Source organism: Phascolarctos cinereus, unplaced genomic scaffold, assembly GCF_003287225.1.
Source record: "Phascolarctos cinereus isolate Bilbo 61053 unplaced genomic scaffold, phaCin_HiC Scaffold_5;HRSCAF=322, whole genome shotgun sequence".
Lineage (NCBI taxonomy): Eukaryota > Metazoa > Chordata > Mammalia > Diprotodontia > Phascolarctidae > Phascolarctos > Phascolarctos cinereus.
Genome location: NW_027555958.1, coordinates 250,259,975 through 250,404,153, shown reverse-complemented (window position 1 = coordinate 250,404,153; position 144,179 = coordinate 250,259,975). Strand labels below are relative to the sequence as shown.

The 144,179-nt window shown below is 39.5% G+C and overlaps 3 protein-coding genes, 2 long non-coding RNA genes, 8 other non-coding genes and 1 pseudogene across 16 annotated transcripts; 5 read left to right on the top strand and 9 right to left on the bottom strand.

The window, feature by feature from the left end:
* Positions 1-27,655: 27,655 nt before the first annotated feature.
* Positions 27,656-28,648, bottom strand: LOC110202822 (olfactory receptor 1f45). Its single transcript, XM_020979169.2, has one exon. The coding sequence runs from the start codon at positions 28,634-28,636 to the stop codon at positions 27,656-27,658; it is 981 nt and encodes a 326-aa protein (XP_020834828.2). The 5' UTR covers positions 28,637-28,648.
* A 35,492-nt stretch (positions 28,649-64,140) lies between these two features.
* LOC110202830 (CD9 antigen-like) lies at positions 64,141-70,031 on the bottom strand (annotated as a pseudogene).
* Positions 70,032-70,111: 80 nt separating this feature from the next.
* RACK1 (receptor for activated C kinase 1) lies at positions 70,112-79,580 on the top strand. The gene is made up of 8 exons (XM_020979206.2): positions 70,112-70,334; positions 74,365-74,536; positions 75,438-75,585; positions 76,070-76,165; positions 77,515-77,625; positions 78,029-78,169; positions 78,773-78,883; positions 79,455-79,580. The coding sequence occupies exons 1-8, from the start codon at positions 70,226-70,228 to the stop codon at positions 79,518-79,520; spliced, it is 954 nt and encodes a 317-aa protein (XP_020834865.1). The 5' UTR covers positions 70,112-70,225; the 3' UTR covers positions 79,521-79,580.
* On the top strand, positions 78,239-78,307 carry LOC144458074 (small nucleolar RNA SNORD95). Its single transcript, XR_013487626.1, has one exon. It is a non-coding gene; the product is annotated as a small nucleolar RNA SNORD95 (small nucleolar RNA).
* Positions 79,581-83,771: 4,191 nt separating the features above from the next.
* TRIM41 (tripartite motif containing 41) lies at positions 83,772-104,927 on the bottom strand. Of its 4 annotated transcripts, XM_020979204.2 has the most exons (8): positions 100,072-100,138; positions 99,691-99,854; positions 96,956-98,796; positions 94,747-94,842; positions 93,938-94,168; positions 86,021-86,043; positions 85,593-85,720; positions 83,772-85,279 (listed from the first exon to the last, which is right to left on the bottom strand). In XM_020979204.2, exons 3-8 carry the CDS (start codon positions 97,754-97,756, stop codon positions 84,675-84,677), a joined length of 1,884 nt encoding a protein of 627 aa, XP_020834863.1. In that variant the 5' UTR covers positions 97,757-98,796; positions 99,691-99,854; positions 100,072-100,138; the 3' UTR covers positions 83,772-84,674. The 4 variants fall into 4 exon arrangements, with proteins under 4 accessions (XP_020834863.1, XP_020834864.1, XP_020834862.1 ...); XM_020979205.2 differs by lacking the exons at positions 99,691-99,854; positions 100,072-100,138 and adding an exon at positions 104,871-104,927; XM_020979203.2 differs by having other exon boundaries at positions 99,691-100,105.
* On the top strand, positions 99,173-99,245 carry TRNAV-CAC (transfer RNA valine (anticodon CAC)). The gene has a single exon. It is a non-coding gene; the product is annotated as a tRNA-Val (tRNA).
* On the top strand, positions 99,489-99,561 carry TRNAK-CUU (transfer RNA lysine (anticodon CUU)). Its single transcript has one exon. It is a non-coding gene; the product is annotated as a tRNA-Lys (tRNA).
* Positions 104,928-105,342: 415 nt separating the features above from the next.
* On the bottom strand, positions 105,343-105,448 carry TRNAL-CAA (transfer RNA leucine (anticodon CAA)). Its single transcript has 2 exons — positions 105,411-105,448; positions 105,343-105,388 (listed from the first exon to the last, which is right to left on the bottom strand). It is a non-coding gene; the product is annotated as a tRNA-Leu (tRNA).
* Positions 105,449-108,536: 3,088 nt separating this feature from the next.
* TRNAL-CAA (transfer RNA leucine (anticodon CAA)) lies at positions 108,537-108,642 on the bottom strand. Its single transcript has 2 exons — positions 108,605-108,642; positions 108,537-108,582 (listed from the first exon to the last, which is right to left on the bottom strand). It is a non-coding gene; the product is annotated as a tRNA-Leu (tRNA).
* Positions 108,643-112,100: 3,458 nt separating this feature from the next.
* On the bottom strand, positions 112,101-113,517 carry LOC144457634 (uncharacterized). The gene is made up of 2 exons (XR_013487105.1): positions 113,257-113,517; positions 112,101-112,273 (listed from the first exon to the last, which is right to left on the bottom strand). It is a non-coding gene; the product is annotated as an uncharacterized LOC144457634 (long non-coding RNA).
* On the bottom strand, positions 112,525-112,597 carry TRNAV-CAC (transfer RNA valine (anticodon CAC)). The gene has a single exon. It is a non-coding gene; the product is annotated as a tRNA-Val (tRNA).
* TRNAK-CUU (transfer RNA lysine (anticodon CUU)) lies at positions 112,966-113,038 on the bottom strand. The gene has a single exon. It is a non-coding gene; the product is annotated as a tRNA-Lys (tRNA).
* Positions 113,518-113,820: 303 nt separating the features above from the next.
* Positions 113,821-113,892, bottom strand: TRNAA-UGC (transfer RNA alanine (anticodon UGC)). The gene has a single exon. It is a non-coding gene; the product is annotated as a tRNA-Ala (tRNA).
* A 1,086-nt stretch (positions 113,893-114,978) lies between these two features.
* On the top strand, positions 114,979-125,521 carry LOC110202829 (uncharacterized). Its single transcript, XR_002322797.2, has 3 exons — positions 114,979-115,378; positions 121,168-121,298; positions 122,918-125,521. It is a non-coding gene; the product is annotated as an uncharacterized LOC110202829 (long non-coding RNA).
* Positions 125,522-144,179: the final 18,658 nt, after the last annotated feature.

The window sequence follows — 144,179 nt, the reverse complement described above, 5'->3', positions numbered from 1 at the left end:
GGCATACTGTCCCCTATACAATCTTGATTCCTGGGGAGAGTTGGCTCAATATTTTATTTTTTTATGTGTGTAATTTTTTATATGCGTGTAATTTAGCATTTATTATTTCTCCCTTCCACTTCTTATAAAACTCTTACAATAAATGTATATAGTCCAACAAAATAAATAGGATCTAAATGCTTAATGGAAAAGTTAATTCATTTTGTAGGGATAAATAGACAGCATTAACTATAATACCCCAGGACTTTAAAGTGCCCCTTTTAAACGTAAGCAGTCTAATAAAAAGATAGGCAAGAAAAGGCATGAATAGAACTTTAGATAAATTAGAGATGATAGATAACTAGCAATTGATGAATGGAAGCAGGCAGGAATTTATATCATAGCCCATCCATTCCTATTTATCTTGTATCACTTGTGTTCTACCCCAAATGAAAAGTGGAGGAGGCTGTTTTCTTATTCTCTCCCTAAATTTCCCAACTCAAAGTCCACTTTTTGGGAATATAGTAGCTTCCCTGAACATGTTACAAGAAGCCTCACACTCAAAACCCCTAATTCACCCTGTCAGAGAAATACCAACAGTTATAGCTCCCCCTTTTGCCACTGACAGGGAGTATGAATATCAACTAGCCTCCAATCCCCCAGGAGTCTCTCCCCACCCCCAACTCTACTAACATGAATCAATCAGCATTAGACCCTAGGTCCAGATTCCTTGAACCCTTCTTCCAGTGCCTGGTTCTGCTGGACTCAGATAAGAAACCTCTAAAAACCTACCACACTTAACTAGTTGTGGAGAGCATACCCTATTCCCTCTGGAGACAGAGAAGTCCACCTAACTCCATTAAGAATCTTATTGGATTGTCCTGTGTTGATCCATCCTGGATTTTTTATGTATCTCCCTTCACTAAAACTAGTTTGCTTTACTGTCTTATTATAAACTCAATGTTTCCTTGTATGAGACTATGGTATTCAGAGTGGAAGCTTCCTAAATTGTGTTGACAACAGCCAACATTGGACATTTTCCTCAGCTATGTGGTGATCTGGGGGGGAATTTTTCTTGGGCAGGGGGAAGAATTTTCCCAGTGGCATCTTCTGATTGCAGCTCTGGTGACTGCCTATCAATTAGGTTTTAAATGCCTTAAACCAACTCCTTGCTCAGAAAAGGGAGACTGCTGGGACCATGCACAACAGGAGAAGGGGATGGAATGGAGAAGTACTGGGTCACAGAGGTAGTAAGTGTAGTTGTGTTGGAGCCAAGATTGCTGCTTGCATAGACTTACTTTCCCCAAACTTACTGTAGCAAAAACGTTAAGTTCTTATCAGACCAAATAATGATTAAGGATCGTGAGAAACTATAGTGACTTTTTTAATCCCATAAATGCACAAAAAGTCAGCCAGTCACCTATAGGAAATAGGAAAGAGGGGCACTGACAAAGCTAGCACCAACTCAGGCAAATAAGGCCATAGCCTCCAAGATACATACAGTCTTTAGAACTTTCTGTCCCTGTCACCCCCAATCACCAGAGTGTTGTTTTAGGGAGCAGCAGAGACCAATTCAGATGCAGTAACAGACTGGCTTAGTACCACTCAGATCAGAATAGCCCAGGGACTAGGGGCTCCAAGGTCCCCAGCATTCTATCCTATAATGCCATAGAGAGCACTAAAGATCCAACACTCCGTGACATTTGAAAAGTTCAAGAGACATAATTTCTGGGTAATTTAATAATTGTATTAATAATGCTAGCATGTTTATTAATAAAAGGATGGTCATTTGGCCATCTCTCTTAGACCAAAAACCCCTCCCAGGTGGGCTCACAGTTTATGTGTCCTTGGAAGAGCAGGTGTTCCTCAGGGTGGCAATCAACTCTGGTTAACAATTAGTGAGAAAAATTAATATTAAAACAAGACACTGGGATATATTACAATGAGGGTTTTGGGGTATCTGACTTGGATCACCCAAATCTGGGTCAAAGAGACTTAATGATTTTCATATCACCTGTCTGATGAAAGAGAGAATCAACACTTTACCAAACCTGTGTGAATAAATACAATGAGCAGGAATGCATCCATTAGATTAAACTTAGAATTTCTTTTACTGTCCGATTTGATCTTGGCCTGGGTAAATATTTGAGAGAGATTTCCCACACCTTTAATTTCTGGGTGAGGACGTTGAACTGATTGAATACTCAGTTATTAATACAAGAGAGAAATAATCATTTCTGATTCAACTCTGAACCCCCCAAATCTTGGGACCTTGGGAAGTAGAAAGCAGTGTAGGAACCTAGGGGACACAGGGCAAGACCAAGCAGGCCTGAAAAGCACAGCAGGAGTTGGAGTGGTGCTCAGCATCTGATCTAACTTGTCCTATACTGTAGAAGGAATCAAGCTCCTGGTTATTATTGTTGTTTTTCTTTCCTGTTTACATCAGATATAGATTTCTAGTTGTCAGGTTTCTACAAAGAGAGGATTATTACTGCTAATGACTACTTGGCTATTGTTGGTCTAGGTCATGGGGATATTGCAAGACGGGGGCAGCCAGGTTGCTGTGCCACTGGGCTGCATCTGTTTGGGTTGGAGTGGGTGGAATGCTCAGCCTCTGAATCCTTCACAATGCAGTATCCCTTTAGATTGAGTCAATCTCTTGTACCCTGTAGGGTCTCTCTTCAATGAGTGGCTGAAATCTTCACCACCTTCAGCCTCTAGGTTGGCTAGGTATTATTGAGCTCTCTTCAGTTATGAGGATGGATAAATTTAGGGGCAGCCAGGTAGCACAGTGGATAGAGCACCAACCCTGAAGTCAAGAGGACCTGAATTCAAATCCAGCCTCAGACCAAACACTTGACACTTACTACCTGTGTGACCTTGGGCAAGTCACTTAACCCCAGTTGCCAGAAAAGAAAAGAGAATGGATAAATCTGACCAGTTAATAAATGGTCAAAGCATATGAACAGGCAGTTTTCTAATGAAGAAATCTAAACAATGTATAGTCATATAAAAATGTTCTAAACCATTATGGATTAGAGAAATGGAGATTAAAACAACCTTGAGATATAATTTTACATCTACCAGATTGGCTAAAGTGATAGAAGGGAAAAGTGTCAAACGTGAGAGAGGATGTGAAAAAATTGAGACACAAATTCATTGTTGGTGGAATTGTAAAATGATCCAACCATTTTGGAGAACAATCTGAAATTGTGCCCAAAGAGTTGTTAAACATCCTATATACCCTTTGACCCAGGAATACCACTACTTGATCTATCTCCAAAGATGATTAGGGAAAAAGAAAAAGAACCTGTATGGTCTAAAATATTTATAGCAGCTCTCTTTGTGGTGGCCAAGAACTGAAAATTGCAGGGATGCCCATTGATTGGGGAATGCCAAGTTGTGGTATATGATTGTGATGGAATACTACTGTGCTATAAGAAATAATGAGCTCAGTGATTTTGGAAAAACATGGAAAGACTTGCATGGAACAATGAAGAGCAAAATGAGCAGAATCAAGAGAACATTGTATACAATAATAGCAATATTATTTTAACGATAACTTTGAGTGAATAAGTTGTTTTGTCTAGTATAAATACCCAAATTAACTATAAAGCACATATGGAGAAAGATGCTATCTGCATCCAGAGAAAGAGCTGATAAATAGAGGCATGTACAGAATAATTTTACATGTATATGTGTGTATGTATGTATGATGTGTGTATGTGTGTGTGTATGCCTATTTGTGTCTAAACGTGGTCATCTCTAGGGTGGGGTGGGGGAGGGAAGGGAAAAAAAAGAAAAAAATTTACATGATAATTTTGTTGTATATTTGAAAGGACTAGAAAGTTGTGCATAGTAGTAGTTTCATGTAAAGTCATCTTTTTTATTGTACTGTTATTAAAATGCTTTTTTTATTCCATAAATTAAAAACAAATTTTTAAAAAAGTGTTACAATGCTCTTTTTACTTGAAGTGCTACAACGTTTTTCCCCCCATCAAAAGCAACAACTTGGTATTAAACTGGCAGAGGCCAATTCTTTGACGCTCATTGACTCCCAGGTCTTTGTCACCTCCAAGTGACAGGTAGGATAGGCACAGCTTCTAGTTTGACAATCCCTCTTGGTTCAAAGCATCTTCCCTTACTGAGAATTTCTACCTTTTCTTATGATGACCAACCCAAATTATGCTTCCGAGATTCCTGTTGGGTTTTATGCAAGGTTGGGGGCCAAAGTATTAAGAAAATCACTCATCCTTGGGTTAGGTTCATTGGTTCTGCTCACCTTTCATTTTCAGTTGAGATGTTCAAGCCTTAGACCCTTTCTATAGTATAGAGTATTTCCTTTACATCTGAAAAGGCTTTCTCTTTAGCCTTTTCTCTCTCTTTAGCTTTGCTAAGTCTAAAGGGACACATACGAGTACATGTATTGAAAATACATGCTAAACTACTAAGTCTACGTCCCAAAGAGATTAAAGAGAAAGGAAAAGGACACATATGGACAAAAATATTAAGCAACTCTTTTTGCGGTGGTAAAGAATTGGAAATTGAGGGAATGCTCATCAATTGGGGAATGGCTAAATAAATTGTGGCATATGATTGCGATGGAGTACTATTGTATTATAAGAAATGACAAAGGGATGGTTTCAGACAAATGTGGCAATAGCTATATGAACTGATGCAAAGTGAAGTGAGAAGAATTGGCATACTAATAGCAATGTTGTAATGATGATCAACTGAGAAAGACTTGGCTGCTCTGATCAATACAATGATCCAAGAAAATTCCAAAAGTCTCACGATGAAAAAATGTTAACCACTTATACAGAGAGGGAACTGATGAACTCTGAGTACAAACTGAAGTATAATTTTCTCCCTTTATTTTTCTTGCTTTTTTTAGAAATATGGCTAATATAGAAATGTTTTGTATAATTTCACATATATAATTGATATCATTGTTTATTTTCTTAGTGGGCATGGGAGGAGTTGGAAGGAAGAAAGAGAATTTGGAACTCAAAATTTAAAAAGAAAACAATATAATAAGTAAATAATAAAATGTAATAAAAATAAATGTAAATGGAATGTTAACCTAATCAATGGGCAGAACTCCTAAATTATTATTGAATACTAAGTGCCTGTTTCGGACTTTCAAATCAAGTGCATCTACCTCATGGGGTTATCATGAGGGAAGTCCTTTGTTAACTTTAAAATGCTGAGCAATTATTATTAGTAGTATCCTCTTGGAAAAACCTAATAACTAGACATCTGTACTTAATATAAATGAAAAAACAACGACAACAACAAGTACTTGGTTCCTTCTATAGTACTTGAAAAGGCCAAGTCACCTTGAAAAGGCTGAGCACCAATGCCATTCCCTTTACTAAGTCTGGGGTTCTTTATCTACTCGCAGTAGTCTTCCCTACCCTGCAGTCACTGAGGCCCTTGATTTCATCAACAATCCATCAGTTAAAAAAGGGTTTTTTAGCACGTACTTTCAATACATTGTATAGAATATTGCAATAGTCTCCTAACTGGTCTTTCTACCTTCAAGTTTTCCTCCTTCCATCCCATCCTGCATACTATCAATAATCTTTTTTAAAGCGCTGCTGCCAATACTTCCATCAGATCCCGTTCCTGCTCCGATGACACAAGTGGCTCCCTATTTTCACTCCTTGGGACAGTTAATAAGCCTCCTCAGGCAGTACTATAACTATATGATAGTTTTGTATCATACTTGGACCTACGACTACTCATATACCCCACTTTCTCTAAGCTTTCCAGTCTTTGTCCTTCATTCCTGAAGCAGGCAAAACTGATTGCTTTTGGGGTTCTGCTGTACTTTGAGGCATTAAAGGACCCTTTGTAGTGTCCTTGCACTGGAAGGAGTGAGAACAGGGTAGCTGGCTCTTTGGCAGCCCTGTGGACCTCCAGCCCTGTTTATTCAAGAAAAGGCAAAACCCAAGAAGAAGGAGACCACAGTGCGTCACACAGAAAGTGGGGGTTTTGAGCTGTTCTAATATAGTAGCTATTCTGTATTAGGGAGTTGCCTGGATGTTGAAAATTGTTTGCACAGGAAGGGAGGAAGCCAGTGTACTGTTTACCCAGACTGGAAAGAAGTAGCCTTCTGCCTCCTCTCCAGCTCTGGGCTATTTAAAGGACTAGGGAACCTATAGTCTGCCTGTCTGGGAAGCTAACTCCAGTGTTTTAGGATGGCACTTGGATTTTTGACTCATTTTGTGTATCATTGTAATCATTATAATTATTCATAATTAGTACCAATCAACATTATTAGCAATATCATACATTTATATAGTGCTTCACAGTTTACATAGCTTTTTTTCACAACAATCTTGAGAATGTCACATACGTAGATCCAAATATTATTTCTTGGTAATAATATTACTTACACTACCTACTCCACTATACTGAAGGATCTTTAAAAAAGAAAACTAAACTAAGTACCTTGAGGAAAGGGACCACATCTTATCTGAACAGAAGAGTTCCCCTTATTTTACTCTTGATTTTTCATTTTTGGCTTTTTAATTTAATATTTTATTTTGCCCCAGTTACAGGTAAAAACTATTTTAAACATTCATTTTTTTTAAAACTTTGAGTTCCAAATTCTCTCCCTTCCTTCCTTCCCCACTCCCACCTCTACATTGAGAAGGCAGGCAATTTGATATATATGTGTAGTCATGCAAAACATATCCATGATAGTCATATTGTGAAAGAAAACACAGATAAAAAAAAAACTCAAGAAAAATAAAGAAAGTAAGCTTCAACCTGTATTCAGACACCATCAGTTCTTTCTCTGGGGATGGATAGCGTTTTTCTGTCACAAGTCCTTCAGAGTTGTCTTGTATGGTTGTATTGCTGAGAGTAGCTAAGTCATTTACAGCTGATCATCTTACAACATTGTTGTTACTTTGTACACAGTACATTTCACTTTGCAGCAGCCCATGCAAGTTTTCCAGGTTTTTCTGAGAGCACACTGCTCATCATTTCTTACAGTACAATAGTATTCCATCATAATCTCAAACCACAACTTGTTCAGCCATTCCCTAATTGATGGGCATCCCCTCAATTTCTAATTCTTTGCCTCCAGAAAAGAGCTGTTATAAATATTTTTGTACATATAGGTCCTTTTCCTTTTTGTTTTTTATCTCCTTTGAGATACAGACCTAGTAGTGATATTGCTAGGTCAAAGGGTATGCCTGGTTTTATAGCCCTTTGGGCATAGTTCCAAATTGCTCTACAGAGTAGTTGAATTAGTTCACAACTCCACCAATAGTGCATTAATGTCTCATTTTTCCCACATCTTCTCCAACATTTGTAATTTACCTTTTCTGTCCTATTAGCCAATCAAATAGATATGAGGTAGTATCTCAAGATTGTTTTAATTTGCATTTCTCCAATCAATAGTGAGTTAGAGTATTTTTTTCATATGTCTATAGATAGCTTTGATTACATTGTCTGAAAACTGATCAAATCTTTTAATCATTTATCAATTGGGAAATGGCTCTTATTTTTATAAACTTGACTCAGAAAGCAACTTCTCTCAGATTTCTAACTCCATTCCCTCCTGCTTCAGTGTTTATTGACCTAATCCCTACCTGCCCATGGCCAGCCTAGCATGTAGACAGAATAAATTACATAAATCTTGACATGGAGACATTTAAGGAGGTCCAAAAGTCCACCTGCTACAAAACATCTCCTCTCATCCACCTGCCTATTTCCAAGTTCATTTTTGAAATTACCCTAAGTGTTTTATTAGGGAGAGCCTGAATTTCAACTGAGTTAAGGTACTTGGGAGTTTTTTTTCTCTTTATAACAACTATGTATGGTTAGGCAAAAGAAATTCCACATTGTCCAAATCCAAAAAATATGTCTCAAATTGCACTCTGAATCCATTACCTTTCTTTATCTCAAATTGCACTCTGAATCCATTACCTTTCTCTATCAGATTTCATCATGAGTTCTCTGGAATACTGATTGATCAGTTTTTAAGTCATTCATAGTTTGTTTTTACAATATTATTATTGCATAAACTCTTTTCCTGGTTCTGTTCACTTCATTCTGTATTAGTTCATATGAGTCTTTCCAAATTTCTCTGAAACCTTATTCTCTTCATCATGTCTTCCAACACAATAATTCCATCACATCATATACCATAACTTGTTCAGCCATTCCCCCCTTGTTGGGCACCACTCTCAGTTTTCAATTCTTTGGCACCATGAAAAGAGCTGCTATAAGTATTTTTGTATATATGGGTCCTGTTCTTTTTTTTGATCTCTTTGGGGTATAGACCTAGTGCAGTGATATCATTGGGTCAAAAGGATGCACAGTTTGATAATTTGGAAGAAGGGTGGGGATAGTTCCAAATTGCTTTCCAGAATGGTCAGACCCCAATAAATATTAATAAGCTTTAAAATATTCACCGGACACAATCCAGAATAAGCATAACTGATTAATCAATCAAGAGTAATTTAATTGAGTACTATGCTAATTTATTTCTTTGCCCCCTCTTTCAATCCCATTGACATAATCTTAATTGAGAACCTTATTGTTTTTCACCTAGACTACTGACTAGGTGATAGATTTCTAAATGGCCTCCCTGTCTGAAATGAATTCTGCTACTATAACAAGATTGATTATCTTGAAGTATTGCTCTGATCATTATTGCCTTTGCTCAGTCTTTTAATGAATCCCCATTGCTTGCTAAATAAAGCCCTAAATGTTTAGCCTGGCATTCAAGGTCTTGCATCATTTGACCTCAAACTACATTTCCAAACATATTCTATACTCTTCCTCAGTACAAATTCTAGCACTAGCCAACCTGCAATATTCACTTTCCCCCAAATTGTCTCATGTTTTACTGCCTCCAAACCTCAGTTTATGCTATTCTCTCTGCTTTGAATGCTTTCCCTCCTTAATTGTCACCTAGCACAATTCTCTCCAGAATTTAAGGCTAAGTTCCAATGCTACTTCAATCTTGAAGTCTGCCCTGATTACTCCAGCAGGAACTGGTTCCTGCCTGTTGCACATCTCTAGTACTGAATTTGCACCATTTCTATGTGACTTGTCACATGCTGCTGTGTAACACATATGTGTGTTTATACCTTATCTGTCTCGTTTGATTGTAAACTGCTTGAGGGTAGGAACTGTGTCCTGAATCACTTTTTAGTCATACAGTGCCTAGCTTAGGACTTCGTGTACAGACCTCTGTTCTGCTCCTCGCATTTCTCCTGGAGTTGTTGGGCAGCAAACACCATATCAATCATTACTCATCCCTTTCTGAAGCCACATTGGCTCTCAGGTAGATGAACATCTTCCAGGTGAAGTATCAGCCTATTAAGGAGGACTCTGGCAAGAATCTTGCCAGCAATAACTAAGAGAGAGACCCCCCTGTGATTGTTACAGGACAATCTATTGTCTTTACTTTTATACAGATGGACAATGAAGACATCCTTGAATTTCTGATTTAATACACACTCAGTAAATGATTATATAAATGTCTGATCCCTGACATGGCACAAAGCTAGAAAAGGAAACAAACATAATAAATAAATGTTAAATTGGTTATTATGAAAATTTAAATACTTTTACAGCATTCCTTTTCTTTTTTGGGGGTGGGGGTGGGTGGTGGATAGGTAGGTCCAGAACTGTAACTTTATTGATATAGGGAATTTCTGGTGATGGGATTCTGTTTAGCAATGCCAATCAGTAACTGTCTGGCAACTTGATCATTTTAGATAGCTGCCTGAAACAATGAGAGACTGACTTGCCCAGAGTCATATAGTCAATCAGTGTTAGAGGTAAGACTTGAATTCAGGACTTCCTTACCCTAAGACTAGCTCTCTACTACGCTAGGCTGCCTCTCTACAAAGTAAATAATAGTTCAATATCACAGAAGAACTATATATGCTTAATTGTCAAATCAATAATAGAAGCAGAAAAATAATAGAATTTCCGAGTTGGAAGGTAGATCTGGTTGCACTTATATCTGAACCAAAATCTCTTTTATAACTGCTGACAAGGTCATCTGGCCTTAGAAGAAGACATCCATTAATAGAGATTATACTGTCCTGAGAAGCCTATTCCACCTTTTTACATCTCTGATTGCTGAGGAATGTTTACATATATTGAACTGAAATCTGCTTGTCCTGGTTGTTCTGCTCTTCCATGGGGCAGCCATTGAAGAGAGCTTTCAACAAACATTTGCACCTACAATGTGCCAGGGACTATGTTAAATCCTGGAAATAGAAAGACAAAAGCAAAATAATCAGAGTTTACAACCCTGATGTCCAGGGAAGATGATGTATACATAGATAAGTAAATACTAAGGCTGAAGTAATTTATGGGAGGTGGTGGGGAGATGATGCTCACAACTAGAGTGGTCAGGGTAAGTCTCATGTGGCACTCTAGTTGACACTTGATGGAAGCCAGAGGTTCTATAAGGTGGAGATGAGGAAGGAGTGCATTTCAGCAGGAGACAGAATGTTGGGAAGAGAGAATAGTAAGTAGATCATTTGGGCTGCAATATAGAGTACATAAAGGAAAGGAAAGGGCAGTAAGACTACCAAGGTGGGCTGGAAACTAATTGTGAAAGACTTTAAATAACAGACAGGAATTTATGTTTTATCATGGAGGCAACTGGCTCTAGAGAGCTACAGGAAGGGGTTGAGGTGGGTAGGGTAGCCTGGTCAATGCTTTAGCAATATCAATTTGGCAGCTACATGGAGGATTGATCAAAGAGGAGAGACAGTGGAGGCTGGGAGGCCAATTAGGAGGCTATTTCAGTGGTCCAGGTGAGAAGTGATGAGGTATTAGGGTGTTTGATCATGTGAGTGAAGAGAAGGGGAGAGAAGTTGTGGACTTGAAATTGACTAGATTCATTCATTCCCTCTCACCTTCCCCCACTTCCCCTTCACTGTAAAAGCCTTTTCTTGTCTATTTTTTTAATGAGATAATTTACCCAATTCTACCTCTCCCTTTCTCTTTCTCCCAGTATAATCCTCTCTTACCCCTTAATTTTATTCTCCAGATATCACCCATTCATCTTTGACTCACCCTGTACCCTCCATCTATCTATACATATAGTTGTTTTTTCCCTCCAACTACCCTAATACAGACAAAGGTCTCATGAGTTACAAATATCATCTTTCCACGTAAGAATGTAAACAGTTCAACCTTAATAATTCCCTTATGATTTCTTTTTCCTGTTTACCTCTTCATGCTTCTCTTGAGTCTGGTATTCTTTTCATGAAGAATGTTTGAAAGTCCTCTATTTCACTGAATTTCCATTTTTTCCCCTGAAGGATTACACTCAGTTTTGATGGGTAGGTGATTCTTGGTTGTAATCCTATCTCCTTTGACCTCCAGAATATCATATTCCAAGCCCTCTGGGCCCTTAGTGTAGAAGCTGCTAAATCCTGTGTTATCCTGATTGTGTTTCCATAATACTTGAATTGTTTCTTTCTGGCTGCTTCTAATATTTTCTCCTTGACCTAGGAACTCTGGAATTTGGCTACAATATTCCTAGGAGTTTTCTTTTGGGGATCTCTTTCAGGAGGTGTTCAGTGGATTCTTTTAATTTCTATTTTACTCTCTGGTTCTACTATATCGGGGCAGTTTTCTTTGATAATTTCTTGAAAGATGATATCTAGGCTCTTTTTTTGATCATGGCTTTTAGATAGTGCAATAATTTTTAAATTATCTCTCCTGGATCTATTTTCCAGGTCAGTTGTTTTCCAATGAGACATTTCACATTGTCTTCTATTTTTTCATTCTTTTGGCTTTGCTTTACAATTTCTTGATTTCTCATAAAGTCACTAGCTTCCAATTGCTCCATTCTAATTTTTAAGGAAGTATTTTCTTCAGTGAGCTTTTGAACTTCCTTTTCCATCTGGCCAATTCTGCTTTTTAAGGCATTCTTCTCCTCATTTGGAACTCTTTTGCCATTTGGGTTAGGCTATTTTTTAAGGTGTTTGTTTTTGTTTTTGTTTTTGGTTTTTGGTCAGGCAATCAGGGTTAAGTGACTTGCCTAGGGTCACACAGCTAGTAAATGTCATGTGTCTGAGACTGGATTTGAACTCAGGTCTTCCTGACTCCAAGGCCAGAGCTCCGTCCACTGTGCCACCTAGCTGCTCCTAAGATGTTATTTTCTTCAGTATCCTTTTTGGGTCTCCTTTAGCAAGCTGTTAACTTGTTTTTCATGATTTTCTTGCATCATTCTCATTTCTCTTCCCAGTTTTTCCTCTGTTTCTCTGACTTGCTTCTCAAAATCTATTTTGAACTCTTCCATGGCCTGGGACCAATTCATATTTTTCTTGGAGGCTTTGGATGTAGGAGCTTTGACTTTGTTGTCTTCTTCTGGTTATGTGTTTTGATCTTCTTTGTCACCAAAGAAAGATTCTATGGTCTGACTTTCTTTGCCCAGTTTGCTCATGATCCCAGCCAATTACTTGAGTTTTAAACTCTTTGTTAAGATAAGAGTCTGCTTCCAGTGTGGAGAATGTACTATTCCAAGCTTCAGGGGTTTTGTGCAGCTGTTTTCAGAGATACTTCTAGGGACCTGTAAGTTTTCATTTCTTCCAAGGTAGTATGATCAAGGGGGGAAGGTGTTTACTCCTTTCCTGGACTGTGCTCTGGTCAATGACTGACCACAAGCACTCTTTTCTGCCTTGGAACTGTGAAGAGGATTCTCTCTTTACTACCACTACAAGTTCCACCACACCAGCACTCCTCCTTGCCCCAGGATCTCTACCCAGAACTGTGACCCAGATCCAAGCATGGGCAAAGCAAGAGAATCCTGCCTCAGCACCAGCAAAGAGATCCCTGCAATCCCCCTCTGATCAGCCACTTGATTACTCCTCAGGCTGTGGGCTAGAAGCTCAGGAAGCAGCCACAGCCCCAGGGTTGTGCTGGGTCTGGGTCTGGGACCGAGCTCCTCTCTCACCATGGTCACAGACTTTTCCTACTGACCTGCAAAGTGTCTTTGGCATTTGTAGGTTGAGAAGTCTGGAAACTGCCACAGCTGCCTGTGATTCAGTCCTCTGAGGCCTGCTCCAGGTTCACTGAGGCCTGGTCTTTGCCTGTGTGCACGCCCATACTGAATCGCGTTTCTCTCCCAGCCTGGCATGATAGACCTTTCTAATCAGCCATCCAGGTTGTCTTGGGCTGGAAATTTGCTTCAGTCTGTCTTTTTGTGGGTTCTCCTGCTCTAGAATTTGTTTAGAGTCATTTTTTTTAATAGATATTTAGAGGGGTTTGGGGGAGAGCTCAAGCAAGTCACTACTTTTACTCTGCCATCTTGGCTCCACTGCAACCCCCCCCCACCGTAGTTCTAAAGATGTAGCCAATTCTGGTTATGTAGCCAATGGAGAAAAACTGCTTCTACCTTGTGATGGGTGAATTTGGAATGTCTTCTCCCAGAAAGTCCCTGGTATCTCCCAAATGCCTGGGTATCTGCCAACACACCATTACACTCACAACTTGATCCTTTTTTCCTTTCTTAGTTTGCTATCAGTGCTATTAGTGTAACTAATAAAGACTTCATTGTTAAATCTAATGTCTTCTAATTTACTTTCTTCTTTGGCCCTTCCTGTAGCATTCAGCGCTATGTCTGTCTATTTACATCGTCAAATCTTGGCTTTCTTTTCTGATTTCTTCTTCTGACTTTTATTCTTTCTTATTTCAGACCATTTCAATTCAATAGACATTTATTAAGTGCCTGTCATAAGCATATAAATGAGCTAGCTGATACAAAGTTTAGATAAGAAAAGGCCCCTGTCCTCATGGAGTTTACAATCTAGATCTATGTGTTATTTCCTTCCATAGCAAATCTGCTAGACTATTATAACTTCTTCTTCACTTGATTTCATACCTACAGCCACTTTCCCCTAAATCAGAGGTGGGGAACCTACAGTCTCGAGGCCACATGTGGCCCTCTAGGTCCTCAAGTAAGGCCCTTTGATTGAATCCAAATTTCACAAAACAAATCCCCTTAATAAAAGGATTTGTACTGTAAAACTTGGATTCTGTCAAAAGGCTGCACTCAAGGTCCTAGAAGGCTACATGTAGCCTTGAGGCTGCAGCTTCCCCACCCCTGGACTAAATAATTTATGAACTATTATTTCTGTCACCTTTCAGTCCTACCACTTCAACTCCACCACCCATCATTTAAGTACCCAAATCACCACCTCATCATGACTTTCCTTAGCAAATTCAGTTCACTTGGCATCTGGTCCCTCTCTCCCTGCCTGATTTTTGCCTCAGTCAGTCTCCAAAAATCTATCCCCCTTTTTCCTTCACTCAATCTATACTCTTTGTCTGTAAGAGGAGTGTCATCATGTTACAGATTGTTCTGTGGTTCTGATACAAGTAAAAGATTCATTAAATGAATAATGAGCAGTTATTTCATTCCATGAATAACTATATTGTTTGTGTGTGTATGTCAGCTCTGTATAATATCCATAATGTTACCTTTTTTTTAAAGACCCTAAAGGTTTTTTTTTTAAACAAAGATGTGGGAAAGGGGTGGTTCCTAAGCCCCCTTGAGTTCCTTAAAGGAGGATAAAATCCTTACTTGGGTTCCTAGTAGAGTAAGGTTGGTTTAGGCACAAAGAGTAGATTTGGTCCTCTAATCAATGGAGGGCTGCTGAATCTGGGAAAGAGGAAAATCTGCAGTGATGAACAATCTTGATGGAGCACTTGGTATTGTGAAGGTACTCTGCTAAGGAAGAAAGGTTGCTCCTCTTGGCAAGCTCTCCCACCCCTCTACTGCTCCGTTTGGTTTCTGGTCCCATTTCTCCACCCCAATTTGTGGGACCAGCACAGTTATAAGGTTTCCTTGGTGAATGGATGGTCAGTTTGTTTCATGAATGAGTACATTGTATGTGTATAGTCTGCATTTGCAAGTCCACAATGCTTCCCTTTTTATTAATAAGCTTGTTGAATAGCCAAGGCTGCTTCTCCTTCCAGTGTAATCTGCTGTGGTAGCTGAGGCTGCTCAACTGGGTAGCACAGCAACGGGGAGACTGGAGACTGCATTAGAGCAAGATTTCTTGGCAGCTAAGTGTTGCTGTGGCTGTTTGCTCTCAGTGGCAGGATCTAGTCAGCAAAGTATTCACAACCTGGGGGGAAAGGGAAAGAGAAGCAGGCACTGTATGCTGTGCCCTACAGAGCCCTGGTAACAATTTTGGGGCTTTAGTTCCATTTAGTCCTGGAGTAACTAGGTGGCACAGTGGATGGAACTGGTTCTGAATTTAGGAAGACCTGAATTGAAATCTGGCCGTAGCCACTTACTAGCTGTGGAACCTTGGACAGGTCACTTAACCTCTATGTGCCTCAATTTCCTCATCTAAAAAATAGGGATAATAATAAGCATCTACCTTTCAGGATGATTGTGCGCATCAAATGAGATAGTAATTATATGGTGCCTGGCACATAGTAAGCACTATATAAATGTTGGCTATTTTTATTATTTTGTACTAAGATAAAGCAATTGCTGGCAATTAGCTCTACCAAGTGGGATTGGGAAAACTATTTTTGGTGGGCAGCTAGGTGGTACAGTGGATAGAGCACTGGCCCTGGAGTCAGGAGGACCTGAGTTCAAATCGGGCCTCAGACACTTAACGCTTGGGCAAGTCACTTAACCCCATTGTCTAGCCCCCCCCAAAAAAAAAAAACCCCGGCTATTTGTGGCAAGGTGCCTGCTCATTAGCTGATTTGAATCTGGAGCCTCATTTCAGAAAATGGGACCTACACTTTGAATCATAGGGCTCAGTAGCATCTGGGATAGTCCTGTGTATCTCTGTGCATGCCTGTGTGTTTGTGTGTAACTTTACCACTGAGAAGATCTGCAGAGGTCATCTAGTGACAACTCTCTTCCTAATTTGTGAACGTTACCTACAACATTCTTGACAAGTGGTCACCTTTGTTTGAAGGCTTCTGCTGAGAGGGAGCTCACTACTTCATGAAAAAGCCTTTTCTATTTTTAGACATGCTTAATCGTTACGAATTTCCTCCTTATATTGAGCTTTAATATATGCCTCTTTAAATATTTGAAGACTAAGTTCATATGTCTTCTTCTCCTTTCTTTATTTCCTCTTTATCTAATGAAATCTTTCCCTCAGTTCTTTTAATCTCATATTGTGCAGGTTCAGGTTCTTTCACTATCCTGATCATCCTCTTCTAGACATGCTTTACAATGTCCTTCTTAAAGTGTGATGCTCTGGACTAATCTGAACTGAACATACTATTCTAGATATGGAATGACATTGGCAAAATATTCATGTCACCAGAGCCCAGGAAACACCTCCCCTTCCTTCCTGAGGAAACTAGGTAGTACAGTGTTTAGGGTGCTAGGTCTGGTGTTAGGAAGACCTGAGTTCACATGTGACCTTAGACATTAGCTGTGTGACCCTGGACAAGTCACAACCTCTGTTTGCCCCTGTTTCCTCAACTGTAAATAGCACCCTACCTCATAGGGTTGTGAGGATCTAATGAGATAATATGTGTAAAGTGCTTAGCATAGTGCCTGGCCCCTCATAGGTACTAGGTAAATGCTTATTTCTGGCCTCAAGTAGACCTAGATTCATTCTTGGGCATGGGGGAGCCTGAACCCAAAGAAAGAGGATCAAACATTTTTTGTAGTTTCTAACTTATTGCTTCTACTTGGAGTTGCTCCAAGAAATCTCCCAATATGACAGCGGTATGGCTCACATCTAGGCTAATCCCCAAATGGATTAATAGGGTCCCTTCTACTACAGGTACTCAATATATAAAGTAGATATCAGGTATAGGCCATCTATAATCAATGCCTCTACTTCCTTTCTTTTCACTCTTTTTAACTCTCTATAGTCTGCCTTTCAATCTCTTCATTCAACTGAAATTGCTCTTTCCAAAATTGTCAGTGATCTTTTAACTGTCCATTCTAACGACCTTTTCTTAATCTTCCTCTTTCTTGACCCTACAGCCTTTGACATTGTCAATCATCCTCTTCTCCTTGACACTTTCTCTCTAAGTTTTCAGTCTATATCTCTCTGTTATTTTCTTCCACAGTAAATCTGCTAGACTATTATAACTTCTTCTTCACTCAATCTCCTGGTTTGCCTCCAACCTGTCTGACCACTTCTCTATCTCTTTTGCTGGATCTTGGTCCAAGTCACACCCACTAATTGTGGGTGCTCATCAAGGCTCTGTCCTAGGGCTTTTTTTCCTTCTCCCTTTATACTATTTCATTTGATGATCTCATCAGCTCCAATGGGTTCAATTATCATCTCTGTGCTGATGATTCTTAGGTTTGTGTATCCAGATTCATATCTCTAACACCTATTGGACACCTCAAATTGGATACCTATAGATATCTTACACTCCACATGTCCCAGACTGAACCCCTTATCTTTCTCCTCCAACCCAGCCTCTTTCCAAACTTCCCCATTATCATGGAGGGCACCACCATCCTCTCAGTCACCCCAGGCTCAGAACCTAGGTGTCATCCTCAGCTCCTCACTCTCTCTCTCACCCCTCTCCATATCCTATCTGTTTTTAAGTCCTTTCAATTTTAACTTGTAAAACACCCTTCTGTCCTCTGACCCTGCTGCCACCTTGTTACAGGCCCTTATCATTTTACACTTTGACTATTTCGATAGCCTTTTGGTTAGTTTCCTTTCTTCAAGACTCTCCCAACTTTGGTCCATCCATCAGCTATAACATTAATCTTTGTAAAGTACAGATGTGACCATGTCACCCCACTATTCAATAAACTCCAGTGGCTCCCTATCATTTCCAGGATCAAATACAAAATCCTCTGGTGTTCAAAACTCTTCATAGCTTGGCTCTCTTCTAGAAGTGGTACAGTGGATATAGTGTTGAGCTTCAAATTTTGCTTCAGATGCTTACTAGCTGTGTGAACCTGAGCAAATTACTTAGCCCCTGCCTCAGTTTCCTCAAATGTAAAATAGGGAAAATAATACTTGTTCCTTTCCCTCATTCCTATTTTTCCCAGTCTTTCTACACTTCATACTCTCCCATTGCAGCCCTCCCAATTCTGTTATCCAATGACAATGGCCTCCTTGCTGTTCCTTATGCCAGACAATCTCTCTCCCAACTTTGGGTATTTTCACTGACTGTTCCCCATGCCTGGATTCTCTCTTTCCTCATCTCTGCCTTCTGCAAGACTTTCTCAGGCTAGGGGCAGGTAGGTGGTGCAGTGGATAGAGCACCAGCCCTGAAGTCAGGAGTACCTGAGTTCAAATCCAGCCTCAGACCAAACACTTGATACTTACCAGCTGTGTGACCCTGGGCAAGTCACTTAACCCCAATTGCCTAAAAGCAAAACAAAAAAGACTTTCTCAGGCTTCCTTAGTCTTAATCCTTCCCTCTGAGATTATTCTCAATTTGTCCTGCCTAATCTTGTTTATATGTAATCATTGGCATTATATTGTCTCCCCTATTAGAATGTGAGCTCCTTGAGAGTAGAGATTTTTTTTAACCTTTCTTACCCCCAGAATTTAACACAACGTCTGGCATATAATAGGAATTTAGTAAATGCTAGTTGACTTGACTTGGCTTGACTTAGTGCTTTCCCCCTCTCAATTTCACCCTTGTACCATCTCTTTAATATACCCCTTCTCTCCTCTGAAACTGGTTACCAACCTGGTACAGGCTCTTATCTTCTCATGCCTGGACTATTGTAATAACTTTTTGGTTGTTCTGCTTGCCATAAGTGTCTTCCTATTCCAGTCTATCCTATATTCATCAATCAAAGTAATTTTCCTAAAGTACAGGTCCAACTAACTAACATCATTCCCTCCTTCGTTTCTCCCCTCACTCAATAAACTCCACTGGCTTCGTATTACCTCTAGGATCAAATGTAAAACCTTCTATTTGACATTCAAAGCCCTTCATAATCTAGCCTTCCCCCACCACCTTTCCAGTCTTTTTACACCTTATACCCTGCCCTCTCCCTTCCCCATTCTTCCATACAGTAATACTGGTTTTCTTGCTATTTTCTGAACAACACCATCTCTTGGCTCCAGATATTTTCTCTGTCTGTCTCCCATGCCTGGAATTACCTCTTTTCATCCCCATCTCCTGGCTTCCTTTAAGTCCCAACTAAAATACTATCTCCCCCAGGAAGCCTTTCCCAATCTTAATTCTAGTGTCTGTTGATTATTTTCTATTTATCCTGCATATAGCTTCTTGTACTTAGTGACTTTCATGTTGTCTCCCCCTGTAGATTGTGAGCTCCTTGAGAGTAGAGACTGTTTTTTGTCTTTTTTTTTTTAATCCCTAGCACTTAGCACAATGCTTGGCACATGGTAAGCACTTAATAAATGCTTAAACACAAAAGACTCACAAGCACACATTGACTAATGAAACTACATCTCTCCTGTTGTATTCTTTTGGTAGGTGAAGATTCCATGCCTTGTGGGCAAGGATATGGTGGTAAACTTTAGGGCAACCAGCTTGCTGTAAAAAAGAAATGCAGGCACAACACACTTTTGAGTTTAATCTGCATTATTAACATTTTCTCTATTACTTTCTCAAGTCTAGACAATCAATGAAACAATAAAATAAACAATGATTTGTAGTACCGGCTGATTTCAGAGTGTAAATACACTCAAAATTTAACCTCAGAGAGAGCCTGTGAACCTGGCTTTACCACACCGCATCTTGTATAACTACTGAAGATACAGTTTCTTTTATTCAAATAATGTTAAAAAATATACAAACTTATTGGTATTACAACTGTATAATGTTCATTTCAGAGTTCCCTTTTTGAATATGTATACACTGGTAACAATAAAGACATAGCAGCACAAGTTTAAAATCCATATGTGTATATATATAAATAATATTTTTATAATTCAAACAAGCAAAATAATTTATATGCTATCATTTGCTTCTCAGATGCAATAGTTAAAATAATTTATGCTTTGCTAAAATAATAAAAGAAATAACTCTAGTCTGTAAATACTCACCCTGTGATAAGATAGATATATATATTTATATATGTATATATGTATATATACACACACATATTTTTTTTTTGCCCTCTGCTTTGAGTCTTGTCAATTAATTCATGAGATTTGCATACTTCAGATTGATTTTCAGTTTGGATAATACTGAGTCGTTACCCAGATCCCAGACACCCAGAGCCCCAACTCTCACTACATTACTATACACTCTGCAGTCTTCCTGAGCCAGGTGATGACACACTTTGATATTTTTAATTTTGCCTGCTTTGGCCCATTGAAAGGTAGACTATTTTCAAAAGGTACAGTTGTATCAAAAGCAGCAGCAATACAGGTTTTGTAGTCAAGCACTACTAAATCCCACCTAAGTTCAGCCCTTGAATGTTGGTAGATTCTGACACTCTGGCTGCCTTTACTAGTCTATTTAAGATGCCATCATCATTAGGTAATAACCCTACTCAATTGAGTGGCAAAGGCAGAGGACATGTGGGGAGTGTTTTATTTGGTGCCACACTCTGCTGACAATGCTTGTCTCTAGAACCAAATCTCCTGACCCCATTCAATTGGACCCAGTCTAATTTGACTCTGAATAAAATGACATTTTGCAAACCTGATAAAAGATCCTTGCTTCATGAAAAAAAAAAGTTGGAGGCTGGAACCATAGGTGATGGAATACACTTTATTCCTGCTTTACCTAATCCCTTTTGTAGAGTAGCTATTGTTTATAAAATTATATGAGCACTTCCTATAATGTCCTCTCTACATCATGTGTACAATTTGTGAGAGGCTACCCAGGCAGGACCAGATGTTTGATGTGATTGCACCCTCATTACCAAACTCTCTCCCCATAGAATCATTCATGGTCCTCTGATGGGGGTGGGGTGTCTTAGTTCATTCTATTCTTACCACAATTACTACAGAAATGGTGAGAAAGCCAGCTCGGATCTATTAAGGCCAGTAGCCTTGCCCCAAGGAACCACCTGACCAATATCTGCCTCCACAACTAGGGTCAGTAAGTTCACTCCCCACATTTTATAGGGTAGATGCAGTGGCTCAACTCCTTGAAGGATGTTCAGCTATCTTTTACTATTCTTTTTGATTGTTCTACATAGGAGACTGAGGTCTTAGAGAGCATACTATTTTTTAAGATGAAAAGACACAGAGTAAAATAAACGTATTTGCTGACTCTAGTTTCTTTCTAGGGTATTAGTTTCAATGTATTTATAATGTCCAAATCAGAGGTAATAATGATTATTGCATCACTGGTCAAATTTGTGGTGTAGGACCCCAGAGGGATTCTAAGGTAGAATGATATGTTCTCCTCTGACATCATGGAAAACCTTTGGTTTTGAACCTGGAATTGGATGGGGAATGCTCACTTTTTTTGGCTATCTATCAATAAACAATCAATAAACAAACGTTTTGTCTCATTTAAATGTACTCCTGCACATGTGGCAACCTTGCTCAAGTTGGCCAACATTTTGCCAAGAGAGAGACTGAGGTTTCAGTCACCTCACATTCATTGTCTAGCTATATTGTCAGAGCAGATCAGAAAGTCTTGGGCAAACTAGGGCTTGGACTTTAGCCCTTTGGTTGCAGAATCCTCCTGGTGATGGTACTCTTTTCTATGAGATTGCTTCCCCCTTACCCTATATATCTCTTGTATGTACTAATGTGTAGCATTGTTATTTCTATGTGCTCTCTCTCATTAGAATGGGAGGTCATGGAGAGCAGAGACTGTTTTTGCCTTTTTTCGTATCACCAGTGCTGGTTTGTGGAGAGAGGCAGATGATTAAGTCTTACCTCAGGTCCAATGTCATGGCAAGAATCTGGTGGTGTTTTCTATGTGGCTATAGGAGACCTGTCTCACAGAAGGCAGGAGCAAGCAGTGGTATGGTGGGGGGAATGAAGGGATGTGTGTGTGTATGTGTGTGTGTGTGTGTGTGTGTGTGTGTGTGTGTATGTGTATGTGTGTGTGTGCACGCGTGCACATGCGAGTACTGCTCCAATGCTCCAGAGGGCATTCTCTGGGCCACATCTTCCCCTCTCCACTTACCGTCAACTTTCAAAACACATACATACATACAGACAGACACATACACACTTGTACATTATAGGCCTCTTTCTGACCATTGATATATCATCTGGACTTATGCATCATTGGTTTCATACTCCCACCACCACATATACTTTCTAGCCCAGTGATTCTGAGTTCCAGGCAGCTGATACTTTCGTATCCTATTTTTCAAACCATATTTTCCTATCCCCAACTTCCTGTTTCCTCATTCCCCCCCCTTCTTTCTTCCATTGCCCCACTCCATATCTGCCTACCCCAAGAAACACATCTTGGCAATGAGTCAGTAGTAGTGTAAGGGAAGGGAAGATAGGAGTGGTCGAACAATTCTGTTTACAATTCTGTTCTATCACTGCTACATAAGGGTGGCTAAATATTAGGAAAACAATTAGCATGTTGAATTATATTCATAAGAAAACAAAATCATATAATTATATCTATAGATAGACAAAAAGTCTTGATAAAATAAAACACATTTAAAAAGCACAGGAATGAAATGTCAATACATTTATCTGAAACCAAGAACAAGCATTCTTTCTAACCTTAGAAACTTTCTCACTAAGCACAGAGATGAAACAAAAATGTCCACTCTTACCGTTATTAATCTGCATATTTCTAGAAATTCGATAGCAATAAGAAAAATAATTTAAATGAAGAAAGGAGGAATTTCACGGCTAGATCTTAAATTCATTTTATTATAATACTACATATATATGTATGTGTGTCTGTAAAACACTATTTTTTTTTAATTTACAGGAATGTTACTATGCTACATAAAAAGGATTTGTGATCAATATAAAACCTTTGATCAAAAAAAATGCATGTAAAACTGCAAAGGGGAGGAAGAGTAAAGAATTTGTAAAGTGACTCAGATTATTACAACCTAGCCAGTAGCTCACAGATGCTCAGATTCCTTAAGAGTCTGGCTAAGATGGTGGATCTTTAATAAACCTTGTCTTTGGCTGAAAAAAAAAAGAATTTGTTAGGTTTAAAGTCTAGGAAATTAATTTTTTGTGGCAAGATTCTGAAAAGATGCAAAGTTTGTGTTTTTTCTTCTCTCAGAAAAACTGAAGATTGATTTTTAAGATATATAAAAGAAGAAACAATAATTAGCATTAATACTGACCCCACACATACAAATGTTGCAGACCCAAATAACTCCTTTCTCATATCTCTAAAAAATTTTTGAGAATGATCTACTCACAGGGGTGCACTGGAACTAGCTGAACTAGCTCAAGCACATTTAAAAATTTTCAGCATTTATACCCTGGAAATTGGCAAACCGTATACATCAAGGCTTTATTTATTGATCTGTTGATTATTTAGACTTAAGGAAGTGATGGAGAAATTTTTAACAATGGTAGATCAAACTTAAAAGTGTATCCTGTCTTCCCCTCTCCCTCCCTGGAGAGCCAGTTGTTAAACATTTACCAGTACACCTCGATCTACACATGAGATTCATCTTGAGACATAAATAATGTGTAGCATATTGCCAGCAATGATTAACACACAGAAATTGGCTTAAATAAATCGTTCAGAAAATGTGTGAGCAGGAGAGGAAATAAAGTGGTCATATAGTGGAAGTGAAAGTTAGTAGACAGGCAGTCCCAGTGCTGCCCTGGCACCTATGAAATGCCTCCAGTGCACTGGAAAGATCTATTATGGAAAATCGTCTAGCGGTTCCCAAGGGGAAAGAATTCAACTTGCTCCTCCCCTGCTGGAGGAGTTTTGATCTTTTTTCCACCTTTACTGCACCTTTCCTCCTTTCATGCCATGTCTCTTTAGGTGGAGATTTGTGTTTCCTTTTCCTTTCTTTGTTGTACTGTTATAAATATGCAAACTTTTGTATGGATAGTGAATTCTTTGAGTTCCCCATGCATTTTCATTTCCCTTGTAATAAACCTAGTTTTCATGTAAGTTTTGTGAAGTTGTGGTTCCTTGTTGACATACTAAGTCCTCAAGGAAGGAATATGATTCTGCCCTTTTCAATGTTTTTGGTTTTCTCTGCCCCTGATACTCCACTGTGTCCCAGCATTTTCCTTCTGAACCTCTTTCTACCTTGCTATCCCACTTCTCTATACCCTACATATAAATTCAGGAGAAAATGTTTTTAGGGCATTGCCTAGGAAGCCAAAGCCAGGTTTGTGTGAGGAGAAAATTGTTCATATAACAGCCCTAGGTTTAGAAAGTCAGAGAAACTAGGACAATGAAACTGGGGTTTTGCCCAAAGACAATAAATTTAGAACAGTCAACTGCACTTTTTAGTCTTTTCTTAGCTAGAAACAACACAGTTTAGTACTTGAGTAGCAAGAATAGATCTTCTCCCTTCTCCTCCCCTCCACTTCTCCCCTTCCCATAAGGCCTTCCTGCACATGCACCTATCCAGAAGTCTCTATCTCTCCCCCTCCCCCTCTTTCTAATCCCTTGTCCCAGGGCCCCAAATGAGAGCACCTTTTATGCTCCTTGTTTTAGATGGGTGCAGTTTGCGGTATTTGCCACTGGTACAAAAATTTCTACTTATGATTCTGGTGGCAGTAACAGTGTGCTCATGGACAAAGCCCAAACATAAGCCACAGAAAGGGAGGCTTTGACGTGTATACAAGGCCTCCTCTGGAGCATTTTCAATGTTCCTAGGCCCATCCTTCTAGCCTCCCCAGTTTTTAAGCTTAGCATTATTCTGGACTCCTTATTCTCCTGTAGTCCATATATCTAATCAGCTGTCAAATCTTGCCATGTCTACCTTCACAGCTACTCATGCTTTCAATTCCTTCTGTCTACTCACATAACTACCACCTTAGTTCAGGCTTTCATACTTCTCACCTAGATTATTGTAATACCTTTCTAACTGATCTCCCTGCTTAAAGTCTTCTCCTTTCCAATCCATCTTTCACATTGCTGCCAATTTCTCCTCCTTAAGCTCAGAACTGACCATGCAACTATTCTACTAAACCAGCTCCAGTGACTTCCTATTGCTTGTAGGATAAAATATAAACTTCTCTGTTTAGCTTTTAAAGGTCTCTTGTACCCAGCCTCATTGGACATTACTCTCTCCCCCTCCCCCCCGCTTTTGTATTGGCCATTGCTCATGCCTGGAACACACATCCTTTTTATCTTTCCTTCATAGAATTCTTCTTGTCCTTTTAAAGATGCAGTTTAAGAACCATTTTCTGCATGAAGCCTTTTTTAATCAACTCAAAATACTAATGCCATTCCTCCCAAACTACTTTGTATTTTAATGACTCTTTCTGTGTGTTTGTATTTATTCATTTTATATTTATGTTGTATGTATATGCATGTGTATATGTGATATATAGTTGTATATATACATTACAGACAAAGAGAAAGCAGAGAAACCTAAACAGTCCCTGCCTCCTGGTTTGGCTATGAAGGAGTAAAAATGAAGGAATCATTTGATATTCTGCCTGTATTAAAATTTAGAAAAACAAAACCAAAATTATGCTATGTGATATATGTATAATATAACATAAATATAAATATGTATATATACACACAAATGTGTATATATGTATATATTTATACATACACATGCTCCCTAATTAGAATGTTAGCCCCTGTATTATATATGTATACATACATACAGTCATGTATACATACACACACACACACACACATACATACTCATACTCCCCAATTAGAATGTCAGTAGGGATTATTTCATTCTTTGTATTTTTATCTCTAGGACATAGTATAGTGGCTGTCACATAGTATATGTTTAATAAATAATTGATTGATCGATTGATAGGCATTCTCCCTCCTAGCTCCAGGCAAGCTTACATTAGAATGCCTCTGAGAGTTTTATTAAAGCCCATTTTTCTCATCTCTACTCTAGAGCTCATAATGTGTTTTTTATCCTCTCAGCAGTGGGGATATGACCTTTCCTTACGAGAAGGAAAACATAAAAGTAAGATTATAAGACCTAAATACATAGTCAGTGATGAGACATTCACTGTCTTCCCATTTAACCCTGAATAACCATAAAAGTTTGTGAAGTACAGTCAAAAGCATAGGGGAAATTAAATCAGGAAACTTGGGTTCATGTACCAGCTTTGTAATTTTAAAATGCTGTACTTTGTCTAACTCATATTGTGAAGCAGCTTAACTAACCCCTCCTCCACCTGAAAAAGGCTGAGAACCTGGACTGGCCAATCAGGAACAAGACATTTTGGTCCACTCTGAGTTAACATACCATAATGCTTTGCATGCTCTGTACATAAACCCAAAATCTGTCTTGTTGCGTCAGCATCCACAAGATGGGATGAAGCTGACCAGGACCATTCTCATGAGGACCAGACACTTTGAACCATACACTATCTTGATTAACAGCCCTTGTGTTATCCTGATGTTTTATGGACACTATCCTGTCATGGTATTCTCTTCTTGTTATGACATTTCATTGTTTATGGATGATAGAGCCCAGGCATCCAGGGGGCACCCTATTGTACTATGGAAACTATAATTTTGATTGACACAGACATCCTGAATTGGGGGGGGCACCTCCTTATATAATCTCTTTCACCTAATTTTTCTTTGAGTTCAGTTTAATTTGACTCCATGCATGCATGTTTTGCTAATTCATAGAGAATAAACCACACATATACTACCTAATTCCATTTATCTCTTTTTAGATCAAACTCTGGAGAGTGACAATGTAATATCTCTAAGTCTCAGTTTCCCAACCTGTGATATGAGGATTGGATTGGATATTCTCTAGGATTCCTCCCAACACTAGATTTTAGAGCAAGATCAGAAGTCAAAGGAATGCCTTCTCCCACAGCCAAGCCAACTAAGACTGTAGGGATTAATTCATTTATTCACTCAACAAATTATTTTGAGTACTGGAGTGCTGTGCTAGACACTCTCAAGATCTCTCTTAAGAACTTTGGAATTGATTGTGTGACATGGGAGACATTGGCACAGGACCACTCAGCATGGCATGCCCACATCAGAAAAGGTGCTGTGCTCTATGAGCAAAGCAGAATTGAAATAGCTCAAGAGAAACATAAGATGTGCAGACTTAGAGAATCCACCCCAAAGGTACATATGGACTATTTGTGCTGACCTGTGGTAGAACATTCTGAGCTCGTATTGGTTTGATCAACCACAGTTGGACACACTAAAACTTGACTCTAACATAGTGATATCATTTTGGTCCTCTTAGAAAATGCAGGACAACAACTGTGCTAGAGGTTTCTCTATTAATTACATGGAAAGAGCAACTATGGGTATAACATCTGATCTGCAGTAATGTGCCTCAAGTTGACAACCTTAATGTGTGAGGTTGAAAATCTGAGGAAACTTTGGGTAACACCAAGCTTTCCATAGTGTCTATATATATCTATTTCTCTTTATATGTTTTGTCTCTTGTGGAGGTGTTTTTTTTTTCTTCATCAGTTTGGGTCTTTCTGGAGGAGTGTCTACACCTTCTCCTTTCTTTGTATTCCCCTCACCCACTTCCACCTCTAAGGAGATTGTCAAGTCCTACTGACTAATACAGTAAAATCTGAATTTTCATAATTCCTAAAAGTCTTTTAAACAATGGAATTGTTGGTAGGATCAGGTGCCTACCAGCACAAAAATCCTAGGGAAAGAAAAGCCTTGATTAACATCATAGACTGTGAGAAGTCTGTCTGCTGAACACTTTCCTCAGGGCCCTCTTCATCTCATTGTTCCTCAGGCAGTAGATGAAGGGGTTTAGCATGGGAGTAACTACCATATACATTACTGATGCCACCGAGTCCTTTTCAGCAGAGTGAGATGATGATGGATTCAAGTAGACCCCAGTGATGGTTCCATAGAACAGAATAACCACAGTGAGGTGGGAACCACAAGTTGAAAAGGCCTTCTGCTTGCCCAGGGCAGAGGGAACCTTAAGCACAACCGATACAATATGAGTGTAGGAGATAAGAATGCAAAGGAAGGGAATGAGAACAATCAGCCCACCCACCAGCAAAATCATGAGCTGGTTGAGGCGTGTGTCAGAGCAAGAGAGCTGAAGGAGAGGAACAAGATCACAGAAGAAGTATGGCATGACATTCTTTGCACAAAAGTCTAAACGGGCCATGAGGAGAGTGTGAAGCAGGGAATGGAAGTTAGCAATGAGCCAGGAGCCAGCCAGCATTAGACAGCAGAGTTGTAAGCTCATTATGGTGGTGTACTGGAGGGGGTAGCAGATGGCCACATAACGGTCATATGCCATTGCAGTCAAGAGAAAATTATCCATATTTGCCAGCAAGATGCAGAAATAGATTTGGGTTAGGCAGCCCTCGTGAGAAATAGACTGAATCTGCCTATGGATGTTTAGCAGCATCTTGGGGACTGTGGCAGAGGTAAAACAGAAATCTACTAGGGACAGGTTGCTGAGGAAGAAGTACATGGGGGTGTGGAGGTGGGAGTCTAAGCTGATGGCCAGGATGATGAGTAGATTCCCTGCTGCTCCAATCAGGTACATGACCAGGAACAACACAAAGATGAGTTCTTGCTTCTCTGGCAGGCTAGAGAGGCCCAAAAGGATGAATTCAGAGATGGTGGTATGGTTTCCATTCTCCATAGTTTTGAAAGACCTGTTTGCAGAGAAAGGCCAACTCATGAATTATGGAGTGAGCAGAGGACTTCTAAACTCCTCTCTTCTACCATCCGTCCTTCCACACATCTAACTCTCTCAAAAGATGCATGACCCTCAATCAAAAGATTGAGACCCCACCCCTCCCCCAGACTCCAGAGCATTTACAGTTTTTAGAAGACTTTATAGTCATGCCCTAGATCCAACAAAGAAGTCACAAAACCTAACAGAAAGCTCTATCCTACATCTTTCTCCTAGAACCGCCTGATTTTCAAGCTCCTGGAAAAAGTCCTACAGCCACCCATATTAGAAGAGGTTCTTATGAGTCCATTGCTACTTACTGCAGCACCCTATGGCCATTCACCTGTCCTCTTCCCCACTTCTCTCCATCCCTTTTACATATTCCCTTGTTCTCCCATCTACTTTTAGCCCAAATTTCAAGTCTCTGCTTTCTCCGAGGATCTCATGCTTCTTCTTGTTGACTTCCTATGCATCTGGGGCTTGGCGACAATATTCTGAGCTGAGTTAGGTCAGGGCGAGCCCTGAAAGAAAGATCTGCTGACCGGGGATGGCACAGCCAGCCTTTCTGTCAAGGCTCACCTAGAAAGAAGCTTCTCATCTCCAGGTGCGTGGGGCAGGGAAGGAGCTGCCCCTGTAGGTAACAGAGGGAGAACATCATTCAGTAGAACTGAAATTTTGACAGCGAATTGAATGAAAAGCTCATTTACTGCCAATCTCAATGAACCAGAATTCATAAATCAAAGGACTTTTGAATTGGAAGGAATCTAGAAACTTATCCAGAACAATGCTTTCATTTTACAAATGAGGAAACTAATTCAACAAGGTTCAAATCTATTCAATCTAATTAAACCCTTATTATATGCAAATCATTGTATTATATGATAGTGATGCCCAGAGAAAAATGAAACAGTTCTGCCCTTCAAGAGATTTACATCCTTGGGGGCTGGTGGGAGGGAAAGGGAAGATACAACTTCCATACAGATAAGTAAATAAAAAGCATACTATATACAAGATAAATGCAAAGTAATTTTAATGGGGAAGGGCACTGACAACTAGAGGGAGTAGGGTAGAGAAATCAGAAAAGGTCTTGTGAGCTTGAAGGAAGCTAGGAATCTGAAGGATGGAGGAAAGGAGAGAGTGCATTACCAGAATGGAAAGACCACTTATGAAAAGGCACAGAGTGTCATGTGTGGGGAGCAGCTGGCAGGCCAGTTTGGCTGGAATGTGGTTCCCTGATGTCACACAGTAAGTGACAGAGATGGGTCTGAAATACAAACCTGCTGATTTCAAGTCCAGAGTTTATCCACTAGGTATGTCATGCTTCCTCTCTACCATCTGCCAGGATCTATGGGGGGAAAATTTCAAAGCGAACTAGTTTCCTGCAGTAAAATTGCAGTAGAAACATGTAGTCCTACACACACACACACACACACACACACACACACACACACACGTATACACACATATACATGTATATATATGTATAGACTAAATGTCTCTACTGTAATTTTACTGCCTATATAACATAGATATTTGTAATAAAAGCATAAATTTCCAATGTCTTCAATAGCAGCTATTTGCAAACATAAAGTATTCCTTGGAAAGGAGCTTTTGTTAGGGTCAGGATAAAGTTTGCACACAGTGAGTGATAGTTTCATTTAGCAGAGTCTGATTGAAAAATTACTCAAGAAATGTATAAATACTTAGACAGGAAAGCTTAGAGCACTAGCAGTGTTGAGGAAAGTTTAGAATAAACTAGAAGGGATGTCAGTTTATTTCTAGACAATGGGGAAAGAGTCAATGGAGCAAGAGAGATTGAGGATGCAGAAAAGAGAGGGAATAATTGATGGAAGAAGATACTAAAAGACTTGGGATAGGTTAGCTGTAATAGAGAGGAAAGCTACATGATCCTCTTAAACAGGGAAGGATACAAGAGGATGACTTTCTAAAAGAACAGATGATTGACAGAAGGACCTCGAAGGAATGGGACACAAGATAGGTACAGGTAACAGGAAGGGAAGGGAGAGGGCAGGGTATGGATCAAGAGATTCTACCTGAAGAATGTCCACCAGGGTGAAGCATCATAATCATAGTGGTGCCTTCTGTGTAGTTAGAGGAAAACATCAGGGAGGTGGCAGCTGAAATACCACTATTGTAAAGTGGGAAGAGAATCTAGAGAAGGGGAGAGCCAAGGATAAACATTAAGTGCTTCCTCATTTGGTTGAGAAATGGTGATCTATGGGGTTAAAGGCTGGACAAGTTCTTGTAGGGGTGGAGATTTCAACCCCATAGCAATCCCACGGGTCAAATAAATTGATGGGCTAAGTCAAAGATAGTTTCTTAGAATGGAAGACAGAGCATTCAATCTGAGTGGATGCTTTTCTGTATTGGGACATTACAAACAGGGAACAAGTATTCAGGTTCTAAAGATAAATGGCAGCTAGGTGGCACATTGGATAGAGGGCTGGGCCTGGGGGCAGGACGACCCAAGTTCAAATCTAGCTGTGAGACCCTGAGCAAGTCACTTAATTCTGTTTGCCTCAGTTTCTTCATATGTAAATTGAGCTGGAGAAGGAAATGGCAAACCACTCCAGTATCTCTGCCAAGAAAACCACAAAAAGGAGTCACAGAGAGTTGGACATGACTAAAATGATTAAACAACAAACAAGACAAATGGCAAGAAAGGGTCACAAGATGAGGTTGCAAGTTCCTAAGAAGAGGAAAAGGCATGTGATAAAGATAATTTGCTTTAAAATGGAAGACTTAAAGAGAAGCAGTTGTAATCTATCACTTTCTCACAATTACTCCAACAAAGATTGAGGAAGAACACTAGACTGAATCTTGATCAGAAAAGACAAGGAGAAATCACAGTGGGTCATTTTTCTAGCCCACATTAGCACAAGAGAGGCAACCAAAAGGCCAAAGGCACTTGAGAAATGGCCCAGTTAGGACGACCAAGTACAAAGGCTTCCAGCACCAGGAATGATCTGTGGTCAGCACCTGTGTACCAAGGCAGGTAGCAAGAATATGGGGAAGTCAGTAATTCTGTCCAAATGACTTTAGAGTGTGGTCTGGATCCAGCACATATTGAGGCTGGGGTACACAGTACTGTATTGGGACAGGGAGCAGGATCAGAGGTAACCTAGTAGCTATAGTACTTTGACCACGGATCTAGGTCTCAGAGTCTTTTAGTACAAATTGGGGCTTGCAGCTAAATAATCAGGGCAGGGAGCCCAGATAGTAGGTGCACCTGTAGGTCTTTCACTCTTAACTTTAACTTAGCCTTCCAACTAGCTGACAGGTGTTGGGGTCAGTAGTTTTCTATCAATTCAGGGGAAAGCCTGTAGTTGTGTCACCAAGACCCAAACCAGGATTAGGAATTTGAAAAGCTCAGATCAGGAGGGCATTGACTGACTACAAACTAAATCAGATGTGCTCCAAGTTTCCAGCTCACAGAACAGACCCAGAAGAACCCAGAATCCAATATCTATAGAAAGCAGAAGCAGAACACCAAGCAATACAGATCAAATGAACACATGGCCCTAACATTACCTCCAGAGGTGCACAGAGCCTTGCTGTAACAGAAAATCTCATTTTAGGAAGTAAGGCTGGAAGAATAAGCTAACAATGAAAAAAGATACCACTTATACAGAAATAGTATGTATCACCAGTACCACCCAAGAAACAAACTGAGAAGACAAGAATAATTCCTACATGCAAACACCTAAAAGCAAAAGCCTCAAAGAAAACCACAACTTAGCCTCAAGGTTAACTAGAATTCCTGGAAGAAATGAAAAAAGTGTTTTAAAAAATTATATGATGAGTGAAATTAAAGTTTTGGAGGAAAAAATTGGAAAAGAAATGAGAGACCTAGAGGAAATAAAGGAGAATCAACAGCTTAGTACAAGAGGTTCAATCCAAGTAGCTACCCAGGTAGCAAGCTCCCTGAAAATTAGAAAGGAACCACTGAAAAGTTAATGACTCTGTTAAACAAGAAATTTTTAAAAATGCAAAGACTAAAGAAAAAAATAATAAAATATACACATATATGTATACATATACATAATATGTGTCAACTGACCTAATAGAAAACAGGTCAGGGGGCAGGGGAGGGGGAAGGAAATCTAAGAATAACTGGACTATCTGAAAATTTAAAAAAATGTAAATTATCTGTAATGATGTGTCAAAAAATCATTAATTAAAACTGCCCAGTCTTATTAGAATCAGAGGGCAAAGTGAAAATAGAAAGAAATCACTGGTCATTTCCTGAAAGAAACTTCAAAATCAAAACTCTCAGGAACATTATAGCCAAAATTGAGAGCTTCTAGCATAGTTAGGATCACACAAGATTTGGCAGTTAACCACTATGAAGAAGAGAACTTGGAATATGATAAGGAAAATGTTATAGGCTTATAACCAAGAATAACTTATCTAGAAAAACTGAATATAATCCAACAGGGGGAGAAGTAAACCTTTAATGAAATTGAAGACTTGTAAGCATTTCTGATGAAAAGGCCAAGGCAGGGTAAAATCTTTGAAATGAAAACATAGGAGCCAAGAGAAATAAAAGGCATATATTTGGCTAATTGGTAGAGACTTTATAGGGATGAAATGTTTATATTATAATGGAGGGAATAAAGGATTGCCCTCCTTAGATCCTTAGTGTCATGAGTAGTCATAGAGAAAGTTAAATGAGACAGAAGGACTGGGAATGGTTTTGTTATGTTTTGATTATCCTAAAAGGAGAAAGAAAAGGGAAGGGGAAAGGATTACACTAAAGAAAGTAGGAAAGGGGAAGAGGAAGGGGATTTATAAACTTATGCAATCAAGGTGTACAAGAAGGCTATATAAACGTAAGAGGGAGAGGGAGGAGTGGGCATCACGTGAAACTCACTTTCATTTGAATGAGGATAGAACATAGCACATCATGTAAAATATTTTCAGCTCAATAAGGAAACAAAATTGATAGAGAGAGAAAGGGGTAATAAAAAGGAGAATAGGTTCTGGGAGGGGTTAATCATAAACAAAATACCTCCAGAGGGCTGTTTATGAAAAGGAGTTTAACATGAAAGAAATAATGCATAAGAACCTATGACTGGTGGGTGATGTAGGGAAAGAAAAGAGTTAAGGGAGCAGAAGGAAATTGTATCAATCATGGATCATTAGTTTTGAGAATACTCCTCTCTCTCACCACCTTCTTCTCTGTAAAGAGGAGGCTAGGGGGCAAAGAAAAGAAATAGCACAAGAGAAAACAAATTGAGGAAAACACACAATTTATGATCATAACTGTGAACATGAATAGGATGAACTCACCTATAAAATGGAAGAGGATAGAGGAATGGATTTAAAAGTAGAATCCAACAATATATTGTTTAGGAAAAATGTACTTGAAACATAAAGCTTTTCATAATTTTAAGAAAAAGATTGTCATAGCTCTTCATTTTATAAAAACTAAAGGACTGGAGGAAATGTATTATGTGTCAAGTAAACTAAAAAAAAAAGCAGGCATGCCAATCATGATTGCAGAAAAGACAACAGAGAAAAACAGGCTTATTAAAAGTCATAAACAGGTAACTGTTTAAATGCACTATATTGACAATGTATCTAATATAACCAAATGGCATAGCATAGCAACTTGATACTTAAATAAAAGGTTACATGAGTGAATGAAGAAATAGTAAAATTGTACTATTTGAGGACTTCAATATACCCCTATCAGATCTAGACAACTCTTGTTTTTTAAGCAAGAAAGAAGTTAATGATATGATTATAATTTTAGAAAATTTAAATGTGGTAGATTTTTGGCTGTTACTGAATGAGAACAGAAAGAAATATGTGCATTTCTTAGCTGTGCATGTCACCTTTACAAGAAGCGATCACTTATTAGCACATAAATACCTTATAAACAAATGCTGAGCTGAACCAATATATAAAAATGACAATCTGCCTAAATTAATTTACTTATTCAGTGCCATGGTAATCAAACTACCAAAAATTATTTTATAGAGCTAGAAAAAAGTGATAAAAAATTAAAATTCATCTGGAAGAATAAAAGGTCAAGAATATCAAGGGAATTAATGACAAAATGCAAAGGAAGGGGTCTTAAATTAATATTATAAAATGGCAACTATCAAAACTATCTGATACTGACAATTCCACTGCTAGGTCCATATCCCAAAAAGATCATAAAAAAAGGAAAAGGACCTACACGCACAAAAATATTTATGGCAGCTCTTTTTGTGGTGGCAAAAAAACTGGAAATTGAGGGGATAATGTGCATTGATTGATGGGCAATTGGGGAACTGTTGGATAAGCTGTGGTATATAAATGTAATGGAATAGTATTGTGCTATAAAATGATGCGCAGATAGATTTTAGAAAAACCTGGGAAGATTTACATGAACTGATGCAAAGTGAAATCAGCAGAACGAGGAAAACATTGTGCACAGTTACAGCAACATTGTATGATGACCAACTATGAATGGCAAAGCTCCTCTCAGCAAAACAATGATCTAAGACAATTTCAAAAGACTCATAGAAAGTGCTATCAACATACAGAGAAAGAACTGATGGATTCTGAATGCAAATCAAAGCATACTATTTTCATTCTCTTGATTTTTTTGTATGTGTTTTTTCCTTTTGGTCTGTTTCTTCTTTTACAACATGATTAATATGGAAATATGTTTTACATGATTGCACACATATAACATATCAAATTGCTTACTGTTTTAGAAAAATTTGAACTTAGAGTGTTGTAAAAATGAATATAAAAACTATCTTTACATATAACTGGAAAAAAAAATACTATTTAAAAAAAGAAAAAAGGAATGCTTAAAAAAAATAAAAGAATTAGTGGACCAAAAACAAATTGTAAAATAATAGATAATTTCATCTAAGAATTTAACAACAATGAAACATACAAAATTTTTTGGGTGCAGTCAAAGAAGTAAGCAGGAGAAACTTCATATCTTTAAACATGTTCATCAACAATAAAAAGAAATAATAGATCAATGACTTGGGCACACAATTTTTTAAACCTGGAACCCTTCTCCCCCCCAAAATTAAAACTTTAGTTAAACATAATAAAAGAAATTCTAAAAGTCAAAGAAGAGATTATCAAATTAACCAGTGAATTAATAAATAAAACTAGGAATTGTTTTTTTATCATCAACAAAAATAAAATAGGTAAGCTATTAGTTAATTTGATTTTTTTAAAAAAAAGAAAAACCAAGTCACCAATATAAAAAAAAATGAAAAATATAAAAGGAAAATGTACAACAAAGTCATAAGAATAACTTGTTTTTCATGACCATATATATTTGTAATGGGTTTTGGTTTTCTTACCTTCTCAATGGATGGGGAAAGGGAAGGGCAGAATTTGAAACTAAAAATAAAATAAAATTTGGGGGAAAGTAATCTAAAGAATGAAAAAATGAATAAGAAATAAAAGAAATCTGTAGAAAACAATTTTGATGTCAATAATACTGACAGCTTAAAATACTGGATGATATTTAGAAACACATAAAATGTCCAAATTAACAAAACAAGAAATAGAGAACTTAAATAACCCAGTCTCAGGAAGAACAATTGAACACGCTATACATGAACTCCAGAAGGAGTTAAAAATCAACAACTCAGAACTAGATAGATGTACAAGTAGATTCTATCAAACATTCAAAAAACAATTAATTCCAATATTATATAAGCAATTTGAAAAAGAAGTAAAAAAGGGGGAGGACTCCTACTAAACTCCTTCTATTATATAAATATGATCTTGTTGCCTAGTTCAGAGCACCAAAACAAAGAAACAAAACAATAGACAAATAGTGAAATTGATAAAGACTATGGAAATAAAATTTAAGCATGGTCAATTTATTAGCAAAGCTAGTAATTGATAATAAAAGGAATCCAAGGCTCTGCAGAAACCAAGAGCTCCATTTGGGAGTTAACACAGCAATCTTATAGTCAATAGTGAAGAACCAACAAACTTATACAATCTTGATTAACATGTTTACAGAGTTTTCTGATTGGCTAGTAATTGATACAATTTCTTGCAGTTAGAATAGAGAAGTTAAATGGAGAAGTTGAGGCTGGAACATTCTGTGGTTAGTACCAACTCCCCAGTTTCCCAAAATTGTCTTAGCATAACATTTCCTCATAATCATATACCTTTACAATAGCATATTATTTCTCCCAAATCATATGATTTTATATTAAAGGAAGGCCTAGCTTACAATCACATAATATAAAGAACTAAGCAGAGTATAACTGGTTGATTATGAATTTCACAATTTCCCCCTCCAATGAATCACTAGTTTATATAGGCCAGATTGATAACATGTTTCATTTATTAACAATCAATACAATAAATCACTATGGAATTCTTAGAGTAGATTGCTCAAAGTGAAAGCATAAATACATAAGCAGAAAAGCTAGGTTAAAGTGTCATGAATTTTGTTACAATTCTCCTGATCAATATAAGAACAAAATTCCCCAAAGATCTGGTTATTCTTATGGTATAAATATGGACCAAAGGTTATATCACATTTGGTCCAGCTAGAGCCATTATAAATAGAACCCCTTTGGTTGTTGTTAGGGGAAACAAGTGGTGATGAGGAGTATTATCTATCAATCAGGGTCATCTTGGTACATATGATGACATCCATGGAAGTCAATAGCCTATCCCACTATAAAGATTACTTATCACAATAAATCCTTTCCAATATTTTGGAGAGGAGTGGATAGGGGAAGAAAAGGCCATGAATATGATAGAACATTAAGTAAGAACATTATAAAGCAGTATAGGGGTACAAGCCCCTCCTTGAAGCTTCTGATATAAAATCAAATATTAGGCGAAATAACAAAGTCCAAGAGTCCTTTTCTCTAATCTTGATTGGAGTTAGTGTGATCAGTAGTACTTGGAGTGGGCCTTTCTCAAGCCAGTTGAGTTCTGCTGGTTCACTAGAAATTCTTGGATGTAGTAGAGAGTCCAAAAGCCTAGTCTGTGCTACAGCACCTGTATCTGTGAAGTTATTTAGGTATTAGAAGTGTCTTCTTCCAATAATTATGTATACATAGATGAAATATGGGAGGGTGTACAATTTAAAGGTATAGAGGTATGGTATCACCTTTATGTTTCCCTTTAGATGGAAGTAGGCCAGTAGAAGTGCATTAAGTCATTTAAGGTAGGTTTCATTTCACGATTTGGGAGACAGAACACTTTCTTTACAATGAAAGCTAATCTGAATACGCATCCTATCTAATTTGGCAACCACAAAGGGTCACAAATTGTGATATTCGAAATCAGTTGTATTCTGTTTCGTGCTCTACATTATGTGATTGTGAGTTAGGCCTTGCTTTAATATAAAATCATGTGATTTGGAGGAATTACTATGCTATTGTAAAAGCGTGTGATTATGAGAAATGTTATGTTAAGATAATTCCAGGAAATTGGGGAGTCGGTACTAACCATAGCATGTTCCAGCCTCAAGTTCCTTGTTGTCAAATGTTCCAACCTCAACTTCTCCATTCAACTTCTCTATTTAATTTCTCTGTTCTAACCATAAGAAATTTTATCAATCACTAGCCAATCAGAAAACTCTGTTGACATGTTAATCAAGATTATGTAAATTGGTTGGTTCCTAATTATTGACTATAAGAATGCTGTGTTAACTCCCAAATGGAATCTTTGGTTTCTGGGGAGTCTTGGATCCCTTTTGTTGGCAGTTGCTAGCTTTGCTAATAAATTGATTATACTTGGAGTTTTGTTCCTTAGTCTTTATCAATTTCACTTGTGACACTAGTGAACATTGACACAAAGTTTTGAAGGAAAATATTAGCTAGCAGACAACAACAACATATCACAAACATTACAAACTAGGTCTAGGTTAGGTTTATGCCAAGAATTCAGGGTTAGTTTAATCCTAGGAAAACTATCAACATAATAGACCATATTAATAAGAATAATAGAAATCACATAATTATTTCAATAGATGTAGGAAAAAGCCTTTGACAAAATACATCTACTTCTGTTTAAGAAAAAAAAGCACAATAGAAAACATAGGAATAAATGGACCTTTCCTTAGTATGATAAGTAGTAAAAACAGGAGCTAACATTCTGAAACGGGAATAAACACAAGGACTTTCCAGAAGATCAGGGCCAAGGCAAGAATAGCCATTAATATTAATATAATTTGATATAGTGCTACAAAGTCTAATTATACAGTAAGAAAAAAGAAATTGAGAGAGTAATCAAAGGCAAAGAGGAATTGAAAATCATTCCTTTTTTGTAGATGATATGATGGTTTATGTAAAGAACCCTTGAGTCAACTAAAAATTAATTGAAATAATCAACAACTTCAGCAAAGCTACAAGATATAAAATCAATCCATGTAAACTATCAGCCTTTGTTTATTTTACCAACATAAGCCAACAGGAAGTGATAGAAAGAGAAATTCTATTCAAAACAAGAATGTATAAAATATTTGGAAATCTACCTATCAAGACCCAAATATGAATATAATTATGGAACACACTTTATAGAAATGAAGACAGATCAAAATAATTAGGGAAGTATTCATTGCTCATAGGTAGGCAAACACAATGACCATACATCAAAAATAATTTACTTATAAAGTGCTATACTAATTGAACTACCAAAGGACTGCTTTATAGGGCTAAAAAAAATAATAAAATTTAACTAGAGAAGCAAAAAGTCATCATTTTCAAGGGAAATAATGAAAAAAGAGGTAAGAAAGGTATTCAGGCAGTACTAGATCTCAAATTATACTACAAAGCAATGATCATGAAAAATGATTGGCTAAAAAATGAAGAGGTAAATCAGTAGAACAGATTAGTTACACAACACACTGAAGCAAATCAACCTAGTATTCCAGTGTTTGACAAACTTAAAAATCCTAGTTGCTAAGATAAAGACTCATATTTCCACAAAAGTTACTAAGAAAACTGAAAATTACTGGTAGAAATTAAGTATAAAGCAAGATCTTATGCCATATATCAAGAAAAGCTCCAATTATATTTAGGATTTAAATATAAAAGATCAAATCATAAACAAATAACAGGAACAAGGAAGAAATTAAATCTCAAAACTAGGGAAGTACTCATGACCAAACAAGGCTTAGAAGCATATGAGACAAAATGGACAATTTTGATTACATGAAATGAAAAAGTTCTTACACAAACAAAACCAATGCAGTTAAAGTTAGAAGGTAAACAGTTTACTGGGGAGAAAAATCTTTGCAGCAAGTTTCTCTAATAAAGTTTCACATTCAAGACATATGAACAACTAATTTCAATTTGGAATGAGAGCCATTCCTTAATACATAAATGGTCAAAAGATATGAACAGAGAGTTTTCAAAGGAAGAAATACAAGCTATCAACAACTATATGAAAAAGTGCTCCTAATCATCAATAATGAGAAAAGATGCAAATTGTATCAACTCTTACATTCCATGTCACATCCACCAGATTGGCAAGGATAACAAAAATGGAAAATGACAATTACAGGAGGGGCTAAAGGAAAACAGGCACGTTAATACAGTCTTGCTAGAGCTGTGCATTTGTTCAGCCATTCTAAAGTAATTTGAAACTATGTTAAAAAGTCACAAAACACTGTACAACCTAAGACCTAGTAATAACACTAATAGGTTTATACTAAAGAGATCCAAGAAATAGGAGAAGGATCCATATGTACAAAAATAGTTATAGCAGCTTTTTCAATAGTGGAAATGTAATGGAATATTCCTGTACCAAATGAGATAATATTTGTAAAGTGCTTAGCACAGTGCCTGACTCATAGTAAATACTTAATAAATGTTTATTTCCTTTCCCTCTTCTCTTCCTCCACCACCCTCTATTCCTTCCCTTCTCTCATACCATAAGAAATGATGAGTTTCAGAGAAACCTGGGAAGACTTGTATGAATCGATGCAGAACCAGAAGAATGTTTAATATAACATTGTAAATAAAAACAACTTTGAAAGATTTAAGAACAATGATCAGTGCAATAGCCAACTAGGATTCCAGAGTACTGAAGATGAAGCAGGCTACCCATCTCCTGACAGATTAGTGGTGGACTCAAGATGAAGAATGAGACTTACATTTTTGGAAATGGCCAAAGTAGGAATTTGTTTTGATTTTCTAGGCAATCTGTTGCAAGGTTTACTACTACTACTACTACTTCTTCTTCTTCTTCTTCTTCTTCTTCTTCTTCTTCTTCTTCTTCTTCTTCTTCTTTCATTTGGGAGGAGGAGGTAGGACGCAGAAGGGAAGTAAAGATAGAGTTCTTCACCCCCAAAAAGAGACAAAAAAAAGAACTAAAAGAGAGTCATTGAAGCATTTTGGGGGGGGGCAATAGAAGAGAATTAAAGTCAGTTCAAAAGGAGACAATAAATAGGACAGCTTTGAAAGTTAATGTTGAATTTGTTATGAGCTTTTACAAAAAACAAGCTCCACATAATAGAAATTTGCATTTTCGTGTATGATCTTCTTCTGTTATACTGTGCGTATAGAAATGCTAATTTTATGTGGTGTTTGTTAAGTCCAGAATAAAAGAATAAAAACTTGCCCCACCTCTCTTCCCCCTGCCAAGACAATTCATGCTGGGAAAGTTGACTTTCACAAACATTGGGGATGTCTCAGACAGTCAGTTAATACAATGGATCTTGTACTGGTTGATGTAAAGAAGTAAAAGGAAGAAGAATCATGATTTCATAAAAGAGGAAGATATGGTGAGACAGTCTTTACCTTCATGAACCATCAGGCTAATGGGAGTCATAAGATCTCTACATAGGAAACATTCATAAGATACAGTTACAGAGACTAAAGAATATGTGCAAATGTATACAGAATAACTGGGTATAAGGGTTTCTGGGAATTATGAAAAGATTAGGCTACATGGGGAAGAAAGGGAATGTAGAATAGGTTTGGAAGGAGGAAAAAGGCATGATTTAGGGGTTGAAAAAGTATTTTTCAAGCCAGAGAGAGAAGAGTTACGAGAAGAAGAAACCTCAGGAAGATGATGCACCAGTTGTTGCTGTTGAAACACAGTAAAAGACCACCAAAGGGTCCAGGCCAGCCATTCTTCATTCCTCTCATGGCTCTGCTTCTGACTTTCTGGACTCTGTCAATATGACCTATGTGGCAGGAGCCTTCCGCCCCTCCTCTTGCCCACTTTTCAAGTTCTTTTTATTTGTTATCTTCCCCCGTTAGAATGTAAGCTCCTTGAGGACAGGTAATGTCTTTCTTTTTAATTATATTCATATCCTCCAGTGTTCAGCACAGTGCCTGGTAAGTAGTAAGTGCATGTTGACTTGTAATGGGTACAGGTACCATATGTTGGAACATAAACAGTATATGTGTTCTGACAACTTGGTCTCTTGTAATCCTACAAAGCAGAACTGACATTCTTTTCAAACAGTGGAGCTTGGCTGCCCCCATTCATTCTCTTCTCCCAGGTCCCAGAGCATAACAAGATATACCCCAGACCTTAATGGACTGCACAACCCTTCCTCTACTTCTCTCATCAAGCATTCTTCAGAAGGGCTACACATCTTTAAGAAAACCCAGTACATAAAATTTCAACTTAGTACATAATATGTGAATTTTTCATATACTAATTAATGCTCAGGTTTCCCACTTTTGTGCTTTCCTTCCTCTGAAACCTATATGGGTTTCTACACAATGGTCTTTTCAATTCTGCACTTACCTATGTTTCTTAGTCTCAAAGTCTCTCTCTTTTGGTCTGATTTCTTTTCCTGTTTCTTAGAGAGTCGGAGAATTGACTTCCTCTTTCTTGCTCTACTTTATTTCTTGCTCTGTTAGCACATTTCTCCTACTGTGGGGTCAGTCTCTCTCTTTCAGCATTTTACTCAACTCAGCTTCTCAATTTATGCTGAAAAAGTCAGGAGGAAGAGATGAACTTTGCTTCTGGGAGAAGAAGAGCCTGGGTCTAACCTCCCTGATCTTAAGAGGTTTTGCTTTTTTTTTTTTATCTCCATCTCAGTTTTCCTTCTAAGAATCCTTTTTTTTCTAAGAACCATCCTTCCTAGAGTTTGGTTTATTTTATTTTGCAATGACTTTTTAGTTACAGTTCTATGTCCCCTTTGTTTTCTTTACAAACATTTTTAGATAGACGAGGATTTTTTAAAAGTCATGTATTGAAGGGATCCCCAACATTTTGGGTAGACCTGCTATGGTGAATTTGCAGGGGAATATATTTAAGAGTCGTGTAAAATGGGCAGGCATGGGTGGGTTATGATCTGCATCACTGGAAGGGAATGCTTTCATTAGTGAAATCACAGATCTATTGGACCATTGAGAAGTTTTGAGTCCCTTACAAAAGATCATTATATTGAATAAAAATTTAACTGGTTTTATCCCAAGCTAAATTCAATTTTCTATATCTTCCTACTTCAAACTACTTGCCTCATGACATATGGTGTGAGGGTCTAGCAGGGAAATACGCTGTCCAGGGATAAGACATTAATCTGTGAGCCAGAATCAGGATGAGCTCTAGTTGCTCTAGGCTCAGCAGAGAGCTCAAGATCTTGCCTATAACATGGAATCTGATGAATCTTGCTATACTTAGTACCTCAAAGAAGGGCAGTTTGAGTTAATGCTAGCATGTCAGGACAGGATTCACTTTCATCCTCAAATCACAGAATTTCAGAATTAGAAGGGACCTCAGAGACTATCTAGCTCAATCTACCCCTGATCATTAAATTTCTAAATCTCTGACAAATAACCACCCAACCTTTGCTTGAAGCCCTCTGCGAAAAGGAGAACCCAATAATTCCCAAGATAGCTCATTCCACTTCCAGTTGGTAGAGATTTTTTCATTTAAATAAAACCTAGATTTGCTTCTCTGCAACTTTTATCCAGTATTTCTTTGGAATTATGCAGAAAATGATACATCTTTCTCCCATGTGACAATACTTCAAATATTTGAAGACTGCTATCATGTCCTTCCATTAGGTTTTCTATGCTCTAAGCTAGCTTCCCTCCTAATTGATCCTTGTTGTGTATGGTCTTGAGTCCCCTTCATTATCCTGATTACCTTTTTCTGGACATGTTTCAGTGTATGTGGCACCCAGATCCGAGCACAGTACCCTAGTTATGGTCTGACTGGGTACAGTGAGACTATCAACTCCCTTATTCTGTTCACTAGGATACTCTTAATGAAGCCAAAGATCACATTTTAATTTTGGCTACCATATTGCCTTGTGGACTCCTGTTGAACAAATAATCTACTAAAAGCCTCAGATCTTTTTTATATCTTGTATACATGAAATTGATTTTCTAAACCTAAGTATAAGAGTTTACGTGGATCTCTATTAAAATGCCCCATTGTTCCAACCTGGGAAAATCTTTTGGGATTCTGATTCTGTTCTACAATGTGTTACTTTTCTCTCCTCACTTGGTGTCATCTGTAAATTTAATAATCATGTTACCTTTACCTTCATCCAAGCTATTGAGAAAAATACTAAATAACACAGAACTAAGTACAGATAGTCCCTGCAGCATTCCCTTAAGGATCCCCCTCCAAGCTGACATTAGTCCATTAATTATTTTGGGGGGTTCTGTTCATTTGACTATCTATCATTGAGCCCATATGGCTCCAATTTGGCCACAAAGATAACAGAAGAAATTTGGTCAAATGCTTTGCTGAAATATATGTATACTACATCCTCGACATTCCTGTGATCTACCAATTTACTAAAAAAAAAATGAAATGAAGGTATTCTGGAATGACAAGTTTTTTTGTTTGTTTTGTTTTTTGAAGCCATGCCGACTCGTTCATGAGCTTCTTGTTAATAATACCAGCTGACAAATCTTCCCTTTGATAACATGCAATCTTTGCAAGAATTAAAGTTGAGCACACGGGTCCTCTCTCTAGCTCTCAATACTCTGGTGGGAGGATCAAAGCTAAAGAGAAAATAGTGTTAAAATGAAGTTTCAGACATTAACTGGAGCATTGGGGAGGACCTTGGGTGTTTCCCATGCCACTTAATTCACATAGTATGAGTAGCCACCTACTTTGATTATACGCCAGACTGCACCCCTTCTCTTCAATTTTTTCTGACTAATTCAAAAGCATTAAGTCAGAAGACCCAGGTTGTCATTTCAGCTATGCCACTAACAGCTGTGTGAGAGAGTAATTCACTTCACCTCTCTGGATCCCAGTGACCTCTGTAAAATGCTGGTGTTGGACTACATGATTTCTAAAGTCCCTTCCAGCTATAAAAGTTCTGTGATTCTTTGATTTTCAAAGTCTTCATCTTGCATGGGATTAAATTCAAGGTCAAGGGGATAAGTGGTGGGCATAGGAAGAAAGCCCTAAGATTTGGGGACATAGAGGGTTCTTTCCCCATCTATAACATGAGGGTATTGGATCAGATGATCCCTTTTAACTTTAATGTTCTAAAATTCTGTGATTCAATTGTCCTACAATATTCCCACTTCCCAGACTAGATTTGGGGCCCAGAAGATGACTCTCCTTCTCCACCACAATGAAACTGACCTTCATGGTCTGGGTTGATCTCCAATAATGCTTTTGGGGGATGAGGGGCAGGGGAAAAGGAGAAGCCTCCTATTCTTATTCTCCTTCTCCCCTTCTGTAGGGCAGACAGCTCATAAGCTGGCAAGGACCAGATGGTCTCCCTTAGGAACTAAAGGGAGATAGGATGAAAGGCTGGGCTGAAGAGGAGTTAAATCAGGGCATGTGGGGTGGGAGAATAAGAGATCCCTACCCTAGTTCTCCAGGTCAGGCAGTAGACCTTATACCTGGAGTATAATGCAGCATTCCTCTTGACTTTATGTATCTAATAAGCAGTGGGCCTTATTAGAATCAAAAGTGAAGTAACTGTTCCAATTCCCCCTGGGCTCCTATTTCATGGGATTTCTCTTATTTGTAAGTTATTTCCGTCACTGTTCCAACTTGGGACCTTGTTATTTAAGGTCTCAGGGGATAGACTGCAGTTCCAAAAAAGAAGAGTCCTGCTGAAATTAGCCCTCTGAGACATTTCTCAATCTTTGGCTGGCTTCCCGAACTCTCAAGTTCTTCTCTCCTGAGAGCCCCTGAGCTTGGACTACCTGCTTCTTTGGTTCATTGCCACTACTTGGTCCTCTGGCTGGTTTCTTTTTTACCCAGATGGAAGGGGATCCAAATTCATATTGCTAGTTTTGTGATGTTGAGTAAAACACTTCTCTTCCCTAGCCTCAATTCCTACATCTATAAACTGGATTAGCATTATACCCAATTCATCCAATTGAATCCAATCTAACAAGCATTTGCTAAACATCTGTTATATGCAAGATGTTGAGGATACATAGATAAAACATTGTCAAAATTACTTCCGGCTCTGATATTCTGTGATACCATGAACGTCTCACAGAATCTCAGAGTTGTAATGGATGATAGGGTCCTAAACTAGAATAAAAATACCTGAATAAGAATCCTCCCTACAATACACCAGACAAGTATTCATTCAGACTTTTCTGGAACATCTTCAGTAAGGGGGAAACCATTAACACCCAAGGCAGCCCATTTCAACTTTGGGATATAGTTCTAAATATACAGGAAGCTTTTTCTTATGCACAGCCTTAATTTGCTTCTTTGCAACTTTCACACACTATTCACAGTTCTGCACACTAGGGCCAAGCAGAACAATCTCTAATCCTTTTTTTTTTAAAGACCAAACAATTTTTTTGTTTTTATTTTACTTTCAAAGAGAAAGGGATTTGGGTGGATAGAGAGAAAAAAAAAAGAAAGATAGTAGGACCCTTCTTCAAAGTGGTGACTTCTAAATGAACATAGAGAGATATAGAACTAGATTGTTTTTTTTTTTTCCTCAGTGCCCCAGTTACCTGAATGAGCTCTGGAAAATCTATCTCTCAGATTGTCCTTAAAGATATCACCTCTAATGGTATCTCATGGAAACTGGGGTTTGAAGAAGGGGACTGCAAATGTTGCTGTCACCCTTCACCATGTGTTAAGGATCCCTATCACCTCCCTATTCTCTTCTCACTGCCCTCTCTCCTTTCTTTGTCTTGGGAGATTCTCAAAACACTAAGCTGTTCTGGGAGAAATATCACCTCCTAGGCCTGATCTCCTGTTAGCTTTCCAAGCTGGGGAGAAATACAGCTCCAAGGATCTTGGCAAAGTCTCTTATATATGCATACAATAAAATTCATAGGGTTACAAAGGAAACTAGTTATATTTAAATACTGTTTCAAAGTACATTTTTTAAGTTCACAGATTCCAGATTAAGAATATCTGCTTCTAGAACCATCTTTCCTAGAAGGAGAATGAGAAGAGGGCCTAGGAAGCAGAGAGTGATTTTCCCTACCAATGAGCTATTCATACTCCATAGCTCTGATTTCTGTAACCCCACTGAAGAAATATTGTTCTAGAGGAGCTGGCCTCAGGCCCCCAATTCTCCCCAACCCTGGAAAGGGAGAAGTCCAAATGTCATAAAACCCCAAATAACAGGTAAGTTCAGTGCTCACAAATTTTGAGGTCTTGATCACTCCCAATGGTGAGAAGTTAATGGAAGGGAACAGGTATCACTCTTCTCAGTTTGCCTACCCTGAATATGGATGGAGATTAGAAGGTATAAACATAGACCAGGCAAAACCCTTTCATGGTGGGAGAAGGTAAGCCACGACAGGGATTTATTGCTCTGCTTTAATCACAACACCCACAGTCCTAGCTGGGGAATCATCATAACAAAATTGATAAGAAAGGATGGGGCCAAGGAAATAAGCAAGGTATCCTTCAAAACTAATAAAGTGCAGTGATCAGAGCCCAGTAAAATCCAAGAAGGATGAATTCATAATAGAGGAAAGGGATTAGGTTGGGGTCACAGCAGAAATAATGAAGTCTGTTGAAACTCCCCATTAATGCAAGCAGAAGGCTAGTTGTAGATTATTGTCTTACTGGTACTCTAGCATCCAAGAATATAGCTTCTTACAAGGTATTCTGACTTTGGGTATTTTAATCCCATTCTGGACCTAGGAAGAGTGCTTTGCTGTGTCAAAAACTGTCATAGAGTCAAGGGTGTAAGAAGAATTGCTGAAAGCACAGTTCTTTTTAGAACCTTGAGGCATCAGAATATCGTCCTTAAACCACTGATACTCAGGGGTAGAGAATCTTCTTCAAAGTAGGATACCATAACCTAATGCCCAATGGAACATTGACAGTAGGCTTTGATGGGGGAGCACTAGTCTGATTCTCTATACTCAGCATCAGTTAGGCTCTGCCCATAATATTCAGCAAAAGAAGGAAAACTTCAGATGAAATACCTTGGTTTGAGAAATTCCCAGGGAGGAAACTCCAAGAGGATAAGAGACTCCCCAGCAGGTCCAGAAAAAAAAAAGAGGCCTTAGAAAAAATGTCCTGGCCATAGGAACTTTAGGAGAAACTGGAGGATATGGAACAAGAGATATGTAGTAGAAAAGCAAGGGAGAAAAGAGAGGAAAGGGAAACTAATATCATAGAATATGTAGTAGGTAATCTCATTCAAGAATTAAATGACTTAAAAATTAGAAGGAGCTATACAGAAAACAAAAACTCAACAAGAGAATAAGAAAAAGCATAGTGAAAAATTTTTTTTAAAAAAATAGAAGAAAATTCAAGAAATATCAAACACAATTGACCCAGAAAATAGTTTGAGGGACAATCCAAGAAAACTATGATCAAAAAAAAGTCTGGCCACAAAATTTCAAGAAATCATAAATGAAAATTGCCTAGAACTCTTAGAACCAAAGGGCAAAGAAAAAATGAAAAGAACTCCAAATAAATGCTAACTTGAAAACTCCCAGGAACATTATAGCCAAAATCCAGAGCTTCCAGGTCAAAAAAGAAATGTTCCAAGAAGTCAAAAAGAAGTTCAAGTACCAAGGAGCCAAATAAAAACTATATAAGACTTATTAGCTACCACTATAAAAAAGAGAGATTGGAATATAATATTCCAAAAGCCAAGAGATAAAGGTTTGCAATCAAAATAACTTACTCAGCAAAACTGGGTATAATACTATGGGGGTGGGGTGGGGAAAGGGATCTTTGATGGAATACAAGATTTTGAAGCATTTTTGATTATAAGGATGGAACTGATGGGATAATTGGCAATGGAAAGGCAGATCCCCTCCCTTTTCCCCCCTCCCCCCCCCAAAAAAACACAGAAAGGTACTCATATTTAATTGAAAGGGAATATATAGTGATGGATTCTTTATATGTTAAGAGGGAGATAAATAAAAGTCATCTCAGAACACTACTATCATCAAAAGTCATAGAGAAAGAAAAAATAGAGGGCAGCTAATAGAGCTCCGGCCTTGGAGTCAGGAGGACCTGAGTTCAAATCTGGCCTTAGATGTTTGATATTTACTAGCTGTGTGACCCTGGGCAAGTCACTTAACCCTGAATGCCTCACCGAAAAGGGGAGAGACAAAGAGAGAGAGAGAGAGAGAGGGGGGGGGGTAAAAATGATAAAGGGTCTGTTGGTGATTTTTTTAAATTTAATTTTGCTCTCTATTGAAAGAAGACAAAACTAGGAGAGAGTAGGAACTAGGCTGGGGAGAAAAGTAGGAAGAAGGGTAGGGAAATCACTTTTGCATTATAGAGGTACAAAAGATAAATAGTACATAGACATGAAGAAAAGATTGAAGGTGGGGTGGGGGCAAGGGTTTCATGAACCTCACTTTCATCTGATTCTGATAAAAGAAGATTGAATACAAGTACATATACTCCTTCCATCCCATCCCATCTCCCACATAGAACTTGTTATAGAAATGTGTTATACTCAAAAGAGAAATAGGAGGGACAGGGACAAAGGAGAGTTAGAGAGGAGTCTTAGAAATGGGCAGAATAGGTTAAGGAAATAATACTCCTTAAATGTTTGAGGGAGGAAAATGAAAAAGAAAAAGAGTAAAACCTGGGATAGGGAATGGGGCAAGGAGAAGAGTTGCAATAAAGAGGACAGAGTCTGTTTCACTTATAAGATCACAGGTGTCAGGCAAACTTCCTCTCTTCTACTACTTTCTTATTTGTAAAGAAAGAAATAGGAGCAAAGAGAAGAAAAAGTAAAAGAGAACAGATTGGAAGGAAATACACAATTAATAATCATAATTGTAAATGTGAATGGAATTAGATCACCCATAAAATGGAAAGGGATAGAAGAATGGATCAGAAAGCAGAATCTGACAGTGTGTTGTTTACAAGAAACACTCTCAAAACAAAAAGATTTACATAGAGGTACAATGAATGATAGTCATGAAATTTATTATGTTTCAGCTGAACTAAAAAAATTGGGGCAGCAATCTATTTCAGATAAGGCTATAGTAAATATAGATAAGATAAAAAAAAGAGATAAGAAGGGAAATTATATTGTGCCTAAAGGTACCATAAACAATGAATAAACATCAATATGTCTATACCCAATAACATGAGATCTAAATTCTTAGATCTAAGTCTAAGTACTTAAGGAACAGCTAATCAAATTGGAAGGAGAAATAGATAATAAAACTGTGATAGTGGGGGAATTCAATGTACCTATTTCAGACCTACATGAATCTAATCAAAAGATAAATAAGAAAGAAGTTAAGGACCTGAATAGAACCTTAGAAAATTAGAGGTCAAAGTTCTTGGGCAATTATTACATTGGAATAGAAAGGAATACACACACACACACACACACACACACACATATCAGCTGTACATACATGCCCTATGTAAAATTTCAGCAAAATTGACTATGTATTGGTACATAAAGACTTCCCCCAAAATGTGGAAAATTCCATGATTCTAGAGACTAAAGAGACACTAAATTAATATAAAGTCCATGAATCAATGAGTAAAAGTCTAAAATGAACAAAAAGGGAAGAAAATGAGGAAAGAAAATTCTTTTTTTAAGAAAATGCAGGGGCAGCTAAGTGGTGCAGTGGATAGAGCACTGGCCCTGAAGTCAGGAGGACCTGAGTTCAAATCCAGCCTCAGACCAAACACTTGACACTTACTAGCTGTGTGACCCTGGGCAAGTCACTTAACCCCAATTGCCTAAAAAAGAAAAAGAAAGAAAGTGCACAGAAAATAAAAATTTAAAAACTAACAAAAAGACAAATTGAAGTGGAAAAGGAATTTTACTTGATTATTTGAATGAGAGAAAAAAATGGTGAATAATTAGATAACTAGAGAAAAGGAAAAAAGAAAACTAATAAGTTAAGTAAAACTCCAAAATTAGGGAAATGGGTAACAAAGAGAGGGGGAGGATTTGAGGATAAGCAAAGGGGAGCTGGTAGGAGTAGGGTTGCAGATTCAGCTAAAATAACTGAAGAGATAAAACAATGTCTTTATGGAAGAAGTGGGAGGCAGAACACAATGTTAAAGACAAAGGAAATACAGACCTAACATTCATAATTGTAAATGTGATAGGATTAAGGAAGCCAATAAAACTAAAAAGTGACAGATTAGACATGAAAACAAGAAACACATTTAAAAAACAAAAACACAAAATAAAAAGGAAGGGTTGGAAAAAATTTGCTATATATTAGGTGACTCTAAAAAAGCAGGAGTTGCAGTGAAGGTATCAGAGCAAAAACAGAAATTCACAACATAAAAGACATAAACAAGGAAACTGCATTATGCTGAAAGGGACCATAGACAATAAACCAACATTGATATTAAATTTATTTGCTCCAAATGTTTGAGTACCTAAGTTCTTAAAAGAAAAATTAACTAAACTACAAGAAAACATAGCCAATACTACAATAGTAGTAGGAAATTCCAATTTTCCTCTCTCAGTTTTGAATAAACCTAATGGAAAGATAAACAAAAAGGAAAAGATAGGATTTAACAAATTACTGAAAAAAACTAGAGCTAAAAATTTATGGCATATTTTAAATGGGACTGCTTAAAAATATTTGTATTTCTCAGTACGACATGAAATAAAAAAAAATTTCCAGGTATTAGGGCTCAGAGATATTGCAATGTAAAATGGTAGGAAATAATAAACACATCTTTTATAGACCATAATGCAATAACAATAGTAACCTATTCAGGGAGTATAAACAAAACTCATAGACCAAAATGAAGACTTAAAAATGAAATCCTAAACAATGACTGGGTTAAAGAACAAATTATAGAAATAATTGATAAATATGGGAAAGAAAATGATGATGATAAAATACATACCAAAATTTCTGGGATGCAGCTGAAGTAGTACTTAAGAGAAAAATAGGTCAATTCTGATCATGTAATCCTTCTATTCAATATACTCCAGTGATCAAATACAAAATTGTCTCCAGGATCAAATACAAAATACTTTGTCTGGCATTCAAAGCCCTTCATAATCTATCCTTCTTCTACCTTTCTAGTGTTCTTACACATTACTTCCCACTATTTCTTTTTGATCCAGTGACACTGGCCTCTTAGGCTGTTTCATTTTGTTTGGTTATCTCTCATGCCTTCCTCCATTCTGAATACTGACCTCCCTGGCTTCTTTTAAGTCCTAATTAAAATCTCATCTTTTGCTGGAAGCCTTCCCCAATCATTCTTAATTCTGATGCTTTTCCTCTATTAACTATTTCCTATTTATCCTGTACATAGTTTGCTTTGTTTGCATGTTTTCTCCCCTCTTAGATTGTAAGTTCTTTGAGGGCAAGAACTAACTTTTGTCTCTTTTTGTATCCCCAGTGCCTGGCACACAGTAGGTATTTAACAACTATTAGCTAAGTAATTGATAATATTAATAGCTTTTAGCAAAGTTGCAGGCTACAAAAATAAACCCTCAAAAATCAATTGCATTTCTATGCAATAATAAAATCCAAGAGGCAATAATAGAAATGGGAATCCCATGGAGAATAATTTAAAAATGCATAGTATATCTGGGGATCATTCTATCAAAGCACACAAAAGACTTGTAGAGATTCAATTGCAAACTGTTCCTTAAAGAAATAAAGAACAACGGTGAGCCAGGTGGCCCAGTGGATAGAGCACTGGTCCTGGAGTCAGGAGGACCTGAATTCAGATCTAGCCTCAGACACATAACAGTCACTGGCTGTATGACTCTGGGCAAGTCATTTAACCCTAACTGCCTCACACACACACAAAAAGGACAACTTAAATGCCTAGAGAAGTATTCTGTGATCATGGCTGAGCCATGTCAATTTAGTAAAAATTATATTACCTAAGTTAATTATCATTCTAATGCTATACAGATCAAATTGTCAAAGAAATACCTTAGGGAATCTGATAAAATAGTAACAAAATTAATTTGGAAAAACAAAAGATCTAGACTTTTAAAGAAAATAACAAAAAAGAAGTAAGGACAATAGGTGAATAGCAAACTTTATATAAGCATCAGTCATCAAAATTATGTGATATTGGTTATAGAGAGGCATATCAACAGAATAGATTAGATAAGTGAGAATAAGAAAAAAATGTAACTTGATAACCCAATGTTTAATAAACCCCAAACTATAAATTACATAGGAAAAAACACTCTATTTGAAAAAAACTGCTGAGAAACCCGGAAAACAGTTTGGCAGAAATTAGGCTTAGATCAACACATTATGCCATATTCCATTGTACCATTATACCAATACATTCTAAATGGCTAGGTAATCCTATTATTAAAGATCGTATGATAAAAAAAATTAGATGAGAGGTAAGATCGAAAGAAATTATTATTTTTTTAATTGCTAGCTTGCTTTTATTTTAAGTAGATAATCCAATCTGTAACTTTTTTTTATTAGCTTTTTTCTCCAACATTTTATTTTTTTAATTTTTTTTCAATCTGTAACTTTTAAAAATTTTATTTATTTTTACTTTTCAACATTCACTTCCACAAAATTTTGAGTTCCAAATTTTTTCCCCATCTCATCCTTCCCCCCACCCTAAGATGGTGTGCATTCTGAATACCTCTTCCCCTAATCTGCCCTTCCTTCTATCTCCCTCCCTTCTGTTATCCCCTTCCCCTTCTATTTTCCTGCAGGACAAGATAGATTTCTATACTCCATTGTCATATTTCCCAGTTGCACGTGAAAACAATTTTTAACATGTGTTTTTAAAACTTTGGGTTCCAAATTTTCTCCCTTCCTCCCTCTGCACCTACCCTCATTGAGACAGCAAGTAACTTGACACTGGTTATACATGTGTAGTCATGCAAAACACTGCCATAGTAGTCATGTGAAAAAGTAACTATATTTCTCTTCATCCTATCCTGCCCCTCCATTTATTCTATTCTCTCTTTTGACCTTGTCCCTCTTTAGAAGTGTTTGCTTCTGATTACCCCCTCCTCCAATCTGCCCTCCCCTCTATTATCCCCCTGCTCTGTTGTCCCCTTCCCCCCTATTTTCCTATAGGGTAAGATAGATTTCCATACCTAATGTATGTTATGTTATTCCCTCCTTAAGCCAAATCCAGTGAGAATAAGATTCACTCAGTCCCTCTCACCTTCCCCCATTTCTCCTCCACTGTTTTATGTGAGATAATTTACCCTATTCTACCTCTCCCTTTCTTTTTCTCCCACAATAATCCTATCTCACCCCTTAATTTTATTCTCCAGATATGACCCCTTCATCTTCAACTCACCTGTGCCCTCTATCTATCTATCTATCTATCTATCTATCTATCTATCTATCTATCTATCTACATACATATAATTTTTCCCTCCAACTACCCTAATACTGACAAAGGTCTCATGAGTTATAAATATCATCTTTCCATGTAGGAATGTAAACAGTTCAACCTTAATAAGTCCCTTATGATTTCTCTTTCCTGTTTACCTCTTCATGCTTCTCTTGGGTCTTGTACATGAAAGTAAAATTTTCTATTCAGCTCTGGTCTTTTCATCATGAATGCTTGAAAGTCCTCTATTTCACTGAATTTTCACTTTTTTCCCTGAAGGATTATACTCAGTTTTGATGGGTAGGTGATTCTTGGTTGTAATCCTATCTCCTTTGACCTCCAGAATATCATATTCCAAGCCCTCTGGTCCCTTAAAGTAGAAGCTGCTAAATCTTATGTTATTCTGATTGTGTTTCCACAATACTTGAATTGTTTCTTTCTGGCTGCTTCCAATATTTTCTCCTTGACCTAGGAACTCTGGAATTTGGCTACAATATTCCTAGGAGTTTTCCTTTGGGGATCTCTTTCAGGAGGTGATCAGTGGATTCTTTCAATTTCTATTTTACCCTCTGGTTCTAGAATATCAGGGCAGTTTTCCTTGATAATTTCTTGAAAGATGATGTCTAGGCTCTTTTTTTTTGATCATGGCTTTCAGATAGTGCAATAATTTTTAAATTATCTCTCCTGGATCTATTTTCCAGGTCAGTTGTTTTCCAATGAGACATTTCACATTGTCTTCTATTTTTTCATTCTTTTGGCTTTGTTTTACAATTTCTTGATTTCTCATAAAGTCACTAGCTTCCAATTGCTCCATTCTAATTTTTAAGGAAGTATTTTCTTCAGTGAGCTTTTGAACTTCCTTTTCCATCTGGCTAATTCTGCTTTTTAAGGCATTCTTCTCCTCATTTGCTTTTTGGACCTCTTTTGCCATTTGGGTTAGGCTGTTTTCAAGGTGTTATCTTCTTCAGTATTTTTGGGAGTCTCTTTTAGCAAGCTGTTGACTTGTTTTTCATGATTTTCTTGTATCACTCTCATTTCTCTTCCTAGTTTTTCCTCTACTTCTCTTATTTGCTTCTCAAAATCCTTTTTGAACTCTTCCATGGCCTGGGACCAATTCATATTTTTCCTTGGACGCTGTGGATGTAGGAGCTTTGTTGTCTTCTGGTTGTATGTTTTTATCTTCTTTGCCACCAAAGAAAGATTCTATGGTCTGACTTTTTTTGCCCAGTTTGCTCATGATCCCAGCCAATTACTTGACTTTTAAACTTTTTGTTAAGGTAGAGGTCTGCTTCCAGTGTGGAGAATGTACTATCCCAAGCTTTGGGGGTTTTGTGCAGCTGTTTTCAGAGACACTTCTAGGAACCTCTGAGACCTGCTCCAGGTTTGCTGAGGCCTGTTTTGCCTGTGTGCCCACACCAAACTGCATTCCTCTTCCTGCCCAGCATGCTACACCTTTCCAATCAACCATCCAGGTTGTCTTGGATGGAAATTTGTTTCACTTTGTCTTTTTGTAGGTTCTGCTGCTTTAGAATTTGTTTAGAGATGTTTTTTACAGGTATTTGGAGCGGTTTGGGGGAGAGCTCAAGCAATTACTGCTTTTACTCTGCCATCGTGGCTTTGCCCCCTAGAAAGAAAGTCTTAACCAAACAAGGAATAGAAGTAACTGTGGAAGATAAAATAGATAACTTTGATTACATGAAACTGAAAAGCTTCTGCACAAACAAAATTAACACCCAAAATAAAGCAGTTGAATGGGGAAAAAACTCTTTGTATCAAATTTCTCTGATAAAGATTTGGCATGCAAGATATATAAACAACTGATATATATATATATATATATATATATATATATATATATATATATGTGTATATATATATATATATGTATGTGTGTGTATGTTTTATATATAAATATGTATATCTATTTATATCTCTATCTATCTCAAGTTTGGCATCCAAGATGTATTGCTGTTCATTTGTCCTTTATTTTCAGAGGACCAGTGATGTCACAAGATAATGTCTTGACTTGCTCATTATTGGATTTAAGTGAGGCAGAGTTGTACAAAGTCATCAGCCTCTCACTCTCTCTTCCAGAGTCATCAAAGTCCAGTGGCAAGACAAAAGTCAAGATGACTAGTGATGGCCCGGGATGCAGTAGGTGACTTTAGCATCTTTGATGTCTGACCAAGCTCTAAATGCTCCATGGAACCTGCTTCAGCTGCCTTCATCGCAATTGGGATAAACTGTTTTCATCTGCCCATTCCACTGGAGGAAGTCTTCATGTGCTTGGGGTAGACATCACCTTAACTTACCAAGAGATTTGAGGCCTGTTGGTTACCCTCAACCTGGTTTAGCCTATTTGCTGAGATGGCTTTACCAGGGTGCGGCTGCTGCATATTCTGCAGCTTCTTAGAGTCACAGATGAGAGTTGGGTGAATCAGGTGGACACCAAAAGTGCATGAACACCCCTGAAAAGAGCTTGGCAAGTCCTCACACCAAAGATGCATAGGGAGTGTTCAGGGAGGACTAACACTTCTAGTGTGAAGTGGGCAATGTAACAGGATGAATTTAAGCTCCCTGATGGCACATTTTTGTTTCCCTTTTGTATATTTGCTCAGCCCTAGCATGGTGCCTGGCACGTAGGTAGGTGTTTAATAAATGCTTATTAATTGTTTGCTATTCAAAAACACTAGTGCAAATTTAGACTGCAATTTAGTAGGAACACAATACATTCAGCACTGGCACCTTGAAGACAACTATTATTCCCACCTCTCCTACCCCTCTTTAATCCACTCTTCGATAAGTTTAAAACATCTTTGAACTAATCTTTGTATATCATGATTTTGAGCCTCTCCTCACCATCCTGATCATTCTTTCTGGGATATATTTCAGCTTGTTATTGTTGCTAGAATGTAGCATTTAGAACTGAACACAATCTAAGATATATAAATTTACAGATTATAAATTCACAGATTGTTAATTTGATATATTCTGACAAGAGGACCTGCATCTAAGGGTGGCATTCCAGGAAGAGAAGAGGTCACAGGTCATAGGAGAGCAAATTCAAAAGCAAGAAGCAAGCTGTGTGACTGTGACCTTGGGAACAAAGCAGAGTGGATGTTCTAGCCTCCAGCCCAGTCTGAAGCATATAACCAAATAATCAAGAAAGGAAACACAAACCAAAGGGGAGCTTAAATTTCTATCACTCTGATCCTGCAGACCTTTCTTTCTGACTAATGTTGGCTGAAACCAAAAGTAGTTTTCTGCAATTTCAACCAGGAGCAAGCCCACAGGTATCATCCCACAGTGTCAGCCAAGGGAATAAAAAGAAGCAGAAAGAATAATGGCAGAGAGACCAGTAAGATACTTCTTTCTCAATGACACAAAGAGATGAGGGTGAAGGCAGAATCTGGGTGGAGGTAACAATGAAGAGACTGGCCTGGGTATTGTGGACAGAACCTAGTGACATCCTGTCTAGAGGTGAATCAATGTATTTTATGGGACTGTATTACAAAATGGGAGGGGGAATGAAAGGAGAGGAAGGAATAAAGGAGATAGAGGAAAGTGTATGATGTGCATGGGTCAAATCAAGGGTTATCAATGAGAAGAAGTGATCCTGGTGGTCTCTGTAAGAGAACATGCTAGGGAGTGAATAAGGAGGTATAAAGAAGGATTAAAAAGGGGGAGGGAAAGGAGGAAAGTTTTGCTTTAATAATGGGAGGGGGTTCCACTGATGAAAGTTCCTAAAGGTGAAAAGAGATTTTCTGTGAAGAGAGATAGGGACCTGTGCTAGATGTGGTCTAGGAGAATTTGGTGCTTAAATAAATGAATGAATGAATGAAAGTTTGTCCTTCCTTGGGAGAAAGGGATTTATATATTCTGGGAGCAAATGGCACCTGGGAGAGTGGAAGGGGATGGGCCCAGAGAGGAGATTTTGAAGCATGTCAGTGGTGGAATGCATTATCAGGGATGTAGTGGGGTGGGGTGGGATCCTACCATGGGGCAATGTCTTCTCTGTTGGCTTTGTTCTGGAAGTGAGGCACAATGGAAAAGGAGAATCCTTAGGGAAAGATTTAAAAGGCAGTGGCAGAAACTGCCAAGAGAGGACACTCTAGAATAGATAGTTATGATACAGAAAATAGAGACATTTATTAATTTCTCCTATAATTTTAGCCAATCTGATAGGTGTAAAATGATATCTCAAGTTTGTTTTAATTTGCATTCCTCTAATCAAATGCTTTAGGACATTTTTTCCATATGATTATAAATTGTTTTGATTTCTTCATTGGAAAACTGCCTGTTCATATCCTTTGACCATTTATCAATTGGGAAATAACTCACATTCTTATAGATTTGACAAAGTTCTTTATGTATTTGAGACATGAGACCTTTATCTAAGGAACTGTCTATAAAATTCCTCTCCTCCTCAGTTTTCTGCTTTCCTTCTGATCTTGGCTACATTTGTTTTATTTGTATGAAATCTTTTTAATTTAATGTCATCAAAATTATCCATTTTATATCTCACAACACTATTTCTTGTTTGTTCATAAATTGTTCACCTATTCATGAGTCTGATAGGTAATATGTCTCATGTTCTCAAATTTTCTTGTAACATCTTCCTTTATATCTAGGTCATGTATCCATTTTGACCTCATCTTGGTAAATGGTGTGAGATACTGGTCTATGCCCAATTTCTGCCAGACTGCTTTCCAGCTTTCCCCATAATTTTTACTAATGAATTCTTATCCCCAAAACTTAAGTCTTTACACTTGTCATACACTAGGTTACTATATTCATTTGCTGCTGTGATTGTATGTCTACTCTGTTCCACTGATCTACCTTTCTATTTCTTAGCCAGTACCAGATAGTTTTGATAATTACTGCCTTATAATATAATTTAAGATCTGGTACTGCTAAGCCTCCTTCCTTTACATTTTATTTTCATAGTTCCTTTGATATTCTTGACCTTTTGTTTTTCCAAATGAATTTTATTATTTTTTCTAGCTCCGTAAAATTATTTTGTTGGTACTTAATTGGGATGGCATTGAATACATAGATTAATTTTGGTTAAATTGTCACTTTCATTATACTGGCCCATGTCCACTCACAAAAAATGAATATATCTCCAGTTATTTAAATTAATTTTATTTGTGTACAAGTTTTTTTATGATTTTGTTCATATAGATCCTGGGTTTGTTTTGGTAGGTATATTCCCAGGCATTTTATACTGTCTAGAGTTATTTTAAATGTGGTATCTGCAGAGTCCTGTTAGTAATATATAGGAATGCTGATGATTTATGAGGGCATACTTTTTACATCCTGCTACTACATTTTAGTGAGTCTTTAGGACTCTAAAAAACCTTGTTTGGGTTTTTTTTTTCCATCACTGAAGTATAATGCATGCTACTCTAGCCTATTTTAACTTGTGTGTATCTCTCATTTGTAAATGTGTTTCTTGTAAGCAACATATTGTTGGATTCTGATTTTTATTCCATTCTGCTATCCATTTCCATTTTATAAGTGAGTTCATCCCATTCACATTCAAAGTTATAATTATTATTTGTGTATTTCCCTCCATCTTATTTTTCCTCATTATTGTCCTTCTCAGCCTCTCGTATTACCCTATCCTTCCTCTAATTTACTTCTAACCATTGCTTCCCTAATCCATACCCTTTAAAGAATCTCTCCCTTATCCTTTCCCCTAACCCTCCTATTCCTTATTCTAGCCACCCTTCTAAGATTCCCTCCCTTTTCCTCTCCCCCCCACCCTTCCAAATCTTAATCTACATACTCTTCTAAAAGTCCTCCCCTTTATCCTGTCACTTCATCCTCTTATTTCTTTATAAATTTGGAAGGCTTTTACAGATGTATATGTTGTTCCCTCTTTAACCTGGGTCTGATAAGAGTAGGTGTTTCCTCTGTATCAGTTCTTCTTCTCACACCCCATTTATATGAGATAATTGCTCCATTTCACCTTTTCCCACACAATTTTGCTTTTTAGAATCACCCTATCATACTTAGCTCAGCCCCAACCTTTCTTTCAACTACCCAACTATTAATGATAGTCAAGAATACTGATAACATTCTCACATAAAAGAAATAAACTTACTGAGTCCCTTGTAATTGGTCTTTAATGTTTACCTTATATTTCTCCTGGATCTCATATGTCAAATTTTACATTAAGTTCTGGTCTTTTTGCGACAAAAACCTAAAAGTCTTTTAGTTCATTAAATGTTCATTTCTTTTTCATTCAGGATGATACTAAACTTTGTTAGGAAGTTATTTTTGGCTGCAAGCCCAGTTCTTTTGCTTTTCCATAGATAGTATTCCAAGACCTATGATCTTTTACTGTAGTGGCTGCTAGGTCTTATGTAATTCTCCACAGTATTTGAATTTTTTTTTTCTTTCTTGTTGCTAGTAATATTTTATCCTTAACCTGGGAGCTTTGAAACTTGACTATCATGTTCCTGTAGGTTTTCTTCCTGGGATATCTTTCAGGTGGTGATTGGTGGATCTGTTGTAGTTTCATAGTTTGTTATGGGGGTTGTCACTAATGAATTCACAGACTCAGACCACTTTCAATCCAATAAGGGCATTTATTGAGAGTGACATTCTCCAACAGTCTGAGTTCTAAGAGGAACCAGTAATTTAGTAAGACAAGACAGGCAATTTCATAGTCTAATAATGCTGGTTATACAACAGAAATTATGAATATTAGAAAGGCAGGAGGGGTTTGTCAAGGAATTAGGCAATGGGGAAGAGGTTTATTAAGGGATTTCATAATGGGGAGGGGTCCTAGCCTCAGTGGAACTGTGCATGTGATTTCCCATAATGCACATGGAAAAACCCATTTGAGGGAGGCATTAATACATGATAATGATATTGTAATAAGCCTCTCTATGTCATAAATTCATGTAAAGGACAGCTTTTGCTATTATTGCCTACTTAGGGAAAGTCCCTTCTATTGTTTTGGGGTCCACATCCTGCTTGGGAATCCTAGTGATGCTACTTTCTGATTGGTTGACTATTGTGGTCCTGTCTGAGATTAGATGGATGTGGTTGTAGTTGAGTGCATGGACCAGTTCCACAATGAACACACAAAATGAATAGCAAAGAAATCCATTTATCCAAATCAGTAGTGAAATAGAAATCAGAGAAGGTATACATATGACAACATATACTAGACAATAAAGAGTGAAGGAGCTCTCCCATTGGGAGCAAGGTAACTCAGCTCAACCAAGAGAGAGAGTCCTAGATCTCACCCAAGGGGAAATTCCTTGAAGTCTCTAGAGTAGAAAGCTAGGGAGAGGGAAATGATGGAGACTGCCAGTTCCTCTTACATCTTCCCAGAGTTTTATTTTCCCTTTAGCAATGTGAAGTGGAGTTGGCCTCTTCTATCTTCCTTCTCAAAGCCAGAAGCCAGAAGTGTCCAAAGGGACTCAAAGTTTAAAGAAGACCAGAAGTTTGAAAAGTGTCAAAGAGGTCTGAAGATTGGAGTTCTCCCACTCTCACCAATTCCACCCCCGCTTTCATGCAGGGCAGGACATTTATCTCTATCAATAAAGAGAGCATCCCATAGGCTTTGGGACAGGACTCACACAATATAGTCTTTTAGTTCGTCTTCTTGACTCAAATCTTTCCCCACTTTAGTCTGTCCTTCACTTAGCTGCCAAAGTGGTTTCTCTAAAGCACAGGTATACCATGTCACCTCCTTAATCAGTAACTTCCACTGGCTCCCTATCATTTCCAGGACCAAATATAAAATTCTCTGTTTAGCATTCAAAGCTATTCACAACTTGCTCCTCACCCCACTTTCCCAGTCTTATATCTTATATCCATGCACTCTGCAATCCAGTGGCACTGGGCTCCTTGCTGTTTGTTGCATAAGATTCTTTATCTCCTGACTGTAGATTTTCACTCTTTCCCCTATATCTGGAATGCTTTACCTCCTCATCTCCACCATCTGGCTTCCTTGACTTCCTTCAAATTCCAGATAAAATCCCACCTTCTACAGAAGCCTTTTCTGACCCCTCTTTGTACTAGTGCCTTCCCTCTGTTGATTATCTCTAATATATCCTGTATATATTTTGTTTATACATAGTTGTTTGCATATTGTCTTTCCCATTAGACTTTAAGTTCAGAGTTGATTGATTACTTTAATGTTGAGTGAATGGTGTAGAATCAGCTCCAAATAAATGAAGTATGTTCCTTTTCTTTCAGTAATAATGAAGCTAACTGGTTTCCAAACAAATCTGGCAATTTTCCTGTTGGACTAGCTTGGAATGCTCTTCTTTCTCATTCTGATAAAATTGTTCTGCAGTTTTTCCATCTAGATAGGAAAAATTTAATCTGAAAGAGATCATATGAGGATGGGAAATGTTCCCTCTTGGGGAACATAGCAGAAACTGGCAAAGCATAAAAAGAGTTCATACTGGCTGGGTGGGGCAGAAAGTAAAGCATGGACAGATGTAGAAAGTTGGACAAAAAAGTGTTTCTCTAATTGCAGGCAAAAGGACTGCAGTCTTAGAACACTGAGAAAAGAGAAAAGAGCCCTAGCTGTCCTTTCTCTGACTAAAGCCCTTGGTTCTTTTTCCTGACTCCTGACTCATAGTGATTAGAAATCACTCTGAGTATAAACTGATAGTAAGCTCCTTGAGGGAAGGGATTATTTCATTTTTGTCTTTGTATTCCTAGCTTTTAGCACAGTGCTTTGCACACAGGGCACTCAATAAACATTTATTAAATTGAACTGAATTTAATTTAACCAAATTGTATTCCAGCTATGGCAGGAGGCAAGGATAGGTGACTCAGAGATGCCAAGGTGAATTTCCCCCTGAGATCTAAACACAACTCTTTCATATTTCCTGGGAATTCAATCTCTTGCTCTCACTCACACACCAATCTCTGAAAATTGTCCAGCTTCAAGGAAAAGTGTTTTTTCCTCCTTCCAGAACTAGAAGCTGCAATATACAGTTATTGTACCTGCACCACCTTGTGGTCATGCTTAAGAAATGCAATTTCACAAGCACCAAGCATGTGTTTTGAGGACTATACTACAAGCTATAATTATGGAAGAGAGAACAGAAAAGGCAATACTAACAGCTTTGATTATATGATATTAAAAAGATTTTTCATGAATAAATAAGTAGAATAAATCAACAAGCATTTATTGTGTGTCTACTGTATTCCAGACACTGAACTAGAATAAGAGAAATTATCAAACAGAATAAATCTCACATAAATCAGATGTCCAAGATTATGTAGGGGATTAACACAAATGTGTGACTAACTAGGAACTAGTCCCAACAGATAATTGGTTGAAGAATATGAATAAACAGTTTTCAAAAGAATGCAAATCATCAATAGTAACATACTTTAAATGCTCCAAGTCACTAATTATAGAAATGCAAATGAAGGAATGCAGTTCACCACCCATACTACTCATCAAATTGACAAAAAGATCTGGAGCACCTTTAAGAGGATAGTCACACTATTACATTTTTAAAAAATCATCATGTTCTTTATTACATATCAAATTTTCTTCAACATAAATCATGTCATCATTAAATTTAAAATATTCTTTCTATTTAAAGGCTAAAATGATCCCTAATGGCTCAAATGGTACAGTATCTTTGACTGGAATCTAACGAATATAATACCTTTCACTGCAGGATTTTTTTGATAATAAAAGCAAACCCCCCAAAATGCTTAGCTATAAACATTAAAAAAATAACAAACATAGGACAACTTTGTTTGAAAATGTGGAATGAATACTAAAGTTAGTGGCAAGCAAAACAAAATAAAACAAAAGACATTAGCAAAATAATTCTGGAGGGCAGATTTTCCTGTTGAGAGGGTGAAAGCAAAGACTATACCATTTCTTAGTTCCTCTGGATAGCACAGCATAGAATCATACTGAAGAGCACATCAGCAATCCCCAGGTCTAGTGATGTGAAACTTGTTGAAGACTTTATCAATAGCTTGTCAGCAAGACTGCGTAGTAACCAATGAAATAAGGTCCTTGCTGTGGCAGATGTCTGTGATTAATTGATCCAAAGGCCCAGATAAACCACAACAATTTAATGCAGGTTCCCCATCTCTGATCTAGTGCATGGTGTATAGCTTTGAGGGTGTTGAGGGGGGGCCTTCTTTGGTTCTCATCTTGTTGTACATTTCCCTCTAAATGCCTGGACCTCACAAATCACCTCATCTTTGTAGAAATAGCTCATATGGCAGTAGCTATTTTGAAGGCAAAAATCCCCAAGGAGAAGGCAAAGAACAAGCCCAATGTGTACTGCGGAACCCCAAAGTAGCTCAAGGAACCTACCAACATTATAAGGACACTAACTCCTGTTTAGATATAAATACCTGTGTAGAAACTCAAATGAATTATTGTTGTCTTCCCTCTCAAAAATATTCTTGGTGTGAGAGTAAAATCTGAGCAACAAGGGCAGCTAGGTGGTGCAGTGGATAAAGCACCCACCCTGAAGTCAGGAGGACCTGAGTTCAAATCCAACCTCAGACCAAACACTTGACACTTACTAGCTGTGTGAACCTGGGCAAGTCACTTAACCCCATTGCCTAACCAAAAAAAAAAAATTGAGCAACAGGCAAGGAACACAATTCATGCAAGCCAAACAACCTATTTAATGGATCTAGTACCTCCTTTGACTGGCATAGTGCACTGTTCTGGGTTTGTGTGCTCAGCAAAAGAAGCCAGGCACACATGGGCACTAGATCAGATCCAATGAGTAACTAAAGTAATGTAGGAGTGACTACTGGATAGCCATACCCTAATATACTGCTGGTGGAGCCTTGAATTGGTCCAATGATTCTGAAAAACAATTTGGACTTAGGCAAGAAAAATAAATAGGTCAAGCCCATTCAATCATCAATCCAGTACTGAGTATGTACCCCAAAGACAGAAATTAAAGTCACATATATCCTAAAGTGTTCATATTGAGACTTTTTATGATAGCCAAAAACTGGAAAGAAAAATAGATGTTCATAGATTGGAAAGTGGCTCAACAAATTGTGGCATAAAAATATAATGGGACAGGAATAGGAGGAATTCAGAGAAACACTGAAAGACTGATATGAGCTGATGCAAAACACAGAAAGCAGAAACAGGAGAAGAATTATATACAATTACTACAGTAAAACAGTTGAAAACAACATTAAAAACTGCTAAAATCAGAATAAAGATAATGCATTGGGTCCAGAGGCAGCTAGGTAGCTCAGTGGATAGAGTGTTAGGCCTAGAGTCAGGAAGCCTTGATTTCAAATCCAGCCTCAGATGCTTAATAGCTGTGTGACCCTGGACAAGTCACTTAACCTCTATTTGCCTTAATTCCACTGGAGAAGGAAATGGCAAACCTCTTCTAGTATCTTTGCCAAGAAAACCCAATGGACAGTATGGTCCATCAGGTCACAAAGAGTTTGAGACAACTGAACAAAAAAATGGGTTAACCACTTTACTGATATTACCTTTTTGGGCAGCTAAGTGGTACAGTGGATAGAGTCCTGGGCCTAGAGACAGGAAGTCTCATCTTCCTGAGTTCAAACCTGGCCTCAGACATTACCTAGCTGTGTGATCCTGGGCAAGGCACTTAACCCTGTTTGCCTCGGTTTCCTCATCTGTAAAATTAACTGGAGAAGGAAATGGCAAATCACTGCGGTATCTTTGCCAAGAAAACTCCAAATAAGGGTCATAAAGAGTCTGAAATGACTGAACAACCAGAGGATAGGTGATAAAACATATCTCCTAACTCTTGTTAGAAAAATAGGGGGGTATGAATACCTAATGTTGCACACATTGTAAGATGCTGATAACATTACTGCTTTTATTTGTGACAAGGGAGGCTTAGTCTTATGTGGGGTCATGTCTTGGCATATGTATGTCTGGTATAAAAAATGAAAGACAACAATAATTTTAAAAATAGATATTATATAAAAGGAGCACCTTTCCCAGGGTTCCAAAAGAAAGCCTGATTCTGCCTCCATTCAATAGTAATCCGCATTTATATAAAGTTTTAAGATTTATGAAACACTCTCCTCACAAAAACATTTGTAACACAAAGGTGACATTATTATTATTATTATTCCCATTTTACAGATGAGGAAACTGAGGTTGTAAGGGTCACCAAATTAATAAGCATTAGAACCAGAATTTGATTAGAGCTAGGTTTTTTTTCTTTACTTCAAATACTCCTTTATACTACAGAATATCTTTTAGTTAAAGAAGTTGAAGAATTATGAAGTCAAGGTGTTAGAAAAGTTATCAGTGTAGCACATATAGACCCTCACAATTAGTCTCTCCAAAACCCCTAATCTTGAAGGCAGGCCAGGTCCTAGGGGGAAATCTACTAACTACATTTCCCCTCAAGACTATAGGGATAGTGGATTCATTTTCTAATGCTAGTGAGCCTCATGTTCAATAGTGGATATCAATTAGTCAGACTTAATTAGCTTTTAGAAAGTTATTTACTGTGGTTGTAGTGTTGATATAAAACAACCTTCCCCCAGATCTGTGACACACTTCCATCACAGTCCAGAGGACTTACATATAAGGTCCAGAGGAGAGTGGGCACAACCTTAGGAAGTACATGTAGTAAAGGGGGGCAGCTCACTGCTCCTGAAAATCCTTTTTCCTGGAGCTGTCAAGATAGTCCCCTTATATGGTATAGCTATTCTGCTGGACTCCTTTTAGAACCTTATGTCTGTTTTACTTCACTGCATCCAGTTTGTCCTCATCTTCTAATGCAGACACTACTATCAGCTATTGTTGTCCTGGTGATGCTACTAGGATAGCAATGGACAAGTCCCAATCCTCTGGTCCTCCAAAATTCAAGACTTCTTTCTCTCTGGCTGAGTGAAGGGAAGAAACTGAGACTGAGCCTGAAGCTCAGGTTCTATTCTTTTGCCCAATTAATTCCTTCTCAGGGGCTCTGCTGGAACTACTCTCTCCTAGCTCATCACTCATTTAAATCTCCTGAGCTCTGAGTTGGTCTATTTTATTGACTCACAGGGAGAAACAAAGTTTCCAATCTGAAGATACTTCCTTTACAACCTCAGCTTATCCAATGGCTTTGAAGCCATGAGATAACATTTATTAAGTACTTACCACAATGCTTGACACATAGTAAGTGCTTAATTATTGATGATATATGAATTATTTCATTCCTTCCTTCCACCTAAATTGATCACAGCTTTTTTTTTTCAATTTTCTTTTGCACTTAATCTAAAGCCTAGGATGAATTGATTTGATGAAAGGTTCCCTCTCTGTCAAGGTATACTGGCAGTTAAAGTGGGGTAAGGTGATGTGATTGATTGACTTAAGGAGATTTCCAGGCCTTGTTCTCAGCTACTTCACACCTCTGGTTACTGATTCAACGCAGAAGTGCAGTCTTTCAGTAATTCTACAGATAGGAATATAGGAGGCTCCTCTTACATTAGCACGAATACTGAGATACAAAATAGAATGGTGAGACAGCAGGTATTTTTCCTTTAGTCCTCCAAAGACAGCATGTTATACAGGAAAACACATTAAACTAGACATCAGATCTTGTTTCTAGTTTCAGTTCTTGTACTGGTATTTGAGCAAGTTTCTTTACCTGCTTCTTGTTGACTTCATCTGTAAAATGGAGATGACAGTATTTAAATTCCTTAGTTTAGAGGGTACCCCAGCCCCCTGAAGAGTGTGTGTGTGTGTGTGTGTGTGTGTGTGTGTGTGTGTGTGTGTGTGTGTGTGTGTATATATATATATATATATATTATGGTGTAGGGTATGTTCAGGGAAGACTAGTACCTCTGGTGTGAGAGCTGCTGAGCCCTTTTGAGGGCTGCTTTCCACCTTTGGTGTCCACCTGATCCACCTAACTCTCACCTGTGACTCCAACAAGCTGTAGCAGGTACAGCAGCTACACCTTGGTAAATAGTTTTGGCAGATGGCTAAACCAGGCTGAGGGCAACCAAGGGATTTCAAACCTTTTGGTGAGTTTGGGGGTATCTACCCCAAGCAATGAAGACTCCCCCCGCTCCCCACGGCAGAATGGGTAGATGAGAACAATCTGTTCCAATGGCCATGAAGGGGACTGAAGCAGGCACTTGTGGAATGCTTAGAGCATGTTTAGTCATCAAAGATACCTAAGTCATCCAGAGCCATCATCAGTCACTGACTCTGTCTTGTCACTGGAAGAGAGACTGAGGCTGCCTCTTCGTGCAATTCTGCCTCACTTAAATCCAATTTATGCATAAATCAAAAGACATAACCCAGGCCATTTTTACCCATCACAAAGTCCCGTAGCAACAGACACATGATGAAAGCTGAGTCAACACATCTGGCAACATCAGAGCAGAAAAGTAGTGGGCGGCTTTGAGAGATTTGGTGTATAGCTCTGCATTTACTCAACTGGTTCAGAATACTCCCAAACTTCAAGGCTCATTTGATGAAAATGATGGGGAAAATCAGAAGCGGCTAAACGAAAAATAAGAACTCCACAGGTTTTACTAGCAGGATAGTTCATCAGTCTCTAAGAAGACAGCATTTAACTTCATCAAAAGTGCCATTGAAACTTAGAGATGCAGGATTCTTGGCTCAGTAAGAAGGCAGACGAAATTCAACACTTTTATGCCTATAGCTTCCACAAACCACAGAACCAGTCTTGACCAGCTCAGGGGCAACCCTGAGCAACAGGTACAGACTTGAGACTTTTCATGGGACTTCCTAAATATCCTGCTCCCTGGTTTATTTTATTTACATATGTTTTCTTCCTTAATTCTCACTTGCCCTAAAACTCCCAGAAACTATTAATATCTCACACTTTTCCACACTTTCTTTGAGCAGCTCTTATCTTATCATTGTGCCATAAAAAATGACAAAAGATGAGTTTAGAGAAACTTGTAAAGTATGAAAGGATGCAGAATGATGCAAGCCTAAACCTGGAGAACACTGCATAAAATGACTGAAACAATACTGTCACAAGTTGTTTCCTCTTCTATTTTTAATGGGGGTGGGAGGGCAAGGAAAGGGTTAATGATGTTGGTGACGCACCCACGCCCCCAAACGGACTATTCAAACATTTTTTAAAAGCACGTAAATTTAAAATTTTTCAATTTAAAAGCAGGAAGCTCCGAAGCGGATAAAAACAGTAGAAAGTAAAGTGTTGACCTTATTAAATACTTTTTTAAAAAGGAAGCAATTTTTAAAAGATTCTTAGTTTCGTTACAATCCTTATTTTTTCTATTTTGTATTAAAAAATGTTCCTATTTTTGGTAGAGGGGCATATATAGCTCGCCAAGGGGAAGGGGTGGGTCGCACTGAACTGGAAAAGCGGCTACAGAGGTTCGCAAAACCTTAATCCTGAAAACGATATTTGAAGCCTCAATCAACCTTCAACTGCAACGCGTGGGCCGTGTTTCACGTAGCGAAGGGGAGCAAAGACGCGTCCCCCAAGCCCAACTGACCGTACAGTTTTCGCTTCTCTCATTACCAAGGTCCTTCTCTCCCCGCTCACTACGTAACATGGCTTCATGGCGCTCTCTTTGTGGGTTTCTATTCTGGTTTTTGCAACCAAAAGATCTGGTAAAACAGCAAGGACACACAGTGAACGCAAACATCAAAGACACGAGATGCAAGAACTCGGCCATAAAAGGTCCACTGCGCCCGGGAAGAGGACGTCACGACGCACGGTCGTTTTGCCGCCCCTCCCCCTGACGTCACCCTCTTTCGCCCATTGGCTGTGGACAATACCTCCGCCATTTCGTACGGAAACGTGTTACGTGGGACCGCCATTTTGAACGGGATCCGGGAACTTCGGGTATATCCGATTCCGGCCGGAAACTGCTCTCTCTTTTCTTGCTGGGCTCCTGGCGTGCGGGAGAGCCGGCTGGTCTCTCTCCGTGCAATCTGGATCCATCCTTCCTCCTGGAGCGATCCACCGAGATCTCGTCATCATGACTGAACAGATGACCCTTCGGGGTACCCTTAAAGGCCACAATGGCTGGGTGACCCAGATCGCCACGACTCCCCAGTTCCCAGACATGATCCTGTCCGCCTCCCGAGGTACCGTGCCGCGGATCATACCTGCCAGGGGCGGGTGGAAGGTGACGGTGGGGGTAGGGAGTTGGAGGAGGCACGTCCGCTTCTGCTGAAGGGGTGGAAGGCAGGATTCCGGGGCTGAAGGAGGATGGGCGGCGGGGCCGGGAGGCGGAAGAGCGACTGCGCCGGTCGCTTAGCCGGCCCTGGTGGGCGGGAAGGAGGCTCCAGCCTGGCGGGCGGCGGGCAGGGGTGATTTGGGGGAAGTTGGGCAGAGCTCATTTTGTCTGTGGGGTGAGACACGGGCTGGGTGAAACCATTTTCCGGTGGGGACCCGGACTGTCCTTGTGCATCAGAGATAAAAGGGGTCTCGGGAGGGTTGCGGAGCAGAATAATAATTGTCCTGGGGTAAAAAAGGCCCCGTGGTTTGAGGGGTGAGTCTTACTTTCTTGCAAGCTGGTTGCTAGGGTAGCTAGGTGGCGCAATGGATGGACCTGAGGAGGACCTGACCTCTGAACCTTACTTAGCTGGGTGACACTGGGCAAGTCACTTAACCCCTGTTGCCCCCCCCCAAAAGAAAGTTGGTGGCGTGTTGCCTTGGACCATGTTGGGGACGTCAAGGGGGTGGTATTCACATTCTTACCGAAAGAAAGGAGGCAGAAGTGGCCCCTTATTCGGGGATGTCTGAGCACCTACTTTTTTTTTCCCCCCGTAAATCCAATGGCCAGCGCCCCGTCTTACGATTCCTGAACCCGCCTTTGGTGCCCACCCCTCACCACACACTGTTTTCCAAGGACAGTGACGTCTGACAAGGACAAGGACCTCTGAATGGAATCTGTGAGTCCTGATTATTGGATTCTTCTTGTTCCTAGAGATCTTGAGTTTTGGATATTCATCTTAATCCCCCAGACCCCAGATAGCCTGAGCCTCAGGTTCACATTGAATTGGGGCTAGGAAGGAAGGGATAGACATGTATATAATGCCTGCTATGTGCCAGGGCACTGTCCTAAGCTTGTTTGATCCTCACTAAAAGGCTGTTACTCCTATTTTATAGTTGGGATAACTGAGGCAAACGGGTTAAGTGACTTGTCTGTAGTCATACAGCTACTGAGTGTCGGAGACACGATTTGAACTCAGGTCTTCCAGGCTCCCCGTGCTTGCTGGAAGTGCTATGGAAAGAGTGTTGGTTTTGAGTATGAGGACTTGGGTTCAAACTCTGGCTCTACCCTTTACTGGGTGATGTTGGGCCATTTGCTTCTCCCAGCCTGTTATCTTTATTTTGTAAGTACTAGATAATCCCTGAGGTTCTTTCCAGCTGTATCACTAGGATGTGTAGACCCTAGTGCTTCAGAATGCTGTCTGAGGTCCTATTAATTGGGGCTCCAACATAGGTCACCAGCAGGAAGTTTTTTCCCAATTTCTAATGCTATTACCTAATTTTTTTAATTTAATGCTGTTCTCATTTATCTGTATGCCTGATATTCATACTATGACTTGATTGAAGAATCAAGAAATTAGGATTGTTTTCATCTTTGTATATTCAGGACCTAGAACTTAGTGGGCATACTTACCTGTTAAGTGTTTTTGGAATTTTACTAGGAGGAACAGTTCAAGAGCCCGGTGTAAGATAAAGTTTTGTAGAAGAGAAACAGCAAGTAATTTTAGGCATGAAGAAGATCTTGAGGAAAAAAGGCATGGGAGATGAGGTGGTTGTCTACTTCCAGAGAAGTGTTCTGGGGCCAGAGAAGCAATGATGATTTTCTAACACGCCGTCTGATTGCCTGTGCTGAATACAGAGGCTGTTTCTGAGCTTCATTCTTGTCCTTTGGCTGGATCTTTTCATTCCTGGTGAACTAGCGTTTCGTTCAGCTAGTTTTTATTAAGCATCTCCTATGTGCCAGGCACGTTTCTGAGTTTTGGGGATACGAGAAAGGCCAGCTTTAAAAGGGAAGAGTTAGATAGTTCTGCCTGCCCTGGCTGGCATTTATATAGTGATTTACATTTTATGAAGTGCTGTCACAAGTGAGAAAGTTGGGCCACAGAAGTGACTTGCTAGTAAGTAGAATCAGGATTTCAAATCCAACTTTCTGACTTCAGGTCCAGTGCTACACTACAGCTGTTTCTGTATCTTAAATTGGCAAGACATTTACTTTTGGAATGTTGTGATGTATTGAAAAGAGTGCTGGTTTAGGAGTGAGAAGACCTATCTGGTAGTAGTTATCCTGTAATCTTGGTTAAATCACTTTAACCTCTTTGGGGTTAAGACTGAAGGAAAATCCATTTTTCTCATGCCTAAAATGAGAATGTTGATGTGTAACAGAATTGTTGGGGGTGCGTGTGACCAAGACCAAGTCTCCTCTCTAAGCTTCCCTAGTTTCTTTCAATTAATGAATATCCATTGAAGCTCTTTCTGTGTTGAAAGCACTGCTAGACCTTGGTGAAGAAGTCTTTGTGAAGAGTTGATTTTTGAGTCAAGCTCTTATGGATGGATGAAAAATGTAGGCAAAGCTCTAGAGAAGGAGAAATTACAAGGAATGTTTGGGAAATAATATAGTCGAGGTTTCTGAGACATAGATTAAGGAATATGAGAATGAAATGGTAGATTTTAAATCCTAGGCAAAGGAGTTTTGCCTTTAATCGGTTGGCAGGAGTGGGGCACAGGAAGACTGGAAATAGTCTGGTGTTGTAAAGAGAGCATATAGATAGCTAAGGAGGGATGCAAGAGATTGGGGGTGTAGGTTGGGGAGAGGTGATCTGAGCTTCTAATCTGAGCCATATTTTTCAGAATGTGCCATTAACCTTTTCAGCCCAAAGCATTTAAATGGATGTTGCAGAAATTGATTCAGATATCTTCCACTTTTGTAGTACTGTGAGGGGAGCTTAGAATCCAGTTGGGGCAGCAAAGTTAATAATATACATGGAATAATGGAAAAAACAAAGTACTGTATTGAGTTGTGATCTTTTGACACATCATTTGGGTGCTTTTTTTTTCCGGAGCTCCATGATTTTTATTTTATTTTCAACATTCATTTCTTTATAAAATTTTGAGTTCCAAATTCTTCTCTCCCTTCCTTTTTATCCCCTCCCCAAGATAGCAAGCAATTTCATATAGGTTATACATGTACCATTATGTTGTGAAAGAATCAGAACAAAAGGGAAAAAGAATGAGAAAGAAAACCAACAAAAGTGAAAATAGTATGCTTTGATCTGCATTCAGACTCCTGATCTGCATTCACATTCTTTCTGAATGTGAATAGCATTTTCCTTCATGAGTCTTATATCATTTGGGTTTTAGAGAAAGGCCAAGTTGGGGTGGGTAGACAGTCTGAACAAAGACAATAGAGGGAGAGGGTAAGCATGAAGTTTCTTAGACCAAGCACCATGAAGACGAGGAGAGTTTGTGTTCTCTCTTAAAATGTTTTGTAAGTATAGATGTTATGAAGCAAAAAGTACCAAACCTATTCAGGGGAATTGAGCTTAGATGAGTAGGAAGTTAAGATTATAGCTTGAGCAGCAGGGTGATTGAAGCATTATTTTAGAATCAAAATCTCTTCCCAACAGGTAAATATTTCTCTTCTCTGGACTTTTGTGGCACTCCATTACTGTTTATGTCCTCTTTAGGGCTTTTATTTAACTGTTTTCTGTATAGCTGTCTTGTCTTCTTGTTGGTAACCCCTGTAATAACACCTAGCATAGTGTTGGGTAGCTCTCAGTTCCTTAACTGAATTTAATCTGGGACAGGTGACAGTTTCTGTCAATATGAAATTTTCCAACAAGTCTAGTTTAAATTTCTTGTAAAAGTATTCTACATTTCTTCATCTAGATTTTGGAGAAACAAGTTATTCATGTAGGTAATAAAGATCTCTTCCATGCTTCTACATGTGATATGTTTTTTGTAACTGTTAGCTTTGAGAGCTTTGGAGCCATCAGCACTGACTGGACATCCCTAACCCTTTTGGTCCTATCAGCATAAGAACTAATGTGTGATGGAATTGAGAGGACAAAGATGAATTTAGTTTTACTCATCTTTTCTTTTGATTTGTTCCCTCCTATCCAGATAAGACCATTATCATGTGGAAGCTTACCAGAGATGAAACAAATTATGGAATCCCCCAGCGTGCCCTCAGGGGTCACTCACATTTTGTTAGTGATGTGGTCATTTCCTCTGATGGCCAGTTTGCACTCTCAGGCTCCTGGGATGGCACACTAAGACTGTGGGATCTCACAACGTAAGTACCCCTTTGGGTAGGTATTAAACCTAGGTCCTTGGCAAAAGATAGGTAGGATAGAAGAGGGGAGGAAGTAGACTTAGAAGGGCCCTAGAATTATATAAATATGTACTAGCTGTGTAACCCTGAGCAAGTCACTTAACCATGTTTATCTCAGTTCCTCATCTGTAAAATGGGTTGGAGAAGGAAAAACCCACAAATGGGGTCAACAAAGAATTGGACACAACTGAAATGACTGAATAGTTACATAAAATTGGTGTGTGCTCCAGGTGTCCAAGTGGGATAATGGTTTGAATGAGGAAGGATCATCCTAGGGGGATACTGAAAGTAATTAGAGAAGTTTTTGTGGGCTGGATCAAGCCAATGAACAAATGGCAGCTGGGAGAATTGTTCTGAGGTCAGAAGAAAAGAATTCATGATGTCCCGGTGATGAGAGTATGACATTGTCAGCTGACTCCCCTGGGGACTGAAGACAAGTCCTGCAATTCTGATGGGACCTTTGAAACTATAGGCAAAGATATTTTCCAATAAGACTTCCCAGTATTCTCTCCAGACTCCCAACTCTACCTTATTGCAAAGAAAATTAGGTGAAACAAGTGACATCAGATGTATACAATATTCAAGATTTTGTACCTATCTCTTTCCCATACTGTCTTCATCCCCCAAATCCAGGGGAGGAAGGTGTTTCACTATCTTGTCTGCTGGGACCAGTGTTAGTCATTGGACCTAGATTTTTAGCTAGGAGTGAGTTCTAGCTAGCATAAAGAAGAGGTCATTTTTCCTGGTGGGCTATAAAGACATAGGAGGCTATGAAAAACCCAGTGTAGAAGAGGGATGTGGAAGACTGTTTTGGGGAAAGGGGAATTCATGTATTTGAGAGGAATCCTGTCTTCCCATCTAGTGGCACTACCACCAGGCGCTTTGTTGGTCACACCAAGGATGTGCTGAGTGTGGCCTTCTCTTCAGACAACCGCCAGATTGTCTCTGGTTCCCGGGATAAGACTATCAAGCTGTGGAACACCCTGGGTGTCTGTAAATACACTGTGCAGGTAAAAAAAAATCAGTATAGGATTATATAGTATACACAATTCATGTCAAAGACTTGGGGTTTTATTGTACTATAAGCTCAGTTATGAGTCTATTTGCATGTGGAATGGTTAGCCCTATTTGCCCGTCTCCATCCTGTTTTCCCGCCCCCATATAAGTATGATGTCTGGATTAGTTGTTAATCTAATATTTATTGAGATTTTGTTAATGCAGAATATTGGCCTGGGTGTGCAGCTGACAGCCCATGCTTTTGAAAGCCCTTCATTTAGTAGCAGTGGTGGTACTTGTACACAAATAAATGTAGATGTAAGGTTATTTCCCACTTTGGTGCATGCATGGATATGGCAGGGAGTATTTTCTCATCCATTCAGTCATTTTGAACCAACTAGGGTGGGAAGAAATTAAGTCAACAGAACCATAGCCTTAGAGCAGTGGACAGGGACAGGAATAACTGTGTCTAACTTTTCCCCTTTGAATATCCCACAGGATGAGAGCCACTCAGAGTGGGTGTCCTGTGTCCGTTTTTCACCCAATAGCAGCAACCCCATCATTGTCTCTTGTGGCTGGGACAAGCTGGTCAAGGTGAGAATGATCAAGATTGATCTAGGTGTCAGCCCACTAATACGTTCCTGAATTTGGCGGTTTTTCTGATCAATTAAAATGATATCACTTTCACCAATTCACAGTCTTCACTTCCTGAAGACATGGCTAAAGATACACTTTGTTGATTCTTTATTTTTTTATATCACTATCGGTTTGTATTTGCCCTTTTTTTTCTGAATTCCTTTGTTCCTTTACTGTATAACATTCAGTTATGTATATATAAGTTTATTCATTTATGCAGTCATTGACCACCAGTTTTGTTTCATCGTACGGCTGCCAGAAAGTATTGCTGTGAATATTTTGGTTGATAAAGGAAGCTTTGCTTTACTCTCCTGGAGACATGTACCCAGTTGTATCACTGAGTGGAAAGGTTACAAATAATTTAGATACTTTTATAATTGCAGAAATTTTGGTGCAGAATGGTGGGACCAGTTCTCAGTTCTACACAGTGCATTAGTTGGCTATTTTCTGAACATTCTCCTAATACTTTCTATTGCTTCTCATTTTGTCAGATTGATAGATGTGAGGTAAAACTTTTATTTTGTTTTAATTTGGTTGTATTAATAAGGAAGGATTTTTCATTTATTTATTTTTTTAGGCAGTTGGGGCTAAGTGACTTGCCCAAGGTCACACAGCTGGTAAGTGTCAAGTGTTTGGTCTGAGGCCGGATTTGAACTCAGGTCCTCCTGACTTCAGGGCCGGTGCTCTATCCACTGTGCCACTTAGCTGCCCCATTAATGCAGGATTTTTTATGGTGGGTGAAAATTTACAATTTTTCTTGAGCCTCATATCTTTTGACCACTTGAGGAATAGCTTTCTCTGGGTCTTAGGTATGTGTCAGTTTCCTTTATGTCTTGGATATCAAGCTTGTCAGATTTGATGCAAAGATACTAATCTGTAACTCGAAATTAGGAAATTATCCCTAGTTTGAGTGGTTCTTATATATTGAGCATCTAGCCAAGCTATGAAATGCAAAGGCCTGGTTAACATTTTCAGATCTGTGCTTTATGGTCTAAATTAGCAAGTAATTTAATTTATATAGGTGTTGGGTTTTGATATCTATAAAAGGGGAGAAATAATCCTTGTACTACTTATACTGCTGCTAATTATATGACTCTAATAGATTTTAAAGAGTACAAGTTAGTAAGTATCAGACTAAAGTCATATTCTGTTTACTGGTAAAAAAAGAAATCCATTCTAAAGTCAAGTTTCTATTGGATTTTCATCATTGGTCTCAGGAAAACTGAAAAATTGCAAGTTAATTGTGGATTCTATATGAAGAGCAGATCCTCCCTCTGAAACTTCTCCCTCTTCTCACTCATTACTAGGTCTGGAACTTGGCCAACTGCAAACTGAAGACAAACCACATTGGTCACACAGGCTACCTAAACACAGTTACAGTTTCTCCTGATGGCTCTCTCTGTGCCTCTGGAGGCAAGGTATGAGAGGTGGAAAGACCTTCATCGAAAAAGCTACCCAAGGGTTAAATATAAGAAAACCTTAGTAAGTGGTAACTGAGTTTTAAGGGTCCTAGCCTGAAGGGTATTCACTTATTCTTGATCATGGAAACCAGTGCAGTAGAGTGGGGGCTTGATAGGTTTGTAGTTAGAACCAGAATTTCAGTTAGCACTACTTGTGTGATTTTTTTTTTGATATATCATTAAACCTCTTGGGGTACTGCTAGAAAAGCAAATTGTGTCCTGGCTCAGTAGGAACAGGGAAAATGACAAGAATTGAAGAGTTTATGGGCAGTCCCAGAACAGGAAGAAGGGGAACTGGAATGAAATGGGCTGATTTGCAGGAAATTAACTGTATGGGAATATTTCTGCATTCTGTTTGTAGGATGGTCAAGCCATGTTGTGGGACCTCAATGAGGGTAAGCACCTCTACACTCTGGATGGTGGTGACATAATCAATGCTCTCTGCTTCAGCCCCAATCGATACTGGCTCTGTGCTGCTACTGGGCCCAGCATCAAGATCTGGGTGAGTGATCGGTTTCAAATTGCCTAGATTTCAGAGAAATATTCGTGGAAGGGGCCTAGGGGCCATGGTAGAGCTGTGATGAAACCCAACATGCCATCTGACTGACCCTGCTGAAATCCAGAGGCTGTTTCTGAGCAACCTCCTGGCTCCTCAAGGTCTGAGTAGGAAAGGGTCTGGGATATTCCCTGAATTGGTAGGCAGTGATGTTCTATATCTAGCCCTGAATTGGTAGGCAGTGATGTTCTATATCTATGTCATCTCTCATAAGGGAAAAAATGCTGAAATGTCTTATTGGATAGTTCAGTAGTTTCTGGGGTCTGATGTGTGGCACCCCCCCCCCCCCCCCGTATGGTCAGCAGTATTCAGAAAGTTACTACATCTCTGTGTGCCAAGGGAGAGAAATGTTTCTACTCCTGCCTCCAATGCTTAGTCACAGCCTCTGTAAATTGGGGGTAATACCTACTTGACAAGGTTGTAAGAGTCAAATGAAATGAAATAAATAAAAATCGAGGGAAGAATATACACATACATATATGTATAGACTTTGCAAAACCCTAATGCATGGTGTAATTCTAGTTATTATTGTTAACTTGTAAATTTCAGGACCTAGAGGGCAAGATCATTGTGGATGAGCTTAAGCAAGAAGTGATCAGCACCAGCAGCAAGGCTGAGCCTCCCCAGTGCACTTCTTTAGCCTGGTCTGCTGATGGCCAGGTAAGTGTTCATCTTGCCCTCCCTGACAGAGCTGATTGTCTCAGGGAACCCTTGGACCCTTCTTATATACACTGGGAAGGAATTGTTGAAAGCGGTCTCTGTCTCTGTCCCTGGGCTTGGGTTATTAATTGCTTGGAATTGTAATTTATTGGAGAAGCAGTGTGAGCAGTGGAAAGAGGACTTGGATTTGGATATTGCCTCTACCACTTCCTTCTTAATACTCTGGCCAAGTTATTTTACATCTCATTTTACTTTTCTGGGAAATGAAAAGATAGATAGAATGGTATCCTGTGATTTGATAGGGTTCCTATCTTCGATTAAGTTTCCATGTGGCTCATTTATTCAATAGCCATTTATTAAGTGCTTACAGTGTGCCAGTTCCTGGCTTCAGGGAGCTTATATTCCAGTTTGGGAGATAAATATGCATGTAGAAATTAAATACAAATTTCCAAGGAATGGCACTAGCAACTATGGTTAGGGTAGGGTTCCTATTCTGTAAAGGAGGAGGGAAGACTGCATTTTATTTTGGAGCTTATGTGTGTGTGACATTATATTTGTCTTCTTCCTGCAGACCTTATTTGCTGGATACACAGACAACTTGGTACGGGTGTGGCAAGTTACCATTGGCACTCGGTAAAGGGGTCAACCATAACTCAGATTTTGAAATAAAGACCTTAATTTCTGCCTTTTGAAAAAATGAAGTTGTATTTTTTTGGATTGGATGATCTGGTTTCTCAACTGATCCTCTGAAGATACTTCTGGTACTTCCCCATATTCCCTGACAAGAGAAGAGGGTTTTTAATCTAAAAGCTGCCAAATGACTTTTGAGGACAGATTCTTAAGATCAAAAAAGATTGGGCTTACCAAGAAACACAGACTTTGGGGGCAGAATCATTGGCTAATTATAGTCATGAGAATAGAAAAGAGCAGTAAAGACTCATTTTTGGAGTATTCAGGAAGTGGTCATCTTGATGGAAGGCACCCTTCCTTAGCTGGCATCCAGTAGCCTTCAACCTAGCGTTAAACGTAGACTTGATTTTTATTCTGAACCGAACATAAAGAGGCTGTTTCTACAGGCATTAAGAACAGGAAGGAGATTGTAAACAAGACTGTAGGCATTTAATTTCTTGTTAAAACTGTATTCTTTGACTTGCTATTAGAGGAGCGGCTTCCTTGGTCATAATCAGATTTTTCAGAGATGACTGAAGCAAAGATTTTTCCTCCCAGTCAAATTTTTCTAATTTATCTTGTGTAGCTTGTCATGATATATTTTGTTTTATCCATTTTTTGGAGTATTCTGTATATTTAGTTTTATTTAGTTTGTGTTCTCAGTTAATTTTTGGACTCTAAGCTCCTTTACCAAGCTACAAAATCTGAAAAATCTACCTAATTTTTCTGGGTATCTATTTTATCATATAGAGGAAATAAATAACACTTTCTACACTTAAGCTACTCAGGGATAATGTAAAGGTGACAGTATATTAAGATGATAGCTTTGGAAGATAAATGTATAGTGTTTGAGTTAGTAATAAGCTACTTGTGTACCAAACTGTGGTTTCAAAGTAAAATTGAAGTTTTTATTGGATTGTTCCTTCTTCCCTGGTAATCTCATTAAGTAATCACAGAGAGTTGTGCTTGATGATTTGGATGCTCTATAAAGACCTTCCACTAGTGAGACATATCTGGAACCCAACTCTAAGCTTGACAACTCAACATAGGCTGTCCCAGCCCTTTCTGGTGGCTCTTGGGGTGGTGTGGTTATGGACTGTTTGACAAGGGGGCTGAGGCTGGGGAGTCTTCCATCCAAAAAGCATGGTTCATGAGTCAAGTGCACTTTTGGTAGATAGTAACTGGGGCTCAAGGGCCTCCTCCCTTGTGAGGATTTAAATGTGTTGTACTGTGGCGTAATGGTAAAATATCAGTGGAGTTGGTGTCAAGATGAGAGTGTGGATTGTGGCTCTGTCCATTACTGTGACCTTGCTAGAGAATCCCTGGGGCACAATCATCAATCAAGGTTATTAATTTTTGCTAGTTAATAGCACCAGGTAATAATTAATACACCCTCCAGTCCCCAGATGGGTGGTAATTCTTGGGCTCTCTTTGTGTGTCACCCAGTCAGTCCCTTTTTGTAAAATCGGAGGAATGACTATTGATCTAATTTTGCAGTCCTATACTCTGGACTCTGGAGCTTGGAATTTAAAGAAAGATAAGATAATGGAAGAGTATCTTGGTACCAATATGCTTTAACACTGCTTCCCAGGAAAGGTAGCACAGATGCCTAGCATAGACAACATTTGCACTGTGGGCAAAAGGATTGACGTTTCTAATGTCAGGATTGCAAGTTAACAGGGATTTTGAAGTGGTTATTAAAATACATTAGATGTGAGCATTTTGGAGCACAGTACAAAGAAGCAAAGGATGTGAGCAAAGAACCTGAATGCCAAGAAAAAAATGAGAAAGGGCCGTGGCTGAGGTAGGCCCCCCTTTGATTTCACTAGAGTGAATACCCACATTGATGAGATCTAAATTCACTTGAGTACTAGAAAGCAATGTTACTTGGGGGCAAAACTGAGATATGACTTAGAAACTGAATTATTTTAAGGTTTCATGTTAAATTATAAGCAGTTAAGGTTTTTTTTAACTTGGAGTTGGGTGGCCTGCAAAGAAAATGTGAAAACAAGCATGAATCTACTGTGTAGTTCCATAAGGCATGGAAAAGTTATTAGTGAACATTTGCTTAAGATTTCTGTCCAAGATTGACTTCTGAATGGACAGCAGGCAATCCAGCTTCCATAAAACTAATCTTTTAGTTCACACCAAATCAAATTAAGAAGTCCGTGTGATTTCTAATACCCTAGAATTGCAAAGAATGTCAGCCAGAAATCCATGACCAGGAAACTGACCCTGCAGGGTATTCCCAACACAACCAGGGACATCCGAAGCTAACAAAGCTTTGTGTTGGGACATAGCAAGAGCCAAAAGCAAAGCAGTTTTATTAAGAAAGCCTTTGGATTGGCTGGGAACTTGGAAATTCCAGAGATTGTTGACATTACGCAGACTAGAACACCTCAGGCCTAGGTGTTCTTTAGGTCTCCATCCATTAGAGACTTAATGGTGAGGTAATTTCAGGTCAGCAGCCTGGGATTCAAAGTGAAACAAAGTAGGGCTGATACTCTAGCAAGTGCAGCAGAGGGCAGAGCCTCAATTTAGTAACTAAAGTTGGGAGAGATGAGCACCTGCCAGTAAAGTACTGCAAATTTAGCTAACTAAAAAAACTGCAAATAAAAGGAAGAACTGTTTTTTTTTTACAAGGACTACCTAAAAGAAAGCTCTGCTTCTTAAAACAAGAAGCAACTGCAACACTCAACATTCACTACAGCAGTGGTGTCAAATTCAAAATAGAAAGGGATCCCTGTAGGTCACATTGGCTTAGAAAATCACAAATTTAACATCTATGTTGTATTTTTAATTGAACATTTTCCAGTTTCATTTTAACCTCAAAGGGGCACACTTGGGAGTTCTGCTTCCTTTGACACAGCACTAGGGGCACATCAAATGGGCTGGGCATTTTTTCTGCGTGCGCCCCCCCCCCATACCTGGAACACTCCCCTTTCCATCTTCTTGATTGTAGTGTCTTTTGTAAATTATTTCCTATTTATCTTGTATATAGCTTTGTATGTATTTGTTTGCATGTTTTCTCCCCTATTAGATCTGTGAGCTCCTTGAGAGCAGCAACTGTCTTTTGCCCTTTTTTGTATCCCCAGTGCTTGGCATATAGTAGGCGCTTAATGTTTATTGATTGATATGGCCATACACACCTCCAGCCAAACCAGATATGCCAAATTTTCCTGACACTCATTGGGAAAGGATTAATATGATATTTAGTCATCTACCTCTGTTGAAAATAAAAATGTTAGGAACACCTAGGTAGCAAAAGAAATAAAAGCAGCATTACAGACAAATGTACATAGGACTTAGCACAGTGTAGTAGAGGCCTGGATTTGAATTAGTGCTTTGTTTGACTTAAGTCATTTAAATGTTTCTGTGCCTGTTTGCTCATTTATAAAATGGCTAGTCAGTGGGGTCAAACAGGTGGCCAGACCAGATTAAAATGCAACCAGGAAATGTTTAATAAAATAAAAACACAATGGAACATGTTAATGTGTGGTTTTCTAACTCATTCCAGGAACACAGGGGTGCTTATTTAGTGGCCAGCATTTCCACTTGAGCTTGACACCATTGGACTTAGATGACTTCTTTCCATCTCAATCAATAATGCTCTTACAAGTTTTGTTAATTGTATCTTCTTTATGGTTTATTTCTTTTAGTTCTTGGGTGTTAGTGCTAATCTAGTTCCCTTTGTGTTAAACTGGAGTGGGAGGTGTTTCTAAGTGGAGGAAAATCTTAGGTATGAGGGGAGGATAAGCTGTTTCAATGGTGAAGATGACTGGGTAGAAAGCTGCAGCAAAAGGAAAGGCATCAAAAAGAATGGAAAGCCTGTAGGGGAAGGGGTGAGAAAGATGCCCACTTAATACAGGTAGAGAAGATAAAGGGTGTATGAAGCAGAAGTGATTAAGAGAGAAAACTCAAGGAGATCAAGGTGGAGCCTGGTAAAGGAGGAAAGGGAAATCCAAAGATCAAAATCAAGTAATGAGAAGGGGATCTTTTGGGCCACCTCCCTAAATCTTGGGACCCATGTGTGACAGCTCAGTTTCCTCCAGTTACTTCCATGTGCAGAATGGCACTTTACTCATTGGAAGGGGCTTAACTATAATGACAAGGTGGAAGGAGGGAATGGGATGGAGGGTAGAAGGGAAAGTTAAGAAATTAAGCCAATGAGGCAGCATCTTCACCCAGAAGCTACCAAAATAAAACTACTCACTGAAACTGATGAAACAGTAAACTTTTATTGTCCATTTCTACACACCATTCCACTCGCACCCCTCAATTTTCCCCCAAACCAACCTCAGCCAAAGAGCAGTAGAGAGAAAGGCAGGAGGCTAAGAAATAGTGAATGTGTGGGGGGGTTACCTCCAACTTGGAATATGCCCCCAAAGTGGAAGTAGAGGGTTCTAGAAAAATAGAGACTATGCCCAAGACTCTTCTCAAAGGATCAAACAGATCCCTACCTCCCCTAGTGGGCCTCGCCAAGTAGGGGATGCTGCAAGCTGCAAACTAGGGAGGGGAAAGGGGAATCTGGGCCTGAGAACACGAGTCACATTTTTGGTGACAAACTCCCCTTTGGGGAATGGAGGTGGGAGGCAAGTGAGCAGCAGAACAGGATAAAAAGAAGTGGAGGAGGCAGAGACATCTAAGGTGAAAAAGAAAAACATGAAGGTGACAACCATTATGGTTCTGATCTGAGAGACAAAGAACCTTGCAGGAACCTAACCTCCCCATATATCCCCCTCTGTTATGGATAGCTGATAGGTGTATATATGTGTGGAGGGAAAAGGTCTCAATTCAAAAAACAAAACAAAATGCTCCTCTCCCTAAATAAAATTCATTTTGGTAGATAAGTAATAGAGGTGGAATTGGAGATGGGTAGGGTAGATAATAGAGGAGGAGGAAAGCAGATTGTTAAACAATTTTTTCCCTTTCAGGGACCCATACCCAAATATAGACAAGGATAAGAGGACAGAGAAGGTAGCAGAATGAAAACCCGAGGTGGGAACCTAGGAGAAAGAGCGGTGTTGTAGAAGAGAACCACCCTTCCCAGCTTGAGGACCCACCCTTACCCCCTGCTAAGATAAGGGAAGTTTGGGGGAGGGGGAATAAGCACTGGGATGCTTTAGGGGCAGAGTTTGATCCGGGTGCCCTTGGAAATAACCCGGAAGAAGGGGAAGACCCGTTCACCCAGAAAGGCAGCTGAGAAGGTATGTACATGTCCCAGAGTCTCAGCATTATAGAAGCCCAGCCGTCCTGCCTCATAGTCCAGGTATACCCCTAATCGGTGTGGCTTGTCACCAGGGCTCAAAGGTGTCTGCTCAGTTGAGCTCTGTGCCTGGTAGCGCTTCCCATTGGTGCCCACACACCACACCTCCCTTTGAAACATTGGCTGCTGGGGCAAATGGGGCCTTCTGCGACGATGGTGGTGGCGAGATGGGGTGGCATCCCCACTACCACCCCCAGAACTCCCTGCTGGTCCCCCCTTCTCCTTGTGACGAGTTGACTCACGAGCAGCTCCTACAGCCCAGCCACGCCGCCCCCCTACCTCCACCTCCCAGTAGTGCCGACCAGAACGGAATCCCTGGGCACCTAGCACACAACATTCGGCTGAAAATCGTTTGGGGTGGTCAGGGAGTTCCTGGCGCCGCTCTGCCAGACGGACTCCGCGTCGGTCTGGTGACAGGGCTAAGGCTGGATGAGCCGTGTCAGGATCCAGAGTCAGGTCCACTGGAATGAGAAGGAAAAGGAGAGGTTTCGAAGTTCACTTGTTTCAGTCCCATTTCTTCCCTTTTCCCATACCTAGGTGTCTTGACTCAGGATTCTTGCTTCCCTTCAAAGAAGCAGTAATCCTGCCCCCAAGTTCTATCCACTAACTTCTAACCATTTTTCTAGGACCCTTAGGTCCTAGCCTACATTCAAGTCCAAAGATCACCCATATGTCTTCCCTTTTGTTCTATCAATATACACACACTTTCCCCAAACTCTGGCTCTAGATTGTACAGGGACGAATGAGGAAAGGTGATTTGTGAATTCTCTGTACCTCGGGCAGCCTGACAGAACATCCGACTCATCTTCCTCACGATGGCATCTGTCAAGAAGTCATGACTGTGGGGATGGCTGGGATCTGGGGACCAGATCTCTGGAGGTTGCAGCTGTACCTCCTCACACCTGGGAGAGGATTAGAAGTTGGTACACATAGGACACTAAAGTCCAGAAGAGAGAAGGAAAGATAGGGGAGGAGAACTGGGGCTGGGAGATAGACATTTGGGTCCTGAGAAAGGAAGACAAGGATTCAGGGGCTGGGGACAAGATGTGTGGGTCCAGGGAGGGGGATGAGGGAAGATCCAGATATCTGGTAAGGGTTAACAGGGTATGTAGGAGAGTCAGGGCCAAGGAAACCAGATGCCTTGGTCCTAGTTAAAAATCTGTGTTCTGTGGAATTCAGGGGTTTGAGGGATAGAAACTCACCTGTTAAAAGTCTCCTTGATGTCCTGAGAATAATAGAGACAAAAAATGGGGGTAAGGAAGGGGAAAGAAAGATAAAGTCAGCCCTTCACAGTTGGTTTCCTTATCCCCTAGATCTTCAGCCCAGAATAGAAGGGCCAGGTTTGGGGACATTTGAGAAAATGAAGGAGTTTTAATTCATCTCGTCCAACCCCCATACCTCCAGTTACTCAACCCATGTCATGCCATTCACTGAGGGTCTTTTTCAACTTTAAAGAACCCTAAAAAAAGGATTGTCACATCCTTTCTTGGACACTTGGTCCAGGGTCTTACTGTTCAGAAATTCTTCTCAAGTCTGACTTAATATCCCACCTACTACAATTTAATTCTATTCCTTTTCATTCTGCCAATAACCCTTCAAACACTCATGTCCACTATTCGGTTTCCATAATGACTCTGGCTCCATTCTCTTCAGGTTGAATCATCCCAGTCTTTTCCTACTTTGGAAAGATAACCATCCCTTTAAGATCCACAATAATGTAGGCAAGTGGTAACAGGTATAGTCCAAAAGATACAACACCAATGTATCATTTCTATTTGCTTTAGAATGTGTTTTATGATTTCCACCCTAACAACAGTGGGTTTATCTTCCTAATTATATTATGGAATGGAAATTCATTTTAATAGTCCAAGTCTAAGTATATACTGGGAAAGTAGCCCAGAAATATGCTGGGGGACTGGAGAAAAGCTGTCTTGGGACAAAAAATTTGTCAGAGGTAACTGACTGTTTAGTATCTCTCTTATCTTTCTCTCTTTCCCTCCGACCGTCTCTGATCATCCATGACTCCCAATACCAGTATCATCATTCCATTTGTCTGCTCTCAGGTCAAGGAGAATTTCTAAAAGCAACACAACCTTTAAGATTTGGCCCCCATTAAGTGTTATGCTGTCCTTATGTCTTGACTTTGTTATCTATTTCTCTGGTAACTCTTTTATTCATCTCTGACTCTTTAATATACTTCCAATATACCCAAAGTAGTTACTTCATGTAACTTTAAACTTCCAACTGTCCACCCTCACTTAGTGGATGACTTTGCCCCTTGAATTGCAAAGTTTATCTGGTTAAGAGTTCCCCTCTGTACTACTGCATTTAGATCAATATATTACAGAATGTCAGGGATGAATGGGATCTTGGAAATTATCTAGTCTAATCCTGAAATGAGAATAAAGGACACAGTCCATACATCTATCAAGTTGCACTTTCTTCCCTTCTCAAAGGAAGCTCCCTTTTCTGTAAATATAATCTGTCTAAATGCTACACTCCATTTCCCCTCAACACCACCTACTCCTTTTCCATATTCTCCTTTCCTTTGTGCCTTTTAAGAAAGTGCCTTTTAGTTGATCCAACTATTCTTCTTTTGCATCCAATCTTTCCCTTCTCTGCCCAACTCCTCAAACATGGGTTGACATCTGTTGGCTTCACACTTGACATTTAACTTGGTACTCTAGTTTCTGTCCCTACAAATTTATTGAAACTACTCTAAAGCCACTACTTGTGAAGTTCAGATGACATCATTCCTTGACTTTTAATGCTGATGACATTTCTTGAAACTGTTTATTCCCCTGGCTTTTGTGATACTATGGTCTTCCTTTTTTGATACTCCTTCATCTCCTTTAATAATTTTTTTTCCTTGCGGGGTAGCTAGGTGGCACAGTGGATAGAGCGCCAGCCCTGGATTCAGGAGGACCTGAGTTCAAATCTGGCCTCAGACACATAACACTTACTAGCTGTGTGACCCTGGGCAAGTCACTTAATCCCACTGCCTAGCCAAAAAAAAAAAATAGTAATTTTTCTTCCTTCTGCCTCCTAAATGTGAGGAAATATCAAAACTGTTCATAGCCCTCTACTATTCTTTCAGTATATTTATTTCTGTCAACAAGTACTATCATTCTTTGGGGATCCTAGATTCTACTCAATTCAATAATTATTAAGCAGTTACTATGTATAAAGATACAAAGATAAAAAAAAAAAGCATAATCCCTGCTCTCAAAGAGCTTACTATGGGGGGGAGGAGGAAGGGGAGAGGAAAATAAAATACTTATACAAATATGCATAATGTAAGGTAGAATATACAGAAGAGATCCAGACAAAGTACATAAGAAAAATGTGAGGAGAACTTATTTTAGCTGAGGAGGAAAAGTAGAAGTAGAAGGGAGGAGAGGTGGGGATAGGCATTTTTCTCTATTCAGCAGGCCTTCATTTCCAGCAGCCATCTAGGCTGAAGGAAGAAAAATAGGTGGGGAGAAGGCATAGAGGAGGTGGCAACTAAACGGGACGTTGAGAGAAGAGAATGATTTCAATAGGCAGATGGAGTACATTCTAGGCTTAGGGGGTGGCCTATGCAAATACATGGAGGGGAAAAAAAGGGCAGAATAAGACTGGAGGACAGCTACTAGTCCAATTTCTCTAGACTGTAGATTATATGAAGGGGAGAAAATGTGAAATAAGGCTGGAAAAAAAGACTGTGGTTAGACTGTGGAGTGCTATATTTGTAAATTAAGGTGTCTGCAATTTATCCTACAAGCAACAAAAAGCCTTCAAATGTTCCTGAGAAGAGGAGTGACAGGGTCAGACCTGGGTATTAGGAAGCTGAGCAAAGGGTTTATTGGAGGAGGGAGGGACTAGAGGCAAGGCCACTAGACAGAAATACTATTACAATTAACATTCCAAGCCCAGAAGGGCTGAAGTGTAAGCAGCGTGATGGAGAGGAGGAGATGGCAGGAGAAGTACTTTGGAGACAGAACTGACAGGATTTGGTGACTGCCGGACAATGAGTGAGAGTCAAGAGTCAAAGACAATTCCCAGGTTTTTAGTCTGGATGATTAGAAGAGCAGTGGGGCCATAAAAAGGAAATCAGAGAAAAAGAAATCAGAAAATTGTGCAGAGGATGGGAAGAGGGGACTGATTACAAGTTCAGTTTTAAACTCAATGTTGAGTTTAAGGTATCAATAGCTAGGATTGCCTAGAAGGCTGCTGGAAATGAAGGCCTGCTGAATAGAGAAAAATCCGGAAAAAAAATCAGAAAAATCTGAATATGTGGCTTTGGGAGTCACAAATATAAAAGATGACTGAAGTCACAGGCAAGAGTGAAACTGACAAGGGGAAGAGAAAAGAGCTCAGGTGAGAGCCTTTGGGAGCTCCATATGGGGGAGGAGGCAGAAAAGAGATGAAGAGACCAGGAAGCAGTAGTCAGACAGGAGAAAGATCAGAAGAGGAAAGGGGAGGGAGGGAGGAAATCCACTGCTAGGCACAAGCCCCAAACTCAGAGCAGCACTTTTTGTAGGATCAGAAGACTGGAAATCAAGTTGGGGGCATATAAACGTAAGGGAATTTTATTGGCACCGTGAGGAGGAACAAGTTAAAAGAAATTCAGTGAGAACTGGAAGAGATGCAGAATATACCTAACGACAACAACAATGTAAACAAAGAGAAAACTGGAAGGATATAATTGTAATGACTAATCTTAGTTCTGGGAAACAAATAAGGAAACTTAAGTAGGCATCATGTTACAGTGGAAAGAGTACTGAATTTGGAGCTGAGGGACCAGGGTTCAAATCCCAGCTCTGCTACTACGAGCAAGTCACTCAGCCTCTCTCAGCTCCCTCATCTGTGAACATCAGGGTTGGATTAGATACCATCTAAGGTCCCTGGACTTCAAATCTATGATACTATGACTTTACCTTTTTCAGGAGAGGTAGGGAAGAATGGGTGTGCAATGCTACATGTATTGTCAGATTTGGTCCCTATGTCAGCTGTTTGAGGACTGTTTTTCTTTGTTATAGGGATTAATCAATAAGGTGGAGGTGTATATTGGGAAATAACTGTGACATAAAAACAAAAGATATCTATCACAAACTTATTTTAAGAAGGAAGGGCAGTGTCAAATCAGTGAAATTATACTGGATCCTTCCCTCTCCTGCAATCCCTACAGCCAATTTGTGGAAAGTCTCCCATACCCCCTTCTTTAAAAAGTACCTCTCAGACTCCTTCATTGTCACTGTTCCTGCCCTATTCCAGGCCCTGAGGTCTAGGATTACTATAAATGCCTTGTAGCTGGTCTCTACAGTCAGTCTCTCCCCAATTCAGTTCATTCTATATAGCAAAACACTAGACTAATCTTCCTAAAATACCATTTTTATCATATCACTATCCTATAAGTACTGAGGAGTATAAAGGAACAAGAAACTAAGTCAAGAGGTCCTGGGTTCTAGTTCAAGCTGCCACTAACTATGGGCAAACTATTTAATCCCCCAGAGTATCTAATGATTCATCTGTTTAAAAAAAAGGGGGAAAGAAAGATTTGAATTAGATAATCTTCAAATCCATTATAGCCTCACAATTTTGCTTCCATGCAGCTTTCAAAGTCTTTCATAATCAGGTTCTACTATCCAATCATATTTAAAAACTACTTCGACAAGCTACTTTTGGCATCAATGAGGCTGGTTTATTTGCTGTTACCCCCAATAAACTCATTCCTGCCTCTAGTCCATTGCTCTTATTGTCATCTATGCCTGAAATGTCCTCTTTCTTCATCTCCACATACCTAAATCCCAGCTATTCTTCACACATAGCTCCAGTTCCATCTTATCCATGAAGACTTTACAGACAAAACACTCTGAAAGCTGCAGATAACCACATCCCATAATACAGAGTGTATTTATATAGCACTTGCTAGCTTATAAAACACTTTCCTAAGAAGAATTCTGTGAAGTGACAAGTATAGCCATTATATACACATTTTATAGGATTTTACAGAGTTTAGAGATGAGCTAACCCATGGCCATATAGCTAGTTAGTCCCAGAGCCAGGACTCAAACAGAGGTCTTATGACTCAAATTCAGTGTTCCTACCTTTAATTAATGTCATACTGCTGGGGGCAGGTAAGTGGCCCTGGAGTCAGGAGGACCCGAGTTCAAATCTGGCCTTAGACACATAATACTCACTAGCTGTGTGACTCTGGGCAAGTCACTTAACCCCAATTGCCTCACCAAAAAACAAACAAAATACCATACTGCCTCTTTTTGAGGACCAGACCTGTGATTTCATTGTAGACCAATGGTGTCAAACTCAAACAGAAATGGATCCCTGTGGGCCACACATTGACTTAGAAAACCATAAGTAAACATTATATACGTTGTATGGCATTTTTATTTTGTTAAACATTTCCTAATTACATTTTAATCTGATTCAGGCCATGGCCTGGGTTGTGAGTTTGACATCTTAGATGTAGACAACTACTGTTGAGGAAACTCCTTGTACTAATGCAGATCAGCAATGGTTCTGGCAACTTGCATTCTCAGAGAGCTGCCTACAGAACTGAAAAGCTAAGTGACTGACCTAGCATCCCATAGTCTGGCAGAGGTTGGCCCCAAACAAACGTCAATGAAGGAAAAACAGACGAAGTTGTTGAAGGTCAGACAGGAGACTCTTCTTCATTCAGGGTCAAAGACAAGCTTTAATGGCTCTTTGGTGGGCAAGTGAAGTGTAACTGACATGGTAAGCACCTTGAAAAGCCTAATAGTTAAGAAATAATTAATAAATACTTATTAGGTAACTAAGACCCAGAAGGAAGTGGCAGCAAAAACTCAAATGGGGGAATCAATGAGCCAATACCAGTGCTTCTTGGAGAAATAAATGAAAGGCACTGATGAATAAAGGAGGCCCTTTCCTCCCATAGTTTAAAATATTACTTCCATCTAATGACTTCTCAAACTCGGGTCCATGCCCCATTTGCCCTCAGGGACTAGGCCTGCCTGATGTTCTTCTGCTACCTCAAACAACCTGTCTTAAACAGAACTTAATTTTCCTCCAGACCTGCTACTCAACTGACCTATGCCTGTCAGCTGTGCCACCATGGAGGGGTCAGAGGGGGCCCTCTTGGAATTTTTCAGTAATTTTTCACTCCTCATTCTTCCTCTTCATGCCCACCTAATCAGTTTTGCTTTGGGAGTCACTGTTCTATACATAGCTTCCTCTCCACTCCACTATCTCTGGTCCAGGATTTTATTATTTCTCATTTATGCTATTAAAACAGCCTCTACACTAGTCTTTCTCCTCTTCAATGCATTTCATGCAATGAAACCAGATCAATCTCTCTACTTCAGGTCCTGACTGTGTGACCCCCTCTGCTCACAAACGTTCTGCAGCTTCCTGATGCAATGAATTCAGTTCAGACTCCTTCACTTGATGTTCAAGGCCCTTCACTATCTGGTTCTAATTTACCAGTTTTATCTCACACTTGATTTAATCAAAATGGACCAGCTATTACCCAAACATGCCCTGTATTTTTTCCACTTCTACACCTGTGGAATACCTCCTACATGCCAACCAGTCAGAATCCTACCTATCCTTCAAGGTCAGCCTTACAAGTCACTTCTTCCCTAAAACATTTCCTAATTCTGCTTTACCAGTAATGATTGTCTTTCTTTGAACTCTTTATATACATACCTTTTCTTTTTATATATATATATATATATATATATATATTATATATATATATATATATATATATATTTGCATACACCTTTCATGAATTCTTACCCTCTATTTTGTATCTTATATACTTGGGAACATGTCTTCTTCCCTTTACTACACTACTACTTCCACTGTTTCCATATCTGTGAATGGGATTATGTCTCATTCATCTTTTTATCCCCAATAGAACCTAGGGCACAGTGCCTTGAAAACAATAAAGATTCAATATATATCTGTGGAGTGAAATTAAATTTTTCTTTGCACTTCAGTAGTTCCCATCTGCCAAACTACAGACATGCTAGGAAACAGGCCTTATACCTACCAACTCAAGTGAAAAAGTTTGATTCCTATGGATTCCAGTGTGACCTAAAAAAAACTCTTCTTATGGAACAACTCCTTCTGTTCCCTTCTACTATATTCCTTTTTAACAAGATTTTTCTGAACAGACATATCCATTGAGGAGGTAGGACTATATAGATTTTTATTCCCAGTTCTTGTGCCAGACATATTTCACAATTTTGAATTTGTAAATTCTAATGTTCAAATGTGTCTTTTTTGAATGCTTTTTAGCACAAACCAGTCATTTCTAGGTGATCTAATTAAATGGAATAGGGTTTAAGAATAAGTTTATGCTATATAAGGTTCAGTTACAGACAATGAGGATGTTTAGCCTGGAAAACAGAATTAAGAGGAGATGTAATAGCTGTCTTTAAGTGTTTGAAGGTCTGTTGGGTAAAAAAAGAGGTTAGACTTGTTCTTTTTGTCCCTAGAGAGAAGAACTAGGATGTATAAGAGAAGTTGCAAAGAGGGGTATTTGGGCTTGATGTGAGGAAAAACTTCCTAGCAATTCGAGCCGTCCAAGAGTGGAATAGACTACCACAGTGAGTTATGGGTGTCCTCTCATTGGAGGCCTTCAGGCAAAGGCTAAATGTCAGATATATCATAAAGGAGATTTTTGATCAAGGACTGGATACCGAAAATGGACACTAGAAGTCCCTTCCAACTATGAAATTCTGTGGTTCTATGGATTCACATAGATTAGGTACAGATCCAGTACAGCAACCTTCAAGGTCCTTCTAATAACTAACTATAGAATGTGAACCATCCAGGGCTAAACTGCTTCCTGCTCTGAATTCCTATAGAATTTAATATGTGACCACATTAACACATTTATAAATGTCTCTTCTAACTTAAGAATGAAAGCTACCTGTGGGCAAGAACCATGACTGTTATTCTCTGCACATTGCTGCCAGTGAGTGACAAATAAATACATGTTAAGGATTATATTTAATAGGTTCTTGATAAATGTTGACTGAGGAAAGAACAGAAGGGTGGGAAGAGTTGGGATTGAAGAGAACAAGGGCCTGGATAGCTAGACATGGGATAGAATTTGAAGTTGCTCTCACCTTGAGCAGCCGAAGTCCCCCCTGTTGGCTTCTTTCTTGTGCCTCGGCCAGCAGTCGACTTAGCTGTGTGGCTTGCTCCCCTAGCCGCCCCGCTGCGGCTCCTGCTCGTCCTAACTGGGCCTCGTGCTGTTCCCGTAAGCGCCGTTCTAGCCCAGCTTGCTCATCAGCCAGAAACCGTGCCAATCTTCCAAATTCTGATGCTACTGCTGCCAGCTCTGTCTTCATCTGACTCTAGGAGGGATAAAAAGGGGTGAGGGGGTCACTTGGTCATCCACATACTAAGAGTTCACTTTTACTATTCTCCCCTATTCCTAGCCCTCACCATGGGACACTAAATCCAAAGTTTCTTGTTCTAAGTAACATGTGAAAGAATACTCACTAAGGAGTCCAGAAGCCCTGGTTTCTCATCCCAGTTCTGTTACGGCCATATTTGTGACCATGGGCAATTCACTTTCTTTGAACCTCAATTTCCTCATTGGTAAAACAGGTGAGCTGGACCAGATGATCTCCAAGGCCCCTTCCACCCCTTAGGTTTTATTTTTTATTGCTTTTTCTCTTCTCTAATTACTCCTCCCCAGTTTCCTCACGAAGACTCTCCTAGTATCACATTTCCTACAGTGAATTCCTATTCTCCTTTAGAGATCTCAGCATTTGGCCCTTGATCTCCACTTCACTCCACCTCCCATTATAGCTCCTTTTCCATTCCCCTCATCACACCAGCGTCTGGCTTCTTCATACTCTACCCGTCCTCTCTAGATACAGGACTCTTGCCTTGGACCGTGCCCATCCTCCCAATCACATCCACCTGCCTTGAGCTCCGTGACCCTCCTCTCTTCCTTGGCCTTCAGTTTCTGAACAGCTTCCAGGTGCTTCCTCAATGGCTCCACGTGACCCTGCAGCTTGGCCTGTTACATGTGAATGGTAGGAATGGGACAAGCATATTTGTTTGTTCAATTGGGTTGTAATGAGTATATCATTAGATAGAATACTCAATCTCCCTTAATGGGCAATGAAAAAAAAATGTTCTCCACAAATGGGCAAAAAAGGTGTCCCGCATATACATTTACCTCTTACTCCTTTTCTTCATCAAACCACTGGAACTTTTACCTTTATGCAGGGTTGGAAATCTACAGTCTTTGTCACCATTGGAATCATATGGCTTCTCTGCTCTTTTAAGAAAGTCAGCAGCCTAAACAAACATACATTTCCTCCCACCATGCCAGAAAGAAAGGGAAAAGACCCTGACACAACTCTTTAAAAGGCTGCCAAGCCCTAGGTTTGCAGTTTTATTTTTAATGGGGATGTTTTGAGTTATTTAAAGTTAGGAGTAAAAGGAATGGAAGGATAATTTCTGCACAAGAGTTAGGAAGTCAGATACAGTTTAGCTCTCCAGTTTTCACTTTCAAGATGACTAAATGAGAAATGCTTTATGAACAAATTTAACAGAGAGGTATTTTTTTCTTCACAACAACCTATTACATGGCCAGGACAAGAACATATGGGTGATGCCAATGAAAATCTACTGATAGCTCAACCCTTGCCACATTATTTGCATTTATCCTCTATTCTCGTATTTTTCCTCCCCTCTTCTCTCTCCTCTGCCTCAGTATCCCAGTGGTTAATCAATACTACTGGTAAACTCTGTTGGTGGTCCTCAAAGTCAAAGAGAATGAAGATTCTATGAAGAAGGTAAAGCATTTTTCTCAGTAGTGGAATTTCATTTACAAGTTTTGATGAAGTAACTTATAATAACTACAGTAAATTAGTAATTCAGAATTATCAATCGGTTGTAACTACTTTTATAAGTTCCTATTTGTCAAGTCTTTGATGGAACAAAGACTGTCAAGGGCAAGGATCATGTGTTGTGTTTTGCATCCATTTCTTTCCTCCCCCAAACCAAACTCTGATACAGTATCTAGTACAACAAATAAAAGAAACCCAAAAAAAATTGCCAATTGAACTAAAATTCAGGTCTAGGATTCTTCTGGGAGATATGCCTGGAGAGAATAGGCAAGTACTGAATTTATTCTCAGAACCAATATCAATACTAATGACATAAATTTTACATACTATTGTAGAGAGCCCAGTTCAAAGTAGTAAGGGAGATGCAAAGGAAAAATAAAAAGACTTAATCCCTGTCAGTTTACTGTTCTAGGTTGGGTGCAGGGATCATGACCTGTGAATTAGATAGGCCCAACTTGGTCTCAATGTACAATACATTCTGTTATACAATCAATTCTTTATTGACAAGTCCAACAACATAGCCAGGCCCAGAACTAAACGAGGTGTCAACCAATCAATCTATAATCAGAATCCAAAGGTGGGATCTCAATCAGAAGCCAACCAGAAAAAAAAAAAGGTAGGCTAAGGTTGAAGCAACAAGTCTGTCTCCTGCTTTATAGTATAACCTGTTCAATTAGTATATAAGGGTCAGCAAGGCTGGAGAAGGAAGCAGGTGTGGGTCTGAGGAGTACCCCACCCTCATTAATTATTCTGGATTTTACACCTGACAGCTGAATAGTTATCAGTTAACTCTCAGCCTAAAGTGTTCCCCCAATTTGTTTTTCTCCTAAATTTCTATAATTCTCCATCCCTGTGTCTAGGGAGTCTCTGGATCACTGTCAGGGCCAGGGTTTTCTTTGGTTATCAAAAAAAAAAATTAACCTGCAGTAATCTACTCCCTCTACTCCCTGGTGATCTGACATTGTGCCCAGAATATCGTGAATAGGTCAGCCTATCCCAGTTTTTACCCATGTGAAACACCTATCCCGTAGGGTTGCTGGGAGGATAAATGAGATATTTGTAACTATGCAAATGCTTATTCTCGATATTTATTATGCTTCTATTTCTCTAGGTAGGCCTTTCCTTATCTTTCTCCTCTAGTATGAAGCTGAAGTAATAAGAATGAATTGGGGATGAGATCTGGCAGGGAAAGGGTAGTGTCACCCTCTTCTACCCACCCTTGGCTGACTCTGCCTCCTTTCCACCACCCTGGGCCTGTCCTTTTCTCATTCTCACCTTGTACTCCTGCACCACTTCCTCCAATGGCACCACACTGTGTTGCTTGTGGTTTCTTGACTCCCGGCACACCACACAGATAGCTTCTTCATCCACCTCACAGAACAACTTCAGAGCCTCTTGGTGCTTGGGGCACACACCTTGTTCATTGCCCCGGCTTCCTCTTCGAGGAGCTGGGTGCATTTGCCGAATTACCTGCACCATGTTGGCCAACTGTAGGTTGGGTCTAAAGTTCCTACGGGGAAAAGTCTTCCTACACTGGGGGCAGGTAAATCTACGCCTAGGAGCAGGGGCTGGTGGTGGAGGGGTAGCGGGCTCTAGCTCTTCCTCTTCATCTTCCTCCAACACCTCCTCATCTTCATCTTCTTCCTCCTCCTCACCCCTCAGCTCCTCTTCCACATCCCCCAGGTAGTAGTCCAAATCTTCCTCTTCATCCTCATCCCACACATAATCCATGTTGTCCCAGGTAGGGCCATTGATGCTATTGGTCCAAAACTCCTCATCCTCTTCCTCCTCCACTTCCTCTTCTTCCATATCCCCCTCGTACTCGTCCTCTCGCATGGGGGTGTCCCAACCACCACTGGCACCCACTGCCTCCACCTCTTCTTCCCCTTCATCTTCCTCCTCCTCCCTCTCCTCCTCCTCGTCCTCTCCCCCCCACAACTGGGTCACACACACCCTGCAGAAGTTGTGCCCACAGCCAATGGATACGGGATCTGTGAAGTAATCCAGGCAGATGGCACACACTGCCTCCTCTTGGAGGGTCTGGACTGGGTTGGGTGCCATGGCAACGGCAGCCATCTTAGTCTCAAGTCACCCAGGGAGGATGTTAGATGCCAAGGGTTACAAAGGGGAGGCCGGCAAGAGGGAGGGTCTTCCTTTTGGATTCTACAACCAGCCTCCCTTTCTCTTCCCCACTCCCAACGGGGGCCACAGAGGTGGCCTGCCCCCCCCACACACTGGCGCACACGCGCGTACACACACACACACATACAAACTCACACACACAGTTTCTAGCCCCAAGAAGAGAGGAGCTCTAATTTAAAAGCCTAATTGATAAATAGCTCTTCCCACCCACCCCCTGCCCCACGCTGCTGAAGGGAGAAACGGTACTATTTCGGGCCCTCCGGACTGCTTGCCCTGTCCGGGTTCTGAATGCAAATCCTACCTAACTCCCCCTTCCCCCTCCTCATATGGCTCCCTCCCCTCGCCTCTAGCTCCTCCCCTTCACTTCCTGTATCCTTTGCTTTACTTCCGGCCTCTTCTCACGCCCATTTCCTTCCACCCGGGCCTCCTTGGCTCCTAATGTCTTGGGCTGCCCCGCCCCCTCCCTTTCCTCTCTTCTCTTGCTCTCGCCTCCTCAGCCAACAGGAAGTGAGCTAGAAAGCGGCGCTCCCGTAAGGTGCCGGAGACGGAAAAGGGGGCGGGCACAGAAAGTCCGGGTCTCTATGGTACTTAAGAAGGCCAGGGCCGTAGCGTTGGTTGGATATCCCCCTCCCCCCCGGAATGGAAGACACCAGTTGGGGGGGAGGGGAGGGAAATAGAAAGGGCGACGCTCTAGGCCATCCGTCGAAGCGTCTTCGAACTTCGCGAGCGCCGTTGCCACTCCACCCCCCACGGAGGTCTTGGGCAGCACCAACAACCGGCGGTTACCGGAAATGGAGTGAAATTGTGGGAACGGGAAGACCAAGAGGGAAGTTTTACGCCCGCGTTCTTGTAAGCTTCCGGTCGTTCTAGCCCAAGGACTTTGTGGTTAGGAGGACTCTGGACGATTCCATCGAGGAGGAATTTTGGGGGAGGTTAGTCGCTTGTAAAGTGAACCTCACCGAAGGAGACTGGATCTGAAAAAAGCAAGACTAAAAGACATAAAGTTGCGAGGGCTGTTGGGTCCGTGGTCACTGCACCTTTGCGAAGGGGAATGAATGGAACCAAAGAGTAGGTGTGACGGCTTAGAGCGCCCAAGATTTCAGACTCCAAAGAAGTCGAGTTTCGGGACTGAAGTGTATTGAAATGTGGGCCCGAAAGCAGGAGTGACATTTGGCTGAGGGTCCTAGGTACCATGAAGGAAAAAAAAAATCCCTTTACCCGAGGGAAAACAAACAAACAAACAACCCCCAGGGAACAGTTTAGAGCGGCATTAGTTTTAGGCTTGGAAAACCGATAGCGAATAGCTATGTAGCTTCTTAGGCCTTGGGGGAAACTGAAAGCCGCTAATTAGTTTCCGTAGTGTAGTGGTTATCACGTTCGCCTCACACGCGAAAGGTCCCCGGTTCGAAACCGGGCGGAAACAAGTTTTTGGGCTTTTTTTTTTTTGTAAAGTTAACTTTATTTGACTTTTTCCCCATTTTTTAAGTTATAGTTTCTCTCTGTGTGTTTGTTACCCTACCGCTTCTTCCTCCCCCACTTTACCAGTGGCAATTAGAGAGCCCCGCAAAAGAAATAAACAGAGTGGAAGAAAAAAAGATTAAGTTTTCTTGAACCAGTCAAGAGTCCTAGCCTCCTGGGACATGTGGGTCAAGGTATACTTTCAGGAGCCCGGCTAGCTCAGTCGGTAGAGCATGAGACTCTTAATCTCAGGGTCGTGGGTTCGAGCCCCACGTTGGGCGACACACTTTTTTTCTTTCCTATACACAAACATGTTGTTCATCTGTCTCATCCTATTCTGTCTTTTTTTTTTTTAAATTTTTCTTCCCGTCTCTATTCTCTTATTATGGAAAAAGAAACATATTGCTTACCTGTCTCATTCTAGTCTGTCTCTTTCATGCTAGTCTGGCTCTGTTTCTGTATTTTTCTTCCTGTCTCTGTTCGCTTATTTCTCGTTGCCTCTGTCCCACTTTTCAGTTGCTCAGCGTTTCTTTTTGTTCTCATCTCTTTGCTTCTGCTCGCACAAACCTCAAGACTTAGAAAATTAAAATACAAGAGTCTGGAATCTTGGGTGCTCTAAGCCCTCCCACCTACTCTTTCTTTCCATTCATTTCCCTCCAGAACCAAAGGGTAGAGGGGAGCTCGATGTAGACAGCTTGTTGCGGGGCGGGGGGGTCGTTAGGGGAGGGAGAGCAAGCAAGAGAGGCAACCTGGAAGAGATGGATTCAGGAAAAGCAAAGGAAATGAATTACCCTTCCAAGCCCTGGCAGGTGACTTCCTCTTGTGCAAACCTGTTCTGAGCGAATGCGCAGGAAAGGGAAAGGGAGGCGGGGTGAGGGGGTGTGTGGGGAGAGGATGAGGAAGAGGAAGGAACCTCAGGGCACACCCGGAGCATTGGAAACTGGAGATATGAAAATGCAAGCCCAGGGATCCTGGGGGCTTTTCTCCCCCCCCCCCATGCCCCCTCAACCCTCTCGGATTCTGCCGCTCCAGTCGCTGCCGGGCTTAGGGAGCCAGGACTCCACTACCCCATTCCCCATCTAGCCCCATCTCTTCTCCAGGATCCAGAGCTCCCAGGCTTTCCCTCTGTCCATCCTCAGTTTCGTTAACTGAAGAGATCCGGGGCATCAGATTCTCAAACCCTGGTCAGTCCAGGGAGCCAGTGTCCGGCCTTTCCTAAAGCAGGTGTTCATTGAGAAAGAAATCGGGAGGGAAGTCTGGAAAATCAGGCCACCGCTTTGCAAACCGGTTCGGGGCTGAGGATAGATAGATAACCTAGGGCTGGAGAGATGGGAGAAGCAGTCAGTCCCTGAGTCTTCTCACCTGGAGAAAAAAAAATGATCCCCAAAGTCTCTTCCCGCTGGAAATCTATGGTTCAGTCAACCACCAAGTAGCAGTTCAAAACCAAAACGTGCCCAGGCATCATTCAAGATGACACTGGGGTTCCTTTCAAATTTCTCTAATTTTGTCTCCCTCAAAGTGGAAGGCTTAGGTTTGGGTGCTTTGTGGCATAAATTCAATCCATATTTATGAGAAATTATTTCTCTCTTATATTAACAACCAATTATTAATTGAGATTAATGTTTCCCCTTTCTATTTCCTTATTCAGAAATAAACCCCTGTAGATTATGTAGCCAATCTTTGAAAGTCATTGCTGATAGATAAGATTGCCCAAATCCTTGGGGTACATATTTGGTTGGAATCCCACCCAACTGTCTGGGTGGAGAGGATTAAGAGAGACACAGTCAAAGTCACGTCCCCCAGGCCTTCATTAGAATAGGCCCACCTCTCATTATAATAGTCATTTTCTCATTAATTGTTAGCCAATCAGAGTTGATTCCCACCTATTGGGACCAGTCACTCTCCCAAAGGCATATAAGCCTTGAGAGGCCTCCATCATTACTGTTTCCTTTACTAGAGAAAGCCTAATGACCATCCTTTTATTAATTATTTGCTAGTCAAAATTATTAATTACCCAGAAATTATGTCTCTTGGACTTTTCATACATCACAGTTGTAAATAAATGAATGAATAGGTAAATTTGGGTGATCCAAGTCACATACCCCAAGACCCTCATTTTAATAAAGCCCACCCCCTATTGTAATATTCATTTTCTCATTGTTAACTAATCAGAGTTGATTGCCACCCATCAGGAACACCTGCTCTTCAAAGGGTATATAAACTATGAGCCCACCACCATGAGGGATCTTCAGTCTAAAAGAGATGGCCAAATGACCATCTTTTTATTAATAAATATGCTGGCCTTATTAATAAAGTGATTAAATTACCCAGAAACTATGTCTCTTGGAACTTTTTTAATCATCACAGTGTTCTAGTTCCATTTTATAAGCTCTCAAATTCCTTTATCATAATCATTATTTCATCTTTTCCTATGCCTTAAGACACTCTAATCTTGATTTTCAAACTTAAGTGACTTCCATCACTGCCACCTGGCAGAACTTTCCCAGGCCAATATCACTCCTGAGCTGGCTATGTATTCCTTCTTTTCCTATCTGGACTCCTTGGTGAACTAGTTCAACGTTACACTTTAATCTCTTGACTCTGTCCAATCTAAAATCCTGCCTTGACAACTTCTAACCCTGTATTACTCCCACAATCTGCTCCATTTTGCTTTCATTCACATGCTCTTGAATTAAAGCTATAGGAAACTGATTATGGAATCTCTGCCTATTTACTGGCTTCTTACTGGTTGCCTACAATAACACTATTGTTTCCCCATCTTAAAAAAAACCAACCCCCCCCACCCAAAACACAAAAAAACTATAGGCTAATCTACCATTTGGGCTAGCTACCTCTTACATCTGTCCTCCCTTTCTCAGATAAATTCCTTGAGAAAGCCACAGATATTCCCAATGGATAAATGGTCAAAGGATATGGACAGTTTTCAAAAGAAGAAACCCACGCTATCAATAGCCATATTAAAAAAAAAAAAATTAAAGCAACTCAATTTCCATTTCACATCTATTAGGCAGGCAAAGTTGACCAAAAAAAAAGGGTAATGCCAAATGTTGGAAAGTCTGTGGGAAAACAGGTATGTTGATGCACTGTGATGGAGCCGTGAATTGGTCCAAACATTCATGAAAGCAATTTGGAACTATGCTCCCCAAATTTACTAAACATGCATACATACTCTTTGACTGACCCAACAATACCACTACTAGAACTACATTACAAAATGGTCAAAGAAGAAAGAAAATGACCCATATATGCAAAAGTAGTTTTATTACTTAACTTTCCTCAACATACACCAGCTCTGACCTTACAACCCCCCTGGAAAAATCTGTCTCCCATATTTTAAGGAGGTCACAATGTGGTAGGGCAGAAGAAGAATTATACTGTGGTAAGAGCATATCTTAACCCCTCCCTCTATGCAGGTTAGACTAGTTAGACCGGAAACTTGGTTAGCTCAGGGAGCTAAGTACTTAGATTGTTGGTGTTTTTCCCTCATCACATGAATACAAAAACAGCCACATGGACCTTGGTTGAGATGGAGAGGTCTCTTAGAGGGTTGGCAGTTAGATCATGATGGATAAAGTGGGCAAGAGAGCTTTACTCAGTCAGTCAATAAACATTTATTAGGCACCTATTATGTTCCACGTACAGTGCTAATTGTTGGCTTTCCAAAGAAAGGCAAAAGAGAAGTACCTGATCTCCAGGAACTCACAGTCTAATGCAAACAACTACGTATAAACAAGTTATTGTCAATCTGCCAGTTAGTTCTAAGAAAGACAGAGTTAAGATGGGAATGGGATCTGAACCCCTAAAAGGAAAAGACCATGTTTTTGGGATCTGGACCCCAAAAATGAAAAGACCTGGACTTTCCCACATGGTTAAATTTCTGGTGTTAGCTTGAGGCTATAATCCTCTCAACTGGCCTTTCATTGTGGCTACGCCCAATTTCCCAATTCTGTTACCTCTCATGGTCTGTTACCTCCCCATTGCCTCCTCACCTCCACCACTTCCCACTCTTGATCCTATCTAGACCCCATTCTACCCTCCCAGTCACCCCAGACTACTTGGCCATTCCTAGATCCCTCTCGCAGTCTTTCTGTATATAAGATACATCTTGGACATCATTAAGGTGCTCAGATTCCGTAGGAGTCTAGCCAATGTTTACATTCCTTTGAAGTCTGGTGGATTGTTAGAATCACTCCCATTCTCTATTGGTATTTTAATAAATCTTGTCTTTGGCTGAAAGAAGGCATAGGTCGAATTCATTCTGGCAGGACTGAGTGTTGCTGTTTTGGGGTCCCTGCACCCCTAAACCTCAACATTTAGGTTGTGGGGTGTGTTTATTTCTCTCAAAGTGGTGGACATGCATTCATCCTTGCATGGGAGTTCATAAGAAATGAGCTCACTCTGGGGCTAGGCTGCCCAGGTTACATGCCCATACGTCCTCCCTTTCCCCTGACTCAGGAGGCCTGTGTCCTTCGTCAGCCAAAAGTATAGTTTCCAGAGAACAAGAGGGTGCCCCAAAATGTCTGGTTTCTGTCAGCCATAAACAAGGCGGTGTCATAAATAAGAGAATGTCATAACAAGATAGAGTCCATGAAACAAGACAAGAGAAGTGCCCTTAATCAAGATAGTGTCGGGTTCAAGGTGCCTGGTCCTTATCAATTATAAACAGAAGAATGCTCCCACTCAGCTTATTTTGAGGTTCACCCAGCATTTCAAAGGGGCTCAAGCCCCTTTATATATAGCATATATTGGAAATATATACAGCATATACAGGATATAATATATCCTGTATAAATACAGGATATACTATATACAGGATAAATTGGAAATAATCAAGAGAGAGGAGGTACTAGAATTAAGGGGAATAAGCATTTAATGTTGCCTACCCTGCTAAGCACTATGCTAAGTGCTTTTACAGATATCTAATTTGATGTTCATAACAGCCTTGAGCTGTTAGGTGTTATTATTATCCCCCTTTAGAGTTGAAGAAACTGAAGCAAACAGAGGTTAAGTGACTTTCCGGGGGTCATACAAATAGTAAGTGTCTGACATCCAGCAGCTGTTAAGTCTTCAGCTCCCCTAAATCTAATAGTACTAGGCCTGCCGGGATCTTTTTAACCTTGGTCTTAGCTATTTTGGCTATACTTATCACTATGTGTACTAGTCTAGTTAATGAAAGATTCATGTTAGAGCAAAGGTCTCAGTTCTATCTGGCTTCCTTTCTCTGCACAACCTAAAATACACACATACATACAAATTGCAAATAGAATTCATAAAATGCTCTGTGCTCCCAAGCACTTTTCCATGGGGAAGAGTTGATCTCTTAGCTAGTTGAATTTACCTTAATCAGTTATCCGTGTTCTCTCACAGTCTATAACAAAAATAAAAACTTTAGGATGCAGTTAACATTATCATCATTAGCAAACGATTGTTAGAATGTAAATATTGGTTTAGCAAAACAAAACCTTAGCAACGAACTCTATCACCCATTGCATGTGGTGAAGCAACAAATGGAAAAAACAGAGATTACAGAAATTTCACTATTAATTCCAAGAGAAGACAATTCACTTACTTTCTGTTGGATTCTCTAAATAAGCCAAGCTGTAAACTAGGGAAATGAAGTTTTCTGCTGCAGTCTTTTGGGAAGAATCTTACATTTGCTACTATTTATTGCAATTTGCTGCTGCATTCTTATCTCTGCAAATCTTACTCCCACTCTTCTGCAAACTCTCTCAGAATTTAGCAGAAAACTCCTTCCAGGCCTGATCCCATGTTAGCCTCCCACATGGGAAGAAGTACATCTCATAAATTCTTTAGCAACTACTATGGGCAGCCCAATTCTTGTCCAGCACACTTCATGCTTCTTCCGGTATTAGGCTTACAACTCCCTTACCCTACTTCTTACAGCCTCTCTCCTTTTTCCCTACCAATTTTTGAGCTGCGATTCCTCCTATACGACATTTTTGTGTCTACGTTGTTGTTCTATCCATTTGGGATTTTCTTGGCCAAGGTCCTAGAAAGTCCGCGAGTCCCAAAAAACGGTATGTCAGAAGTGGGATTTGAACCCACGCCTCCATGCGGAGACCAGAACACTCACAGAGGAAGACAGAGCCTTGAGTCTGGCGCCTTAGACCACTCGGCCATTCTGACACCCCGGAGCTTATGTTTTCTATTATAGCTGATACTCAGTTCCCTGCCCTTCTTCCTACCTTGTATGAGTTGGACCTCACTGAAAACCACTGAACAATAGCCCTTGTGCTTCTCATTTTCTTCTAAGACCAGAAAAACAGAATAAAACCAGTCTAGACGTCCTACTGTCTCATTTCTCTTTCTCTTGAAGATAAGTTTCTCATCTTCAGATAGTATCTTTCAATTGATGAAACGCTTGTACCTTTCTGTATTCCTTTTGTTTCCCAAGTTTCCATTTTAAAGTGTGTTAATTCAGTTCTGGCCGTTTCAGTTCTGGCCGTTTCATCGAGAATGCTCGGAAATTCTCTATTTCAATAAAGGTTAATTTTTCTCCTTGTAGGATCACACTTAGTTTTGATTTATTTATTCTTGGTTGTAAGAGTATCTTTTGCTTTTTTAAATTTTGCATTGCAAAGCTTTCCACTTCTACAGAGTGGAAGCTGCCAGTATCCTGACTGTGGTTACTTGTTATTTAAACTCTTGTCGTTTGCAGTATTTTTCTTTTACTTGGAAGCTCTGGATATTGACTATGTTTCTGGGAGTTTTCTTGTGTATTTTCTTTCAGCAGGTAATTGCTAGATTCTCTCTATTTTCACTTTATCTTTCGTTTAAAAGAAATCAGGCACTTTTATGAACTCTTGAAATATAGTATCCAATTTTTTTCTTATGATTTTCAGATAGCCTAATAATTCTTATATTATCTATCTTTGACCTATTTTCCTGGCCACTTATTTTGGGTAATATATGTATATATATTTCTTCCTTTCCCCCCCATCTTTTAATTTTAACACTTTCTTTTGTTTCATGAGTAGTTTCTTTTTAGTTAATTCTAATTTTCATGCAGTTAAATTCTTGGATATGGTTAATCATCACCTTTTCAAAGCTGTTCTCCTCATTTTTTTTTCCTCCCTAGTTATTCCATTTTATATTTCTTGTTTAATTTCTTCCGGATATTCTCCTAATCTTTATGAACAATGTGTTCTTTTCTCCCAGGATCTACTTAGATTTATTGTGGAGTTATTCTTTTTTTCTAGGTTTATCCCTTGGGTTTCTCTGAGTTCAAGGTCTTTCTTCGTTTTGGGAGTGGAGTGGGGGAGTGTCATTTTCTTCCTTTTACTCCTATATTGTGCTTGAGTTAAACTCTGTCCTATTCTTCTGGATGGTGTGGGTAAGCTCTGTTTAACATCAAATTGGCCTAAGACTAGGCCTTGTCTTATACAGTAATTATCTGGCCTTGTTTTCTATTTTGGCTCAGGCCCAGACTACCTGGAGACTTAGTTGGACATAGGCTAGTTATTGGGTCAGGCACATGCTGCCTGGATATTATCTGAACCTGTCTCCTGCTGCAGCTGGGGCCCCTGAGTCACTGAAATTAGGCCCTGTCTTCTGCTGTGGAACCAGGCTGGTTTGTGTTTCACCTTCTTCCTACCCTGGCTTTTTTTCTGCTAAGGACTTAAATTCCTCCATGCCTTAGGAGATGGTCTGCAGAGCTGAGAAGGGGAAATCTGAATTCTGGACCTCAGCATTATAATGAGCCATTTCTTTAGAAACCCATGAAAAATGAGGGGACAAAAATGGTCTTCTAGTCCTGAGTAGCAAGTGGACAAAAGCTGAAGTCTGAGGGAGGACAACTCATTATTGACCAACTTGGAATTGGTCAATACCACTTACAGAGTACAGGGAGAGTAAAGCAAAGGGAGATGTAATTGTTGCTTTCCCGAAACCTGAGTAAGGACAAGGATTTAAGAATCTTGCACAGCTTCACTGACAAAAATTTAGGGGATGAAGAGTAATGGAGTGATCAGGCTGGAGTCAACAATATTAAAATCACTTTAGCCTTTTATTTGCATCCCAGCACTTAGCACAGTATCTGGCACATAATAAATAGGCACTTAATAAATGTTTATTGATGTACTGGTTAATGAATATTTTTACAGTATTTTAAGGCTTAAAAAGGGACCCCCTCCAACCCCAATCTTGTGAGGTGGAAGCAGCAGCATGTCAGGCTGTATATAGTAAAAATATTATCCCATTTTACAAAAGGAGAAATTGAGGCTCCCCTCAAGAGGGGAAGATGCTTCTATCCCCTCTTTCAACAAATGTAAACCCAGCAAACTTTTATTAATGGACTAGTAGCTTTGAGGCATTTTGCTAGGAGTTAATTAAGAATAATAAAAATGAAACATAGGATTTCAGGCCAGAACACTAGATCTTAAGGTGTCATTTACTATTTGGGTGACTTTAGGCTTAGCACAGCATGTGGCACATAGTAGGAGCTTAATAAATGCTTGTTGACTGATATATCAAGTTGTCTCCCCAAAAGTTCATTTCTCTCATGTACAAATGAAAGGAGGTGGACTGAATGGCCTATAAGACCTCTTCCAGTTTTAAATCTATGAACCCGGTGTTCAGATTGTTACAACTGATGAAGACAAAACTGTCAACTTCATCTAGGAGATCTTTCTGAAGTAAAGTATTCCACAACAAACTCCATGCAAGTTAAATCCTCCCTGATAATAGTGTCCAGCAAATCCTGCCCTGTGGCATCCAGAGTGAATAAATTCATTACCCACTACAGATTAGCAATAGTAATGATAACAATAATAGCTAGCACTTATGATTATTGTTTTAAGGTTTGCCAAGTGCTTAGTACATATTACTGATATCAGTACAGATAGAGAGAATGGAACATTAATAGATCTTCAGAAGGAATATTTATGTGAAAATATATTTTGTCACGTGGAATGGCTTTCTGGGGGAGGGGGAGAGCTACTGGGGAAAACTATGATGATGTAAAAAACAAAAGAAATCAATAAAAACTGGTTGTTTTTTTTTTAAAAGCTTTATCTGTTGAGATTGGCTGTTCCTTAAAAGTGATTTTGAACGAAAAAGGTCTTACCGTTCTGGACAGACATGTTTGAGTCAAAAGTTAAAAAAGAAAAATTCAGCTCTTCCCTTAAAAATGTCGATTTGAAGGATAGAAAACAAATTTTGAACTCATTTCGTTTCTTAATGTCAATCTAAGTGAGGAAAATTAAAAGGCTTGACGTGTCAGAAGTGGGATTTGAACCCACGCCTCCATACGGAGACCAGAACACTCAGAGAGTAAGGTAGTGCCTTGAGTCTGGCGCCTTAGACCACTCGGCCATCCTGACACCACAGTCGACGGGTTCCCTTTGAGCCTATTCAAGGAATACACAGACAGGCTCACTTCCAATTGGTGAAAGGGATTAAAAGGGGCGTTAACGAAATAAGAGAAGCGGAGTCCGCAATCGCTGTGAGCAGACTAGACGTCACAGCGACCTCTACAGAGCGGGAAGTCTTCGGTATGACCAGAGAATGCAAGAAAATACGCATGAACTCTACGAGCAGAGATCAGAGACCAAGATGGACACAATAATCTCGGCATGGAGATCCAGGGGGATTAAAAAATAAAATAAAGTAGAAGATGGTAAGATGGAGAACAAAAGTGGGTGATCCAGAGATGACCAAAGTGAGATAGCCCCGGGAAGGGAAATCAATTCAGGACCGGGACCCTCCAAATATCAATATCTTATTTGTACTTAGCTTTTGCACGTTGTGGGCCCCATTACACTGGGAGCTCCCTGAGGGCAGGGACAGTCCTTCTGCTTTTTTCTGTGTGTCCTCTGCCCTTAGCATAGTATGTGGCACCCAGTCGTTCAATACATGCTTGTTGGCTGCCTGGATAAAGCTTAGAGGATGAATGGCTTAAGGACGAACAAGGGCCTTCCGAGAGAATGAAACAGACCCTGGCCGCTGTACCCACACAGACATCGAGCCCTAACCGGGGAGGGCGCGGGGCTCCCAAATCATTCGATGAAAGAGGAGAAACACAAGAGAGTAATATTGGAAAGAAAACGAATTGTAACTGAAATGATAATAAAATCCGTTGTGTAATGTTCAACCAATTTCTCTGCACCATTCCGGGACCGCCGGGGTATCAGCGAGGTGCAAACTCCTAGCTGGTCAAGACCGGAATCCAAGAGGTTAACTCTAGGTTAAGCCGCAAGGGTGGTGATTGACAGGAGAGACATCCTATCCTGCGGCAACTGGGAGGGCGGAAGTCACCACCCTGGAGCCCCGGCTTGGGTAACAGACCGGAAGCGGCGTGGCAGGTGGCTATTTTCTCACCCCTGGTACCTTTGGCACCTGTCCCCAAACCTGCAAAGGTGGGGGAGACCTTAAAGGCAGTGGTGCCGGAGGTGACAGCGCCCCGAGAGAGACCGAGACCAGCCGGAGCCGGGGGGCACAGTTGCCATGGAATAGAGAGCGGAGCTGAAATATCATCCCTACCCCACTCCAGGTCCAAATGCTTTTGCCAGGACGGGCCCCCCATTCTCCTTCGCACCCGGCACGACTTGCACTTTCCCTCCAAAACTCATCTGATTTTTTAAAAAATAATTTTTTTCATTTCTGCCTACTTAGCCCCCCCCTTTTTTAAACAGTATTAATATAAAACCATGATTGACTGGAAGTTCTGAAGTCTTCAGTGGCTTTAAACAGTACAAAGACTTTTGGGACACCCTGTCACCAAGGCTGAAAGGTAGAATAGATGGAGGGGGAGCCCAGGTACTTAGAGGTTCGCATTCTAATCGCTGGAGCTCTCATTTGGGAGTTCCAGGGGAAACAAAAGATATTTTATTGGAACATAAAAAATTATAGCTCTCTAGAAGCAGAGAAAAAAAAATGAATCCCTATGCTATTCTGGACATAGGATGAGCCAGTGGTGGCAATTTTCTGGGTGGGAGATTTAGTAAATGGGCTAAACAGTAAACCTTATCAAAGGCAGTGGCTTTAGACAGTTCTCCTTTCCTTTGTCCCTCTTCCCGAGTTTAAAGAATCCCTTCTTTCCTATGTTAAGTTTAAAAGGTTGGATGGAAATACTTTCTGGGTGGTTATTTTTATTAATAATGCTAACATTTTAATAGAAAAGGACAGTGACACTCATGCCAAAGACCCCTCATGTTGATGGACTCACAGTTTATATGCCCTCAGAAGAGCAGGTGTACCTTAGGATGGCAGTCAACTGTGAGGGTTAACAATTAGGCAGAGAATGAATATTATAAAGAGAAACTCATTCTAATGAAGGTCTTGAGGTCTTGACTTGGATCACCCAAATCTTGGTGAAAGAGACTTGTCAATTTCCATATCACCTGTCTGACAAAAAGGAGAATCCACATTTGCCCAGACCTGTCTGAGTAAACACAATGAGCAGAAATAGTCTTTGAGAAAGATTTCCCATATCAGTTGATTTCTGCATGAGGAAGTAGAAAAGGGAGAAACCTCAGTCCTGATTTCAATAATTAGTTATTTATAGAAGAAACAATCATTTTTCTTACCTAGAGGTGGAATGATAGGTGGTAATTAATTGGGAAAGAGTGATGTTACGGGCCTTCCACAGAGAGACAAAGTGGGGAGTTGTCCTTGGCCAAAACAACTCTTATCCTCAAACACTGCTAGACTAAGATAAATAAGGAAGCCACAAAGGAGTGGAAAAAAATGTTCCTGGGGCAGGCAGACCCAGTGGCCCAAGGCAGAAAAGAATTCATACCTATATAACAAGAAATTGTTTGCATATTATATAATAAGTCCTTGCAATTTTGCTTTTGCAAAATGTTCATGCAATTTTAATTCACTTTCTTGACTATTTCCAATTTATCCTGCATACATTCATGTACATGCATGACAAACATACACACAATTTTTATGTGGTGGTTAGCATGTTTCTCCCTCTGAGCTCCTTGAGAACAGGGGCTAGTTTGTGTCTATTTGTACCAGGCAATTAGTAGCTTACATGCTGATTTGACTGATTGTTTTCATTTCACTTGGCCATTAGGATCAGAGATTTAGAATTAAAAGAGACCTTAGAGGTCATGTGGTTGCTCCCTTTTTTTTTCCAAGATGAAGAACTGAGGCCAAGAGAAATGAAATGACTTGCCAAAAGTCACACAGTAAGCATCTGGACAGAGCTAGAAATGGTATCCAGAACCTTTGTTTCAGGTGATGTTAATTCAGGGCAGTGAAATTTAGAGGGTGCTAACAGTTCTATTCTGATGTGTTCATCCTACCCTCAGTGTGTACTCCAGGTGAACTAACTCAACTTCCCTTAGCAATGCTGCCAGTTTATATACATCAGATTTCTTTCCTTCTGGTGGCCGCATTCTTCATCCTCATTTCTTTAGTAGCATAGAAATCTCTAGGTTTTCCAGGGTATGCCACCTAACTTCTGGGTTGCACCCTAAATGACCTGCCCCAATTGATATCTTCCTTTACACTATTTGTCTCAGACAAAAATTATTAGCGAAGGCACTGTTTCTTTTTGAGGGATAAAGGTTAAGGTAAAACAAACTTACAGTACTCAACAACCAAATTACAGTACTCAGCAGTCAACAAGAAGAGAATGGAGGGGAGAGAGAACAAAGGCTGAAACCTTTTAAGTTTCCAAGCAGTTGCTTTTAAAGAACTATGTAAATATAGAGAAGAATATCGGAGTTCACAAAGGAGAACAGGCCCCCTTGAGTAGACAGGGAGAGAGGGAAATAATGTAATATCATTATATAAATGGTGATATAATTCAATTCAAAATCTTGGCCTTTTTCATGATAATTCAGAAATGTTTTATGTTTTTACAGAAATCCTGGAGAAAATAATTGTCACTTCAAGGTTCAGTAAGTTGAAAACAGTGGGCTGTGTAGAGACAACACATAACGATTCTGAAATGAGGTTTCCTCCGGAATGAGCAGACCCAGATAAATTGTGGAAGGGCTAGAAAATTTAAATACACAAAATATAAAAGTATATGTAATATAAAATGATGATATAATTACCGTATAAGATACTGAAGAATACATATATAATAACGCATAAAATGGCAAAATCCGACTTTGGTATCAATTGGATTAGAATCGCTTATACCAGCAATTTAAGCATTAGGTTTAGTATCCCCGGGGAGGGGGAGAAAAGCAAACAAGGACTTCGTATTGAGACTAAGGGGAGGGGAAAAGCACAGAGGCCGCTGTTTCCGCCCGGTTTCGAACCGGGGACCTTTCGCGTGTGAGGCGAACGTGATAACCACTACACTACGGAAACCAGCTGTGAGCACCCTTCCCACAACTATTAATAATGGGAGGAAGATGGCACTGGCCCAAGCTTGTTGATAAACTAGCTTTTGACACCTTTGCATGAGGGACACAGTGTGTGTCGCTATGCAAGTCACTTAAATACTTACCAAGCTTCCGTTATCTGAAAAGGAGCCATACCCGACCCAGGGCAGCCAGTCCAACTCTTCGCAAATTATGGTTTAACTAGGGCGTGGGGGAAAGGGGTTTGGCCTCAACCCACAGACAGCCTCAAAGTTTAAAGAACCTTGGGTGAACGTATTTTTCACCTGTGCCTGTAGTGAAGTTTAAGGGGCACTTTTCTCTATAAACTGTAGGTGTAGGAAAAAAAGTACGGCGCGCCCAACGTGGGGCTCGAACCCACGACCCTGAGATTAAGAGTCTCATGCTCTACCGACTGAGCTAGCCGGGCAACTGACAATACATATTGCTAATTCCTTTTTTCAAAAAGTATCAAGTTGTCCCCAAACGCTCGACGGCTTTCCCCCCTTTCTCCTATAAGAAAAGCACCAGCAGGGAAAACGCCCCTTTTCTGGAGCTGGACTCCACGCAGGCCGTGAAGCGGCCTCCCTCCCTATCCTGCCAGCACCCCTTCTTTAACAGCAATGCTAAATAATTCCCCATTCTCGCCTTGCCGCCCTCTTGGCCCTGGTGTTTCCCTTCTATTTTTCTCCTCCCTCTCTGACGGTCTCCACTAATCCTCTCGTTTCGAGGGGAGCGCGCAAAACCAAGTCACATCAAGTCAAGGCAACCAGCGGGCGCCGCCTGAGGTCTCCTGGAGGGCAGCACGTTCCAGGCAGGGAACAGACCGTAAACCTGGCCGGACGCGGCTCCGCGTTCAACGAAGTTCGTCCAAAGCCGAGCACGCACGCGCAGGAGCTCGGTGAGGAGGGGTGGGGTTCCGAAACCACATGCATAGTGAAAGGTTAAATTCGGGGGCGGGGCTTCGCGGAAATGCTCTCTGCTCACGTGAGTTCCCCGGCAGATGTGGGAAGGGCTCTCTACTGGTGGTTGTGGCATTGAAGATGCAACAGCGAAGAGGCCAGGGAGCAGCAGAAAGCAATGAGCTGTAACGTCAGTGTTCGCTGTCTGCGTCCCCGCATTGTTCACGCACTGCGTGCGTTTCTTTCTCTTATTTCTTTGGATGGTTTTCTCACTTTGAAATTGGAGAAGAAAGGAAAAAAAAAGCCTCCTTGGAGATGCCGGGGATCGAACCCGGGGCCTCATACATGCAAAGCATGCGCTCTACCACTGAGCTACATCCCCCATCTCGTAAACGTTGTTTTCTGTCACCTACTTGATGATATAAAGAATTGTAACCTGTCGTTGAAACAAATTGCTATTAGTAAAATAAGGGAAATGAAAGAAAATAAGAAGGGAGAGGGGAAAAAGGGATAATCTCATTCTCTGAGAACGGCAATTTAACTGCATATTGTTGCCAAGCTTTTTCTTTTTTCTTTTTCCTGTGGGATGGGAGGAGGTGGGAGATAAATTTTTTTTTCAACAACCGTGTAGATCTTTCTATGCAACAAATCCCCATGAAAATGATGAGTTTACATCTGTAATTATCCACTTATTAACTCTTGCAAGGACCATTGCATTAGTCTCCTTATTAGTATGCCTTGCTCCATACTCTCCCACCCCTCACTGATGTTTTAGTGTTGGCCATTCCTTATGCATAAATAAGTTGGTGACAGCGCTCTCAGAACCTTCCAATGGCCTCCAAAAATGCCCAGAAAATAAAACCCAAACTCCTTAGCTTAATGTAAGATCGCTCTCCCATTCCTTCCTCTTTCAAACCACTCTAGTCCCCATAATCTAAAGTTGCTACAAACTTAATATTTGCCTGTTGCCTTTTTCCAAAAGCTTGGAATGAACACTTCCCATCATCACCTATTGAATATGAAATGCTATCATAGCCATCCATGAAGTCAGCACTGATTTCCCTAATATACTGGAAACAGTCTTTCCTCCCCTTTGAGTGAGATGTAGCCTCTGTGAAGACTTCTCAGGGTGGTGATTAAGAGAGACGGGCTCTGAAAGACCGAACAAGCCTAAGTTTCGGTTTCCTAGGAATTACCTAACTCATGGGAATTTGGCCCTAAACCCTCCCTGGATTGCCCTACCACTGCCACTTCAGCATTAAGTTTGCTAAAAAAGCACATGTATGTTCGGATGGGCTATAGCCTGTCTCTTTGTTCTTTGTCTTCCCGAAGATTTTTGCGCCTAGAATGTAAGCCCGCCTCCCGGCTAGGATTGGCTACAGACTGTCTCCTTGTTCTTTGTCTTCCCCAAGATTTTTGCGCGCTAGAATGTAAGCCCGCCTTCCGGCCAATGGGAATAAGGGAGAGTGGTGGGTGGAGGTTCGTCTGCCTTAGGGTATGTAATCTCATTTTGCTTTCTGTGTGTGGCCTCTGACCTGCGGGTGGTATATCGGAGGAGCAGCCCCCCTTCTCGGCAGATTGTAATAAAGAGTAACTTTTGCTTCCACCTGGAGAAGTCTCTGAGTTTGAGTTAGGGTCGCTTTGGAGATTCCACGGAGACCCGCCCACTCGTGAGCGAGACTCCACGTGCCATCGGAGAGATTTCTCCAGCAGCCCTCAGGCCAGACATAGGGAGCCTTCCCTCCGGCTGGGTAAAGTCTGGAAGAGAGAAACTCGGGGAAGCAAATGTGAAAGAATGGCAGCAACAAGATATTTTGTGAAGTCCGCGGGCAGCAGCGATTAAGGTGCAGGGGCATCGGATCAGTCACGTAAGTTGGTTCAGCCCGGAGGAGCTTTTCGAGGAGGCAGCTAGGTGGCGGCAGTGGATAGAGCACCGGCCCTTAAGTCAGGAGGACCTGAGTTCAAAATCGGCCTCAGACCAAACGTGACACTTACTTAGCTCTGTGACCCTAGGCAAGTTACTTAACCCCAATTGCCACAAAAAACCAAAAAAGTTAGTAGGTCCCCTTGGAGGGAAGGGGAGCCCTCTCCTGAGCAAATTCATTTGTGTGTTGCCTATAGGTAAGGGAATCATGGGCAAAGGACAGTCTAAAGTAGCAGCTGCCATTTGATATTTTGGAAGATTTCAGACTCCAAAATTGGGATGAACTGCCAAAATATAAGGGGAAGGATAAAAAGAAAATGAGTATGGGGTGGGATGTGTCAGTCGGAGGAAACGTCTTCTGGCCAAAGTTCGGAAGATTGGGTATGCCAAAAGTTGACTCTCTGATGAGGTATAGAAGTCTATCCTGCCCTACAGGAAAATAGAAGGGGAAGGGGATAAGAGAAGGGGGGGAGATAGAAGAGAGGACAGACTAGGGGAAGGGATATTCAGAGTGTAGCCATCTTGGGGTGGAGGGAGGGGGGAGATGGGACAAAAATTTGGAACTCAAAAACTTGTGGAAGTGAATGTTGAAAACCAAAAGTTGAATCTCTATGTAAACTCTAGGGAGCCCTTTAGTGCGGAGGAGAGTTCATATGCTGCTCTCTGGCTGTCTGGGGTGCAGCAGAGGGTGGTAGGAGAGAAAAGAGGGAAGAAGGAGGATGCATCTAAGCAGCTTCCCCATCCATGGGATCCCCTCCTTGCTCTCCCTCCTCCATATGCTCCGCCCTGCCTGCTGCAGGCCCTGACTCCACTTGTGCCTCTGCCATGGGCCCCCAACTCGGGAAGCGTTGGGGAGGACCTGATAAACTTGGATGAAGGGAGCTCGCCTCATGGTCCTCTTAAAAGAGAACTTAAACAGCTTCTTAAGGACCAAGAGAATTTCCCTCTCCCTCCCAGGTCATCACAGGAGGGTTTGTTTCCCCCAAAGGTTCCTCTTGCCCAAGGGGAACTGGGCTTTGTGAATGCACCCCTTAGCACCACAGAGGTAAGAAACTTTAAGAAGGAAATGAAACCACTGATAGAAGATCTTGTAGGGTTGTCTGAACAAGTTGATCAGTTCCTCGGTCCTAATGTATACGCTTGGCCAGTGCTGATGTCTATTCTAGGGATCCTATTTACAGGGGAAGGACAAGGACAGATTAGGAGAGCTGCTATGCGGGCATGGGATGATACACATCCACTTACCCAAGGGGGACCTTGTAGAGAACAGAAATTTCCTTTGCAAGATCCTAATTAGGACCATAATAATGCAGCCCACCGAGAAAATATGAAAGTTTTGAGACACCTAATAATCCAGGGTATAGGGAACGCAGTTCCCCGCAGTAAAAATATGAATAAAGTATCAGGTATAAAACAAGAAAAAGATGAGACTCCCTCTGCCTTCCTGAATAGACTAAGAGAAAACACGAGAAAATATTCTGGGCTGACGGAGGAGGACCCTACTGCTCAGAGTCTCCTCTGAATATATTTTGTTACTAATTCCTGGCCTGATATTAATAAGAAATTGCAGCAACAAGGATGGCAGACTAGAGCATTAGATGGATTATTGGAAATGGCTCAAAAAGTCTGTTAGCAGAGAGAATGAGGAAAAGGAAGAAAGAAGGAAAAATTCTAAGTTGATGTTACAATCTATGGAGCAACAGAAAGGAGATAAGATTCTATAGCAGACAGTGCAAACTGTTGCTAAATCTATAGAAAGAAGAGAAAAACAGGAAAAGAAAGGTCCTGGTTGGAAGAGTGGGCCTTGGGGACCTGGCCAGTCCAGATCTGAAAGGGCCATGAGCCCTAGGGCTCCTGATCAGAAGAAAGACTGGGGGAATCCCAGAGCATCCAGACAGCCCCTCATATGCTGGCACTGCAGGAAGGAGGGGCATATTCTGAGAGACTGCTCTCAAGCTCATTGGGAGCAGAGGGTGTACTCTTTCATGGAATTGGAAGGTTAGGGGTGTCAGGGGTTCATTGAGCTGACTCACCCAGAGCCCTTGATAAATGTGAGGGTGGGACTGCATAAGGAAAAATTTATATTTTTAATAGATACTGGAGCTACCAGATCATCAGTGACCCAGCTACCTATTGGCTCCAAGTTATCCAACAAAAGTTTAATGATATCAGGAGTGAAGGGAGAAACCTTTTCAGTTCTCCTCACTGAGGTTTTACAATTGGATTATCAGGGTGCTACTGCATTGGGACAGTTGCTTCTAGTTCCTGAAGCAGGAGTCAATTTACTAGGGAGAGATTTAATTATGAAATTTTCAATTTATTTAGTCCCTAGGGGTCCTTGCATAATACCTTTGCAGGTAGCCCTAATGAGGGAGGAAGAGAAAGCAAAAATTAATCCCAAAGTGTGGGCTGGTCCTGATAACTCTGGGAGAGTTAATATCACCCCTATAAGAATAACATTAAATGGTCCCACCATGGTGGTCAGAGTTAGGCAGTATCCCATTCCATTGGAAGGAAGAAGAGGACTCCAGCCAGTTATAAAGGGTTTACTCAAAGTGGGGCTTTTGGAACCATGTATTTGTCTCTTTAACACTCCAGTGCTTCCGGTGAAGAAGAAAGATGGGTCTTATAGATTAGTGCAGGATCTGAGAGAAATTAACAAGGTAGTACTCTCCTCCCACCCTGTGCTACCCGATCCCTACACTATAAGGGGGAAGATTCCCAGGTCTAGTAAATGTAATAGATCTAAAAGATAACTTTTGGAGTTGTCCCCTGGATTTGGAGAGTAGAAACATTTTTGCCTTTGAATGGGAAGATCCTGAGACAGGGAGGAAACAACAATATCGCTGGTGTGTACTACCTCAAGGTTACACTGAGTCCTCTAACCTGTTTGGGCAAGTGCTTGAGGGTATTTTAGAAGGGTTTAAGCCAACCCTTGGGACTCAAATCATCCAGTATGTGGATGACCTCTTGATAACGGGGGACAGGAGGGAAAAGGCTAGTGAAACCACAGTCAAGTAGCTAAATTTCTTGGAGGAACAGGGACTCTGGATATCTAAAGAAAAATTACAGTTTGTGGAAAAGGAAGCTAAATATTTGGGACATTTATTTAGTAAAGGGTAGTAAGAAATTAGACCCGGCCAGGGTGGAAGGAATTATTCAAACTCTCAGACCTAAGAGTAAGAGGGAAGTCTGCAAGTTTCTTGGATTGGTAGGGTATTGTAGAAACTGGATCGATTCCAATGCGGCTCTCAGTAAGACTTTATATCACCATTTATTGAATGAGGGACCGGATCCCATAGATTGGAATGAAGAGAGTAGTCAAAACTTTGAACGATTGAAAAGAATCTTGATCTCTACCCCTGTATTAGCCTTACCATCTTTGGAAAAACCATTTTATCTTTTTGTAAATGTGGAAAAAGGGGCAGCCCTTAGAGTCCTGGCGCAAATAAGAGCAGGGCAAAGATGAGCTGTAGCTTTCCTGTCTAAAATTTTAGATTCAGTGGCCAGAGGATGGCCTGTTTGCATTCAAGCCGTGACTGCTACCGCCATTTTGGTTGACAAGAGTAGAAAGCTCACCTTTGGGGGAAGTTTGATAGTGAGTGTTCTACACCAGGTGAGAACTATCCTCAGCCAGAAGGCGGGCAGATGGCTGACTGACTCAAGAATGTTAAAATATGAGGCCATACTTTTAGAGAGAGATGATTTGGTATTAGCCCAGGATCATAATATAAATCCAGCCTCCTTTTTAACTGCTAGTCCTGAGACACATGGTGATATTGAACATTGTTGTTTGGACTTAATAGAATACCGGACTAAAGTAAGGGAAGATCTTCAAGAGTCTCCCATCCCTGGGAATAAATCTGTTCATAGATGGTTCCTCCAGGGTCGTTGAGGAGAAGAGACAGAATGGGTCTGCTGTTGTGGATGGAGATAAGAATTCCCTGGTTGAGGCAGGGAGTTTGCCCAAGACCTGGTCAGCTCAAACTTGTGAACTCTATGCCTTAAATCAGGCCTTGAAGTTGTTGGAAGGTCAGGAAGGGAATGTATATATGGACTCTAAATATGCATGGGGTGTGGTACATGTGTTTGGTAAAATTTGGGAAGAAAGAGGAATGATAAACAGCAAAGGGAAAGAACTCATCCATACAACATTGGTGACCCAAGTTTTGGAGAATTTACTATTACCTGAAGTCATTCGTATGAAGGGACATCAACCGGGAATGTCTTTTGAGGCCAGGGGAAACTGCCTGCTGATGAGGAGGCCAGGAGGGAAGGGGAAGGAGAACTTAAGCAAGGTGACCCAATGTTGGTCCTGATCCCTTCTTTTCCTCCCAGTCTTCCTTCCCCATACTTCTCTCAGAAAGCTCAAAGACTTGGAGTGCAGGAAGACAAACAGGGACAATGGTTTGTACCCAATGGTCGAGAGGTACTGACTAAAGCAGGTATGAGGCAGGCATTACAGCATTTACATCAAGGCAGTCATTGGGATGTCCAGAACCTGTGTGATGCGGTCTTGGCTCGGTTTGTATCTCCCGGTTTATATACCCTAGCTCGACAGTTGGTGGACGGCTACCTTGTTTGTCGAAGAACAAACAGGTCAGCTCAATGCCAAGTGCTGAAGGGAGGCAGACCACCTGGCATAAGACCTTTCCAAAACATGCAAGTGGACTTCACCGAGTTGCCTCCTGTTGGCCGCCTCAAATACTTGCTGGTCATAGCGGACCACTTAACCTCATGGGTGGAGGCTTTTCCCCTGTCGCAGGCCACTTTTCCCCTGTCGCAGTTGCTAGAGTCTCATTGGAACAGATCATTTCTAGATGTGGGATGGTGGAAAGAATTGACTTGGACCAGGGGACACACTTTACTGCCAAAGTTCTCAAATTTCTTATGCAGGCCTTAGAAATTTCCTGGGAGTTCCACACTCCCTGGCATCCTTCTTCCTCCAGCAAGGTGGAAAGAATGAGTCAGGAAATCAAAAGGCAACTTACAAAATTGACTTTAGAGACTCAATTGCCTTGGACTAAATGTTTGCTTTTAGCCTTAATTAGGATTAGAACCAAACCCTGTAGGGATATTGGCTTGTCACCTTATGAATTTCTATATGGCCACCCTTACACAGGGGTGGGAAATGGCCAGAGTTGGGATCCAATCCTTGAGTGTAAAGATTGATTCCTTTGAGAATATGTACAGAGTCTGGCAAGGCATCTTCATATTTTGCAGAAGAAAGGCCTGGTGGCTCAGACCCCTCCTCTTGGATTCTTGGTACATAAGTTCCCGTCTGGAGACTGAGTGTTAATCTGGATGTGTGTTGAGGGCCAGCCCTAAAGAGTCTGATCTGGGTTGAAGATCCAGGACAGGGTTTGACTCTTGCCTAGTCTTGACCCCTAGGGCTCACATTCTTAAGAAGTTGGCTCACCAATCTCCCATGCAAGGGAGGCTCTTGGAACGTTCCTTCCTGCTCTTTGAACCCTTAGATTTATATACCATTCTTCTGTTAAGGTGGTGCAGGGAAGGTCTTGGAATATACTGCCCAATCTATGAACCCTGATAACAAGGAAACATATTGTAATGTCACGTATACAGAATATGTATGGGGAGTGTCTCGCAGGAGTGACTCTTTGAAGCTATGTTAGGTTTCTCTATATGTACTGTAACCCTCAAATGAATAAACAGCTCAGCCCTTACTGACCCGCCTGGCCCACGTTTCCTCATTATGCGCTCTCCCGTTAGGTGCCTCACTTGGAGCAGGCTGCAAGTGGCGCCTGAACAGGGACCTGAAAGACGATACGAGGAGAGCAGCTCTCTTGGTGCTCTGGAGAAGAAAAAGAAAAACCTTGGCGGCTCAGTGCTGTAGGAACAAGGTAAGAGAGCAATGATGCTATAAAGAACAATCCTTTAGCAGTATTAGGGCTAAAGGGAACACCAGGCTAAGTGGGTTATATGGAAAGCAGAAATAGGAAGACAGTTTTCTCACTTTGGAACGACTGTGTGCACATACTTTCAGTTTTGAGAAGCGCGATCTGGACCAAAAAGTATGGGTCAAGTACAAAGTGGGAAAAAAGATTGAGATTATTATTTAAGATTGTTAAAGAAAATGGTAAGGGAGAGAGGTATACTTATTACAAACAGTCAGCTACAGGAATTCTTAGAATGTGTAGAGAAATGTTGCCCATGGTTTCTGCAAGAAGGAACAGTAGATTTAGAGAAATGGGACATTATAGGCAAGCAAATGAGTGAATATTACAGAGAAGTGGGTCCTGGTGCATTCTCGATTGCTACCTTTTCAATTTGGAATGTGTTAAAAATATGTCTTATGCCCCCGGAGAAATCCATTAGCTACGAAAGTGATTCGGGTAGATATAGGGGTAGGAACAGATGAGGAAGAAGAAATGAATAAGGTCTTTGAGGAACAGTTGACAATTGTTGAGGAGGACAAGGAAGACATTCCTTGTCAAGATTCTATAATACCGTCAGCCCCATCAAGACCACCTCCCTCTTATAGATCAGGTTCCTATAAGGACGATGAGGTGAAAGATGTGTATTCCCCTTTTGTTAAACAACAGAAAGATGTGTATTCCCCTTCTGTTAAACAGCAGCTTGGGAAAAAGTTATGATGCAAAGGGTTGTTAGAAGAAGCGATAGAAAAGGCAGAAAACAGAGGGGAAGAAGTGCCTATGGAATTAAAATTAGCTATTCCAAAAGGCATGAAGTTCCCATTATATGAAGAAGAGGACCCAAATAATCCAGAACAGATGATTAGGGAACATGGGAATTTTGAATTAAAATTATTAAAAGAGTTAAAACAGTCATCAGTAGAATATGGGCCAAATAGTCCGTATGTTCAAACATTATTAGATTCAATAGCTAATATAGCCATGGCTCCACATGACTGGTATTCACTGGCAAACACATGTCTGGAACCAGGAGATTATCTAGTATGGAAATCAGAATTTTTTGAGCAATCCCAAGAGCAGGCGAGATACAATACAAGAACAATGATCCCTGTTTCTGTGGAGCAGCTCACAGGAACAGGAATGTTTACTGAACTGCAGCAACAGCTAGATTATCCACTCATAGCATATGAACAAATTATGAAGGCTGCACAGGCGGCATGGTTAAAGGTTCCTGGGAAACAGGGTAGGGGAGCCTCGTTCACTCAAATAAAGCAAGGTCCCCAAGAAACTTTCCCAGATTTTCTAGCCCGACTTACGCAAGCCATACAAAGGAGTGTCTCTGATTCACAAGCAGCCCAAATACTCCTTCAAAAATTGGCCCGTGAAAATGCTAATGCCGATTGTAGAAAAGCCTTACGAGGTGGCAAGCCTAATATGACTATTACAGAAATGATTCAGAGATGTCAGGATGTAGGGACCACACATTTTCAGGCACAAGTAATGGCAGCGGCTCAAGCAGAAATGGTAGCGGCTGCCTTTCATAAAAATCAGAAGGGTCTGTGAATGTTAAAATGCTTTAATTGCAGGAAGCCTGGCCATATGAAGAAGGAATGTAGGACCCCTTGAAAGGCATCATCACAGCCCGCCACTACTCCTTGTCCTAGGTGTCAAAGGGGAAATCGTTGGGCATCACAGTGCAGATCTACTACAGATGTTAATGGGCAGCCTTTAAACCCCCGGTGAGGCTTGCTCCGGCCCCATCAAACAATAGGGCCAGTTCTTTCATTACTACTCCCAGTCCCTGCTCCACGCCCACAAGACTCATAATAACAGACCTTATTCATGCCACCCCGGGTAGTGCTGGACTAGATTTCAGTTCCAGTCTTGATAAGGACATCGGGGGTGAAGTGGTCTGCATTCCCACTGGAGTACGTGGCCCATTACCCCTGGAGATGGTGGGTCTTATGCTAGGTCGTAGTTCCCAGACACTTTGGGGACTCACGGTCATCCCTGGAGTGGTGGATTCTGATTACACTGGATAAATTGAGGTTATGGTATATGCTTTTCCCTGTTGTCGTTTTTTCATTCAAAATGGGGAGAGGCAAGCACGAATGATTGTAATGGACTATAAAAAACTGGGAAAAACAACAGAAGAAATAAGGGGGACAGAAGGATTTGGTAGTACAGGACTGTTTTGGCATAGAACTATCACAGACCCTCGACCAAGCTTAAAAATAGAAGTACAAGGAAAAGAATTTGAAGGGCTAATAGACACAGGAGCTGATAAGTCAGTTATCAGTTTATGGGTCTGGCCTAGGGAATGGCCACTAGATGAAGGGAATGTGATGTTACAGGGAATAGGAGAAATAGCTGCTTTTGCACAAACTGCGGTGTGGCTTATGTGGAAAGTAGAAGGACATTGAGGAAGATTTAGACCATATGTACTACCACATATTCCATGTTGGCTTTGGGGAAGGGATTTGTTGAAAAACATGAATGTTACAATAAATAGCAAAAATTTTTAGTAGGGGTCATGGCCAAAGAGAAAAGAATCGTACAAGTACCAAAGATCACATGGAAAGAAGGGCCTCCCATTTGGGTGGATCAGTGACCCCTTAATTTAGAAAAAATCAGGGTTCTTCAAGATATAATAACTGGACAATTAGCAGCAGGTCATATAGAATTTTCCACTAGTCCATGGACTTCTCATATATTTGCTATTAAGAAAAAATCAGGTAAATGGAGAATGTTAACAGATCTCAGACAAGTTAATGCCTGTATGGAAACTATGGGAGCTTTACAACCAGGATTGCCTTCTCCAGTTGCAGAAGAGGATGAGGGGAAAGGTGTATTCCCTTTCTCTTAAACAACAGAACTGGAGGAAGCTCATTCTCCAAAGGAGTTGTCTGATTTGTGTAGGGGATTTCTGACTAGTCTTCCTGTCATTATGTTATCTGTTCTATGTGAGTGTCTGTGTGTATGTGTGTAATCTGAAACCTTTTGCGGCTAGCTAGCTTTCTCTCCTTCCCCCTCCCTACTACCAGCCGCCTCCCGGGAGCGGGTGGATGGGGGTGAGATGGAGAGGAAAAATATTTTATTATTTACATCATATGATTGATAAAAGAGAAGAAAGTTTAAGCATGCAATAATGAGAGAAGTAGGGGTAGAAAGAATAGCATAATCTGTCTGCATTAATAGCATGAATGGAAGATTTGAGAATAAATGATTTGAAAACTTTTGAAGAGTTATTAGGAAGAAATTCTCTTTTTTTTGAGAATAAATGATTTGAAAACTTTTGAAGAGTTATTAGGAAGAAATTCTCTCTCTCTCTTTTTTTTTTTTTGCATTCTAAAGCTCTGGCCAAAGCTTTTGGATGTAAAATTGAAAGATTATCAAAGATAAGTTGTTGGAAAATATTCTCTTCCTTTCTCTCCATTCCAACCCTGGCCAAGTTGGGGTGTGAGAGACAGAATGAGAATAGTGAAAAGGAGGGTGCACCCCCTCAGTTCATAAAGCAAAGTTTTTTATGTATTTGGAATGCAATCAAAAGACAATTTAGCTCATTCAAATTAGTAATATGCTTGTTTCAAATTTTAAAAAATCTAGTATCATTACAAATTGGTAAACTTTTGTATTGTTTTGTGCTATGTCAAACAATTTTTAACAATTTACATGTTATTTAAAATGTGAATTAAAAAAGACTGAAAGACAGTGGGAAAGCTGTGTAAAAAAAATAGCTAAATTATTTTATCAAGTCCAGTTAATTTTGTCTCATAATGTTTTATAACTGTCAATTAGAAAGTCAGGTATTTCCATCTTTACCTGTAATTAAAGAACAGCTTATAGTTAAAACAATTTGACTATCACTTATGAAAATTACCAGATTGTTAATTAAGTTATTTGAAGTTACTGTTTTAATGTTAACACCTAGAATTTTTAATTACTTATGAGTGAAAAGGAGGGGCACAAGGCAATTCTCTCTACTTTGTAAATTTGCCAGAGCTCCTGGAAACTATCTGTTGTGAGCAAGGTCATCTACCCTGAATGAGAGAGAGAACTTGTTAGGATTATGCAGTTCCTAAACAATTAATTTAGCTTGCTGAGAAGCTGCAACTATATGAAATGATTCCTAATAATTGGCTTTTTACCAGAACAAGTTTAAATTTGAGAAAGAAAGATGTTAAGTGAAATCTATTATGTGACTCATGGTAAATCTTTGTTACTTATTACAACTCCATGGGAGTAAAATTAACTGTATCTGGCTTTAAGCCAATTAGTGAAACTTGCTGTTAGGTAAAACACTCTTAGGACTATAACTAATTTTGTTTTGAGTTTGAATTTCGGTATAGTCGTCTCCATTAAATCAGTATTTGAAGTTTTCCTATTATGTTCCTTTAAGAAGGAATGTTTTCTACCATGTGCAAAAATTTTGTTCATACCACTTTTAAACTTGTTAGGCAGAAATATTCCCAGACAAAAATAATATATTATTTGGATGATAAATTTTGCAGTTATTCTATTACTGGCGAACTTTCCTTATTAATGTGTGAGCTTTAACAAGCTCTTCGGTCTCAAAGATTTATAATTACTTCTGATAAGGCACAAAAGAAATCACCCTTTGCTTACTTTGGACATATTGTTTCACAGCCCATTAGACCCCCAAAATATTAAAAAATAGGAAAGATTCTTTAAAAACTCTTAAAGATATTAATTAGCTTTAGCCTGCCTAGTAGATCACCACTAATCAATTATTTTAAGATGAATTTACTCAATTAATTCCCTTTAATTTGTGGGGGCACAATATTTTACATCTAAGGGGAGCTGTTATTTTGTTTGGGTGGAACAGTGGCTTTTGACAAAAAGGAAGCTTTTTACAGTAAAGCAATTAGTTGAACAATACTTTTAAAAGGACATATAGAATTCTTTACAAATCCTTGGAATTCACCTGTTTTTGTTATTAAAATGCAGTCAGCGAAATAGAAGATGCTTCATGACCTCTGAGCTAATAATGAAGTCTCCCTTCACCCATTATGAATTCTGTTTCCTAGCCTTTGAAAGTTATTGATTTAAAAGACTTCTTTTTTTACTATTCCACTCCAAGAAGCTGACAAATGTTGCTTTGCTTTTACAATACCCAGTGTTAATGCAGAACACCCTGCAACCAGGTTTCAATAGAAAGTCCTTCCTCAAGGCATGAAAAACAGCCCTACAATGTGTCAAAATTTTGTTAATAAAGCTATACAACCAATTAGGAAAAAATTTCTCAATGCAAACATACTACACTATATAGTGACATACTTTGTAGTTGTTCCACTGAAAACTCACACATTTATTTCCTCAGCCTCAATTAGCTTTACAAGAATATGGGCTTATTATAGCCCCAGAAAAAGTTTAAGAAAAATCTCCATTTTCCTACCTAGGTCATATTGCCACCGAAACAACAGTGAAGCACTTGATGAATTTTTAGAGGATACTAATTAGTTTTGACCATCATTCCAAATTACTACAGAACAATTGGCTAATTTCTTTTTTACATTTAGAGAAGATCCTAATCTTAAATTCCCCTAGGACATTAATTCCTTAGGCAAAAAAGGAGCTTTATTTAGTCAAACAGAAAAATTCCTGAAGCTCAACGCACCCATATTTTTTTAAATGAAGAGGTACCAGGTGCTATTCTTGGTACTCCAGTGTCCCCTACAATTTTTAACTTACAGGAAATTTACTTTCTGTTATTAATCAACCTTATAAAAAAAGCAAATAGACACTCTTGTTTCCTCTTTAGAGGATTGGCAAATTGCTATTACTATTTTTTCTGGTCGTATTGATATTGATAATTACTACCATTTCTTAAGATATTAACCTTTTTTTACTAATTATTCATAGGTATTTCAAAAAGATTGATAGAATTAACCCCATTCCTTCAGCACCCATGACATTCCCCAATGGGTTAAGTACAGGTATAGCAGGATATTATGAGCTTATTAATGTTGTTTATGTCTCTCAAAATATAGAGACTGCAAAGTTAAAATATATTACTAATACACAATTATATACTGAAAGCAATGGCATTATTGATTCTTAACTACAGTGCTGCCACTTAACTTTTATTAAGCTTTTATTGAGCCTTTTATTAACTATATTCTGCCAATACAACAACCTTAACTGTAGAGAAGAAAACATTTTGTGACTATTTTTGAATAAATAAACTCCTACAGTATTAGAAACATAGTATAAAGAATAATGATTATTTTTTAATTAACAGCCTGTTTCAAATGTATCAAGAGGCTTTTCTCCCAAACATATTTGACAATTGGATGTAACCTATATGCCTTCTTTTGAAAAGCTTTCTTATATTCATGTTATAATGGATACTTTTTTCTTTCATTTTTGCCACTTTACAAACAAGTGGTACAATTAAATATGTGATCAATCATATTTTACAAGCCTTCACAGTTATGAGTGTACTTAAACGAATCAAAACAGATAATGCTCCTGAGGAGCTTCCATTAGCAAAACATTTTCTATCTTTTATGCTTTTTATAACATTTCTCTGATCACAAACATTTTATATAATTAAAAACAAAGATATTAAAATTATTCTTTTTAAACAAAAAAGGGGGAATCTGGGCTATTACCCCTCATTGATAATTGGTTATTAATTTTTGACAATTGGCTATTAATTTTTATAATTGGCTATTAATTTTCTAAATATGAACAAAGTTGAATACACTCCAGCCTAAAAACATCCAGAGGCCCACATCCATTACTGGATCCATTACTAAAGAGGGGATGAGGGTGTGCTTATAATTTTTCAGAAAACTTTGATAAACCTGTCCGGATACCGGAGAAAGATGTCAGAGCATGTATAACAACTCACAGCTTGAATGCAATGTATGAGGATTCTGGGAAAGCGCAGAAGGAGCCAATCTACAGTGACAGTTGCCTTCCCACATGGGGTCCAGTGAAAGCTCCCTCTCATCGAGTGATAAAAGACTCCTGAACTTGTACTTTTAGTAATAGTAGCTTTACTTTCTGCTCAAGTGTGTAATGTACAGACTGTTCAGCACTGGACTTATTTTTCCTTTTCCACCCTGGATGCAAACCCTCACATATTTGGACAAATTGGGACTGCATATATACTAATAACACCTGTATATTCAGAAGACAAGAAGATCCCTATCTCCAGGACAAAGTCAATGTTACAGTTACCCTCAGATCTCTAGCATCCAGGACACCTATATGTTTTTTAAAATTTAGCAACAATATTGAATCCTGTTTTTTCCTTGTTACATCATTTGTTAATACCAGTGTGTCTATTGGATATGTAACTTTTATTCAATCTAATACTACTTTTGAATAGCATGTTACTTGTATCAATTGTGCTCTCAAACAATATATTGATAATAATGACTATATTGTATTTTTGGGAATTATCATTTGCTATTTTCCCTACCAGTGTTTTACATGAATAGTTTCAGAATTCTGGTGAACATGTTCTTCAAATTATTTCTTCCTCCTTAAGTCAATCAAAACAATTTATGTGTCTCCTTATTATTGGTTTAATCATTGTTGCTTCTTTTATTGTATCTACTGCTGTTTCATCTATTATACTACAATCTGAAATCTAAATTGCATAATTTGTATATGACTTGGCAAAAAATATGTTTAGTACCTAATGCAGAAGAAGCTATTGATACATTGTATGAAGTCAGTTTATTAGAACAATCAGTATTGTATTGAGCAGATAAGTCAGAACCCTTGAAAACAAGGTTGCTATTGCAATGTGATTACAGATATTCATTTATTTACATTATCCTGCTACCCTGTGATGCTTTAGATCCTAATATCTCATGAGATAAGACAAGTGCCTCCCTGTTGGGGGCCTGGCACAATTCTAAATGCCATCCAGGAGATTGCAGACAGTCATTCCCCGGGGGCCAACCCAAAAAATCTGGCTGTAGAGCTCTTAGAGAAATTAAGTGCGATCAATATATTTAAGGATTTACCTGCCTTGTTACTTCATGTATTTTCTTGGGCAGTGTTATTATCTCCTGTATTGTTACCTTAATTAAATCAAGGATCACAGTGCTAGGAACGTAAAGGGAGGAGCTTGTTGAGGGCGGATCTTAAGAGTCTGATAAGGGTTTAAGATCCAGGGCAGAGTTTGACCTCTGCCCAGGCTTTTACCCAAAAGGGCTCAATGATTAAGAGGTATGGCTCTCCAATTCCTTCCTGATTAGGAGGTCCCCAAGACATTCCTTCTCACTCTTTGAACCTTAGATTTACACATTCACTCCTCTATGCAGGTGGCGCCATGGCGCCTGGGAAAACCTTGGAAAATACAACCCATCTAGGAACCCTGATAAGGTGGAAATGTATGTTGTCACGTCCTCAGCAGATGTTTTGGGGAGTATCTCACGGGGAGGACTCTTTGAAGTTAGGCTAGATTTTCTATATACATCCTGTACCCTCAGATGAATAAACTGAGTCAGTAATGCTGCTCCGCCGGGCCCATGTCTCAAGTTTATTTCGTGCTCTTCCGTTCGGTGCACTATTTGATTGCTGGCAACAGGACTATATTGTACTTTTGGTAGAACAGTCGTCATTTGCTATTTTCCCTACTGACATCTCACATGAATAGTTCCAGAATTCTGGTGAACATGCTAAAATTATTACTTCCTCCTTAAGTCAATCAAAACAATTTATTGGTCTCCTTATTACTGGTTTAATCATTGTTGCTTCTCTTTGTATCTACTACTGTTTCGTCTATTGTAGTACAATCTGAAATTCAAACTGCAAACTTTGTAAATGACTTAGCAAAAAATATATGTTTAGTACTTAAAGCACAAGAAGCTATTGATATATTATATAAGGTCAGTTTATTAGAGCAGTCAGTGATAACATTAAGTAGACGTATACAACAATTAGAAACGTGCTTCAATCTGAAATGTGATTATCAGTATTCTTTTATCTGTATAACTCCAAATGTGTATTCAAATTTCACTAATGTAACCATTGAACAAATATTAAATGAGCTCCAGGGTGCTTGGCACTCTGAAAATATTACATGGGAAATTAACCAATTATCCAAAATACAACATGAAATCGCTGATTCTCGTATTGATGATATTGATCCTCAAGATGTTGCAAACAAATTGTTAAATTGGATTGATCAACTTAATCCTTTTAAAAATGTATTAAGTTTGATATTGCATTTTCTACCTTTGCTATGTTTTGCTTTGGTTTTTTGTTTCCTCCTTCCCTGTCTTTTAAAATATGCTCACCACATCGTAGGTGAGATTTATCCATTCCTTCATCATCTCAAGTTAGCACAGAAAAAAGGGGGAGTTGCTGAGGGCCAGACTGACAAGTCAGAGGATTCAGACTAGTCCAGGTTTTACCTGTTGTTTTCCTCTATCCAATGGCTGCCTAAGTCAGGAATGTGGGCTCTCCAACCTCCCTGCTCTGTCTCTCTTGGGAACAGAAGGACCTTGAAGATTACAGGAGGTGAGGAAACGGTTCAAGAGGGGACTCCCCCTGCTTACTGTTCCCATGAGAAAAATAATTGTTGATACTTTGCCTTTGCCACTCTGGGTTCTGTTCCCTCAGATTAATAAACAGAGCTTGTTCTTTACTTGCCTCCCACCTGGCCCTCATGTTTCTTTCTCTCTTTATACTCGACCGGAATACAAACATAGCCATGGACGCAGGTCTCGCAGCACCCTCGAGCATACATAATTCATTATAAGGATGACATTCTTTGTGCTCATCCACAAAAGAACAATTAGCTAATATTATGGGGAACATGTTTAAAGCTCTTAAAGAGCACAGTTTGGAGATAGCACCTGAAAAGATTCTAAAGGCACCTCCTTATTCGTATTTAGGAAAAATAGTAGGAATGAAAGAAATTCAGCCTCAGAAGATATGTATTAGACAAGATAAGCTAAAAACATTAAATGATTTTCAGAAACTCCTAGGAGACATTAATTGGGTCATACCTTATTTAAAAATAGGAACTCATGAATTAAAAGATTTATATGATATTCTCAGAGGTGATCCTGATCCTACATCTTCTTGAACACTTACCACAAAAGCAAAACAGCAATTAGAAAAGATACAGAAATCAATTGAAACTGTGATGGCTTATTGCATAGAATCTGGTATACCTTTAGAAGTTACAATATTGGATACCCCAGATATACCTTTTGGATGTATACATCAGAAAGATAAGTTACTAGAGTGGGTTTTTCGGCCTTCACAGCCAAAATATACTCTTCAAACTTATCCTTCTGTGGTAGCAATCTTGGCTAAGAAAGCCTGCAAAAGAGTATTACGGTTAGTTGGACATGCCCCTAGTACTATACATCAACCTTATGATAAAAAACAAATAGAAGAATTACTCAGTCAAGACCACTCTTGGCAGGTTCTTCTTACTATTTCTCAAGGGGAAATAGACAGTACATATAATACCCAATTTTACAATTTGCTAGAAAACATCAGTGGATTATCAACACGACAGTAAAAAAGAATCCATTAGTAGGAGCACTGTCTGCCTTTACTGATGGCTCTTCTAATCACATTTCTACATACTTTATTCCCCCGATGAAAGATATGTAGCACATACACCGCTTGATTCTACCCAACAAAATGAAATATATGCTATAATATTAGTACTACAAAGATATTCTGGTCCTCTTAATATATTTTCAGATAGTAAATATGCAGTAGGAATGGCTAATAATATAGAAACTGCTCAAATTAAAGTGTCATCTAATTATAACATATTGCAACTTTTTATGATGTTACAAAAAACTATTTGGGAACAAACTTCCCCAGTATATTGTACACATATTCCTTCACATACAGAGCTTCCAGGACCCCTTACGCAAGGAAACTGAATAGCTGATGACCTCACTAGACCCCTGCTATTAGTCTTATCAGTTAATGAAGCAAGAGAATCTCATAATAGGTTTCATCAGTCTGCATTGATGCTAAGAAAGCAATTTGGGATTACTAGAGAACAAGCTTGTCAAATAGTGAAATCCAGTTGTAAATGTCTCCCTTACACCCCCGCACCATATAAATTGGCTGTTAACCCACATGGATTACATTCAGGAGAACTTTGGCAAATGGATGTTACTCATTACAGCAGCTTTGCAAAGTTACAATTCATTCATGTTACAGTTGATACATTTTCATCTTTCACGATGGCTACTGCACAACCAGGAGAAGCAGTACAAAATGTTATAGATCATATGCTTCATTGCTTTTCCATTTCTGGTGTGCCTTCAGTTTTAAAAACTGATGATGGCCCTGCTTATGTTTCTCATGCATTTCATACATTCTGTCTTATGTTTTATATCCACCACATTGTTGGAATTCCATATAATCCCATTGGTCAAGCAATTGTAGAAAGGAAAAATAGATCTCTTAAAGTATTTCTTCAAAAACAAAAAGGGGAAGAAGCCAGGGGTAGACCATGTAGACAATTGGCCCAAGCAGTATACGCTTTAAATTTTCTTACACCTGATAGAGAAGGCTCTACTTCTGCAGAAAAACATTTTAGACAAAACAAAGGTAGTTGGGATGAGAGTTTACATATCCAAAAAAGAGTTATGTGGAAGGACCCAAAGACCAATTGTTGGTTTGGGCCAGACAGGTTATTGACATGGGGATGAGGGTATGGTGCAGAAGGACCAATATGGATCCCTGAAAGTAACATCAGAATCTATCTCAGAGATGACCTGGAGGTTTTCAGAAATTCTCACCATATATGTCTCCAATTGTCCTATGGGTCACTTGAAATTTTGTTCTTCTGAAATTGTTGTAATTCATGATCCAGCCATGGCAACACCAGAAAATATTGGTATTAAAGTGATGGGCCTTTACAGCAGGGAATATTTTGGAATCACTGCCACACCTTTCTTAAAGCAATTTAGTTAGTTAACTGGAGACAGTGTAGGTGCCTGTAGATCGAAGAGTGGTGGAATAAGCCATGGTATATGAAAGTAATGGATTAAAATTGTATATTAAGAAATTATAAATATAAGGAGTTGAGAGAAACATGGGAAGATTTGTATGAACTGAAGCAAAGTGAAATTAGGAAAACTAGACTGTTCACACTGACTACAATAATGCAGATGAAAAGATCACTAAATGTAAGCCTGAGTAAGTGAAAAACCACTAATAGTCGCAAATAACAGGTAATGAAATATAACTCCTTTTTGGCCCAGAGGCAGTTAGGTGATACAATGAGTGGAGTGCTAGGCCTGGAATTAGGAAGACCCGAGTCCAAATCCAGCCTCAGAGACTTACTAGCTGTTTGACTCTGGGTAAGTCAAGTCATTTAACCTCTGTTTGCCTCAGTTTCCTCAATTGTAAAAAGGAGACAATAATAGATCAAATGAGATAATAAAAGCCTCTTCTGTCTACTCCTATGGTACTAGCTCTGACCTTCATCACCTTTCACCTAGACTGTTGCATTAACCCCTTTAATTAGTCTCCCTGTATCAAGTCTTTCCCCTTTTTAATCCCTCTTCCACACAATTGCCAATGTGATTTTCCTAAAAGTACAAGTCTGATCAGGTCACTTCCCTCCTCAATAAACTCTAGTAGTTCCATGTTGTTTCTAGCATCAAATGGGAGCTTCTCTTTCTAGCTTTTAAAGACTATGAAACCTGCTTGTCTCTTTGTCAGGTTTTCATTGGGGGTGCCCTCCTAACATAGACCATTCTAATAAAGATTTATTAAAGATGAGGGGGCACCTAGGTGGTACCTAGTGCTGGGCCTGGTAATCATCTTTGTGAGCTCAAATCCAGTCTCAGGCACTTATTAGCTGAGTGACCCTGGGCAAGTCACTTGTTTTAACCTTGTTTGCCTCAGTTTCCTCATCTGTAAAATGAGCTGGGGAAGGAAATGGGAAAACATACCATTATCTTTGCCAAGAAAATCCCAAATGTGGTCACGAAGTCAGACATGACTGAATAACAACAAAATAGATGAGAAATCAGGTAAATGATGGGTCAGTCATTGCTGATCTCTTTTTAGGTACCTTATTTTGATCTGTGATCTTTTCAGTTTAAAAAACAAACAAACAAGCCAAACTTCCCTTCTTTGATGCATTGAAAATGGATCCCTAAATGTCTTTATAATTGCATCACCTCTGGTTTTAGAAAAAAATCTGGGAAGACTTTATATGAACTCATGAATGAACAGAACCACAACACTTTATACTACAAAAACAACATTGTAAAAACAAACAACTTAGAAAGACTTAAGAACTATGACCATTCCAATAGTTATTCATTATTCCAGGGGACCAATGTTGAATACTATTTTCTTCCTGAAAAAAAGATGATGGACTAAATATACAGAATAAGATACACATTTTTGGACATTGCCAATGTGGTAATTTGTTTTAATTGATTATGCATATATGTTACAAGGATTTTCTTTTTCTTTTTCTTTTCAATACAAAGGGGGAGGTGAGAGAGAGAGAAAAAACATGCTTGTTAATTGAGAAAAAATTTATTTTGAAAAAGAAGAAATTCAGCATGGATTTGTTCTATATTTATTTGATCATATCAAGCTGCTCTTCCCAATTTAATCTTAAGTGTTGTTGTTCACCTTGGTTAACAAAATGGTAGAGACAAAATATTCCACTAATTTCATTCATGAGAAACGATTACCAAAGATATAATAAATTATATGACTCATTTATATAGTGCCTTAGAGTTTATCATAGTATCACAGTAATGAAGTAGATGAGGTTTGGAGTCTGAGTTGTCTGGAAAGAATTCAGGAGGCATATGTTCTCCTAGTCAGGACAGCTTTATTGACACAAAAGCGACAGGCTAATCCTTAGGGGTACTAGCAGTTTGAGAAAAGACAGGGGCTTGCTTTTATATGCAAGATTCAGCTGGGGGTGGTGTGTGCTCCTACATGGGCAGTTAACCGCAAGAAAGGGAAGGCAGGAAGGGGAAGCAGGTATGCTGGGTACATTTCAAAACAGATCAAGGATATGTTCACAAAAGTGGGGATTTAGCTTGCAACATTCAAAGATATGTCCATAAACCATAAGGCTTAGTCATGTACACAGGATACTGGCTAAAATGACAAGGTTACAGGTACAGCCCCCTCTTGCTGGGTAGATTTCAATTTAGGCAAGGCTCTCATTGTTGCTGGACAGAAGTCAGCCTCCTCAATGGTATCAGAGATTAAAAGGAGTCTTAGAGATCATCTAGTGCAACTCCTTCCTGTCACAGATAAGAAAGCTAAGGCTCCTAGATGTGAAATGACTTGCCTAAGGTCACATAGAGTGAGTAGGAGAGCGAGTTTGAATCCAGATCTTGTTTCTACTACCCCCACAAAGCACCTCACCTATTTAATAGAATTTGATTGAAGAGTGTAAGAGTTGGATTAGACTCTTCAGAGTCCTTTCTATCACCAGGTCTATGATCCTTTGAGGAAGATTTTGAATTTGTACTTCTACTTTATAGATGAGGGAACTGAGACTGCCTTAAATGATTTAATTATGATAATTTATCTGCAGTCAATGGCATAGATTAGAGCCTATAACTCTCTTGATTCCAGGTCTAGTGATCATTCCTGTACACCAATGATTCTCAAAGTGTGGTCCATGACCCATGGGGGTCCCAGAGATTTTATCAGGGAGTCTGAGAGAGAAAAACTATAATAATACTACGATTTTATTTGCCTATTAAAATACACCTCTTTTCTAACTATCTCTCTGAGTGAGGCTGGATTTTCTTTACATACTTCAACTAAAACAATGTTATAACAGATTGAATGCAGAAATGAGAATCTATCTTCTATCAAGCAGATATTAAAGAGATTTACAAAAATAGGCAAAACAATGTCATTCTCACTAAAATTTTAAAAAATAGTTTTTCTCAAAAATGTTATTTGTGTTAATATATAATACATTTATTATTTAAATGAATTAATAAATGCTTTTAAATTTTATCAGTTTTAATTTTGAGTACAGTAAATATTGATAGCTATAACTCACATAAACAAAAGCTCTTTGGGGTCCTCAATAATTTGTAAGAGTGTAAATAGGTGGGTCCAGAAGGCCAAAAAAAATTGAGAACCCTTGTTCTGTACCACACTGCCTTTGAAATGCCATTCTATTTGGCATCTATTTATTGGCTTCTTTGAGATTTTATCTTAAATATGCTCCTGATAATGTGATTTAGCTGGTTCTCACACCATTCTCCAAGCTATTTAGTTATGCAGTCAATTGCTTTTAGCTGTTTTCTGAGTCAGTATGCTTAGAGTCTTTTATCATTCTCCATTATGTTTGCTGTAAGGTTGGCAGATGAACTTGCTCTCTAAACCAGTGGCAGTCCCATGTCTCTACTTTACAAGTAGATTAAATGACTATAGCTGTTTCTAACCTTTTTAAAACTTCCACATTGTGGTGATTGCATTAAAAAAATTTGTTATTCTGAATTTAAATAAACCAAATAAAACGGGTACTTCCATGTATATTACATAGAAACATATTAGAAATCTCCTTTTTAGTTCAACTAGAAATATTAAGAAATATTTTTTTCTCTAGGCTAAAAGCCCTTTTTAGACTTTTCCTGGTTTGAAAGAACAGAAGGTCTTTCTTAAGGAACTAGATTAAGGGTAATAACTAAATTTAGCTCCCATCAGATAGATAAAGCCATTGCTTTCCCTACCCACCTAAAGTAAAGGATACACCAAAAGGCAGGGTCCTTTTTTTAAAAAATTTATTCAAGATTAAGTTACTGGTAGTGTAGAACTCCTCTTGAGCCTGGTTGAAATGCTCTCTGAGTGAACTCCAAAATTAAGCTGCCTGGGAGCGTTCTTCGGTTTATGACTGATAAGCACCTGGTGTCTTTAACCAGACACTATCTTAATTGAGGGCACTTCTCTTGTTTTATGTATACTATCCTGTTATGATGCTAAAGTGAGTTCATTTCCAAATGAGCTCCTGTGCATGGGCATATGCACGTCTGACACTTTGAGAAAGGTAAAGATGCAAGTAGAGCCTAATTTTGTTTGTCTTTTTTAAAATGAACTCTGGAAGGTTGATAATATGTAGAGACAAAATCCTTCAGCCCTTGGGGAGTAGAATCTAGAAAGTATAAAGAATGTTAACTGTTAACTGACAATAATAACTACAGTTAACTGAATGTTAATCCCTAACTGCATTTACACACACACACACACACACACACACACACACACACACACACAATCAATCAATCAATCAGTCAGTCAAAGATAATTACTTGATTTGTGGCAGCCTCTTATTTTTTGGCCTTCTCAGCAGGTCTTTTCTGAGCTGGTTCCTTCTTAGGGCCTCTGGTCTTAGCCTTTCTGATATTTCTGACCTGGGGCTGCCTTCTGGTCTTCAGCCTTCTTAGAGGCAGAGACTTGGCAGAGACTTTTGAGGCAAATGTAATATTCTGGGCAACTCCCTTCTTAGGAGACTCCTTCTGGATAGATGCCTTCCTCAGCTTCTTGCTTGATAATTGTTTCTCATTTTGAACAGAAAGTCTCATTTAATACAGGGTCTTTTCCTTGTTCAGGATTCCTGTAAATGTTATCTTAAATTGTCTTGGAGTAGAGAGTCATGTTGGAGGTCATAGGGGAATCATGCAAATTTGACATTTATTTTCCTAAGCCAGAAATGATTTGGATATTAGATTAATGTTAAAATAAATAACATTGTTCATGACAAATGTGCCTAAAATTCAGAGCATAGTATTAATATGTGTTTTTTCTTTGACAATAGTATAACAGAAGAAGACTGTACGTGAAACTCTGGATATCTATTTTATATACATACACACGCACACACATATACATATACATATACATACATACATACATACACATATATATCCATCATGCAACTTTTAAAATTGCTGTATTTGTTTGTGAGTCTTTCTTGCCTTCCTTCTCATTTGTGCATTTAAAAAACATTCTTCAAAGACTTCTTTCTTCTTACCTTCCTTTCTTTCTTCCTTTCTCCCTCCCTCCCTTTCTTCCTTCCTTCTCTTCTCTCCTTCTTCCTTCCCTCTCCTTTTATCCCCTTTCAAATTGGAAAAAGGAAAAACAAACCCCTTGTAACAGATATGCATAGTCAAACCATATAAATTATGGTCATTGCATTGATCAGAGGTCTTAGGTCTCCCAAAATTGTTTTTCTTTGTAATGTTGTCATTGTACAAATTGTTCTTCTGGATCCTCTAACTTTACAACAGTTTATGTACAAGTCTTCCTACCCATTAGATAATTTCTTACAGTGCTACAATACTCCATTATATTCATATATTGTAATTTGTTTAGCCATTCCCCAAATGATGGGCACTTCCTTAGTTTTCCAGTTCTTTTCTATTACAAAAAGAGCAGCTAAAACATTTTTGCACATAAGGATCCTTTCTCTTTTTCTTTGATATTCAGTGTCAAAGAGTATTCACATTTTAGTGACATTTTTGGATATAGTTTCATATTGCTCTCCAACCTGACTGGACAGATTCCACCAAAGTTCACTAATATGCCTGAAGCTCTTTTCCTGAAACCCTTTTAACAGTTATTTTCCTTTTTTAAAATCTTAGCTAATTTGATGAGTGTGAGAGTGGAACCTCAAACATGCTTTTATTTGTATTTCTCTGTCTTACTAATTATTTGGAACCTTTTATTTTTTTAAAAATGTGGCTATTGGTAGCTTGGTTTCTTCTTTTGAAAATTATCGTCCTCTGACCATTTGTCTTTTGGGGAGTGGCTCTTGTTTTTATGAATTTGAATTATTTACTTAGATGTAACTTGAGCCCCAAAGCCCACTGGTAGGGGCCTCTTTCCTCATTGGAGGAGGTCAATGCCCTTCACAAAACTTTTTTATTTTATATAACCAAAATTGTCGGTTTTATCTCCTGTGATTCTCATGAATTCTTCCTCCTTCCTTTTGGATCAAAAGCCATCTTAAAGAAGTTTTTTTTTTTGAAGTCTTAGTGTCATTAAGTCATGCATCCATTTAGAGCTTGTCTGTGGTGAATATTTTGTATTGGTTAAACTTCAATAAATGGTAATATTCACGAGTCCATATTGTTCTTTTTGTCCATTTCCCTTTTTTTGGAACCAATAGCTTTATTCAATAAATTGGTTTGAGTGCTATAAATGAATGCAGTGTTTTTATCTTTAGTCTTTTTGTTTGTTTATTTGCTTCACTTTATCTATTTCCCACTCAGGAGGACTGGGAAGAAGGAAAAAGAGAAGTGAAACTCACATTATTTGTGCTCTTAACATATCTGATAATTTTATATACATACATAAATTTAGGTTTAGTGTTGTAAGGGATGCTCAAATGAGTGAATGAAATAGATTCTGGAATTGTTTCTTATGTACTTTCATATATGTATATGTATGTTATAGTTTACTATATTAGATATGAGACATGTTTATATTAATTTATAGATAAGATATAATTTGTATATTTAATATGTATTGTATGTAAATGTATAAAATTCTAACCACGAAGGGGAGCTCTTGAGTGAGTTCATGAGTTCAGAACTTGCAGTTGCTAGGTTGCTATGGCATGTTGCTATGGTAACTGCACAATCAGTTGATAGCCTCCAGCTAGGATACTGAGCCTGAGGTGATGTGTGTTCTTACTCTTCCCTATTTTCTCTAGAGATTATAGTTATCATAAGCTAGTGGAAAAGCTGGCATCTCCAAGTGTCTCTGACTAAAAGGGACAGCAGCTTTCCTTTTTCCAACAGCATACTGCTTCTGGTTCAATGTCTTTTTGCAAATGGTATGGAAAATAGGACTAGATAGTATATTTTGTCTCAGGTACTTTTGCAAGATTTGTGGTACAAATACAAGCTCCTTCTCTTTGCCTCTATGCACTGTGGCCAGTAGTGGGGGTATCCTTCCTCTTTCCCTTATCTATGTATTCCTTAATCAACAGATCAAAGAGCTTGGGTCTTCTATTTTCCAAGAAATATTTTCTCACAGGGTTGATGTCCTAAAACAGAAAGTAAACATTTGGGAAAACAATAAAGCCTCCAAACCTGAATGTCTTTCAAAAAGCCTAGTAGGGTCAAATGGAGGCAGGGAATGAGAAAAAGTGAATATCACATGTAGTCCATACATGGTCTGAGGATCCTTAACCAAATCCCCACTTATATTGATCAGTTTGGCCCCTAGAGTTTGGTTACATCTCCTTCTCAGAATTCTAGAGGTACTTTTGATGAGTCAGGGGTGAGTCTCTAATGCTATTGTCTCCAGTCCCTACCAGTGTGATATACCCAAAGATTATCACTTAAGAAACAATGAGTCCAAAAAAAAAAAGACAGAAAGAAACAGTCAGCTTTAAGTAGCTTGTAGAAAGGGATATCTACCTTTCCCCCTCAAAAAAAAGATTGTGACATGCCCTCCCACAAACACATATAGTTTTAGAGAAATTAGGCTCAAGATTCAAGAAAGCATGTGGCAAAGGAGTAATGCAACTACTGGTTGCAGGAAGTCCTTTTCTCCCATTTGTGGGGTACTCAAGAAATTCTCCTTAAATATGGTGAATTTGTGTCCATTTGTCCTTGGCCCTTGATGCAGACACTGCTATTAGCTGATCTAGGGATTCAGCTAGGACATCAGTGGAAAGATGGGAAATCCAAAATCTTCCCTTTGAATCTGTCATAGTCTTGTTCCTACCAAATATGGGAAAAGGAGATCTGGTAAGGGCCAGTGCCTTTTCAGGAATGTGCTGAAAAACCACACTTACTTTAACTTCTGAAATACTCTAATTCTAGCTAATTCAATGCTTTTATATAGGCATCAAAGGGCATCAATCCTTAAGTCAGTTTAAGTAGATTTCCTATCTGGTGTCCTTTTACCTTGTCAAATGGTTTTCAAAGACTTTTCCCCAATTAGTCTAAGGCCTGTGATTGAACTGGATATATTAGGTGTCTTATAACTTTATTTAAGTGAGGTGGAGGAACCTGATTGAGTAAATATCAATCAACACCACCCTTATACACAAAGAAATTTGGCTCCTCTCTGGAAAGGGAGAGGAAGAGACAGAGGAAAGGGTCATTGCTTTTTTGTTCCTAATTCAGATTGGCCAGCAGTTCAGAATTAGTCCAGACTCTAGTTCATACTCAAAATGACTCCACTATCTTCAGTACTAGTTCTAGAGCATCATTATTCATGTGGGCCCAGCCTCCAGCAGTTCCAGTGACTCCTTACAGTAATCACTAATGAAGGCTTCTGGTATCTTCCTCCTTTTTCTTACAAATTCTTTTCAATTTGAAGTCACTTCTCTCTTGCCTTCATAGAACTATCTCTTGTAACACTGATGTATAATTAAGTAAAATACATCAACACACTGACCAGAGTCCACTTTTTAATGGCTGGGGATAGGGGATGGGGTCAGGAGAAGGAGAGAAGGTATATTTAACAGTCATTTAATCATTTGATCAGTCAATAAGCATATATATTCAATAAGGGAGATATTGTGCATATATATGTAGATGTGAATATGTAGACATAAACACAGATAGAGACAGATATATACAAGATACAAATATAACACTCCTTTTGAGCCCACCATTCCTATTCCCACTCTTCCTGGCCAGCCAGGTCCCCAGAGGGCAATTGACTTATGTCCTCAGGGTCCTAAAACCGGGAGGTTTGTGGTTTCTAGTACAATTGCTTATCCACCCCTAAGGGTGTCTTCTCCCCAATACTGTTTAAGCAATTGATATCAATTAGTTTTTACAAAAGGATATTTACCGAGAGGTATAGCAAGGACTGAAGCTAGGAAAGCATCCCTCAAAATCAGGGTGGCATTTTACCTTCTTTACATACTTAGTTTCTGGGAAGAGAAGGCTTAAACTGAACACAAAAAGGTAGTGAGGTAGTTATACAGGCAAGGTGTGTGCCTGAGAGGTACCTCTTGAACCCAGAATCCTTATCTCTTTGCAGAGTCCCTACTAAGTTCAACTATGGGTAGAGGTGTGCTGGAACCAGCTCGGACAAGTTCGAGATAGCATATTGTTAAATTTTCAGTGTGAGCACTTTCACTTGGAAATCAGCAAATGCTACAAATCAGGACTTGATTTATCATTTTGTCAATTATTTAGACTTAAGAAATTAATAGAGAAAATCTTAATAATGCAGATTAAATTTAAAAGTGTGTCATGCATACATTTTTCCCCCTGGGTGTGGCACAACTAATGGATGAGTAGTAGCATATAGTGTCTCAGCTGCTGGGTCAATCCACTGCTGGGCTGGGCAAATAAAGTAGGCTCCTCCTCAGGGTTCATTCCTCACTGGGCTCAGCTACTATTGCTACCAGCTCCAGTGGAGTCTATCACTGATTCCAGTTGCTTGACCTCTGATGGCTCTTCTGATATTTCAAAACTCACAAGGTTGTAACTTGGTCAATTCTATCTTTGAATACTCAGGAAACAACAGACATGAGAGACAAAAGAAACAGAGGTATCATCCATCCAAGGATTCATAGAAAGAATAGATACAAGAAACAAAAGACTCATGGACTCAAGTTGGCCAGGTAGAAGAGCCTGCTGCTTTTCTCCCATCCTGTAATCCTCCTCACTCAAAAGCTTCTAAGGAAGAGAGCAAGAGATCGTCTTCTCCCAAAGGCAGAAAAGAATTCAAGGGCCAGCCTCAGCCTTTACTGAGTCATTGGTTCACCTCACTCCTCAGACTGTGCACCTTTAGTACATCTGACAAATTTCTGATGACAAATGTCATTAATACATAGTTACTCATGGTCTCTCTGTCGCTCGTAAATTGGAGGTAACTCTCCAAAATTCCATGTGTTGTATTAGCTGCAGAAAATGAATACTGGTTGTGCTCTATAACCCACCAGGAAAGGCAAATTCATTGCCTTTAAGTTGCCAACAGATAAATAAATATTTGTCAATCACAACAGAAGTGTGTGATCCTTAGCATCCTTTACCTTTCACAATGAGGTGGCCTAGATGATAGAGCCCTGGGCCTGGAGTCAGGAAAACCTGAGTTCAAGTTCTGGCCTCAGACATTTGTTAACTCTGTGACTCTAAGCAAATCACATAACTTCTGTCTGCCTTAGTTTCCTCAACTATAAAATGGGAATAATAGCATCTAACAGGGTTGTTGTGAAAATCAGATGAGATAATATTTGTAAAGCACAGTGCCTAGCACATAGTAGGCACTTAAAATAAATACTGGTTTCCTTCCTTTCTCTCTTAACTTTTTACCATTCTAGTACCATTCCTGTAGGAGAGGGGGAGCTACATAGGAATGATAGTCATTTTGCATTTTTAAAAATTTCATGGTCCCTGTGACCAAAAAAATCTTTAGTTAGTGACTAGTCTTGTAGGGATGATATACTCTTCATACTTAGTGTAGTCTCAGACAATAGACATATTTGTTACCAGTTTTAATTGAAGTCTTTTCTACCAGAGCTTGGGCTCTGCTTTGAATGTTCTTTGAGAACCCAGGGTGGGCAACTGAATGAGGCATTTGAGCAACTTCTGTGGAAGTTCTGCACATAATTGGTACTAATAAATATTTGTTGATTTTTTTTTGGGAGGGGGAAGGGTAGGTGGTGAGAATAAGTCCATACACAGCTGTCAGGACAGGATAGCACTATTACCCTTCTACTCTGAAGGTCCATACAATTTCCCTCAGGGCACATTTCTAGAATATTAACGCACTGAAGAGAGTGCCCAGTGGTTCAGGCAGCTGAAGCTCCCTCCTCTGCCGAAGGGGAGAATCCTATTACCCACAGACTTATGGAGGGAGTCCTACCTCTTTTGGGTTCAGAGATGAGTCTGTTTCCCA

What these genes read in the sequence shown, in the direction of transcription:
- TRIM41 (XM_020979205.2), bottom strand. Translation starts at nt 97,756, where the DNA reads ATGGCTGCCGTTGCCATGGCACCCAACCCAGTCCAGACCCTCCAAGAG. An exon ending in GGGGACTTCGGCTGCTCAAG is followed by an intron (nt 86,044 to 93,937) that starts GTGAGAGCAACT and finishes TATTATTCTCAG; the next exon opens with GACATCAAGGAGACTTTTAA. An exon ending in ATCAAGGAGACTTTTAACAG is followed by an intron (nt 85,721 to 86,020) that starts GTGAGTTTCTAT and finishes ATCCTCTCCCAG; the next exon opens with GTGTGAGGAGGTACAGCTGC.
- RACK1 (XM_020979206.2), top strand. Translation starts at nt 70,226, where the DNA reads ATGACTGAACAGATGACCCTTCGGGGTACCCTTAAAGGCCACAATGGC. An exon ending in TCTGTAAATACACTGTGCAG is followed by an intron (nt 75,586 to 76,069) that starts GTAAAAAAAAAT and finishes AATATCCCACAG; the next exon opens with GATGAGAGCCACTCAGAGTG. An exon ending in GCTGGGACAAGCTGGTCAAG is followed by an intron (nt 76,166 to 77,514) that starts GTGAGAATGATC and finishes ACTCATTACTAG; the next exon opens with GTCTGGAACTTGGCCAACTG.
- LOC110202822 (XM_020979169.2), bottom strand. Translation starts at nt 28,636, where the DNA reads ATGAGTTGGCCTTTCTCTGCAAACAGGTCTTTCAAAACTATGGAGAAT.